The sequence below is a fragment of the Scyliorhinus torazame genome, chromosome 17, assembly GCF_047496885.1.
Source record: "Scyliorhinus torazame isolate Kashiwa2021f chromosome 17, sScyTor2.1, whole genome shotgun sequence".
Classification (NCBI taxonomy): domain Eukaryota; kingdom Metazoa; phylum Chordata; class Chondrichthyes; order Carcharhiniformes; family Scyliorhinidae; genus Scyliorhinus; species Scyliorhinus torazame.
Genome location: NC_092723.1, coordinates 102777393 through 102921571, shown reverse-complemented (window position 1 = coordinate 102921571; position 144179 = coordinate 102777393). Strand labels below are relative to the sequence as shown.

General features: G+C 46.5%; 2 protein-coding genes and 1 long non-coding RNA gene across 6 annotated transcripts in view; 2 read left to right on the top strand and 1 right to left on the bottom strand.

Annotated features, from left to right (window-relative positions):
* The window catches only part of LOC140394033 (E3 ubiquitin-protein ligase TRIM32-like), a 5938-nt gene extending 1443 nt beyond the window's left edge, over positions 1-4495 (top strand). Inside the window, exon 2 of the mRNA XM_072480818.1 lies at positions 487-4495. Coding sequence (XP_072336919.1) covers positions 508-1614 — 1107 coding nt within the window. The 5' untranslated portion in view covers positions 487-507 and the 3' untranslated portion in view covers positions 1615-4495. The remainder of the gene's footprint in view (positions 1-486) is intronic.
* A 68588-nt stretch (positions 4496-73083) lies between these two features.
* Positions 73084-124121, top strand: pigq (phosphatidylinositol glycan anchor biosynthesis, class Q). Of its 4 annotated transcripts, none has more exons than XM_072480814.1 (12): positions 73084-73328; positions 74326-74407; positions 75561-76280; positions 78774-78905; positions 80307-80427; positions 83043-83169; positions 84275-84428; positions 113105-113216; positions 116503-116583; positions 116867-116981; positions 118772-118833; positions 122199-124121. In XM_072480814.1, the coding sequence occupies exons 3-12, from the start codon at positions 75592-75594 to the stop codon at positions 122349-122351; spliced, it is 1746 nt and encodes a 581-aa protein (XP_072336915.1). In that variant the 5' UTR covers positions 73084-73328; positions 74326-74407; positions 75561-75591; the 3' UTR covers positions 122352-124121. The 4 variants fall into 4 exon arrangements, with proteins under 4 accessions (XP_072336915.1, XP_072336916.1, XP_072336917.1 ...); XM_072480815.1 differs by having other exon boundaries at positions 74289-74407; XM_072480816.1 differs by lacking the exon at positions 74326-74407 and adding an exon at positions 73507-73686.
* Positions 112244-115468, bottom strand: LOC140394032 (uncharacterized). The gene is made up of 2 exons (XR_011935806.1): positions 115158-115468; positions 112244-112449 (listed from the first exon to the last, which is right to left on the bottom strand). It is a non-coding gene; the product is annotated as an uncharacterized lncRNA (long non-coding RNA).
* Positions 124122-144179: the final 20058 nt, after the last annotated feature.

Here is a 144179-nt window from a genome sequence, read left to right as displayed (position 1 = left end):
ATACATTAAGGCAGATACAAAAGGCATCTTGACAAACACATGGATAGGGTGGGTATAGAGGGATACGGCACAATGAAGTGCTGAGGGTTTTGGCAAAGGTTGGTATCATGACCGGTACAGGCTTGGAGTGCCATAGGGCCTGTTCCTGTGCTGTATTGTTCTTTGTTCTTTATTCACACATCAAATGGCTTTATAAAGTAGTTCAGCTATGAATTAGATATATATTTTTTCTTTCACGTCTCGACCATGACACCAGTTATAGATTGTGGGTCAGTAAAGCTGAGCAGCAGATTGCCTGAAAACACCTTTAGAAAAAGTAGAAACTAGAGAGAAAAAAACACTTATTTGATGCTCTATTAAATAAAACATGTACATTTTAAAGCCTTAAGCTGATATAGCACATGAGCAATTTATGTGATAGCAATATCTATTCTTAGCTAAGTCTGGTGTATAAATATTCTAAAACAAATTCTTTTTCATTTTCAGATAGGAAACAAATGAGTTAGAATGGACTATTCCTTAGAAATCTCAAAGCGCAAAGAGAAACTATTGCGGACGATGCATAACCTTCAGGTTAAGTCAGGGAACACTTTGCAGAAGACAGGCCCGTTACTAAACCGTCATAGAGGAATGGGTATGGTAACCGTGCAGCATTTGAATCATCTGTCACAAACCGCGTCGCAGATCTGTCAGGATCTTGAGAATATTGAAAATCTGGTCCGTTTTCGTCAGAATGATCTGATGTATGAAATTGAGAATCCAGGGGGGGTTAAGTCGGATGGCTTGAGTGGTATCCATTGTTGCCTCGATGGCACCACCTATATTGTCAGTGTCAGCTCTCCATGGGTCCATGTATTAAATCGATCTGGTCAGGTATTCCAATCACTGTACTGTATTCAGAATCAGGGAAGGAGCAAAGAACCTTTTCTACCGGAAGATGTGACTCTGACTAGAGCTGGAATGGTGGCCGTTACTGACATGGTGGGTGGAGTTATTCGGATCTTCAATCCCCATTCCAAGTTCTCCGAAGGTGAATGGATAAAAATTGGAAAGATTGATTGCCCCAAAGGCATTGGAGTGGACCCTTCTGGAAAGCTCCTAGTAGCTGATTATACTGCAGGCAAAGTTCATATCTTTTCCATTGACCACGCATTTAAGGTGCTGAATGTTCAGACTGTCACAGGATTAAGAGGGCCCAGGTATATATGTTCAACCTATGATGGTGGAATAGTTGTAAGTGAAGAATGTGGCGATGTGAAAGTGTATGGAAGTAACCTAAAACTAATGTACTCTCTCGGCGCCAAGTATTGCCACCAGTTTGGGAACCCAGCTGGGGTCTGCACTGATCCAGAAGGGAACATAATGGTAGTGGATGAGCAGAAACGGAATGTGACGCTGTTTCCAAAGTGTGGCTCTCCTATTTGCATTGTGTCTGCAGGTCTCAGGACACCGACTACTTTGGCTTGCTCTAGCTATGGTCTACTGTTCGTCATGGACACTGGAGGCAACTGCATAAAGGTTTTCAAGTACAGAGTAGCTCCATACTATGCTTCAGCGAAAAGTGGCCCATCCAGTTATAGTCCTCTTATTACGCCCAGAGAAAAGGACAGTTAGATGCGAGTAAATTTTGCAAACTTGCAGAAACATCTGTGACAAATATTTCAGAGCTGGTTCCTGGCACCGTTTGTTCCAGGTCAACTGCCCCAATTTTTTTTAAAAGACGCAAATCTGGACATGAGTTTTGCCCTCATCATCCCACATTCTGTAAAACAGTTATCAGAGAAAGTCTGGCAATCAACAAATCAATCGATTGTTGATCAAGTATTTCTTGACATGCGATGGGCTACCTTCCTTGTTTTCTGAACCATGATGCTTGTGATTCTTCAAATAACCTTTCTTTAAGTGTTCATCAATGTTAGTGCGGCACGGTGGCGAGGTCCCAGGTTCCATCCCAGCCCCAGGTCACTGTCCATGAGGAGTTCGCATTCTCGCCATGTCTGCGTGGGTCGCACCACCACAGCCCAAAGATGTGCAGGGTAGGTGGATTAGCTACACTAATTGGAAAAAAATACAAAAAAGTATTCATCAGTGTTTTAGGTGCTACGTTCTCAGGTTTTATTCAATTATCATAAAGATTTCTTAGTCCTTAGGTGAGCACATGTTAATCCATAATCACATGTCAAAATGGTCTTTGTTGTACCATGAATATAAAAGAATAGTATTCTCCCCGTTGCCCCATGAATTTAAAGGCAAATTATACTTTAACTAGAAAGGTGGCCAGAATTCTCCGGCTATGGCCATTCACTTTTCCCGCCGGTTTCCCAGTGGTGGTGGGATAGCTTCAATGGGAAATCCCAATGACAAGCGGCGGATATTAGAATGCTGCCGCCAGCAAACGGCACGCCAGCGAGAAACAGGCAGCTGGGGAACCGGAGAATCCAGCCGGATATACTTCACTTTGATACAACAAAGCTATGTCTATTCGCAACCACATGCACTTGCATCACTCCCAGAAAACATGTGGAACTAGTTGCAGTTCTGAAGTTCTCTAACCTGGCTTCTGGTACATAGAATCTTACACTGTTCCTCTAAATCAATTCAACCCATGAATTGTGTTCATCCGCAGCTATATTCCATCAGAGGTCCGTGGAGATAGTTGGCACTCAAACATCACACTCCTACAGGACCTGGTTAGATAGGATTATGACAGTCTCGATGACACAGATTTCCAAGAAACATCTTTAATTTATTCCTTTGATAAATCCAGCTAAGTGGTCTGCTCTGCTCAGAAGGAGAAGCAGCACTAGAACAATCATCCAATTCACAATCCTTGCTCCAACCTTGGTCATTCAATCCTGTTTAATTGTTTTTCAGACACAGATCTCCTTGTAAATATGCCTTCTCTCTTCTCCCCTCTGCCACAGCTCTCATTTGTCTGCAGCTCTCATTTGTCTTCAGCTCTCCTCTGTCTGCAGCTCTCCTCTGTGTGTGGCAAACACATGTCTATCACATGTTCATTTCCTTCCTGATGGTACTGTTTCCAAGTAAAGGGTCACCGAGTCACATGGATCAGTGTTTCAGTTTTCCAGGAAAATTGCAGTTGATCATTTCACAATGATGCAAAGTCTTAAAAATCCGATTCAAATGTACTTAAAATAATTACACATATATTTAAAGAAATTACAAATTTTCCGCACTGTACTGCTTATGGGTCAAAGGTCATCAAATGTCGCCACTTGGAGAGAAGAAAGTTCGACCATAGTAAAGTTTTCTTCCCATCAATGTTCAAAATACAACAACTTCTTAACGTCATAAACATTTTGAGAACCGACATATTACATGTTAGTCAGGTAACAACAATGATCAACTGTATTTCCAAAAAGAGTTTCATTATAAACGTGCAGTGTTATTTTATGACTTTATAAAACACAAAACCTGACTTTAGGACATTGTCACCGTCCTTTGTTCTTTAAACTATTGGCATGGCATCCACAATCACATTGTTTTGCCCTGCAACATGCACCAACATTCTTGCTTTTGGAACTTTCCTCGGAACACCTGGCTTGTGTTCGGTATAGATCAGTACCTTGGTTTTCCTCTCTTTGTGGTGCATTTCTAAGATATGTAATGGACTTTGTACAGGTAGGACCCTGGGATAGTATTCTTGATGGGTCCAAAGGTTTTATAATTTGTTTGATCTGGTTAACTTTGTCAGGAACAACAGTGCTAATTTCTGGCCAACCATCTGGTGGCTGCGTATTGGCGGCTGCAAATTGGGATCAAAGTAGAAATCCACCTGGATTCAGCAATTGTCATCAGGATTTTCACTTTTTAAAACAGATGCTGAACCACTCTGGTCACCTTTGAATTCCTGATTTCCATTTTCTGCTGTGTCTGCACTTTTTAAATGTCCAAGTCTTTGAAAAAGTTATCAGCCAGACAATCAAAGTTATCCTTCATAAACAATTGAATTCTCCTCATAATGTTTAAATTCAGGATCATTTTTAACATTAAGTTATTCACCATGATTCTAATCGTTCACTTTTCTTTTCCTGGAATCGCAGGTTTAATGCCATCTCCGTTTGTACCAGCACTTTTCTTCTGTCAAGTAAAATCTTATTTAGCTGCTGTAAGAACTTTGATCAGGTTTTGCCAATGTTCCTTGATATTCCTTTCTACTCAGTTCACATATGTTCTTTATTTCTTTTCTCTTTTCTTCCTCCCACTGTGTTTGAGCTTTATTTAAGTCCATCCTCGCAAGAGTGATTACCTCTTCATTTTGAAGTTTCAACTGACATTCAGGAACAGCATTGAGCTAAATCACCTGATGAATGCAAATTTTGTTCGGCAAGGCAGTTTAGTAGATAGACTAATCATAATTATTGTATAACTGATGTAAATGATTTTTATTCTCATACATATACATATTCGTTACAACAGTTTGTTATTTTACTGTTACGAAAGCCTATTTCAATCAGTTCCTGATGCAAGTTTGGAAACCATTACAATCTAATAATAAAATCAGAATAAAGTAAAAGAAGACTCTGACATGGCTGATTCCAGTGATTCCCTTCTTTATATATATTCTTTTTGTGACAAGGTGCGTGAATAAATGGAACGTGTAGCAGACGTGCAAATGAGCTGCAAACACAACTGACAATCTTAAATTGGTCGTTACTGTAATTCAAACACAATCAGGATTACTTAGTAAGTGTTGCCCAATCACATCTAATGTTGGGCACTATGCTGTGAGTTTCGTATACACAAGCTGGTTGGGTATGATTGGTATCTTGCTCATTGGGAACATCTGAAGGGACATTCTGTTTGATACAATCTGGCAATCTTTCGATGTACAGCCTACACACCTAGCACTTAAATTCAGATACCACATTACTCATTTGTGCGATAGGCAAAACATATTTTTTGCTGAACAGCAGCATCCAGTTAGTGGCGAATACATATCTCTTGTAGAGCTGTTGCTCCTGCATAGCAGCAGTGTGAAGCAGCTAACTTTAAACTGATCGATTTTATGTAACATTTTCCCCTTCCAGGGTAATCTGAGGTAAACTGGGCACTTTTCACGACCGAAGGTGTTTGGCCCACTAACGTGCTTGTGTGATATACAGTGTGAAATGATCTGAACAGGGTAGCCATTATCCTGCAGGATGTATTTGATGTGCTCAACTTCAGCATCAAGATTGCATGGTGAGCAAATGACTTAGGCCCTATTTATGGGGTTGCTGATAAGGCCAATCTTACAGTCTGAGGAATTAGAAGAATCCCAACGTGTGTATTTACCATTGAAGGTAGTCTTGTGGTAGACACTGATTTTTTTTTTTTAATTTAGAGTACCCAATTCATTTTTTTCAATTAAGGGGCAATTTAGCATGGCCAATCCACCTACCCTGCACATCTTTTGGGTTTTGGGGGCGAAACTCATGCAAACATGGGGAGAATGTGCAAACTCCACACGGACAGTGACCCAGAGTCGGGATAGAACCTGGGACCTCAGTGCCGTGAGACAGCAGCACTAACCACTGTGCCACCGTGTTGCCCTATGGTAGACACTGATAGAGGAGACACTCTCTGGCATGTTTCACAGCTAATGGGTCACGGAAAGGGAATTCATTTGACTGCTCCATTTCAAAAGTGAATTTCAGAGGCAGGATGGAGCCCATTAAAGTGTTTGAGGAAATTCTTACATGGCAGATGCAGATTCAAATGCAACAACTATATCATCTACATTTCAGAAATACACAAGTGGTAGGAGGTTGGGGGGGGAGGGGCATCATTCCAACAAAGACCTGTTTCATAGAAACTGAAAAATAGGAGCAGGAGTAGGCCATTTGAGCCTGCTCCGCCATTCATTATAATCATGGCTGATCATCCAACTCAATAGCCTAATCCCACTTTCCCCACATATCCTTTGATCCCCTTCGCCCCAAGTGCCACATCCAACTGCTTCTTGAAAACATAAAATGTTTTGACCTCAACTGCTTTCTGTGGTCATGAATTCCACAGGCTCACCACTCTCTGGGTGAACAAATTTCTCCTCATCTTTGTCCTAAATGGTCTAAGCCGTATCCTCAGACTGTGGCCCCTGGACTCCCCCACCACCTTCTTGCATCTACGCTATCTTGTCCTGTTAGAATATCATAGGTTTCTATGAGATCCCCCCTCATTTTCTGAACTCCAGCGAAAACAATATCAATTTCTCCTCATACATTCATCCTGCCATCTGAGGAATCAGTCTGGTAAACCTTAGTTGCACTCCCCCTACAGCAACAACATCCTTCCTCAGATAAGGAGACCAAAACTGCACACAATATTCCAGATGTGGCCTCACCAAGGCCCTGTATAAATCTAGCAAGACACTCCTGCACTCGAATCCTCTCACAATGAAAAACAGCAAACCATTTGCCTTCTTTACCGCTTGCTGCACCTGCATGTTTACCTTCAGTGACTCGTCTATGAGGGCACCCAGGTTTCATTGAACGTTACCTTCTCCTAATTTATGGCCATTCAAATAGTAGACTGCCTTCCCGTTTATTGCGACAAAAGTGGATTTATCCAAATTCTACTGCATCTGCCATGCATTTGCCCATTCGCTCAACTTGTCCCAATTACATTGGCAGATCTCTGTATCCTCCTCACAGCTCACCCTGCCACCCAACTTTGTGTCATCTGCAAATTTGGAGATATTACATTTTGTTCCCTCATCTAAATCATTAATATATATTGTAAAAGCTGGGATCCCAGCACTGATCCCTGCAGTACCACTAGTCACTGCCTGCCATTTGGAAGAAGACCTGTTTAATCCTACCCTTTGTTTCCTGTAAACCAACCAGTTTTCTAACCATCTCAATACACTAGCCCTAGCCCTTTAATTTCACATGCTAATCTCTTAGGTGGGACTTTGTCGAAAGCCGTTTGAAAGTCCAAATAAACCACACGCACTGGCTCCCCATCATCAATTCTACGAGTTACATCCTCAAAGAATTCCAGTAGATTTGTCAAGCATGATTTCCCCTCTGTAAATCAATGCTGACTCTGTTTAATCCTGCCACTGTTTTCTAAGTGCTCTGCTATAAAATCTTTGATAATGGGTTCTAGAATTTTCCCCAGTACCGACATCAGGCTTACTGGTCTATAATTCCCTGATATCTCTCCACCTCCCTTTTTAAATATTGGGATTACATTAGTTACTCTCTAATCTGTAGGAACAGTTCCAGAGTCTATAGAATCCTGGAAGATGATCATCAATGCATCCATTATTTCGAGAGCCACTTCCTTAAGTACTCTGGGATGTAGAACACATGGATACGACATTGCTATAAACATGCAAGTCCTGAATGGTCTTCGCAAAGATGAAGGAATCCTTCACTGTGTTTATGGAAAATGTACTCAGAACTGGTTGCAACAACTCAGTCAACCATTTGGCCAACTCGTGTTATGTGGAACCAGTCATAGATAAGACAGGGGGTAAAGGGGTATGACGTTTGGGTGTCTTCTACAGTCCATGCACACAAGGACACAGTGAACCATAAGAACAAATTGTCTTATATAGACCACAAGGCAACTTGTGACACTTTCGCAAGTCCAACATGCATTTTCGTAACTTACTTTCAAGCAAGGCTGTGCATTCAGGCTTAGCAAAGGAGTCCAGTGGATATGAATCTGGACCCACCAAATGTAGTCCATATTTTTTATTTGTTCATGGGATGTGAGTATCGTTGGCTGGACCAGCATTTATTGCCCATCCCTGAGCCATCCACATTGCTGAGGGTCTGGAGTTACATGTAGGCCAGACCAGGTAAGGATGACAGATTTCCTTCACTAAAGGACATAAGTGAACCAGATGGGTTTTTACTACAATCAACAATGGTTTCCTGGTCATCATAGAATTTACAGTGCAGAAGGAGGCCATTCGGCCCATCAATGGGCTGCACCGGCCCTTGGAAAGAGCACCCTAGCCAAGCCCACACCTCACTCTATCCCCACACCTCCACCCTATCCCCGTAACCCCAACTAACCCTTTGGACACTAAGGGCAATTTATCATGGCCAATCCACCTAACCTGCACATCTCTGGACTGTGGGAGGAATCCGGAGCACCCAGAGGAAACCCACGCAGACACGGGGAGAATGTGCAGACTCTGCACAGACAGTGGCCAAAACAGGGAATCGAACCTGGGACTCTGGAGCTGGGAATCAACTGTGCTAACCACGGTGCTACCGTGCTGCCCCATTAGACTTTTAATTCCAGATTTTTATTGAATTCAAATTTCACATCTGCCATGGTGAGATTCAAACCCTGGTCTCCGGAGAATTACCATGGGTGTCTGAATTACTAGTCCAGCGACTTACCACTACACCAATGCCTGCAATGACTATCCCAGTCCCTTTATTAGGCTTGCAGAAACGTATGTCTGAGTTGGCCTTGAGGCCTCACAAGCTACGTGACAAATCCTCTACCAAGCAAAGTCCACTTGTCAACCAATCCTCACTGTTGTATTTGTCCAATTTGGATATTTTTTTTAAAATAATTTTTATTAAAGGTTTTCATAAAATATCAATAACAAAATGAGAAAGAAAAAAGAACCCAACAGGGTTAAGTACAAAACACAATCTAAAAAAGCAAACCCCCAGACCCCTCCCCCCCATACATAAATAATAAATTAACATTAACACCCCGACTTAACACAACAGGTGTATACACCCCCTCAGACCCTCCAGTGTAAATAACATAAACAAAAATAAAGTAACCCCCCCCCGAGCTGCTGCTGCCATTGGCCAATGTCTATCGTTCTGCCAGAAAGTATAAGAACGGTTGCCACCGCCTAAAGAACCCTTGTACCGACCCTCTCAAGGCGAATTTCACCCTCTCCAATTTAATGAACCCTGCCATATCGCTGATCCAGGATTCCACGCTTGGGGGCCTCGCATCTTTCCACTGAACGAGAATCCGTCGCCGGGCTACCAGGGATGCAAAGGCCAGAATTCCGGCCTCTTTCACCTCCTGCACTCCCGGCTGCTCTGACACCCCAAATATTGCGAGCTCCCAGCCCGGTCTGACCTTGGATCCTACCACTCTCGACACTGTCCTCGCTACGCCCTTCCAAAATTCCTCCAGCGCCGGGCATTCCCAGAACATATGGGTGTGATTTGCTGGGCTCCCTGAGCACCTAACACACCTGTTCTCACCCCCAAAGAACCGGCTCATCCTTGTCCCAGTCATGTGTGCCCTGTGCAGCACCTTAAACTGTATGAGGCTGAGCCTCGCGCACGAAGAGGAAGAATTCACCCTCCCTAGGGCATCTGCCCACGTCCCCTCTTCGATCTCCTCTCCCAACTCCTCCTCCCACTTACCTTTCAACTCCACCACTGAGGCCTCCTACTCCTCCTGCATCACCTGGTAAGTTTGCGAGATCTTCCCCACTCCCACCCACCCCCCCAAGAGCACCCTGTCCTGTACTGTGTGTGGCAGTAGCCGCGGGAATTCCACCACCTGCCGTCTGGCAAACGCCCTTACCTGTAAGTACCTGAAGGTGTTCCCCGGGGGGAGCCCGTACTTCTCCTCCAGCTCACCCAAGCTCGCGAACTTCCCGTCCACAAACAGGTCCCCCAACCTTCGTATCCCTGCCCTGTGCCACCCCGAAAACCCTCCACCTGTTCTTCCTGGGGCGAACCGGTGGTTCCCCCGTAATGGGGTCCACGCCGAGGCCACAACTTCCCCCCTATGCCGCCTGCACTGCCCCCAAATTTTGAGGGCCACCACCACCACCGGGCTCGTGGTATACCTCCTTGGAGGGAGCGGCAGCGGCACCGTTGCCAGCGCCCCCAGACTCGTACCCACACAGGACGCCATCTCCAGCCTCTTCCATGCAGCCCCCTCCCCCTCCATCACCCACTTGCGCACCATCGTCGCATTGGCGGCCCAGTAGTACCCACAGAGGTTGGGCAGCGCCAGCCCCCCCAATCTCTACTCCACTCCAGAAACACCCTTCTCACCCTCGGAGTCCCTCGCGCCCACACAAACCCCATTATACTCAAAGAACAAAGAACAAAGAAATGTACAGCACAGGAACAGGCCCTTCGGCCCTCCAAGCTGTGCCGACCATGCTGCCTGACTAAACTACAATCTTCTACACTTCCTGGGTCCGTATCCCTCTATTCCCATCCTATTCATGTATTTGTCAAGATGCCCCTTAAATGTCACTATCGTCCCTGCTTCCACCACCTCCTCCGGTAGCGAGTTCCAGGCACCCACTACCCTCTGCGTAAAAACTTGCCTCGTACATCTACTCTAAACCTTGCCCCTCTCACCTTAAACCTATGCCCCCTAGTAATTGACCCCTCTACCCTGGGGAAAAGCCTCTGACGATCCACTCGGTCTATGCCCCTCATAATTTTGTATACCTCTATCAGTTCTCCCCTCAACCTCCTTCGTTCCAGTGAGAACAAACCGAGTTTATTCAACCGCTCCTCATAGCTAATGCCCTCCATACCAGGCAACATTCTGGTAAATCTCTTCTGCACCCTCTCTAAAGCCTCCACATCCTTCTGGTAGTGTGGCGACCAGAATTGAACACTATACTCCAAGTGTGGCCTAACTAAGGTTCTATACAGCTGCAACATGACTTGCCAATTCTTATACTCAATGCCCCGGCCAATGAAGGCAAGCATGCCGTATGCCTTCTTGACTACCTTCTCCACCTGTGTTGCCCCTTTCAATGACCTGTGGACCTGTACTCCTAGATCTCTTTGACTTTCAATACTCTTGAGGGTTCTACCATTCACTGTATATTCCCTACCTGCATTAGACCTTCCAAAATGCATTACCTCACATTTGTCCGGATTAAACTCCATCTGCCATCTCTCCGCCCAAGTCTCCAAACAATCTAAATCCTGCTGTATCCTCCGACAGTCCTCATCGCTATCCGCAATTCCACCAACCTTTGTGTCGTCTGCAAACTTACTAATCAGACCAGTTACATTTTCCTCCAAATCATTTATATATACTACAAAGAGCAAAGGTCCCAGCACTGATCCCTGTGGAACACCACTGGTCACAGCCCTCCAATGAGAAAAGCATCCTTCCATTGCTACTCTCTGCCTTCTATGGCCTAGCCAGTTCTGTATCCACCTGCCAGCTCACCCCTGATCCCGTGTGACTTCACCTTTTGTACTAGTCTACCATGAGGGACCTTGTCAAAGGCCTTACTGAAGTCCATATAGACAACATCCACTGCCCTACCTGCATCAATCATCTTAGTGACCTCCTCGAAAAACTCTATCAAGTTAGTGAGACAGACCTCCCCTTCACAAAACCGTGCTGCCTCTCACTAATACATCCATTTGCTTCCAAATGGGAGTAGATCCTGTCTCGAAGAATTCTCTCCAGTAATTTCCCTACCACTGAAGTGAGGCTCACCAGCCTGTAGTTCCCGGGATTATCCTTGCTACCCTTCTTAAACAGAGGAACAACATTGGCTATTCTCCAGTCCTCCGGGACATCCCCTGAAGACAGCGAGAATCCAAAGATTTCTGTCAAGGCCTCAGCAATTTCCTCTCCAGCCTCCTTCAGTATTCTGGGGTAGATCCCATCAGGCCCTGGGGACTTATCTACCTTAATATTTTTTAAGACACCCAACACCTCGTCTTTTTGGATCTCAATGTGACCCAGGCTATCTACACCCCCTTCTCCAGACTCAACATCTACCAATTTCTTCACTTTGGTGAATACTGATGCAAAGTATTCGGCATGCTTGGTTTCATTGGTCAGAACATTGAATACAGGAGTTGGGACGTCTTGTTGAAGTTGTACAAGACATTGGTACGGCCACACTTGGAATACTGTGTGCAGTTCTGGTCACCCTATTATAGAAAGGATATTATTAAACTAGAAAGAGTGCAGAAAAGATTTACTAGGATGTTACCGGGACTTGATGGTTTGAGTTATAAGGAGAGGCTGGATAGGCAGGGAAATGGTACCTCGCCCATTTCCTCTGGCTCCACACATAGATTCCCTTGCCTATCCTTCAGTGGGCCAACCCTTTCCCTGGCTACCCTCTTGCTTTTTATGTACGTGTAAAAAGCCTTGGGATTTTCCTTAACCCTATTTGCCAATGACTTTTCGTGACCCCTTCTAGCCCTCCTGACTCCTTGCTTAAGTTCCTTCCTACTTTCCTTATATTCCACGCAGGCTTCGTCTGTTCCCAGCCTTTTAGCCCTGACAAATGCCTCCTTTTTCTTTTTGACGAGGCCTACAATATCTCTCGTCATCCAAGGTTCCCAAAAATTGCCGTATTTATCCTTCTTCCTCACAGGAACATGCCGGTCCTGAATTCCTTTCAACTGACACTTGAAAGCCTCCCACATGTCAGATGTTGATTTGCCCTCAAACATCCGCCCCCAAGCTATGTTCTTCAGTTCCCGCCTAATATTGTTATAATTAGCCTTCCCCCAATTTAGCACATTCATCCTAGGACCACTCTTATCCTTGTCCACCAGTACTTTAAAACTTACTGAATTGTGGTCACTGTTACCGAAATGCTCCCCTACTGAAACATCTACCACCTGGCCGGGCTCATTCCCCAATACCAGGTCCAGTACCGCCCCTTCCCTAGTTGGACTGTCTACATATTGTTTTAAGAAGCCCTCCTGGATGCTCCTTACAAACTCTGCCCCGTCTAAGCCCCTGGCACTAAGTGAGTCCCAGTCAATATTGGGGAAGTTGAAGTCTCCCATCACCACAACCCTGTTGTTTTTACTCTTTTCCAAAATCTGTCTACCTATCTGCTCCTCTATCTCCCGCTGGCTGTTGGGAGGCCTGTAGTAAACCCCCAACATTGTGACTGCACCCTTCTTATTCCTGATCTCTACCCCTATAGCCTCACTGCCCTCTGAGGTGTCCTCTCGCAGTACAGCTGTGATATTCTCCCGAACCAGTAGCGCAACTCCGCCTCCCCTTTTACATCCCCCTCTATCCCGCCTGAAACATCTAAATCCTGGAACGTTTAGCTGCCAATCCTGCCCTTCCCTCAACCAGATCTCTGTAATGGCAACAACATCATAGTTCCAAGTACTAATCCAAGCTCTAAGTTCATCTGCCTTACCCGTAATACTTCTTGCATTAAAACATATGCACTTCAGGCCACCAGACCCGCTGTGTTCAGCAACTTCTCCCTGTCTGCTCTGCCTCAGAGCCACACTGTCCCTATTCCCTAGTTCTCCCTCAATGCTCTCACCTTCTGACCTATTGCTCCCGTGCCCACCCCCCTGCCATACTAGTTTAAACCCTCCCGTGTGACACTAGCAAACCTCGCGGCCAGGATATTTATGCCTCTCCGGTTTAGATGCAACCCGTCCTTCTTATACAGGTCACACCTGCCCTGGAAGAGCTCCTGTTAACCCACTTGAAAAAAGCCTTCGGGATAGACACGGGGAGGCACTGGAACAGGAACAAAAACCTTGGGAGCACCTTCATTTTGATTGACTGCACCCTACCCGCCAAGGGCAGCGGCAACGCGTCCCACCTCTTGAACTCCTCCTCCATTTGCTCCACCAGCCTTGTAAAGTTAAGCCTATGCAGGGCCCCCCAGCTCCTGGCCACCTGGACCCCCAAATACCTGAAGCTCCTCTCTGCCCTTTTTAGTGGGAGCTCGCCAATCCCCCTCTCCTGGTCCCCTAGCTGAACTACGAACAGCTCGCTCTTCCCCATATTGAGCTTGTACCCCGAAAAGTCCCCGAATTCCCTAAGGATCCTCATTACCTCTGGCATTCCTCCCACCGGGTCCGCCACATACAGCAGCAGGTCGTCCGCATAAAGCGACACCCTATGCTCCTCCCCACCCCGCACCAACCCCCTCCAGTTCCTCAACTCTCTCAGTGCCATAGCCAGGGGTTCAATCGCCAGTGCGAAGAGCAGGGGGGACAGGGGACACCCCTGTCTCGTCCCTCGGTGCAACCGAAAGTACTCGGACCTCCTCCTATTTGTGGCCACACTCGCCATCGGGACCTCATACAACAGCCTAACCCACCTGACAAACCCCTCCCCAAACCCGAACCTCTTCAGCACCTCCCACAGGTACCCCCACTCTACCCTATCGAAGGCTTTCTCTGTGTCCATCGCCACCACTATCTCCGCCTCCCCCTCCTTCCACTATCTCCGCCTCCCCTTCCCTCAATTCGGATATTTTTGACCAGTTTACTTACTCAAATGTTTTATCTCGGTGTGTTTTAATAGCGAGGAGAACAAAGGACAAACACAAGTATAAATTCATCAATCTTTATTAAACACACAATTTAACCTGTAAATTAGCCCAAAATATATAATACTAGAAACACCCAAGATTCGGTCCTACTACCCACAAAGATGGCTTGATTGAACTATGGGTCTCATTCTTGAGATCCTCTGGTCCGTTGTCACAAAGGTGAGTCTCGCTGCAGGTTCTTTCTTCCTTCCTTCTTCGATGTCTCTCTTACTTCTGCCTGGAGTCTTCACTGCTGATGTGCCTCAGGTGCCTGTTTGGTCCCCCCTCCCTTTGCACCCTTTTCCTCTGGCTTTCTGCCAATGAAGCTCGGGAGAGAGTCTCAGCACCCAATGGTCTGGTTGATGACCGTTTGACAGGACACCTGAGCCCCCCCCAGGTGACCACCCCTGGTGGTGTGGTCTGCACATAACATGTTCCCATGTAAAGTAACAACAGAACCTCTGGGTGCCTGAGCATCTGGCTCGAACTGGACTACTGAAGTAGACCGGTGCAGATCAATAGGATGTGATGATCTCCTGATGGGTGATTGGTGGGTGTGTTCCAGACATGATTCAGGCAGTTCTCGGTCGGTCGTGTATTTGACTTTGGTCAAGTCTGAATTCCCAACAGCCTGTCTGAGATTTGATTGCAGTATGATTTGAAGTGCCCAATCTTTAATTTAAAATATCTAATTTAATCCAGCTCAAAACTAGGCTCTGTCTGGTTACCACAGACCCGCCTCTTGATCCAGTTCGCTATTGCTCACTGGACCATACAACCCTAACCAAACCATCTAAATGAGCAAGTATCCGAATATTGGGCTAACAATCCTGCGCCCAACCATATATTCCACAAAAATCATAAATTGAATACAAAATTCGAAAATATAAGAAATAAATACATCACACAATAAAAATAATAATTAAAAAGATTCCTTAATGTTGTTTTATCTGCATTACCTGGGCTGCGAAATGAGTGCCCTGGCCGGAGTCGATGCTGCAGGGAAGAACCCACCGGGTGGATATGTGCTGCACTTGGGGGTTGGCCGTGACCTTCACTGCATTAGTGCGGGTTGGGAATGTTTCCACCCATTTACTAAAAGTGTCTACAACGACCAGGATGTATTTGTAACCACCCAGGCAGGCGGAAATAGATCAATATAATCAATCTGTAAGTTAGTCCACGGGTCTTCAACAAGGGCAAGTGTGTCTCAGTTTCCCCTTGTGGGCATATTTATCAGGATTGCTCTGTGAGCAGATTATACAATCGTCGACATAATGTCGTAAGTCATATGACCTGCTCCAGACTTGATGAGGGGGTTTAAGTCGATTATGTAGCTAAAACGCTGTACTGCCCAGAAAACCGATAACAGGTGCTCCTTGCAGACTGAAAAACTTTGTTCCACCGGAGTTAGAATGCGGGAAGAGTAGGCTACTGGGCTGAGTCACCCATGTGGTTCTTGGAGGGGCACGACTGCCAGTGTGCTGTCAGTGACTGCTACCTCAAGTACAAAGGGGAGATTGTAGGGTACTTGTAGGGTAGGGGCCTGTGCTAGGGATTGTTAAAGTTCGGAGACCGCGTGATTTGGGCTTTCTTGGGGTTTACCTTCAAGCTTAATGTAGTGAGGAAATTCAGCAGTTCTTTTAGCAATTTAAGATGTTCCTCCCTGGTCTCAGTTTGGAGGAACACCCCAAACATTGGGGATTTGGTAACCCCTGGAGACCTTTCACAAGCCTCTGAAGAAATATGGAAGGGGAGTTGTGGAAGCACTGTGGCAGACACGTCCACGTGTACTGATGTCCCTGGAACGCAAAGGCATATTTGTAATGTATTAATGGTCAAAAGGGATGGACCAGAAGCCATTACTGACGCCTAAATCTGTGAAATATTTTGCATGAGGAGCTTGCCTCTTTTGGACTCGTAGCAATGGTGGGGGCTGTAATGGGAGTTGTTTGCTTCAGCGTGCAATAATAAATCTTGAGTCTCCAGGAACTATCCGGTTTCCTTACTGGCCATATTGGGGAATTATTAGTGGAGGCAACGGGGTGCAAGACTCCATGTTGTAATAAACTGCTAATTACTTTGCCCACTTCCCTTTCGGCTTCTTTGAGGAAACTGTACTGTCTCTGAGGTTTTTGATCACTGCCTTCTACGATTACATCCCTTGTCATTTAACTCTGATTATCTCCGGATCTCTTCCACGGAGCTGCTCCAAACAACTTGTGATCGTAATCGCCTTACTGAGCTTAGGAGCCCGTTTACCCACGTCTTTATGGGCATGGTTCCAGCAATTCTCTCCCTCAGATCCCAGATCGGGACCTCACCCCACTGAACCCATTTACTATTCAAATAGCTACAGAAGACTTCCTCCCATTCAGCACGACTGGCCATGACTATTCTCGTCTTTTAGTGTTTGCCGTGGGTGTATTGGGAAGTAATCGGGATAGGGGTTGGGTTTGCATTAAATTCCCTCCCACAGAGTGTCCCCAATTCTCTCGACTATCCTAATCCTCAGCACACTGTTTGTAAACCTCGCATTCCAGAGCCCAACTCGTTAATGGGAAAAACAGGGGCCTGGATTCTCCAAGCCTCCGGGCCAAAACGGCGGAGAATGGGCGTCAGACCCGAGATCGGGTCCGACGTCACTCCACGTGAGGCCAGAGTGATTCGCGCCCGTTTTTCCGTGGGCATGGGGACATAGCCCCATTATTGGAGAATCCCATCCAGGATACTCCTGTTTATCCAGGGTGATTCAATCAAGACCCATTTTCCTCTGAAATAACCTGTTCTCACCAACCATCAGCTCATTATGGAGTCCGATGGCTTCTTTTGTCTGTCCTTCGTCCTGCTGCAAAGGTGATCACCTGTGACTGAAAATGCATTACATATTCCCAGCATGGTCTTGTTCTTTTGTGTAAATGTGAGTGGGTAATCACAAAGTCCACATTGCGATAACGACATCATGTGTTCCATTGAGTGCCCTTGCAGACAGACAGTATCGATTCAGCCGGGACCTCATGTGGAAGTTTCTGTTCCTGGCCTATGTGCATGTTCTCAGCCTGTTTTCAGTACCACGACAGTCTCTTCTGATGCAGTATAAATTGTTGTTGCCTTTGAGATTTGGAATTCCTCCAAACCTATCCTGATGAGTGCCAGATGAAAAGCTTTGACTGCAGGTCTTTTTTCTCAGCAATATTTTAGTTACGTTCATTGAGCGGAAGAATTGTGTCGCCCTCCTAAGAAAAAAGCATCTTTTATAAGGCAGACTTACTGACCCTCTATTTCATTGTTGCCTGTGAAGCTTTGGTGTGAACAAATTAGCTGTCATGTTTGCTCACATAACAGTAATTTACTGGTTCATAATGGTTTGGGGATCTCCTGGAATAAACAATACAAATCCAGGCTCTTTCTTTTGATTGTGAGGCAAGCCGACATTTATAAGTAGTGATCAAAGCATGCCACAACAATTGGTAAATAAAATAAAAATATATCCCAATCAATAAATTATACTATAAAAGTAATGGGGCAGTAACATTTCAACAGCAGTGCGCCTAGCCAAAATGTGTTCAATAAAAACCAACTGCTGCAATGTGATACATAATCCATTAGGTGGCAGCATTGAGTCACAAACACAACCTCATCCTCTTAAGCACAGGACAAGATCAGGCCATTCGAACAAGCCAGTCCAGTTCATGTCATAGCCCATCTCCCATCCCTCCTCACATAACTCAATGAACATAACCCTCTATCCCTTCTCCCCGAAATGTTGCCCCTTAAGTTAGTCGATGTATTATTTGTCTCAATCATTCCTTTAATACCCAAGTTCTCATCACTTTTTGGTGTAAGGATTTTCTTCTAAACTCCCTGTTTGATTTGGACTGGATTCTCCCGTCCCCCAGCCGTGCATTTCTCGGCGGAACGCCATTCGCTGGCAGCAGGATTCTCCGATCACCCAGCCACTTTATCGACTGGGTCAGATTGTTGTGCCAGGCTCCGGAGGCGAGTGTGAGGACAAACAGGATGACATCTGACTATTTCAGACTGCGCCGTGGGACAAGGCAGGAGTGTCCCCTCTCCCCACTGCTGTTTTCATTAGCTGCTGGCAATTGCCCTAAGAGCTTCTAGGGGCTGGAAGGGGCTGGTACAGGGGGGGTGGAACACAGAATTTCATTGTACGCCGACGACCTGCTCTTATACATCACGGATCCAGTGGCTGGAATGGACGAAATCATGGGAATCCTGAAGGAATTCGGCCTGTTCTCGGGGTACAAACTGAACATGGCAAAGAGTGAGTTGTTTGTTGGCCAGGCGAGGGGCCAGGGAGGTAGGTTGAGGGGGCTGCCATTCAGGTTAGTGGGGGACAGTTTTAGATACTTAGGGATACAGGTGGCGCGGGACTGGGGCCGTCTGCTGTAGCCATCTGGGATGGCCACTTCCAGAATACAAAATGGACATTTGCAAAGATTGCAAGGAAAAATGGACAATTTTAAGAAAGCAGGCAGGCACAGAGCCTGTCTGCATATTGGAGAAACAGCTCCCAGACAAGACTGAAACTGTAGGCCCATTAGCATATGGATGGCCCATCTCCGGGAACAAAGGAAGATACTTAAGTAACCGATCTGGCTCCAGACCTTGCGGCGCCAGTTCCCCAAACCGAAAGCAGAAAACAAAGCAGGTCAACGGCCACCTAGGACACACCCAGCCATCAGGGCACCCTCCCCTTTATTGGTCAGGATCAATGCGAAGGATCAAGAAATGGCCCAATTAATTGGGGCCAAGTTCAAGGCCCGCCCAAAAGCACACGAAGCCCCCTTCGGGTATAAGAAGAAGGCCCCAAGAGAGAATCACTCTCTTTGACTTGGCTCTCACAGCGGAGAGACCCTTCCACCAGCTACACCAGAAGCAAGCAAGTCCAAGGTCAACGCTCGTTACCAGATGGACGACTTTAACTGTTTTCCCTCTACCACTTCGACCCCAGCAATCTCAGAACCGAACAACGGCCATTGTTCCTCTGACTGAGTGGGCGCCCGAAGCTAAGTATAGGCTTTAACAGTAGTGATAGCTTAGTCTGTAGTATTTTGTGCATGAGTAGATATTACTGTGTTTGTAAATAAATAGTATTGACTTTGAACTAACTAACTGGTGTATTGGCTCTTTGATCAGTATTCGGGTTCGAACCTTGTGGCGGTATCGAAAGATACCTGGCGACTCTAGAGCAAACATAATTAGGATTAAGGAAGGCGACCATATTGACCGCCATATTCAGAGCCAACCAAAGAGAGCAAAACTGCACAAGTTGAACTTGTCTCGGTTGGTGGAGCAAATAAGGGCTGAGTTTCGGAGGTGCGATGTGCTCCCACTAACAATAGCGGGGAGATGCAGACGGTTAAAATGACGATCCTCCCAAGATTCCTGTTCGTTTTCCAGTGTCTCCCCATTTTCATTCCGCGGTCTTTTTTCAAGAAGGTTAATAAAATGATTATAGGATTTGTGTGGGCAGGAAAGTCCCCATGGGTGAAGAGGGTGATGCTCGAGAGGAACCGAGAGGAAGGGGGGCTGGCGCTACCAAATTTTAGTAATTACTACTGGGCGGCCAACATAGCTATGATAAGGAAGTGGTTTGTGGGTGCGGGGTTGGTTTGTGGGCGAATGGAGGCCGCTTTGTGTAGGGGGGCCAGTTTGGCGGCCCTGGTTACGGCGCTCCTGCCGCTACCGCCGGCACGGTACTCCACCAGCCCCATAGTGGTGGCGACTTTGCGGATCTGGGGCCAATGGAGAAGGCACATGGGGGGAATGGGAGCATTGGTTTGGTCCCCAATTTGCGACAATCACCGATTTGCCCCGGGGAATATGGACAGTGGGTTCCGAGCATGGTGGACGGGCGGGGATTGGGAGGATGGGGGATCTGTTCTTGGAAGGGAGCTTCCCGAGCATGAGGGCGTTAAAGGAGAAATTTGGGCTAGCGAGAGGGAATGAGTTCAGGCGGGACTTTCTACGCAGACAGATTTGATCCTTCCCACGCCTGCCACTTAGGGGGATCCAGGACAGGGTAGTGTCCAGTGGATGGGTGGGGGAGGGGAGGGTCTCGGATATAGATAAAGAACTTATGGGAGTGGAAGAGTCACAGACAAAGGAGCTGAAGCTTAAGTGGGAAGAGGAGCTCAGAGGTGAGATAGAAGAGGGCTTGTGGGTGGAGGCGTTGAGCAGGTTGAACGCGACCGCAACATGCACCAGGCTCAGCCTGATCCAATTCAAGGTCGTCCACCGGGCCCACATGACAATGGCCCGGATGAGTAAATTTTTCGGATTGGAGGACAGGTGCGCCAGATTATCGGGAGTGCCAGTGAACCATGTCCACATGTTTTGGGCATGCCCAAAACTCAGGGGGTACTGGCAGGGGTTCGCGGATGTTATGTCCCAGGTACTGAAAACAGGGGTGGTGATGAGTCCAGAGGTGGCTATTTTTGGGATTTCGGAGGACCCACGAGTCCAGGGGGAAAGAGAGACTGACGTTTTGGCCTTTGCTTCCCTGGTAGCCCGGCGACGAATTCTGCTGGCATGGAGGGACTCGAAACCTCCAAAGTCGGAGGCCCCTCGGTCTGGGGAAGATTAAGTTTGCTTTGAGTGGGTCACTGTTTGGGTTCGCCCGGAGGTGGCAACCATTTATCGACTTCTCCGCGGAAAATTAATCGTCAGCTGGGGGGGGTTTATCGTAACGTAGGTTAGTGTGAGGTGCTCGGGGAGCCCAGCAAACCACGCCCATATGTTCTGGTCGTGCCCGGCGCTGGATGGGTTTTGGAGGGGTTTTGCGAGGACGGTGTCTAAGGTGGTGAACACCCGGGTCAAGCCGAGCCGGGGGTTAGCATTATTTGGGGTATCGGACAAGCCGGGAGTGCAGGAGGCGAAAGAGGCCGGTATTCTGGCCATTGCGTCCCTGGTAGCCCGGCGGAGGATTCTGCTACAGTGGAAGGATGTGAAGCCCCCAAGCGTAGAAGCCTGGATCAGCGACATGGCCGGGTTCATTAAATTGGAGAGGGTAAAGCTTGCGTTGCGAGGGTCTGTGCAAGGGTTCTTCAGACGGTGGCAACCGTTCTTAGACTTTCTAGCGGAACGTTAGGAGGTGGTCAGCAGCAGCAGCAACCTGGGGGAGAGGGGGGGGGGAAGAGGAGGGGGAGGGGAGGGGTATCGGGTATGTGTCTATTATTGTTTCATGGGGGGGGGGGTTTACATTGGGGGAATTCGTGATATAAGTGTACAATGATCTGTGTGTTTTATGCAATTTGCTAAAATTCAATCAAAATATATTTTTTTAAAAGGGTAACATAGGTTAGGGGGGTAGTTCGGCTGGTCCTTGTGGGAGGGGAGCTGAGTTTCTTGCACTATAACAATTGTTTTTTGCACACTGTTTTATATTATTGTTGTTTATTGTGCCAAAATAAAATTGTTTATCAAAAAAAAAAAAAGAGTCCGCTACAGAGTAGAACATGAAGTTCTTCACTGGCTTCCGAGTTGTTCAGGTGGGGAGGGTGGCCAGCGACCTTCATGTCCTCTTATTAAAGAGAGCTTTCCGACCTGGAACTAGTCTGGTCAAGAAGATGACCGAACCCCGGTCCTCGATGCAGTAAAAAGATACCCTCGGGGAAACAAAGCTGAGAAATAGAGCTGGCAACCAGGAAACAAAATGCACTAACTACCTTTCATTTGAAATCAACTTTTACAGAGAGGGAAATAAATTATTGGGCACATATATTGGCAGCTGAAACGTCATGAACAAACTTTGAAACGGATTTTTATGATAATGGAGAAATTTGACATTGCAGGTCTTTCAGTGAGTTCACTGCGAAACCTCCTGCCTGACTCACCAGCTCTGTAGGAAGTTTCCGATCAGGTGAGGGTTGTTCAGCCGGATTGGTTACGGGCGAATTCACTCATTTACAGTCGAAGGTCTGGGCTCACATTGATGAACCATGCTGAAGGATGATGAATAATACAATCCACACAGGTTTCAAGTTTTGAATAATCAGCATGCATCTATTGCGTACAGCAAATCTTTTTTTTATTCGTTCATGGGGCGTGGGTGTCGTAAGCTGTGCCAGCATTTATTGCCCATCCCTAATTATCTTTGAGGGGCAGTTAAGAGTAACCACATTGCTGTGAGTCTTGTGTCCCATGTAGGCCAGACGAGGTAAGGATGACAGATTAGTGAACCGGATGGGTTTTAACGACAATCGGCAATGGTTTCATGGTCACTTTTAATTCCAATTTGTTTTTCGAAAAGCCAGTCCGGAAATCCCCTCCAGAGCAGAAGCAAAGAAAACTGACAACCCCGAATTCATCCGAGCCGCTTCATGAATGCATTCAAGGAGGCTTTCTCCAAGAGCAGGGGAAAGCTGGACGCTGCAGTGTCCAGTACGGTTCCCATAGCACCCATAATGCCCCACACCAACTCTGACTACAGCACATTCAGCTGTATACTTGTGTCCACTTATTGGATTGGATTGGATTTGTTTATTGTCACGTGTACCGAGGTACAGTGGAAAGTATTTTTCTGCGAGCAGCTCAACAGATTATTAAGTACATGAGAAGAAAAGGGAATAAAAGAAAATACATAATAGGGCAACACAACATATACAATGTAACTACATAAGCACTGGCATCGGATGAAGCATACAGGGTGTAGTGTTAATGAGGTCAGTCCATAAGAGGGTCATTTAGGAGTCTGGTGACAGTGGGGAAGAAGCTGTTTTTGAGTCTGTTCGTGCATGTTCTCAGACTTCTGTATCTCCTGCCCGATGGAAGAAGTTGGAAGAGTGAGTAAGCCGGGTGGGAGGGATCTTTGATTATACTGCCCGCTTTCCCCAGGCAGCGGGAGGTGTAGATGGAGTCAATGGATGGGAGGCAGGTTCGTGTGATGGACTGGGCGGTGTTCACGATAGTTGACAGTAACTTTGTATAGTTGACAGTAACTTTGTAATTAAAAAAAAAAAAAGTATTTATAAAAAAAAGACTAATTTTAATTTTGATTAATTGACGCAATGTCAGTTAGAGGGGTGCTGTGCTCTGACTGTGAGATGTGGCAGGTCCGGGAGGCTTCCAGCGTCCTGGATGGCTTCATCTGCAGAAAGTGCACCCAACTGCAGCTCCTCACAGACCGCATGGTTCGGTTGGAGCAGCAATTGGATGCACTTAGGAGCATGCAGGTGGCGGAAAGCGTCATAGATCGCAGTTATGTAAGTGTGGTCACACCCAAGGTGCAGGCAGAGAAATGGGTGACCACCAGAAAGGGCAGGCAGTCAGTGCAGGAATCCCCTGTGGTTGTCCCCCTCTCGAACAGGTATACCCCTTTGGATACTGTCGGGGGGGATAGCCTATCAGGGGAAAACAGCAGCAGCCAGAGCAGTGGCACCACGGCTGGCTCTGATGTTCAGAAGGGAGGGTCAAAGCGCAGAAGAGTAATAGTTATAGGGGACTCTATAGTCAGGGGAACAGATAGGCGCTTCTGTGGACGTGAAAGAGACTCCAGGATGGTATGTTGCCTCCCTGGTGCCAGGGTCCAGGATGTCTCCGAACGGGTAGAGGGAATCCTGAAGGGGGAGGGCAAACAGGTAGAGGTCGTTGTACATATTGGTACTAACGACATAGGCAGGAAGAGGCATGAGGTCCTGCAGCAGGAGTTCAGGGAGCTAGGCAGAAAGTTAAAAGACAGGACCTCGAGGGTTGTAATCTCGGGATTACTCCCTGTGCCACGTGCCAGTGAGGCTAGAAATAGGAAGATAGAGCAGACAAACACGTGGCTAAACAGCTGGTGTAGGAGGGAGGGTTTCGGTTATCTGGACCACTGGGAGCTCTTCCGGGGCAGGTGTGACCTGTATAAGATGGACGGGTTGCATCTAAACCGGAGAGGCATAAATATCCTGGCCGCGAGATTTGCTAGTGTCACACGGGAGGGTTTAAACTAGTATGGCAGGGGGGTGGGCACGGGAGCAATAGGTCAGAAGGTGAGAGCATTGAGGGAGAACTAGGGAATATGGACAGTGTGGCTCTGAGGCAGAGCAGACGGGGAGAAGTTGCTGAACACAGCGGGTCTGGTGGCCTGAAGTGCATATGTTTTAATGCAAGGAGCATTACGGGTAAGGCAGATGAACTTAGAGCTTGGATTAGTACTTGGAACTATGATGTTGTTGCCATTACAGAGACCTGGTTGAGGGAAGGGCAGGATTGGCAGCTAAACGTTCCAGGATTTAGATGTTTCAGGCGGGATAGAGGGGGATGTAAAAGGGGAGGCGGAGTTGCGCTACTTGTTCAGGAGAGTATCACAGCTATACAGCGAGAGGACACCTCAGAGGGCAGTGAGGCTATATGGGTAGAGATCAGGAATAAGAAGGGTGCAGTCACAATGTTGGGGGTATACTACAGGCCTCCCAACAGCCAGCGGGAGATAGAGGAGCAGATAGGTAGACAGATTTTGGAAAAGAGTAAAAACAACAGGGTTGTGGTGATGGGAGACTTCAACTTCCCCAATATTGACTGGGACTCACTTAGTGCCAGGGGCTTAGACGGGGCAGAGTTTGTAAGGAGCATCCAGGAGGGCTTCTTAAAACAATATGTAAACAGTCCAACTAGGGAAGAGGCGGTACTGGACCTGGTATTGGGGAATGAGCCCGGCCAGGTGGTAGATGTTTCAGTAGGGGAGCATTTCGGTAACAGTGACCACAATTCAGTATGTTTTAAAGTACTGGTGGACAAGGATAAGAGTGGTCCGAGGATGAATGTGCTAAATTGGGGGAAGGCTAATTATAACAATATTAGGCGGGAACTGAAGAGCATAGATTGGGGGCGGATGTTTGAGGGCAAATCAACATCTGACATGTGGGAGGCTTTCAAGTGTCAGTTGATAGGAATACAGGACAGGCATGTTCCTGTGAGGAAGAAAGACAAATACGGCAATTTTCGGGAACCTTGGATGACGAATGATATTGTAGGCCTCGTCAAAAAGAAAAAGGAGGCATTTGTCAGGGCTAAAAGGCTGGGAACAGACGAAGCCTGTGTGGCATATAAGGAAAGTAGGAAGGAACTTAAGCAGGGAGTCAGGAGGGCTAGAAGGGGTCATGAAAAGTCATTGGCAAATAGGGTTAAGGAAAATCCCAAGGCTTTTTACACTTACATAAAAAGCAAGAGGGTAGCCAGGGAAAGGGTTGGCCCACTGAAGGATAGGCAAGGGAATCTATGTGTGGAGCCAGAGGAAATGGGCGAGGTACTAAATGAATACTTTGCATCAGTATTCACCAAAGAGAAGGAATTGGTAGATGTTGAGTCTGGAGAAGGGGGTGTAGATAGCCTGGGTCACATTGTGATCCAAAAAGACGAGGTGTTGGGTGTCTTAAAAAATATTAAGGTAGATAAGTCCCCAGGGCCGGATGGGATCTACCCCAGAATACTGAAGGAGGCTGGAGAGGAAATTGCTGAGGCCTTGACAGAAATCTTTGGATCCTCGCTGTCTTCAGGGGATGTCCCGGAGGACTGGAGAATAGCCAATGTTGTTCCTCTGTTTAAGAAGGGTGGCAGGGATAATCCCGGGAACTACAGGCCGGTGAGCCTTACTTCAGTGGTAGGGAAATTACTGGAGAGAATTCTTCGAGACAGGATCTACTCCCATTTGGAAGCAAATGGACGTATTAGTGAGAGGCAGCACGGTTTTGTGAAGGGGAGGTCGTGTCTCACTAACTTGATAGAGTTTTTCGAGGAGGTCACTAAGATGATTGATGCAGGTAGGGCAGTAGATGTTGTCTATATGGACTTCAGTAAGGCCTTTGACAAGGTCCCTCATGGTAGACTAGTACAAAAGGTGAAGTCACACGGGATCAGGGGTGAACTGGCAAGGTGGATACAGAACTGGCTAGGCCATAGAAGGCAGAGGGTAGCAATGGAGGGATGCTTTTCTAATTGGAGGGCTGTGACCAGTGGTGTTCCACAGGGATCAGTGCTGGGACCTTTGCTCTTTGTAGTATATATAAATGATTTGGAGGAAAATGTAACTGGTCTGATTAGTAAGTTTGCAGACGACACAAAGGTTGGTGGAATTGCGGATAGCGATGAGGACTGTCTGAGGATACAGCAGGATTTAGATTGTCTGGAGACTTGGGCGGAGAGATGGCAGATGGAGTTTAACCTGGACAAATGTGAGGTAATGCATTTTGGAAGGGCTAATGCAGGTAGGGAATATACAGTGAATGGTAGAACCCTCAAGAGTATTGAAAGTCAAAGAGATCTAGGAGTACAGGTCCACAGATCACTGAAAGGGGCTACACAGGTGGAGAAGGTAGTCAAGAAGGCATACGGCATGCTTGCCTTCATTGGCCGGGGCATTGAGTATAAGAATTGGCAAGTCATGTTGCAGCTGTATAGAACCTTAGTTAGGCCACACTTGGAGTATAGTGTTCAATTCTGGTCGCCACACTACCAGAAGGATGTGGAGGCTTTAGAGAGGGTGCAGAAGAGATTTACCAGAATGTTGCCTGGTATGGAGGGCATAAGCTATGAGGAGCGATTGAATAAACTCGGTTTGTTCTCACTGGAACGAAGGAGGTTGAGGGGCGACCTGATAGAGGTATACAAAATTATGAGGGGCATAGACAGAGTGGATAGTCAGAGGCTTTTCCCCAGGGTAGAGGGGTCAATTACTAGGGGGCATAGGTTTAAGGTGAGAGGGGCAAAGTTTAGAGTAGATGTACGAGGCAAGTTTTTTACGCAGAGGGTAGTGGGTGCCTGGAACTCACTACCGGAGGAGGTAGTGGAGGCAGGGACGATAGGGACATTTAAGGGGCATCTTGACAAATATATGAATAGGATGGGAATAGAAGGATACGGACCCAGGAAGTGTAGAAGATTGTAGTTTAGTCGGGCAGTATGGTCGGCACGGGCTTGGAGGGCCGAAGGGCCTGTTCCTGTGCTGTACATTTCTTTGTTCTTTGTTTGTTCTTTGACTCTCTGAAGTTTCTTGCGGTCCTGAGCCGAGCAGTTGCCATACCAGGCTGTGATGCAGCCCGATAGGATGCTTTCTATGGTGCATCTGTAAATGTTGGTAAGAGTCAATGTGGACATGTCGAATTTCCTTAGTTTCCTGAGGATGTATAGGCGCTGTTGTGCTTTCTTGGTGGTAGCGTCGACGTGGGTGGACCAGGACAGATTATCTATGACGAACGGGGCAGACCTTGTGTAAAGATAGGAGTGGAGCAGATTCGGGGAGACTATTTGGTAGATACCGGGGCTTCTAGCATGGGAGTCCACACAGATAATCCGGCCACATCACCCTAGTCTAGCAGGGTCCTCTTCAGTCTGGTGGGACTTACTGGGAGTGAACAGGTTGGGACAAAACCCCTCGCCATTATATTAGGGACACTTCACACCACGTGGAAATGTGTGTTGATAAAGTGGGAACAGCCATGATCCGGAGCCCTTGGTGTGAACTGGGTGATAGTGGATCTCAGGAACCACTGCTTATGGGAGCAGGATTATCCGAGGAAATGGGGGAAGTGATGATTATCCCAAGGGATAAGTGGGGAAATATCTGTCCAATGAGTCCAATGGAGGTTTACGAATTGGAAGCTGGGAACATCCCAGCACAGTGCTGGACCTATGGAAGAGCTAATCTTGCAGCATTTGCCACCCACAACATGATTATGGTAGCGTGACCGGGGTGGAGGTTAGAGTCCGAGGAGACTCAATGTCACGGCCAAAACGGCAGTAACGTTTTCCCAAGGGGACCAAGGCTGACCTCGAGACGGCACTGGGAGCCCTTGTGATGTATGCGGCAAATAACCCCCGCCAACAGAAAAGGAAGGCCCTCTTAGGACTCACGAGAAGGGTTGAGGGACCATGGTGGTCATTGCAGATAGACATTATCGGACTGCTACTGAGGACAAAAGCTGGAAACAAGTACTGTTTGGTCCTGGTCGGCATATTCGCCAAGTGGGGTCTTTGCCTTGTAGATCTATCCACTGGCAACCTCGAGGTTGCTCGTGAGGGAAGTATTCTCCCAGTGGGGATTGCCCCACACACTGGAGTCCGATCAAGGGAATCATTTCAATGGCCAGGTTATAAGGGAGACCCTCAAACACTTGGGAATATATGGAAGGTTGCATGTGTCTCACAAGCCCCAGTCTTCAGGCATTGTGGAGCGTATGAACCGTACATTAAAGGAAAGGTTGAGGGAAGAGGGAGGATCGTTCCCTCACAGGTGGGATGAGGTCCTTCTGGTTGGTCCTAATGGGAGTTCGAGCCAGACCTTCTCAGCGCACAGGATAATCCCAGCATGAGCTCATGACGGGGAGAGTAACGTGAACTCCCACACACGTGCTGGCTCCAGGACTACCAGAGTTACAGGTGAGGGAGGCCACCCGGGAACGTTTTGTGCAGAATCTGTACGAGACACTCTGGAGCATTCACTGGCAAGCTACCAGCAACCTGGGGAAGGAGAACTGCTGGAGTCAGCTGCTGTTAAACCCCAGCATTGCCGGGAATGGGAGGTAGGAGATACTGTGATGGTGCGGAGTTACGCCTGCGTAGGGGCTTTCAAATCACTGAACATGGAGTTATCCAGCTTCATTGACAAGGCGAACCCCGTGATCTGTGCAGTGAAACTTGCAAGGAGGATAATTTGGTTCCACATCGACCAGTGTAAAGTGATTATTCTGGAGGAAGGGAAGGCCCAGGCCTAGTCATACAGGCGGATACGGGCCTGCCACCATTCATCTGGGATGACGAGGAGGATCCAGTATTCTGGGCGGTGAGGAGGATCCAGTATTCTGGGCGGTGAGGAGGATCCAGTATTCGGGGCGGTGAGGAGATTCCAGTATTCTTGGCGGTGAGGAGGATTCAGTATCCAGGGCGGTGAGGAGGATCCAGTATCCCGGGTGGTGAGGAGGATCCAGTATCCGGGGCGGTGAGGAGGATCCAGTATCCCGGGCGGTGAGGAGGATCCAGTATCCCGGGCAGTGAGGAGGATCCAGTATCCCGGGCGGTGAGGAGGATCCAAGACGGTGAGGAGAACCCAGTCTCCGGGGCGGTGAGGAGGATCCAGTATCCGGGGCGGTGAAGAGGATCCAGTATCCGGGGCGGTGAGGAGGATCCAGTATCCCGGGCGGTGAGGTGGATCCAGTATCCCGGGCGGTGAGGATGATCCAGTATCCCGGGCTGTGAGGAGGATCCAGTATCCGGGGCGGTGAGGAGGATCCAGTATCCGGGGCGGTGAGGAGGATCCAGTATCCCGAGCGGTGAGGAGGATCCAGTATCCGGGGCGGTGAGGAGGATCCAGTATCCGGGGCGGTGAGGAGGATCCAGTATCCCGAGCGGTGAGGAGGATCCAGTATCCGGGGCGGTGAGGAGGATCCAGTATCCGGGGCGGTGAGGAGGATCCAGTATCCCGGGCAGTGGGGAGGATCCAGTATCCGGGGCGGTGAAGAGGATCCAGTATCCGGGGCGGTGAGGAGGATCCAGTATCCCGGGCGGTGAGGTGGATCCAGTATCCCGGGCGGTGAGGATGATCCAGTGTCCCGGGCGGTGAGGAGGATCCAGTATCCGGGGCGGTGAGGAGGATCCAGTATCCCGGGCAGTGAGGAGGATCCAGTATCCGGGAGAATGAGGAGAACCCAGTCTCCGGGGCGGTGAGGAGGATCCAGTATCCGGGGCGGTGAAGAGGATCCAGTATCCGGGGCGGTGAGGAGGATCCAGTATCCGGGGCGGTGAGGAGGATCCAGTATCCGGGGCGGTGAGGAGGATCCAGTATCCGGGGCGGTGAGGAGGATCCAGTATCCGGGGCGGTGAGGAGGATCCAGTATCCGGGGCGGTGAGGAGGATCCAGTATCCCGGGCGGTGAGGAGGATCCAGTATCCGGGGCGGTGAGGAGGATCCAGTATCCGGGGCGGTGAGGAGGATCCAGTATCCGGGGCGGTGAGGAGGATCCAGTATCCGGGAGAATGAGGAGGATCCAGTATCCCGGGCGGTGAGGAGGATCCAGTATCCGGGCGGTGAGGAGGATCCAGTATCCCGGGCGGTGAGGAGGATCCAGTATCCCGGGCGGTGAGGAGGATCCAGTATCCGGGAGAATGAGGAGGATCCAGTATCCGGGCGGTGAGGAGGATCCAGTATCCCGGGCGGTGAGGAGGATCCAGTATCCCGGGCGGTGAGGAGGATCCAGTATCCCGGGCGGTGAGGAGGATCCAGTATCCGGGGTGGTGAGCAGGACCCAGTATCCCGGGCGGTGAGGAGGATCCAGTATCCCGGGCGGTGAGCAGGACCCAGTATCCCGGGCGGTGAGGAGGATCCAGTATCCCGGGCGGTGAGGATGATCCAGTATCCCGGGTCGTGAGGAGGATCCAGTATCCCGGGCGGTGAGGAGGGTCCAGTATCCCGGGCGGTGAGGAGGATCCCAGTATCCCGGGCGGTGAGGAGGATTCAGTATCCCGGACTGTGAGGAGGATCCAGTATCCGGGGTGGTGAGCAGGACCCAGTATCCCGGGCGGTGAGGAGGATTCAGTATCCCGGGTGGTGAGGAGGATCCAGTATCCCGGGCGGTGAGGTGGATCCAGTATCCGGGGCGGTGAGGTGGATCCAGTATCCGGGGCGGTGAGGAGGATCCAGTATCCCGGGCGGTGAGGAGGATCCAGTATCCCGGGCGGTGAGGAAGGTCCAGTATCCCGGGCGGTGAGGAGGATCCCAGTATCCCGGGCGGTGAGGAGGATTCAGTATCCCGGACTGTGAGGAGGATCCTGTATCCGGGGTGGTGAGCAGGACCCAGTATCCCGGGCGGTGAGGAGGATTCAGTATCCCGGGTGGTGAGGAGGATCCAGTATCCCGGGCGGTGAGGAGGATTCAGTATCCCGGACTGTGAGGAGGATCCAGTATCCGGGGTGGTGAGGAGGATCCAGTATCCGGGGTGGTGAGCAGGACCCAGTATCCCGGGCGGTGAGGAGGATTCAGTATCCCGGGCGGTGAGGAGGATCCAGTATCCCGGGCGGTGAGGAGGATTCAGTATCCCGGGCGGTGAGGAGGATCCAGTATCCGGGGCGGTGAGGTGGATCCAGTATCCGGGGCGGTGAGGTGGATCCAGTATCCCGGGCGGTGAGGAGGATCCAGTATCCGGGGCAGTGAGGTGGATCCAGTATCCCGGGTCTTGAGGAGGATCCAGTATCCGGGGCGGTGAGGAGGATCCAGTATCCGGGGCGGTGAGCAGGACCCAGTATCCCGGGCGGTGAGGAGGATCCAGTATCCCGGGCGGTGAGGAGGATCCAGTATCCCGGGCGGTGAGGAGGATCCAGTATCCCGGGCGGTGAGGAGGACCCAGTATCCGGGGCGGTGAGGAGGATCCGGTATCCGGGGCGGTGAGGAGGAACCAGTATCCATGGCGGTGAGGAGGATCCAGTATCCCGGGCGGTGAGGAGGACCCAGTATCCGGGGCGGTGAGGAGGATCCGGTATCCGGGGCGGTGAGGAGGAACCAGTATCCATGGCGGTGAGGAGGATCCAGTATCCCGGGCGGTGAGGAGGACACAGACACATTTTTAAATGAAGCAATTAGTCGATCGGGGGCCTGGTCATCCTTTGCGATCGTCGTAGCTTTTGTGGTGATGCCAGTGGAGGTTCGGGTGTCTGTGACTCCGGGAGAGTGGTTTTCTGTGGCAGCTTCATCACCTCTAGACGGGGCGGGTGAAGTACCGACTGACCTGGGAAGGGGGCGGCTGTGGGGTGCGCCGGTGGCCGGGTGTGCCTAGATGGGGCCGGTGGAAGAACCGATCCACCTGCGGAGGGGGCAGCTGTGGGTTGCGCCGGTGGGAGGGAGGGTGGGACTGGCGGCTGGGGTGTGTGTGGGGATCCAGCGGGCGCCAGGTCCCGTATGGAGACCGTAACCTGTCGGCCGTCGGGGTACGCCACGTAGGCGTACTGAGGGTTAGCGTGGAGGAGATGGACCCTCTCGACCAATGGGTCCGATTTGTGCGCCCGCACGTGTTTTCGGAGCAGGATGGGTCCGGGATCTGCCAGCCAGGTCGGGAGGGAGGTCCCAGAGGAGGACTTCCTGGGGAAGAAAAGGAGACGTTCGTGAGGTGTCTGGTTGGTCGTGGTACAGAGCAGTGCCCGGATGGAGTGGAGGGCATCCGGGAGGACTTCCTGACAGCGGGAGACTGGAAGATTCCTGTACCGCAGGGCCAGTAGGATGGTCTTCCAGACCATTCCGTTCTCCCTCTCCACCTGTCCGTTTCCCTGGGGGTTGTAACTGGTCGTCCTGCTCGAGGCAATCCCTTGCTGACAGGAATTGATGCAGTTTGTCGCTCATAAAGGAGGCCCCCCTATCACTGTGTATGTAAGCGGGGAACCCGAACAGCGTAAAGATGCTATGGAGGGCTTTTATGACGGTGGTTGCGGTCATGTCGGGGCAGGGGATGGCGAATGGGAACCGGGAGTACTCGTCAATCACGTTCAGGAAATACGTGTTGCGGTCGGTGGAGGGGAGGGGGCCTTTGAAATCCATACTGAGGCGTTCAAAGGGACGGGAAGCCTTTATCAGGTGCGCTTTCTCTGGCCGGTAGAAGTGCGGCTTGCACTCCGCGCAGATTTGGCAATTCCTGGTGGCTGTCCTGACTTCCTCGATGGAGTACAGCAGGTTGCGGGTCTTGATGAAGTGGGAAAATCGAGTGACCCCCGGGTGGCAGAGGTCCTCGTGGAGGGCTCGGAGGTGGTCCACTTGTACGTTGGCACATGTGGATAGGGCATCAGGAGGCTCGTTTAGCATCCCGGGACGATACAAGATCTCATAGTTGAAGGTGGAGAGTTCGATCCTCCGCCGTAAGATCTTGTCGTTTTTTTATCTTGCCCCGCTGTGCATTATCGAACATGAAAGCAACCGTCAGTGAGGAGAGTGAATCTCCTGCCGGCCAGGTAATGCCTCCAATGTCGCACAGCTTCTCCTATGGCCTGGGCCTCCTTTTCGACTGAGGAATGGCGGATTTCGGAGGCGCGGAGGGTGCGTGAGAAGAAGGCCACGGGTCTGCCCGCTTGGTTGAGGATGGCCACCAGAGCTACGTCAGACGCGTCGCTCTCGACCTGGAATGGGAGGGACTCATCGATGGCGTGTATCGTGGCCTTTGCAATGTCTGCTTTGATGCGGCTGAAGGCCTGGCGGGCCTCTATCGACAGGGGAAAAACTGTGCATTGGATCAGTGGACGGGCCTTGTCAGCATAGTTGGGGGCCCACTGGGCATAGTAGGAAAAAAAACCTAGGCAGTGCTTCAGGCCCTTGGAGCAGTGCGGGAGGGGGAACTCCATAAGGGGGCACATGCGTTCAGGGTCGGGCCTATAACTCCATTACGCACTACATAGCCGAGGATGGCTAGGCGGTCGGTGCTGAACACGTATTTATCCTTGTTATACGTGAGGTTAAGGATTTTTGCGGTCTGGAGGAATGTTCGGAGGTTGGTGTCGTGGTCCTGCTGGTCGTGGCTGCAGATGGTGACATTATCGAGGTACGGGAATGTGGCCCGTAAACCGTACCGGTCAACCATTCGGTCATCTCTCGTTGGAAGACCGAGACCCCATTAGTGACACCGAAGGGTACCCTTAAGAAGTGGTAGAGCCGCCCATCTGCTTCAAAAGCAGTGTATTTGCGGTCACTAGTGCCTCAGTAACCGTTGGACCTCTGACCTTAGAGATCCAGTCCTGGGCACTGTACCGTCTGCTCCTGGTGGCAACTGGTTTGCAATCCGGGGTGAGGTTCGCAAACAGGGAAGGCGGATCGACCTTGAGGGTCGCGAGGCTTCAGACAGTGAGGGGGGTTATAGGGCCGCCAAATTTAAAAGTTAGACTTTGGAGGTTGCACTGAAAGTCCAACCCTAGGAGGTGGCCGCGCAGAGGTGGGGAAGGATGTAGAGTCGGTAGTTTTTGAACTCCCTTCCCTGGGCCGTGAGGTTAGCTACACAAAACCCCTTGATCTCTACTGAGTGAGATCCGGAGGCCAGGGAGATTTTTTGATTAACGGGGTGGACGGGGAGAGAACAACGCCTTACCGTGTCGGGGTGTATGAAGCTCTCCGTGCTCCCAGAGTCGATTAGGCAGGACGTTTCATGCCCATTGATAAGCACCGTCGTCGTAGCAGTCGCGAGTGTTCGGGGCCGAGACTGGTCCAGGATCACCGAGGCTAATCGTGGGCAGCAGTTGGATGTTCTCTTTGGGCGGTGTGTGGTCAGCCGAACTGGGGTCCTGGGAGTCCATCCAAGATGGTGGCGCCCACTGGTCGCACATGGCTGGGGGTGCACAAAATGGCAGCGCCCATCCATCACACGTGGCATCCGCGGGACAAGATGGCAGCGCCCGTTGGCCGCACGGGGCCCGTGGAGAGGGTTGTCGCGGCGGTCCGTATTCGCCTCCGGAGACCGCAGCGACCGCCCGGGCCTGGCATACCGCCACAAAGTGGCCCTTTTTGCCGCATCCCTTGCAGATGGATGAACGGGCCGGACAGCGCTCTCGGGGGTGCTTGGCTTGCCCGCAAAAATAGCAGCGGGGCCCCCCGGGGTTGCCAGGCCGTCTCGCAGCACAAGCTTGTGGGGGGATGGGCGATGCCTCGGGATCGGCAGCGGGGGGTTTCCACGCTGCCCTGGGGGCTGCCGCACGGTCGGGGACGTAAGCGCGGGCGTTTCTGGAGGCCACATCCAGGGAGCTGGCAAGGGCCCGTGCCTCCTTGAGGCCTAGTGGCTCTTTCACCAGCAATCGCTGGCAGGTTTGGGAGGGCAGCATACCTGCAACAAAAGCGTCCCGGATCAAAAGTTCTGTATGGTCGCTCGCCGAAACTTGCGTGCAGCTGCAGTTTCTCCCCAACACCAGGAGCGCATGATAGAATTCTTCCAGTGATTCCCCAGGGATTTGTCGCCTCGTCACTAGTAGATGTCAGGCGTAGACCTGGTTTACAGGGCGAATATAATGTCCTTTCAGCAGCTCCATTACGGCATCGAAATCGTCCGCATCCTTGATGAGGGTGTAGATTTGTGGGCTCGCCCTCGAATGCAGAATTTGTAGTTTCTGTTCTCCGGTGAGTGTGTTTTCGGCCGCCCCGAGATATCCGTTGAAGCACACCCGCCGGTGTTTGAAGGTTGCCGCTGAGTTTGCCGCATGGGGGCTGAGTTGCAGACACTCCGGCTTGATTCGGAGCTCCATTCTTTAAAAACTAGCGTATTAAATTGATGCACGATCAATAACTCCAGAAGCGAGATTGGAGACAATTGAAGGCTTTAATATGCTAGATGTTTCCCCCAGCAGCGCAGGTACAGAAGAAAGCTGCTGGGGCGGCACGGGCTCTTATACCCCGCCCTGCAGGGCGGAGCTAACATACAGGCTTAACCAATGGGAACAAGTACATTCTCCACCAATGGTATTCCGGCATTACCAGGTACCGTAATCCTTCTAACACAGACTACCACAGAAGACTCAGTATCCGAGGCGGTGAGGAGGATCTACAGGATCCCAAGGCCAAGAGTGATGTGGTCGCCTCCCTACGAGCCGCACTGAACCACAAGAGGCCCCGACTGGACAGCATTGTAGCCATGGGTGCCTCGAGTAAGACAGTGGTGTTTGTAAATGTTTCTCCATATTTTGTATATAACCTGTTGGACTTGTAAAGGCTAAAACCTCTCACAGAAGATTATGCATTCTGTCTGTTTTGTTTTTAAGCGGTGATATCAGAAGAATGAAGGATATCAATCTATCGATGGGGATTCATTTTAAAAAATATATATTTATTCAAATTTTCAACGATTTTCAACAAAACACTCCAACAAGAAAAAAAAAGAATAAAGCACAAAACAAGCAAAAATTATACATGAGATTTCCTACAAAATACAATAACCCCCATTTAACAAATAAACACGCCAGTAAGGAAAGCGCCCCACTCTAACCTAAACAAAACAGAAAAACCAAACGCCCCCCCCACCTCCTGGGTTGCTGCTGCTGTTGACCTCCACCTAACGTTCCGCTAGAAAGTCTAGGAACGGTTGCCACCGCCTGGAGAACCCCTGCACAGACCCTCGCAAGGCAAACTTTATGCTCTCCAGCTTGATGAACCCTGCCATATCGTTAATCCAAGCTTCCACGCTTGGGGACTTCGCATCCCTCCACATTAGTAGGATCCTCCGCCGGGCTACCAGGGACGCAAAGGCCAGAACTCCGGTCTCTTTCGGCTCCTGCACTCCCGGCTCGTCCGATACCCCAAATAATGCTATCCCCCAGCTCAGCTTGACCCGGGTGTTCACCACTTTGGACATAGTCCTCGCAAAGCCCATCCAAAACCCATCCAGCGACGGGCATGTCCAGAACATGTGGGCGTGATTTGCTTGGCTCCCCGAGCACCTCACACACCTGTTCTCCACCCCAAAAAGCCTACTCATCCTCGCCCCTGTCATATGCACCCTATGGGCAACTTTGAACTGTATTAGGCTGAGCCTGGCGCAAGAGGAGGAAGAATTAACCCTACTCAGGGCATCAGCCCACAGATCTTCATCCAGCTCCTCCCCCAGCTCCTCCTCCCACTTACCCTTTAACTCCTCCACCGAGACCTCCTACAGTTCCTGATAGATCGCCGAGACCTTGCCTTCTCCGACCCATACACCCAAAATCACCCTGTCCTGAATCCTTTGTGCTGGGAGCAGTGGAAATTCCCTCACAAACACCCTCACTTGCATGTACCTAAAAAGGGGATTCATATTTTTGATAACCTGCAGACCGGCAGGGCGGGACGAGGGGACACAGATGCATCCATTGTGCACGGGCAAACTGGACAACCCGAACCAACGGTGGCTCAAGGGGGCACTCGCGTATGGATGGATAGAAGACCTATTTCCACAAGGGAAGGTGACCATGGCTGGTCGGGTCAAATTCAACCAGGTACATGCACCATTCTGGCTACACTTTCAAGAAGGCTTCCGCGTCATGTAGAAAAATAGAGGTTACTGCCATGAGAGCTAAGGTGACAGGGGAAAAGGGATTGCCTTAAATGTGAGGGGAACATTCCCCTGGGACTTTGTTGGTGGTTGGGGAAGTTAGGCCCAGGAAAAGGGCATCAGACTATGGACTGGGAACGACTGGAGAATGACACAGACCGGACAATCACAGGGCAGCAAAGAGTGTAGGGGTGTGCTAGAACAAGTGGTATAAGGAGGAACAGGGCATGTAGCGCACAAAGACTCCGAGAGACGAATAGAGTGAAGTCGATGAGGCTTTATTAAGCGTGACTGTTTCCCCCGCAGTTCAGTAGTAGACTACCTGCGGGGGAGGGCTCCAGGTACCTCTAGCTCCACCCTGAAGGCGGAGTATAAGTACCTGGAGCCCTCCCCCGCAGGTAGTCTACTACTGAACTGCGGGGGAAACAGTCACGCTTAATAAAGCCTCATCGACTTCACTCTATTCGTCTCTCGGAGTCTTTGTGCGCTACAATTTATAAAGCGTGCCTAAAAAGGACTATGGAGCTCAGGATCATCCCGGAATGCCTGAGGATCAGCCCCCACGCAGTGAACGCGGCAGCAGCTTTCAAGCATTGGCAGACTTGTTTTGAGGCCTACCTCAGAACGGCCACCGGCCGGGTCACAGAAGACCAAAAACTACAGGTCCTGCACTCGAGGTTAAGCACGGAGATTTTCTCTTTCATCGAAGACGCAGAGGATTTCCAGACGGCGTTCGCAGCACTGAAAAGTCTCTATGTCCGCCCAGTAAACCAGATCTACGCTCGCTATCAACTCGCAACGAGACGGCAAAGTCCCAGAGAATCGATAGATGAATTCTACGCCGCGCTACTAATTTTGGGACGAGCCTGCAGCTGCCCGTCGGTGAACGCAAATGAACACACGGACATGTTAATGCACAATGCTTTTGTGGCAGGTATGAACTCCTCCCAAATCCGCCAAAGACTTCTAGAAAAAGAGTCGCTAGGACTCTCAGAGGCACAGGCCCTAGCAGCCTCCCTAGACGTGGCCGCGCGTAATACCCGCGCCTACGGCCCCGACCGCGCGGCAGTTCATTGGGCTCCATACGTACCCGTCGCGACAAACCCACCCCCCCCCCCCCCGGACACCCCACAGGCTTGCACGGTCCAAACACCAAGTCGCACCGGGGGCGCCCGCTGCTATTTCTGCGGCCAGGCGAAACACCCCCGGCAGCGCTGCCCGGCCCGCGCAGCAATCTGCAAGAGCTGCGGGAAAAAGGGCCATTTCGCAGTTGTGTGCCGGTCCCGCGAGGTCGCCGCTGTCCCGGGAGAACAGGGAGCCCTGCACGCCGCTTACGCTCCCCAACCCCCCCAGCGCCCCATGTACGACCCGCAGGCGCAGCCACTCTGGGTCCCGACCACCGCGGTCCCGGGTGAACAGGGAGCCCTGCACGCCGCTTACGCTCCCCAACCCCCCCCCCCCCCCGCGCCCCATGTATGACCCACCGGCGCTACCACTTTGGGTCCCGACCACTGCTCTCCCCGGAGAAGAGGGAGTTCTGTGCGGCTCTAACGCCCCCCAAACCCCCCCCCCGCGCCCCACGTATGACCCGCCGGCGCTACCAATTTGGGTCCCGACCACCGCTGTCCCCAGAGATGAGGGAGCCCCGCGCGTTCCTAACGCTCCCAAACCCCCCCAGCGCTCAATGTGCGACCCGCAGACGCCGCCATTTTGGGTCCCGGCCACCACGAGGGGAGAAAGGGCGCCGCCATCTTGGACCACCCCAGACCTGTACGACGCATGGGGCGGCCATTTTGTCCACCCCCGCCGCCATCTTGTGACCCCCAGCCATGTGCGATGCATGGGGGCAGCCATTTTGTTCATCCCCGACGCCATCTTGGACGGCAACAACGGACCCCAGTGTCGACGGCTCCACGGGGTTCGAAGAAGACGCTCCACTACTACAACCACGTCTCGCTTCAATAACGCTGGACCAAGCTCGGCCCCGGACACTCCAGACGACGACGACAACGGTGCTGATAAATGGGCACGAGACACCATGCCTAGTCGACTCCGGGAGCACGGAGAGCTTTATCCACCCCGACACGGTAAGACGCTGTTCCTTGACCACCTATCCCAGCGCACAAAAGATTTCCCGAGCTGCAGGATCCCACTCCGTACAGATCAAAGGTTTCTGCATAGTTACCCTAATGGTGCAGGGGAGGGAGTTCAAAAACTACAGGCTCCACGTCCTTCCCCAACTCTGCGCCCCCACATTACTGGGATTAGACTTCCAGTGCAATCTACAGAGCCTTACCTTCAAATTCGGCGGCCCAATACCCCCACTCACTATCTGCGGCCTCGCAACCCTCAAGGTGCAACCCCCGTCCTTGTTTGCGAACCTCACCCCGGATTGCAAACCCGTCGCCACTAGGAGCAGACGGTACAGCGCCCAGGACCGGATCTTCATTCGGTCCGAAGTCCAGCGGCTACTAAAGGAAGGCATAATCCAGGCCAGCAATAGTCCCTGGAGAGCACAGGTGCTAGTAGTGAAGACAGGGGAGAAGCAAAGGATGGTCATAGACTATAGCCAGACCATCAACAGGTACACACAACTAGACGCGTACCCTCTCCCCCGCATATCCGACATGGTCAATCGGATTGCCCAATATAAAGTCTTCTCCACTGTGGACCTCAAGTCCGCCTACCATCAGCTCCCCATCCGCCCAAGTGACCGCAAGTACACAGCCTTCGAGGCAGACGGGCGATTATACCATTTCCTAAGGGTCCCATTTGGCGTCACAAACGGGGTCTCGGTCTTCCAACGAGAGATGGACCGAATGGTTGATCAACACGGGTTGCGGGCCACGTTCCCGTATCTCGACAATGTAACCATCTGCGGCCACGACCAGCAGGACCACGACGCCAACCTCCAAAAATTCCTCCAGACCGCTAAAGCCTTGAACCTCACGTACAACGAGGACAAGTGCGTTTTTAGCACCAACCAGCTAGCCATCCTGGGCTACGTAGTGCGCAATGGGATAATAGGGCCCGATCCCGAACGTATGCGCACCCTCATGGAATTTCCCCTCCCGCACTGCTCAAAAGCCCTGAAACGCTGCCTGGGGTTCTTTTCATACTACGCCCAGTGGGTCCCCCAGTACGCAGACAAGGCCCGCCCTCTAATACAGACCACGACCTTCCCTCTGTCGACAGAGGCTTGCCAGGCCTTCAGCCGCATCAAAGCGGATATCGCAAAGGCCACGATGCGCGCCATCGACGAGTCCCTCCCCTTCCAGGTCGAGAGCGACGCCTCCGACATAGCTCTAGCGGCCACCCTTAACCAAGCGGGCAGACCCGTGGCCTTTTTCTCCCGAACCCTCCACGCTTCAGAAATCCGCCACTCCTTAGTGGAAAAGGAAGCCCAAGCCACAGTGGAAGCTGTGCGACATTGGAGGCATTACCTGGCCGGCAGGAGATTCACTCTCCTCACCGACCAACGGTCGGTAGCCTTCATGTTCGATAATGCACAGCGGGGCAAAATCAAAAACGACAAGATCTTAAGGTGGAGGATCGAGCTCTCCACCTTCAACTACGAGATCTTGTATCGTCCCGGAAAACTGAACGAGCCGTCCGATGCCCTATCCCGCGGCACATGTGCCAACGCACAAATTAACCGCCTCCAAACCCTCCACGAGGACCTCTGCCACCCGGGGGTCACTCGGTTTTTCCACTTTATCAAGTCACGCTTAATAAATTGTAGCGCACAAAGACTCCGAGAGACGAATAGAGTGAAGTCGATGAGGCTTTATTAAGCGTGACTGTTTCCCCCGCAGTTCAGTAGTAGACTACCTGCGGGGGAGGGCTCCAGGTACTTATACTCCGCCTTCAGGGCGGAGCTAGAGGTCAACGTCCAACCAGGACCCGGGATCTGTCAGCCAATGACATCATGGTTTCACAGTCCCACATGACCCCTAATGCATACTACCACAGGGCATTTACATGTGTGCATGGGGGGGGGGGGGGGACCTTGAGGCCTGCCCCAGAGGAATGTCGATTGCATTCAGCCAGCAGTGGCAGGACTCGGGGGCAGGGCAAGGCTGGCTGGCACAAGAGTATAGATACATAGGTACATAGAAGATAGGAGCAGGAGGAGGCCTTTTGGCCCTTCGAGCCTGCTCCGCCATTCATCACGATCATGGCTGATCATCCAACTCAATAGCCTAATCCTGCTTTCTCCACATAGCCTTTGATCCCATTCTCCCCAAGTGCTTTATCTAGCTGCCTCTTGAATGCCCATGCCCATGTCCTGTGTAACCCTGAGGCCTCCCAACACAGTAAATGCCACAGAACCTGTCACCCAGGAAAGAAAGCCTATGCCAACAAACCCACCGCTAAGGGGAACAGAGATCAGTTGCCCCGCCACTGCACCGGGCCTAGGGAATAGTTTGGCGTTCATGGCCACAGATAAGGTACTGTATCACGGGGATACAGTATCATGTCATTTCAGACATTTTAAACCTGACTCGTGTGCAGCTGCCCGGATGGTATGCGTATGAAATGGAGGAAACCCTGCTCCAGGAACTGTACTATCAATTTTATAGTCCAGTTACGGAGATGTCAAATGGTGTTGCACACCCAGGAAAAGGAGAGCAGTATTGGCTCCACACAATACAAATGGGAATTTGTAAATGATGGTGTGACCACATTCAGCACAGGGACTTCAGCCATCAAAAGTCTAGATGTGGAATTGCAGACTCAGATGAATACCCTCAGAGATCAGCTACGAAAGGTCCTGTGGGAGTGGAGCGCAGTAGACGGAGGAGAGTTATATGAAGGTCTGGCTATGACTATCCACTTAAAGGAGGTGATAGCGCAGTTAGAGTTTCATGAACACAAGTTAATCGAAGAGGATAGGAATACCCACGCTGGGCGAGATCCAGGTCAGCATATTTAAAATGAGCCATTAGGTTCATTTAAATATGTATATGCCGGATTCTCTGGGCTCCCAGGAGCTAACGGCCTCCCCAGCGAGGTCTCAACCAGGTGCCATTTAGTACTAGTCTGCACAAATGTGGACCAGGCGTAACGACACCTGGGGGTCACCCAGACCATTGGAGTCCCCTGATGGCCCTCTGGCACCTGGGCACCTTGGCATAACCAGCCTGACACCTTGGTACCGCCAGGGGGCTAAGGTGGCAGTGCCGGGGCGTTCGGGTGCCAGGGTGGCACTGCTAAGGGGCAGTGCCTGAGAGGGTCCATGCCCATGAAAGAGGGGATGGGCAATAATAAGGTGGGGGGGGGGTGAAGGGCATCATAAATGTTGGGGCGGTGGAGGGTAGGGATCCTGAAAGGGGCGGCCTGAAAGTGGGGGGGGGGGGGGTAAACCTGAAAAGGGAGGCCCTCAGCGATCCATAGCAGGGTGTCCTCATTTTGGGGGGCGGGTGGGGTAATGCCCATTTGTGCAAGGGGTGACATTGCCTGTGTGTGGGGGATGTGGGGAACCCTCAAGCTCACTTAGAGATCAGGGCATTCTTTCAAAATGGCAGCCCGATCTCTGAGGAGCCAGTCTCATCGGCGACTTCAGCTGCCCAGTGTTGAAAACATTTCGAAGTGTGGCCTGGACCGGGAAGAAACTTCCCAAGGCCCAAAAAAATGACTAAGTGTGAGAGAATATCGGTGTGGATCTCACTCAAAAAGCCAGCGGGAAAACTTCCCACCAAACGTGCCCGAAATGACACTTCGAAACTTTTTGGTTGAATTCCGCCCAGTGAATTGCATCATGGAGGTGATGGCCCAGGCTCACTTGTCGCCTCAAGTAGTATATTCTGGCAGTGGGGCGTATTGTGTGGTGTTGACCGGTATAGGGTTCACCTCGACACCCGGTAACCAAGCAGCCCTTCTGCTTGAAACCCCACACAGTGGTTCAGGTGGTGCAGCTGAGAATTCTCTCCATAATCCGGACCACAGTTCAGCTGGACGGTAACAAATCCTAAAATAAATTTAGAGTACCCAATTCTTTTTTTCCCAATTAAGGGGCAATTTAACCTGGCAAATCCACCAACCATTCACATCTTTGGGTTGTGGAGGTGAGACCCACGCAAGTACGGCGAGAATGTGAACTCCGTAGATGATCTACACCATGGGCGCGATTCTCCGACCCCCCGCCGGGTCGGAGAATCGCCGGGGGGCTGGCGTGAATCTCGCCCCCGCCGTGTCCCGAATTCTCCGCCACCAGAGAATCAGGAGGGGGCGGGAATCGCGCCGCGCCGGTCGGTGGGCTCCCCCCGCCGATTCTCCGGCCCGCGATGGGCCGAAGTCCCGCCGCTGTCAACCCTCGCCAGCCAGCGTGGATTGAACCACCTACCTTACCGGCGGGAGCAGACGGCGCGGGCGGGCTCCGGGGTCCTGGGGGGGGGGGGCCCGGGGCGATCTGGCCCCTGGGGGTGCCCCCACGGTGGCCTGGCCCGCGATTGAGTCCCACCGATCGGCGGGCGGGTCTGTGCCGCGGGGGCACTCTTTTTCTTCCACCTTCGCCATGGTCTTCACTATGGCGGATGCGGAAGAGACCCCCTCCACTGCGCATGCGCGGGGATGCCATGAGTGGCCGCTGACGCTCCCGCGCATGCGTCGCCCGGCAAAGTCCTTTCGGCGCGGCTGGCGTGGCGCCAAAGGCCTTTCCCACCAGCCGGCGGGGCGGAAATCACTCCGGCGTGGGCCTAGCCCCTCAAGGTGAGGGCTTGGCCCGAATTCCGAACCTTTGGGGCGGCCCGAACCCGGAGTGGTTCCCACCACTCCATTACGGCGGATTCCCCCGCCCCGCCGGGTAGGGGAGAATCCCGGTCCACGTTCGGGCGTGAGAAACCACTCCTGCCCGAGCATCTTACTAAACTCCTCAAACAAGCATAGGTATATCAAAAATATTTTCACACTTTGGAGCAAAGCACCAGGGACACGGGGAAGAATTAAAGGATATAGCATCCCCTCCATTGAGGTGGCAAGGTGGTGTAGTGGTTAGCACTGATGCCTCACGTGCTGAGGTCCCAGTTTCGATCCCGGCCCTGGGTCACTGTCCATGTGGAGTTTGCACATTCTCCCCGTGTCTGCGTGGGTCTCACTCCCACAACCCAAAGTTGTGCAGGGTAGGTGGTTCGGCCACGCTAAATTGTCCCTTAATTAGAAATTGGTTTTAAAAATATCCCTTCCATGGTGGTATTTCGCTTTGAATAAAGAGATCCCTCCATGGATTCAATTAACGTCTCACGCCCTGGTATTGGTACGATCTAGTCCTGTGTTACTTGGTTTTTATTGCCTGCAAGAAATGCAAAAAATGCAAGGAAGTCCTCCTACACCAATGAATTGCTCTCATGTTGGGAGGGAGGAGCTGTTTTGCAAATGGTGTAAAAGCCAGAAATTGTATGCTGTTCAAAAGTAGAACGTCTGTGTACAAACAGTTTGCTTTTCTGTACACCATAAAGTGAGGTTCATTTTCTAGATGTATAAGACAGACAAATTCTTCTCACGGTTATGATGTGGTCAAGGGGAATGTACTGTCATGTTTTTGATGTCTGTAGTTTTCCTGTTTTGGTGGGAGCAAATAATAAAGCGGGGAAGAGAATAGTGTCTGGTCTGCAGATGAGGAGTGCTCACGCACGGCAAGAAGACAACCAAGGAAGATAGTTGTGCGAGGGTCGCAGTCTCGGTGGACAGAAGACCCTGGTAGGGGCAACTGTAAGATCATTATTTTTGAATCCAAATTTTCTCCAGGGAATATCCCGGTTTTGGGAAGGGGACCCTGTTTAGAAATACAGGATGTTGGTCCCAAGGCCAGAAAGGACAAAACAAACGAAAAACCAAATTACAACCTGTCCGCACAAACAATATCAGTTCGAGATACTTTTCACTCCACCGTGGGACAAGACAGGGATGTCCTATGTACCCCTGCTGTTTGCACTTGCAATTGAGCCGTTGGCCATCGCATTAAGAAGATCGGGAGCATGGAAAGGACTAGTGCGGGGGGGGGGATAGAGCATAGGGTGTCCTTATATGCCGACGACTTGCTGCTATATGTCGGAACCGAGTGCGTCGATAGGAGAAATATTGGAGCTACTGCGGGTATTTGGGTCTTTCTCGGGGTACAAGCTGAACCTGGACAAGAGTGAGTATTTTGTGATGTCTCGGCCAGGGGTGGGGGCAGAGGTGGGGGGGGCTGCCATTCCATAGGGCAGGGACTCACTTTAGGTATCTGGGGTGCAGGTTGCCCGGGAGTGGGGGAGGCTTCCAGGTACAACATCACTAGTTTGGTGGGGAGAGTGAAAGCCGATCTGGCAAGGTGGGATGGTCTTCCTCTGTCACTGGCAGGTCGGGTACAGGCGGTTAAAATGAATGCGTTGCCGCGATTTCTGTTTATTTTTCAATGCCTACCGATTTTCCTGCCAAAGTCTTTTTTCAGGGAGATTGAGGGAAGGATTACCTCGTCCAAACGGGGAGGGAAGGTGGCCAGAGTTAGAAAGGTGCTGCTACAGGGGGGAAGGCAGGCAGGGGGTTTGGGTCTCCCGAACCTGATGTACTACTACTGGGCGATGAATGTGGAGAAGGTCAGAGCGGTTGATTCCCAATGGGTCAGAATGGAGGAGTGTTTGTGCAGGGGGTCGGGGCTGAAGGCACTAGCAACAGCGCCGCTCCCGATAGCCCAGGGGAAATACTCAGGGAATCCGGTAATAATAGCTTCATTGAAAATCTGGAGGCAGTTTCGCCAACACTTCGGGTTGGGTTTAGGGTCAAGGGAAATGCCGCTTCGGGGGAACCACAGATTTGAGCCAGGGAGGTGGGATGGAAGTTTTCGGAAATGGGAAGAGAAGGGGACTAAGACACTAAAAGATTTGTTTCTTCAGGGTCGGTTTGCAGGATTGAGGGAGCTGGAAACGAAGTATGGGCTAGAGCAGGGAGAAGGGTTTAGGTACATGCAGGTTCGGGATTTTGCCAGGAAGGAGATACAGAGCTTCCCGGAGGAACTGGCCTCCACATTGCTGGAGGAGGTGCTGACGACAAGAGGGCTGGAGAAGGGGGCAGTGTCAACGGTGTACGGAGCTATTTTGGAAGTGGATAAGGCACCACTGGAAGGGATCAAAGCAAAGTGGGAGGAAGAGCTGGGAGAGGTTATAGAGGAGGGGGTCTGGTGTGAGATGCTCCGGAGAGTGAATGCCTCCACCTCATGTGCGAGGTTGGGGCTGATACAGCTGAAGGCGGTATATAGAGCGCACCTCACGAGGGCGAGGATGAGCCGATTTTTTGAAGGAGTAGAAGATGTGTGTGAGCGTTGGGGGGGGGGGGGGGGTCCCGCTAATCACGTTCAGATGTTTTGGTCCTGTCCAAAGCTAGGAGAGTACTGGAAGGAGGTTTTTAAGGTAATTTCCAAGGTGGTGTGTGTGAAACTGGACCCGGGTCCCCGGGAGGCCATATTCGGGGTGTCGGACCAGCCAGGGTTGGAAACGGGTGCGGAGGCAGATATCATAGCCTTCGCCTCGTTGATCGCCCGAAGGCGGATCCTGCTGGGATGGAGAGCAGCCTCTCCACCCAGTGCCCTGGCGTGGCGGGGGGACCTGCTGGAATACTTGACCCTTGAGAAGGTTAAGTCCGAACTGAGGGGATGCTCGGAGGGGTTCTACAAGTCATGGGCACTATTTATTATGCACTTTCAAGAACTGGATAACATCGAACTTTAGTTGGGGGGATGGGTGGGACGGGAGGGGGGCTGTGTATATTAAGGGTGACTATGGGTAATCCCTGATTCCTATTTTGTCATTTGTTTATGTAAACATGCGGGCTAATGTTTGGGGGTTGGTGAGAGGATGGGAGCGTTGTTATTGTTATGGGGATTGACATATCTGTTGCTGGTTATTGTTTATTGTTGGTGGGTGTAAATTCGGGAGAAAAGGTGAAAAAGGAGAATAAAAATATTTTTGAAAAATAAAAACCAAATCCAACCCCATCCAACAGAGACTGTGATTACCCAAACCTTGGCTCTGAATTGGCGAGGGAAACAATGACATCCACCGGTCTGGTGTGATCTAGAAGATGATAGAGCACATCGGAAGGCAGGTCGCATATTGTATAATATTCCAGAGCAGGAGTTCCTTTTGTTCCACAATACCAGCTAGACAAGGGAGCAGGAAACATTACACATCCAAACAAAACTTTCTATCCAGGGACCGAGCGAGACAATTTTTGGGTTTGCTTTCAGCATCTGGGAAGATCAGGCAGAAAAAGATTGGTAATCAGAGCCGCCTCTGGCTCTCTCTTGCCCTCCCTCTAAAACCAGGACCAAAGGAAGTTGCACACCCCAAGGAACAGATACTGCCCCGAGGACTTTGACCAGGGAGGACACGAGGTTTAAAGTGCGTGGGGAATGATGTGTGAAGTAAGTTGGTTCAACGTTGACTGCAGTGAAACTAGAAACAGGCTTCTGACACAGGAGATGGTCCAACACTGTTTTATTGAACTTCCTGATTGCCGTACATAGTCTGCTGTGAGTTGACACTCTATCAATCTAACTGATAACCTCTTACTGGCTTGACCAGACTAACTCTCTACCTCATGGTGATAGTGCTCACTGGCTTGTGCACCCTTACTATCTCAGTAGCTGTGTCCTGTCGAGAGAGTGAGTCTCAATGCCCTGTGTGCTTTATAGTGGTGGTGTCCTGCCTGGTGATTGGCAGCTATGTGTCATGTGTGTTCATTGGTTATCCTGTGTGTCAATCACTGCCTGTCTGCATCTCATTATATACATGAGTGGATATTATGACATGGAAAACTTTAGAACAGATGTGCGAGGCCAGTTTTAAACACAGAGGGCGGTAAATATACGGAACGCGCTGCCTGGGGAGGTGGTGAGAGCAGGTACGACAGCAGCATTTAAGGGGCAACTAGACAAATATAGGAATAGGATGGGAATGGAAGGATACGGACTTTATCAAAGAACAAAGAACAAAGAAAATTACAGCACAGGAACCGGCCCTTTGGTCCTCCCAGCCTGCGCCGTTCAAGATCCTTTATCTAAACCTGTCGCCTATTTTCCAAGGATCTATTTCCCTCTGTTCCCCGCCCGTTCATATATCTGTCTAGATGCATCTTGAATGATGCTATTGTGCCCGCCTCTACCACCTCCGCTGGCAAAGCGTTCCCAGCACCCACCACCCTCTGCGTAAAAAACTTACCACGCACATCTCCCTTAAACTTTCCCCCTCACCTTGAAATCGTGACCCCTTGTAATTGACACCCCCACTCTTGGAAAAAGCTTGTTGCTATCCACCCTGCCCATGCCTCTCATAATTTTGTAGACCTCAATCAGGTCCCCCCTCAAACTCCTTCTATCCAACGAAAACAATCCTAAACTACTCAACCTTTCTTCATAGCTAGCACCCTCCATACCAGGCAACATCCTGGTGAACCTCCTCTGCACCCTCTCTAAAGCATCCACATCCTTCTGGTAATGTGGCGACCAGAACTGCACTCAGTATTCCAAATGTGGCCTAACCAAAGTCCGATACAACTGTAACATGACCTGCCGACTCTTGTACTCAATACCCCGTCCGATGAAGGCAAGCATGCTGTATGCCTTCGTGGCCACTCTATCGATCTGCGTTGCCACCTTCAGGGTACAATGGACCTGAACTCCCAGATCTCTCTGTACATCAATTTTCCCCAGGACACTTCCATTAACCGTATAGTCCGCTCTTGAATTGGATCTTCCAAAATGCATCACCTCGCATTTGCCTGGATTGAACTCCATCTGCCATTTCTCTGCCCAACTCTCCAATCTATCTATATTTTGCTGTATTCTCTGACTGTCCTCCTCGCCATCTGCAACTCCACCAATCTTAGTATCATCTGCAAACTTGCTAATCAGACCACCTATACCTTTGTCCAGATCATTTATGTATATCACAAACAACAGTGATCCGAGCACGGATCCCTGTGGAACACCACTAGTCACCTTTCTCCATTTTGAGACACTCCCTTCCTCCACTACTCTCTGTCTCCTGTTGCCCAGCCAGTTCTTTATCCATCTAGCTAGTACACCCTGAACCACATACGACTTCACTTTTTCCACCAACCTGCCATGGGAAACTTTATCAAACGCCTTACTGAAGTCCATGGGCGAAATTCTCCCCCAACGGCGGGATGCCCGCCGACTGGTGCCAAAGCCGGCGCCAATCAGACGGGCATCGCGCCGGCAAAAAGGTGCGGAAGTCTCCGCATCTTTGGCGGCCTAGCCCCAACATTGAGGGGCTAGGCCGACGCCGGAGGGATTTCCGCCCCGCCAGCTGGCGGAAATGGCGTTTGTTGCCCCGCCAGCTGGCGCGGAAATGCGGCGCATGCGCGGGAGCGTCAGCGGCCGCTGTCAGTTTCCCAGCGCATGCGCGGGAGCGTCAGCGGCCGCTGTCAGTTTCCCGCGCATGCGCAGTGGGGAGAGTCTCTTCCGCCTCCGCCATGGTGGAGGCCGTAGCGGAGGCGGAAGGGAAAGAGTGCCCCCATGGCACAGGCCTGCCCGCGGATCGGTGGGCCCCGATCGCGGGCCAGGCCACCGTGGGGGCACCCCCCGGGGTCAGATCGCCCCGCGCCCCCCCCCAGGACCCCGGAGCCCGCCCACGCCGCCTGGTCCCGCCGGTAAATACCAGGTTTGATTTACGCCGGCGGGACAGGCAATTCCTGGGCGGGACTTCGGCCCATCCGGGCCGGAGAATCCAGCGGGGGGTCCCGCCAACCGGCGCGGCCGGATTCCCGCCCCCGCCCAATCTCCGGGAGCGGAGACTTCGGCGGGGGCGGGGGCGGGATTCACGGCGGCCAACGGCCATTCTCCGACCCGACGGGGGGTCGGAGAATGACGCCCCAGGTATATGACATCTACAGCCCTTCCCTCATCAATTAACTTTGTCACTTCCTCAAAGAATTCTATTAGGTTTGTAAGACATGACCTTCCCTGCACAAAACCATGCTGCCTATCACTGATAAGTCTATTTTCTTCCAAATTTGAATAGATCCTATCCCTCAGTAACTTCTCGAACAGTTTGCCTATCACTGACGTCAAGCTCAAGGGTCTATAATTCCCTGGATTATCCATGCTACCCTTCTTAAACAAAGGGACAACATTAGCAATTCTCCAGTCCTCCGGGACCTCACCCGTGCTCAAGGATGCTGCAAAGATGTCTGTTAAGGCCCCAGCTATTTCGTACCTCGCTTCCCTCAGTAACCTGGGATAGGTCCCATCCAGACCTGGGGACATGTCCACCTTAATGCCTTTTAGAATACCCCAAACTTCCCCCTTCCTTATGCCGACTTGACCTAGAGTATTTAAACATCCATCCCTAGCCTCAAAATCTGTCATGCCCCTCTCCTTGGTGAATACCGATGCAAAGTACTCATTAAGAATCTCACCCATTTCCTCTGACTCCACGCATAAATTCCCTCTTTTGTCTTTGAGTGGGCCAATCCTTTCTCTCGTTACCCTCTTGCTCCTTATATACAAATAAAAGGGTTTGGGATTTTCCTGTTAGCCAAAACTATTTCATGACCCCTTTCAGCCCTCTTTATTGCGCGTTTGAGATTTGTCCTACTTTCCCGATATTCCTCCAAAGCTTCATCAGTTTTAAGTCGCCTAGATCTTATGTATGCTTCCTTTTTCACCTTAGCTAGTCTCACAATTCCACCTGTCATCCATGATTCCCTAATCTTGCCATTTCTATCCCTAATTTTCACAGGGACATTTCTGTCCTGCACTCTAATCAACCTTTCCTTAAAAGACTCCCACATTTCAAATGTGGATTTACCCTTAAACAGCTGCTCCCAATCCACATTCCTTAGCTCCTGTCGAATTTTGTTATACTTGGCCTTTCCCCAATTTAGCACTCTTCCTTTAGGACCACTCTCGTCTTTGTCCATGAGTATTCTAAAACTTACGGAATTGTGATCGCTATTCCCAAAGTAATCACCGACTGAAACTTCAACCACCTGGCCGGGATCATTCCCCAATACCAGGTCCAGTATGGCCCCTTCCCGAGTTGGACTATTTACATACTGCTCTAAAAAACTCTCCTGGAAGCTCCTTACAAATTCTGCTCCTTCTACGCCTCCAACACTACATGAGTCCCATTCAATGTTGGAGAAGTTAAAATCTCCCATCACGACCACCCTATTGGTTCTATATTTTTCTATAATCTGTCTACATATTTGTACCTCTACTTCACGCTCGCTTTTGGGAGGCCTGTAGTAAAGTCCCAACAATGTTACTGCACCCTTCCTATTTTTTAGCTCTACCCATATTGCCTTAGTGCTCGAATCCTCCATCGTGCCCTCCTTAATCAGAGCTGTGATATCATCTCTCACCAACACCCTATACAATTGCAGCATAACCTCCCTAGTCTTGAACTCCATCCCTCGAGCAACGAAAGACAAAACTCGATTAGCCTTCTTAATCACCTGTTGCACCTGCACATCAACTTTTTGCGACTTGTGCACCAGCGCATCCAGTTCCCTCTGCACAGCAGCATGTTTTAACATCTTACCGTTTAAATAATAATCCATTCTGCTGTTATTCCTCCCAAAATGGATAGCCTCACACTTGGCAACATTGAATTCCATCTGCCAGACCCTAGCCCATTCACCTAACCTATCCAAATCCTTCTGCAGATTTCCGGTATCCTCTGCACTTTTTGCTTTACCACTCATCTTAGTGTCGTCTGCAAACTTTGACACATTGCACTTGGTCCCCAACTCCAAATCGTCTATGTAAATTGTGAACAACTACGGGCTCAACACTGATCCTTGAGGGACCCCACTAGTTACAGGTTGCCAACCAGAGAAACACCCATTTATCCCCACTCTCTGCTTTCTGTTAGTTAACCAATCCTCTACCCATGCTACCACTTTACCCTCAATGCCATGCATCTTTAATTTATGCAGCAACCTTTTGTGTGGCACCTTGTCAAAAGCTTTCTGGAAATCCAGATATACCACATCCATTGGCTCCCCGTTATCTACTGCACTGGTAACGTCCTCAAAAAATTCTACCAAATTAGTCAGAAATGACCTACCCTTTGTGAACCCATGCTGCGTCTGCCCAATGGGATAATTTCCCTCCAGGTGCCCCGCTATTTCCTCCTTAATGATAGATTCCAGCATTTTCCCTACAACCGAAGTTAAGCTTTCCGACCTATAATTACCCGCTTTCTGCCGACCTCCTTTTTTAAACAGTGGTGTCACGTTTGCTACTTTCCAATCCTCTGGGACCACCCCAGAGTCTAGTGAATTTTGATAAATTATCACTAGTGCGTTTACAATTTCCCTAGCCATCTCTTTTAACACTCTGGGATGCATCCCATCAGGGCCAGGAGATTTGTCTACCTTTAGCCCCATTAGCTTGCCCAATACTGCCTCCTTAGTGGTTACAATCATCTCAAGGTCCTCACCTATCATATCTTTATTTCCATCAGTCACTGGCATGTTATTTGTGTCCTCCACTGTGAAGACTGACCCAATAAACCTGTTCAGCTCCTCAGCCATTTCCCCGTCTCCTATTATTAAATCTCCCTTCTCATCTTCCAAAGGACCAATATTTACCTTAGCCACTCTTTTTTGTCTTATATATTTGTAGAAGCTTTTACTATCTGCTTTTATGTTCTGAGCCAGTTTACTTTCATAGTATACCTTACTCTTCTTTATAGCATTTTTAGTAGCTTTCTGTTGTCCCCTAAAGACTTCCCAGTCCTCTAGTCTCCCACTAATTTTTGCCACTTTGTATGTTTTTTCCTTCAATTTGATACTCTCCCTCACCTCCTTAGATATCCACGGTCGATTTTTCCCCTTTCTACCGTCTTTCTTTTTTGTCGGTATGAACCTTTTCTGAACACTGTGAAAGATCGCTCGGAAGGTTCTCCACTGTTCCTCAACTGCTTCACCATGAAGTCTTTGCTCCCAGTCTACCTTAGCTAGTTCTTCTCTCATCCCATTGTAATCGCCTTTGTTTAAGCACAAAACACTAGTGTTTGATTTTACCTTGTCATCCTCCAACTGTATTTTAAATTCCACCATATTGTGGTCGCTCCTTCCAAGAGGATCCCGAACTATGAGATCATTAATCAATCCTGCCTCATTACTCAGGACCAGATCTAGGACCGCTTGTTCCCTTGTAGGTTCCATTACATACTGTTCCAGGAAATTATCCCGGGCCCATTCTATAAAGTCCTCCTCAAGGCTGCCTTTACCAACCTGGTTAAACCAATCAATATGCAGATTAAAATCTCCCATGATAACCGCTGTACCATTTCTACATGCATCCGTTATTTCTTTGCTTATTGCCTGCCCTACCATCCTGTTACTATTTGGTGGCCGATAGACTACTCCTATCAGTGACCTTTTCGCCTTACTATTCCTGATTTCCACCCAAATTGATTCAACCTTGTCCTCCATAGCACCAATATCATCCCTTACTATTGCCCGGATGCCATCCTTAAACAACAAAGCTACGCCACCGCCCTTACCGTCCATTCTATCCTTTCGTATAGTCTGATACCCTTGGATATTTAACTCCCAGTCGTGACCATCTTTTAACCATGCTTCAGTAATGGCCACTAAATCATAGTCATTCACGATGATTTGCGCCATCAACTCATTTACCTTATTTCATATACTACGAGCATTCAGGTAAAGTACACTTATGCTGTTTTTTTATGTCTTTGTTATGAATCCTAACACCTTGATCAGTAACTTTTCGCAAATTATTTTTCCTCTTACCCTTTTTCCTAATTTTCCTTGTCTTTGAACCCATATCTCTACATAATAACCTGTCACGTAACCTGCTGCCTTGATCTCCATTAACCAATATACTGTCCATAGCTTTACACTTCCCTTCCCCCCAACTTGCTAGTTTAAAGTCCTTGTGACCAACCTATTTATCCTATTCACTAGAACACTGGTCCCAGAATGGTTCAGGTGAAGACCGTCCCAACGGTACAGGTCCCTCCTGCCCCAGTACTGATGCCAATGCCCCATGAAATGGAATCCCTCTTTCCCGCACCACTCCTTTAGCCACGTGTTAACTTCCCTAATTTTCTCAACCCTATGCCAATTGGCACGTGGCTCGGGTAGTAATCCAGAGATTATAACCCTGGAGGACCTGTTCTTTAATTTAGTCCCTAGTGTTTGATAATCCCCAAACAGGTCCTCTTTCCTAGTCTTACCTATGTTGTTAGTCCCAACGTGGACCACAACAACTGGATCCTCCCCCTCCCTCTCCAAAATCCTTTCAAGCCGATCAGAGATGTCCCTCACCCTGGCACCGGGCAGGCAACATACCATGCGGGACTCTCGATCTGGCTTACAAAGGATGCCATCAATCCCCCTAATTATAGAATCCCCTACAACTACCACTTGTCTTTTTGCTCCCCCCTCTTGAATGCCTTCCTGTACCACGGTGCAGTGGTCAGTCAACGCATCCTCCCTCCAGCCCTCTTCCTCATCCACACAGGGAGCAAGTACCTCAAACCTGTTGGACAAGGTCAAGGGCTGAGGCTCCTCAACTCCTAAACTCAGGATCCCCCTACCTGCCTCCCTTGCAGTCACACCACTCTGTCCCTGACCACTGTCCGAATTAACAGTACTTATTCTACCGGGTGTGACTGCCTCCTGAAACAAAGCGTCCAGGTAATTTTCCCCCTCCCTGATGTGCCACAGTGTGTGCAGCTCGGTCTCCAGCTCATCAATTCTGAGCCAAAGTTCCTCGAGCAGCCAACACTTGCTGCAGATGTGGTCACTGACGGTCTCAATGGGATCCACCAGTTCCATCATCATACAGCAACAGCACATCACCTGTCCAGCCATATTCAATTAGTTAATTAATTTAAATAATAATTTTTTTTTTATTTAACCTCAAGGATAAACCCGAACACCAACAAAAACACAGCCCTCTCTCGCCACTCACCCGAACTCAGTCACTCACCTAAACTCAGATGCACTCTGTTCCAATCAGCACTCAGTCACTCACCTAAACTCAGATGCACTCTGTTCCAATCAGCACTCCGTGTCTAAAGGCACTCCTGCCACACCTTTTGTGCATTCACCTCTCCCAGCACTGTCCCGGCTCTCTCCTCCCGCGCTTTTTAAATCTCCCGGCTCTCTCCTCCCGCGCTGTTTTCGCTGTCCCGGCTCTCTCTCCTCTCGCGCTGTTGGGTCTGGTTGGACTAAGGAATACACTGCGACATCGAGCTGGATTCTCCGCCACATTGAGGGCTCCGCTATCAGTGGCAGGCAGCAGAGGTCCCCCGTTGGTTCCAGGATCGAGGTTTGTGCCTTGCGCCAGCAGGAGGATGTAAATGGGTCATTACGACCAATTTGCATCCGAATAGCGGGCCAGGCATCATCTTCTCCGGACCCGTGTGATTCCCCAGTCCTCTGGGCCCGGAATCATACGGGCAAAAATTGGTACTAGTCTTGACAAGCGTGGCTCTGACACGCTGGATCTCGCGGTGGACCAACGAGGTAACTCTTGAAAGGGAGTTTCCCCCAAGGTCCATTGGATTCACCACCCCGCTCAATGCAAAACATTCCCAACCCACCCCACCCCCACCACCAGAGACCCCCAATTAGAGTGACCACCAATAGAGACCCTCTAATAAGAGAGACTCACGCCAGAGACTTCTCATAAGACAGGTCTCTACCTGAAAGCCCCCAGAAGAGAGACCCGTGCCTGGACACAACTCCTGGACCAGAAGGGTTATTCAGCATTTTGAAATGCTGAACCTCTTTCAAGGAAGACAATAATTCACAATTTCCTCAAAGGTTTGCATTGAACTAAACCACATTTTTGTGATTTGCCTTGACTCACGCTAATGCAGCAATGAATGTCTATATCTGTGGGTGGCATTGGACAGTGATATTGTCATTCTGAACTTTCAGTTGTCCACACACACTTCATCAGAAGAACATCCACATTAAATACAGCACCAAATAACCAGCTTAAATGCTCAACTAACAAAATCTGCCTGTGGTTATCACCTAAAACAGAGTCGATGCATAGAAAGCATAGACCGTCTGAAGGTGTAAAATGCAGTCAAACTTAATTTAATTTGTGGAGTTTTGGAAAGCTACAGAACCTGATTATAAAACTTTGACAATTCTACCACTCCCAATTGTACCTCGTTATCATGTGCAGGTTTCACGGACAGCAACACACCCATCAAATATCCAACCACCACTAACCTCTAATGTTACTTATAGATACAGCGACCTTTCCTGACAAGAAGATGCCGTGTTTGGCAAGTACAGCTCACTTTTCAAGCTGAGTTTCCTGCAATCATTATCGGTAATTATACACTGGATTCTTTTTCTGCACTGAAATCGTTTATAAATCTATAAAAATGTTCTAGTAAGAAAGAAATGCTTGTGTAGCAGAAATGCACTTTTAAAATTAGTGGTGGGGATAAGGCGGGAAAGTGGAGTTGAGACGGAAGATATGCTGCGTTCTTATTGAATGACGAAGGAATCTCTCGTTGCTGTATGGTCAATTCCTGCACCTATATCTTATGTAAGCTTAACATTGCCTTGGTTCATAATTGGATATCTGTCTTCAAGCTAATGGCTGTTCCACGCAGTAGGATCTGGTGCTGTGTTTGGGGACTTCTCACACTCACTTGTAAAGAACCTCTTAAAGGGGAAATCCATGATGCTGTGTGCTCAGACTGGGGAATTAAATCCCATTTTAACATTATATTGCCTTCCCACAGGCAAGGGAGCTGCACTGAAAAACTAATGTGACGGCATAATGCCCAGCACAGTGCGGCATAACATTGCAGCCCACTGTATATTAATTGTTTATGATATAATAAATGGTAGCACAGTGGTTAGCACAGCTGCTTCACAGCTTCACGGTCCCAGGTTCGATTCCTGGCTTGGGTCACTGTCTGTGCAGAGTCTGCACATTCTCCCCGTGTGTGCGTGGGTTTCCTCCGGGTGCTCCGGTTTCCTCCCACAGTCCAAAAATATGCAGGTTAGGTGGATTAGCCATGATAAATTGCCCTTACTGTCCAAAAAAGGTCGTGGGGGGTTACTGGGTTATGGGGATAGGGTGGAGGTGTGGGCTCAAGTGGAGTGCTCTTCCCAAGGGCCGGTGCAGACATGATGGGCTGAATGGCCTCCTTCTGCAGTGTAAATTCTATGATTCTATAATTGTATACAGATAGTGACATTAACTGGGGATCACATTCAATAAACGGGAGTGGAACATAACCCTTTTGAGTGACGCGAGGAGAGCTGCATCCTCTTCTATACAGACACCATGTAAATATAAGAAATAGAGGACATGGACATGCCCAGCTTTGAAAGTATGAGGGCCGCATGTCTGCCTTTGCTGATTGGGAGGGAGATTGTTGCTCAATAGGTCTGCGTGATTAAACACAACAACCCCCATTCACTCTGAATAACATTGTGATATCCACCTTGTTAAAATAAACATTAGATAAACTTGAACAAGTCTGGACATTTATTACAGACAACCTGAGAAGCCATTGCTGTGCTTCTTTACATATTCGACTGATTTAATGAAAATACAAATCAAAATGCATTTCAAAGCAATAAAATTAACATGTTAATACTATACTCAATAATTCAATATATGTATGATGATTAAAGATAGAAAGTCTTGGAGTGTGCATTCACTAAATAATGATAAAAACGTTCCCAAACTGAAAACCAGTTACTCCATCATAACAGTAAACAAAAAGTAAAGGCACCCTAATCCCAGATGACCATGGGTTGCTTTCCCCTTTGAAGGGGAAGTGCTGACTGGTGATGATTTAACCTGAGGATCACCACACCTCAGAAAATTTATAGAATTATAGAATCATCGAATGTACACTGCAGAAGGAGGCCATTCAGCCCATCGAGTCTGCACTGGCCCTTGGAAAGAGCACTTGAGCCCACACCTCCACCCTATCCCCGTAACTCAGTAACCCCACCCAACCTTTTTTGCGCAGCACGGTAGCACAAGTGGCTAGCACTGTGGCTTCACAGCGCCAGGGTCCCAGGTTCGATTCCCCACTGGGTCACTGTCTCCCCTTGTCTGCGTGGGTTTCCTTTGGGTGCTCCGGTTTCCTCCCACAGTCCAAAGACGTGCAGGTTAGGTGGATTGGCCATGATAAATTGCCCTTTGTGACCAAAACGATTAGGAGGGGTTATTAGGTTACGGGGATAGGGTGGAAATGGGGGCTTAAGTGGGTCGGTGAGGACTCGATGGGCCGAATGGCCTCCTTCTGTACTGTATGTTCTATGAAAGGGGCAAGGTTGAGGAGGCGGGGCCTTCATGAATAACCTCTGCCAGTACAGGAATTAAACCCATGCTGTTGGCATCACTCTGCATCAGGAACTAGCTGTCCAGCTTGTTGCGATGAGTAGTAAAGATGCATTTGAGGAGACGATAGATAAGCAGATGAGGGAGAAGGAATAGCGAGTATGCTGATAAGAATTAGATAGGAGGCTCAAGTAGACCAGAAAGAGCGGCATGGACTGGTTGAGGAAATGGCCTATTTCAGTGCTGTATATTCTGTACAAATTCTATGTAATACTGCACATTCTTAATAAATTGAATTGTGAAAATTTACAACACAGGAAGCCATTCAGTCCACTGTGTTCATGCCAAAAATCAGCTATCCCATTTTTTTTCCAGCCTTTGATCTGTAGTCCTGTAGGATACAGCATATCCAAGTTTCATTTAAAAAGGCAATGAGAGTTTTTGTCTTTACTACCCTTTCAGGGGATGAGTTCTAAGAATCCCACCATTTTCTGGGTAAAAACAATTTCTCAACTGCCCTCTATTTTAAATTGATACCTCCTTGTTATTGACCTCTCTGTTAATGGGAAATTGGTCCTTCCCATCCACTCTATCTGGCTTCCTCATATTTTTATACACCTCAATTAGATTTCCCCTTGCCCTCCCTCTCTTCCAAACCGCATTGTCCCCCCTCCCCCAAGCCTACTCAATCATTCTTCATAGCTAACATAATTAAAATGAATTATTGAAATAAATTATTGGGACACATATATTGGAAGCTGTAATGTCATAAACAAACCTTGAAAGCAATTTTTTATTATAATGGAGAAATTTGACATTGCAAAATTATAAAATTAGATTTTCTGGGCCAGAGAGTGGTGAGAAGTAATTATGAACCTACTGCAATGTTTAAAACTCCATGACACCTCATTTAACAAGGTATAACATTTTGAAGGGTCTTTACTATGAGACCAATAACAAATGACACAAGTGCAAACTCACATCAGCTCAGTGGTTTCAATTAGTTTCAGTCTGCGGGGAATTCCTGTGCGGAATCAAAGATCAACAGATAGCAACTTCTGGATTTCCGCATTTAACATCAGCAACAGTTCCAGAGGCATGATGAAGGTGAATACTGACATATTTGCCTTCATTCCTACTGCTAAATCTGGGACATTATTTCTCATCTTATCTTCCGATTTCATGACCACTTGATTTGATTCTCTGATAAACCGGGGGAAAATTGTTCAGTTGATATTTCTGGCACCACTGCCAATGGCTTTTTTCCTATCCATTCCTCAGTAGCTTTCTTCCCAGCCCTACGATCCTCCTTTTATTTATGTAGAATATTTTAATATTTGTTTTCTGTTGCTCGATCATTTAACTCAGGCCCTTATTGTTTGTTTGATTTTCCTCTTAATCTCCTCACATTTCTGCTACTGACATTTCTGCTCAAGAACATTTCACTCTCTACCTGTAATGTCTTGTCCCCAATAAAACCATAATCTCTCTGACTCTGGCCGTTCCTCAAGTACAGGTTCATTCTGTAACATCCAAGGGATTCAGATTTGAACAGTTTGGCAGACAACTAATTTAGCCATTGGCTGTCAGATCTGGTTGGACTAAGTGATGCACCGTGACATCCTGGGCGCGATTCTCCCAGTCCCCTGCCGGGCCGGAGAATCGCCACTACCGTGCCACGCTGCCCTGACGCCGGCGCGCGATTCTCCGAGATGCGGAGGATCGGCGCCATTTGCGCCGGCTCGTTTGCCGTGGCGCCGGTCGCGGGCCGCCGATTCTCCGGCCCGGATGGGCCGAGCGGAAATGGCAGAGTCCCGCCGGCGCCGTTCACCCCTGGTCGCTGCTGGCGGGAACTCTGCACGAAGGATCGGAGGACGGCCTGTGGGGCGGGAAAAGTGCTCCTTCACCGGGGTGGGCCTCCGATGGGGTCTGGCCTGCGATCGGGGCCCACCGATCGGCGGGCCGGCCTCTTCCCCCCCCCCCCCCCGGGCCTACTTTGTTGCGCAGCCGGCACCTGAACTCCCCACGCCATGTTGCATCAGGGCCGGCCCGCTGAAGAAGTCCCCCGCGCATGTGCAGGTTGGCGCGGCGCCCATTTGGCGCCAGGAAGGGAGGCTGGAGCGGCGTGAACCAATGGCGTGAACACTTGGTCTCGTGATCGGTGAATCGCACCCCATGTTCTTATCAGCCAGAACTGCTCACTATTGAATTATCAGGATGGTGGGGGCTCGAAATGCATCCCCGTCAACTTCAGCAGACCCAATGCCATTTCACACTCCGAGTGTCGATATTGGGGCAGTGGTTGAGGGGGGGGGGGGGGGGCGCAGTAGTTTTAGCGAAGGCTTGGGGGATTGGGATCTCAGGTGACAGGAGAGGGAGGTCTGGTTGTCACCGCCCTTAGGGGAGGGTGTCCCCAGCCAGAAGGGGGTTTCTGATGGAGGAAGATTGAACTTGGTTCAATTTCAGGTTTTCCCCTGATCCATGATCTGCTCGCCAGCCTAAAAATTGAAGTTGGGTAGGAAAAGGCCCTTCAATGGCCCCCTACGAGCCTTAATAGAGGCAAAGGTGGACTTCCTTATGAGGCCCTGCTCACCCTGAAGTAAAATCGTGACCTGGTCAGTGCAGGTGGGACCCCAAATGGAATTCAGTCCATGTAGTTTTACGCTACTCCCCTGCCTCCGAACCCATCTAGAGCAGTGTTAAAATCTGGCCCAAGATTTATTTCGTTATAGGGTGCAGTGTTCAATTGGAGGTTTTGATTTTCAGATGTCCTGTCATGTGTCAGTATGAGTGTTTAATAAGACCACAAAGGAGTCCACACTGAGTTGTTCAAAGAAATTTAATTTATTGACAATAACTATTATATACATTGCACGGTAGATCTCGACTGGGCCTGCCTTGCCGATGCCTAACTGGCCAGCTTTATGTAGCATACAACTAGACATTGTTTATAGGTCCCCTGCCCCCTTAATGGGGGAGCTCATATTCTGCAAGGAACATGGGTGGTTAATTGTTCCCACCCTGTAAGATACTTGTGGGTTGTAACAGAGTGCTTTGTTAGCAGTGAGTCAGTGGTGGTCTTTGAGGAGAATGTTTACCCTGCAAATATCGGGAGGCTCAATGTGTGCCAGCACAGTCAGCCACTGTTGGCTGTTGGCTAGACCAGGTGAGGGAAGCAGCGCATGGTGTGTTGGCTCTGTAGGCCCAGGTGCTACCCGGCAGTTTCTGTATGAGATTCACACTAATCCTGACTTTGGCTCCGATGTTCTGGAGGTGTTGCTCTCAGTGATCCTCAGTCAACATATGGTCAAGACCAATGTCAAAGTATTTTGGCACAGTATCGCAGACTGAGTGCTTAGCCACAGACTACAGCAAATAATTTTCTGAAATCCTTCCCCCTGTCTCCTCCAACTTTATCCTCAAAGACAAGTGTAAGGAGTTCATGAATTTCTTTGTCACCAACACTAATCATTCGATCAGGTGCTCATAACATGGCCCTCACGGACCACCAGTCCAAGACCAACCTGTTTGCAAAAGTCCCGAAAGACGTGCTTTTTAGGTGAATTGGACATTCTGAATTCTCCCTCAATGTACCCGAACAGGCGCCATAGTGTGGTGACTCGGGGATTTTCACAGTAACTTCATTGCAGTGTTAATGTAAGCCTACTTGTGACACTAATAAAAATTATTATTATTCTTTCTCTAGTTTCTCTCTTATCTCTCTTAATGCCCTTTATAACCTCATCTTGTCCATAGGACTCACCTCCTCAACCTTATTCCCACTAAGTTGCTGACTTCCCCTCCTGGTCCCCATGTTGAACGATATTGTCAATAGTTCACTGTCCTCAGATCTGTCCTTCATTCCTTCCAATCTTCCATCATCACCTCTCTTGTCTAAACACCAATCCTTCTCCCCCTCTGTTCTTGCAAATTACGGCGGCATTTCCAATTTCCCTTTCCTCTCCAAAGTCTTTGAATGTAATGACTCCTGTTGAATTCATGCTCATCTTTCCTGGAACTCCATACTCAATCCCTCCAATCAGCTTTCCGCTCCTGTACCAAAACTGATTTTATCAAAGTTTCAAATGACAGCCTTCATGCCTGTGACAAAAGCAAACTGTGCCTCCTCAATGTTCTCGACCACCCTGCAGTCTTTGACATGGTTGACCGCAACATAGATTTCATAGACATCCTCCACCAATGCCTCTCCACTGTTTCCCAGCTGGGTGGGACTGCTCTCATCTGGTTCCATTCTCATCTTTCTAACGGTAGTCAATCACCTGTATTGGGTTCTCTTCATAACATTTTCTCTGATACTCCCCAAAGATCTCTCTTTGTCCCTCTTCTATTTTTCACCTGCTTGCTATCCTTTAGCAACATCATCCAGAACAAAGCATTAGCTTTCAAGTGTACACTGATGAAACACAATTCTCTCTCACCACTTCTCTCATATCCCTCACTATCTCCAAATGGCCAGCATCCTGACCAACATCCAGAACTGGGTGAACAGTAATACTCCAATTAAGTAGTAGGAAGACTGAAGCCATTATCTTCAGCCCCCACCAAAAACTCTATTAGTTTTCCATCAATTCCACCCCGCTTCCCAACAATTGTCTGAGACTGAACCAGGTCGCAAACCTCGCTATCATATTTGAATCTGAGATAGGTTTCTAATATCACCACCACAAGGACAGGCAATATCCATTTCAGTAACATTGCCCAAATCTGCCCGTTACCTTTAGACTCAACGATTCCAACACACTCCTGGCCACCCTCCAACATTCTACCCTCCATAAACTTGAGGTCATTCACAACTCTGCTGCCTCTGTCCTGACACACCACAAATCCACTTCAGACATCCTTTGAACCAACTACTTGATAAAGCTTTTGGTCATCGGCCCCCACATGTCCTGATGTGGTTCAGCGTCATATTTTGTTTGGTGATCTCTGTGAAGTGGCTTGAGGGGGTGTTTCATTACATTAAAGGTGCTATATCAATACAAGTTGTTGTTGTCATATTTTGCCATATACTTTCTGTGTGCTTCTTTCCATGGCCCCACATTTTTCCTTATGTCTTTATGACCGCTCATTAATGTTGAGCTTGTATTTGCTTTTCTGCAGAATATACCGTTCCTGGGCTGTTGGACATCCTTTTCAATGCTTCCCCTTGCTTCACTATATCATTGTTTGCCAATATTGTCCATTTTATTTTCCAAAGTTCTACTGTCAGATCACGAAAATCAGTTTTTCACCAATCTATTACCCTTATCTCAATTCTGATCTTAAAGTGTGACATGTCATGGTCACTATTATTGATTCTTTGATGGGCTGTGGGCGTCATTGGCACGACCAGCATTTGTTAGCCATCCCTAATTGCCCCAAACTGAGTGATTTGCTCAGCCATTCCCGACAATGGTTAAGACTCAACCACATTGCTGTGGGTCTGGTATCCCATATAGATAAGAGCAGGTAAGAATGGCAGACTTCCTACCCTAAAAGAATTAATGAACAAGATGAGATTTTATGACAAGCAATCGTTGTTTCCAGCAGTGAGATTTTAGTAATTGAATTTAAATCCCACCAGGTGTATTAATGGGGTTTGAACCTGTATCGACAGGGCATTAGCCTAATTACTAGTCCAGACAATACCCTTACACCACTATATCCCGCTGTTATCTAAACCTTCTCCAATTTATACTTCTCTCTATATTAGGATAACAAAGATTCTTCAATGTCTACTGCTTTGGAAGAGAACACATTGCAGCTCTGTGTATTCTTTTCCCACTTTGAATATAACACAATATCTGGATCAGAAGGGTTATTCAGCATTTGTAGTTTGCCTTGACTCACGCTAATGCAGCAATGAATGTCTATATTTGTGGGTGGCATTGGACAGTGATATTGTCATTCTGAACATTTAGTTGTCCACACGCACTTCATCAGAAGAACATCCACATTAAATACAGCACCAAATAACCAGCTTAAACGCTCAACTAACAAAATCTGCCTGTGGTTTTCACCTAAAACAGAGTCGATGCATAGAAAGCATAGACCGTCTGAAGGTGTAAAATGCAGTCAAACTTAATTTAATTTGTGGAGTTTTGGAAAGCTACAGAACCTGATTATAAAACTTTGACAATTCTACCACTCCCAATTGTATCTCTTTACAATGTGCGGTTTCAGAGACGGCAACACACCCATCAAATCTACAACCATCACTAACTGCACAATCATCATAACTCTAATGTTACTTATAGATACAGCGACCTTTCCTGACAAGAAGATGCCGTGTTTGGCAAGTACAGCTCACTTTTCAAGCTGAGTTTCCTGCATTCATTATTGGTAATTATACACTGGATTCTTTTTCTGTACTGAACAGTTGAGAAATCTATAAGAATGTTATAGTAAGAAAGAAATGCTTGTGTAGCAGAAATGCTCTTTAAGATTAATGGGGTGGGGATAAGGCAGGAAAATGGAGTTGAGACGGAAGATATGCTGCGTTCTTATTGAATGACGAAGGAATCTCTCGTTGCTGTATGGTCAATTCCTGCACCTATATCTTATGTAAGCTTAACATTGCCTTGGTTCATAATTGGATAATTTTCTTCAAGCTAATGGCTGTTCCACGCAGTAGGATCTGGTGCTGTGTTTGGGGTCTTCTCACACTCACTTGTAAAGAACCTCTTAAAGGGGAAATCGATGATGCAGTGTGATCAGACTGGGGTACTCTAATTAAATCTTATTTTAACATTATATTGCCTTCCCACAGGCAAGGAAGATGCACTGAAAAACTAACATGATGGCATAATGTCCAGCACAGTGCGGCATAGCATTGCAGCCCACTGTACATTAATTGATGATGATATAATTGTATTCAGGTAGTGGCATTAACTGGGGATCACATTCAATAAACAGGAGTGGAACATAACCCTTTTGAGTGACGCGAGGAGAGCTGCATCCTCTTCTATACAGACACCATGTAAATATAGGAAATAGAGGACATGGACATGCCCAGCTTTGAAAGTATGAGGGCCGCATGTCTGCCTTTGCTGATTGGGAGGGAGATTGTTGCTCAATAGGTCTGCATGATTAAACACAACAACCCCCATTCACTCGGAATAACATTGTGATATCCACCTTACTTTTAAAATAAACATTAGATAAACTTGAACAAGTCTGGACATTTATTACATACAACCTGAGAAGCCATTGCTGTGCTTCTTTACATATTCGACTGATTTAATATCGAAATCAATGAAAATACAAATCAAAATGCATTTCAAAGCAATAAAATTAACACGTTAATACTACACTCAATAATTCAATATATGTATGATGATTAAAGATGGAAAATCTTGAAGTGTGAATAGGCTAAATGATAATAAAAACGTTCCCAAATATTCCATCACAATAGTAGCTACAATGAGTAATATAAATGCATTTAAGGGGAAGTTAAATAAGCAGATAAGGGGGAAGGAATAGCAAGTTATGCTGATAAGAGTTAGATAGGAGGAGGCTCAAGTAGACCAGAAAGGGCAGCATGGACTGGTTGAGGAAATGGCCTATTTCAGTGTTCAATATTCTGTACAAATTCTGTGCAATATTATGCATTCTTATTAACTAAAATTATGTAAATTTCAGCTCATCATGTTCACGCCACAAATCAGATATCCCATTTTCCAGCCTTCGATCTGTAGTCCTGTAGGTTACAGCACTTCATATCCAATTTGTATTTAAAAATGCAAGTTGTTACTTTACTACTGTAATGATATGCAGACATCTAACCAATGGGTCATCGGAACAAGACACAACCAATGGGTAATCAGAACACCCAGTGGTGGTATCACCACAAGAGGGCACCACACGACCACTATAAAAAGGACATGGCACACAGGCCCTGCCCCTTCCACCGGCTGAAACCTAGAGAGCAAGACATGTGCGGTTAGCAGCACCGCCACACCTTAGCATGTGGTCTACAGCAAGTTCATATAGTTAGTAGAGTATACTATGTTACTAGAGTCAGATTAGTAGAGTGTAGAACTCATTTAGGAGCTTTGTTAATCGCTCAATATATACATTCAACTTACCTCAAGGTCTGGAGTATCCTTCAGCAATGCCTACACCAAATAGTGGCTTATGTTACTCCAAGTAACATAACGAGACATGGTACAGGAGTGGCTACTGAATCTACCTAGTTCAATCAGTCAGGTCAGAGACAAACGCAGACAGCTCTTTGGCAACAGAGCCAACACAAACAGCTACCGATTCCAGGCACGATGGACAAGACACAGGCTCCTCATCAACTCAGGACCATCGGTAATCTTAGTGCTAACTGGCGTTCGTTTAAACAAAAATTCCAACTATATGTAGAAGCATCCGACTTGAACGGCGCGACCGATGCTCGGAAGATAGCTCTCCTACTGACCACTGCGGGTGACCACGCGATAGAGATCTTCAACCCGTTTCAATACACAGAAGGGCAGGACAAAACAAAATACCAAACTATCCTGGAAAAATTTGACAGCCACTGCGAGGTTGACACGGACAAAATATTTGAATGCTACATCTTTAAACAAAGGATGCAAGGTAAAGATGAATCCTTCAATAGTTATCTCACTATTCTGCAATCCTGCACTTCGGTGACATAACTGACTCCATGATCAGAGACCAAACCGTTTTTCGAATCCACTCTGAGCCTCTGAGAGAGCAATTGCTAAAAATCTAACATCTTGGGCGCGATTCTCCACTCCCACGCCGGTTGGGAGAATCGCCAGGGCCGCCAAAATTTCCCAGGACGCCGGTCCGGCGCCCTCCCGCGATTCTCCCAGGCGGCGGGAACGGCCCAGTCAAGTTTCGCGGGCCGCAGGCCGGAGAATCGCCGGAGACACCGAAAACGGCGATTCTCCGGCACCCCCGCTATTCTGAGGCCCGGATGGGCCGAGCGGCCAGGCCAAAACGGCGGGTTCCCCCCGGCGCCGTCCACACCTGGTCGCTGCCGTCGTGAGCGGTGCGTGAACGCTGGAGGGGGGGGCGGCCTGCGGGGGGGGGGGGCGAGGGGGGATCCTGAACCGGGGGGGTACCTCAGATGTGGGGTGGCCCGCGATCGGTGCCTCCTTTCTTCCGCGGCCCCGCAAGATCCGTCCGCCATCTTCTTGCGGGGCGGACTTAGAGAGGACGGCAACCAAGCATGCATGGGTTGGCGCCGGCCAACCCACGCATGCGTGGATGACGCCCGTTATGCGGCGCCGGCCGCGTCATCTATGCTTTTACGCGTGCGACAAGTCCTGGCGCGTGTAGATGACGCAGCCCCGCTCCTGGCCCATTGTCAGGGCCTGAATCGGTCGGGTCCGAGGCCGTTTCGCGCCGTCGTGAACCTCGACGGCGTTCACGACGGCGCGGCCACTTCGGCGTGGGAGTGGAGAATCGCGCCCATGACCTTAAAGATCGCTATTGAAACGTGCACTGTGATTGAACATTCAAAAAAAAAATTGCTGCTCGCAATACAGAAACGGAGGAACATGTGTCGCGACTGAAGAGAGTATTCCGATGCATACATGAGCATGGCCTCAAGCTAAACAAATCCAAGTGCTGCTTTGGGACGTCCACGCTGGTGTTTCTGGGTTATCAGATGTCGAAACAAGGTGTACGCCCGGACACGGACAAAATAAAAGCCAATGAGGCAATGAAAGTCCCCGAGGACAAGAAAGCAGTACTGCACTTCCTTGGAGTGGTAAACTTCCTAGGCAAATTCATCCCGAATTTGGCCACACACACAACGTCCCTCAGAAAACTGATAAAGAAATCAACCGCCTTCGAGTAGAAGACGGAACACCAGACAGAATGGTTGGAGCTGAAGGCCAAACTCACCACTCGTCCTCGCATTCTTTGACCCAGATCGCGAAACTAAGATCTCGACTGATGCTAGTCAGGATGGCATTGGAGCGGTACTGCTACAGAAAGACAACACATCATCATGGGTCCCAGTAGCATACGCATCACAGGCAATGACACCGACGGATACCAGGTACGCGCAGATTGAAAAGGAGTGTTTAGGTCTTCTCACCAGCATCCTCAAATTCCATGACTGTCTATGGACTGCCAACATTCACCGTTGAAACAGATCACAGACCTCTGGTCCACATCATCCAAAAGAACCTGAACGAGATGACGCCCGATTGCAGAGAATTTTGCTCAAACTCCGGAGGTACGATTTCAATCTTGTGTACAAGCCTGGCAAAGAGTTCATCATTGCAGATGCATTGTCCTGCTCCGTCACCTCACCGAGTTAGCCACTGGAGATCATCCAGCACATTGAATCGCAGGTACAAATGTGCGCAAGCAACCTCCCTGCAACAGATGAAAAACTTGTTCTCATCAGAGAAGAGACGGACAAAGGCAGCGGGTCATCTACAACCTCAACAATGGGTGGTCGAAAGGGCAATGCCCTCAATTCTATAACGTCAAAGACGACCTAATGCTGATCAACGGAATCCTGCTAAAGATGGACGGAATAGTGATCCCGCTGCGTCTCCAGCACATTCACGAGGGACACCTGGGCATAGAAAAATGCAGACGCAGGGCACGACAAGACGTCTACTGGCCCGGCATCAACCAGGACATCACAGACATGGTCCTAGACTGCGAGACCTGTCAGAACAACACTACCTGGAAACCTCGCCATGGTCCAAGGTCGGCATTGACCTATTCCACGTGAATGGTCGCAACTACATGCTACTCATTGATTACTTCTCTAACTATCCTGAGGTGCTGAAGCTGTCTGACCTCACCTCAAAGACCATCATCAAAGCGCGCAAAGAGATGTTCTCGAAGCATGGCATCCCGAATACTGTCATGAGCAACAATGGCACATGTTTCCACAGTCGAGAATGGATCACGTTTGCTAAAGGCCAAAACTTCCAGCACATTACCTCCAGTCAGCACTACCTGCAGTCCAACGGCAAAGTCGAAAAGGGGGTGCACATCGTCAAGCAGCTTATCCATAAAGCCTCGGACTCCACCTCCGACATACACCTTGCACTATTAGCATACTGGGCGACTCCCTTATCAACTGGCATGTCACCAGCTCAACTGCTGATGAACAGGGACCTGAGGACAACACTTCCAGCTCTACACCTGCCCAACCCAGATCACCTACCGGTACTACAAAAGATGCAACAGCTTTGTAACAGTCAGAAACAGCACTATGACACACTTGCCACCGATCTGGACGCGCTATCTCCAGCAGACACCGTCAGGATCAAAAAACTTGATGGTGGGTGTTCTGCCCCAGCTGTCATCATTCGGCAGGCCGCGCCCAGATCCTATGTGATAAAAACGGCTGACGGCACCATCATTCGACGAAATCGAAGGGCACTTCGGAAAATCCTACGCCCACAACCAATTCCTCCTCCACTTCCGTCTGTTGAAGCGCCAACTCAAGACACCACGAACCACAATTCCACCAGTCGTGACTCCCACCCCACACACCTATCAAGACACCGGCATCCCCTGCGTCACCTCTCAGGAGGTCATCAAGGATAAGACGGAGACCCCAAAGGCTGGACTTATAAACATTTGCCTTCTTATGTCTACTGTATATCCAAGTCATGCATATCATGTTATTTTCTGTGATACTGTCAACCATAGCTACCATCACCACATTAGACAGGCACACAACAAAAACAAAATAAGGGGGGGGAGGAAATGTAATGATTTGCAGACATCTAACCAATGGGTCATCAGAACAAGTCACAACCAATGGGTAATCAGAACACCCAGTGGTGGCATCACCACAAGAGGGCACCACACGACCACTATAAAAAGGATAAGGCACACAGGCCATGCCCCTTCCACCGGCAGAAACCTAGAAGCAAGACGTGTGTGGTTTGCAGCACTGTCACACCAGAGCAAGTTCATATAGTTAGTAGAGTATATTGTGTTACTAGAGTCAGATTAGTAGAGTGTATAACTCATTTAGGAGCTTTGTTAATCGCTCAATAAATACATTCAACTTACCTCAAGATCTGGAGTATCCTTCAGCAGTGCTTACACCAAGTAGCGGCTTATGTTAACATAACAAAACAACTACCTTTTCAGGTGATGAGTTCCAAAAATCTCAAAATTTTCTGGTTTAAAAACAATTTTTCGACTCCCCTCTATTTTAAACTGATGTCTTCTGGCTATTGACCTCTCTGCTAATGGGAAATTGGTCCTTCCCATCCACTCTATCCTGGTTCCTCATATTTATATACACCTCAATCGAGTATCCCCTCGCCCACCCTCTTTTCCAAACCACATCATTCCCCCTCCCCCATGCCTACCCAATCTTTCTTCATAGCTAAAATTATCCATTCTTGGCAACATGCTTGTAAATCGCCTCTATATCCTCTTCAGTGTGATCACATCCATCCTGCAATGCAATGACCAGAACTTGAAATTAAATGAAATTAAAATCGCTTTTTGTCACAAGTAGGCTTCAAATGAAGTTACTGTGAAAAGCCCCTAGTTGCCACATTCCGGCGCCTGCTCGGGGAGGCTGGTACGGGAAGTCAGGGGGGAGGTCTAATCGGTGTTTTAACATAGACTTCCTGCTCTTATATGCTAGTCCTTGACCATGAAAGACAAGTATCCAGTGTCCCACTTTAAGCCATCCTTCATCATCACTCTTTTCTCCTGCTATATAAATTGTTGCGATCATGTGAAATGTGCTATTCTTTTGTTTGTCCTTATGAGTGCAGGGACAAAGCTTCAGCAATATTCAAGTTCTATGCTACTAAGTGACTGTTTGCATCCTAGCTTCAGGGATTTGTGCACAGGTTGCAAGATGCCTCCACACTGGGCAGTGACTCAGTGCAATCTGACTGAGTCCATGTGTGCTGCTGCCCGGACCCTGGTTTTGAGGTCCAGCGTGCAGTGGGGGATCGGTTCGAGGTTGCACCGCCTTCCGGCGGGACAGGGGTTTGGGGGGAGGGGTTTACAGGGTGCAACCAACCCGCGGTGTTGGCTGCCGGGTTTGCTGTTTGTTGGGAGGGGGGTTCTCTCCCAGTCGCTGAGGGGGATGTTTATGAGGAGGGGCCACCATGGGCTGTAAGATGGTTCTGATGTTTGTGTCTCGGCGACCCGGCCCACTCTGTCTCCATAGCAACCGGCAGCCATCAGGCCGGGGAAAAGTCGAAAGTGGAGGGTGAACAGCGGGAGGAAGCGAGCCCGTAGTAACCCCCTCCCTCCAGCGGTAACCCCCTCTTCCCCTCCGCCCCCCCCCCTCGGTAATCCCCTCCCTCACCCCCCAACCCCCCGCGGTAACCCCCTCCCCGCAGTAACCCTCTCCCTGCCGCAACCCTCTCCCTCCCATCGCCCCCCGTACCATCCCACCATCGTCCCAGTACCAAGACCCCCAACGCCCTCGTACCAAGACCCCCATCGCCCTCGTACCAAGACCCCCATCGCCCTCGTACCAAGACCCCCATCGCCCTCGTACCAAGACCCCCATCGCCCTCGTACCAAGACCCCCATCGCCCTCGTACCAAGACCCCCATCGCCCTCGTACCAAGACCCCCATCGCCCTCGTACCAAGACCCCCATCGCCCTCGTACCAAGACCCCCATCGCCCTCGTACCAAGACCCCCATCGCCCTCGTACCAAGACCCCCATCGCCCTCGTACCAAGACCCCCATCGCCCTCGTACCAAGACCCCCATCGCCCTCGTACCAAGACCCCCATCGCCCTCGTACCAAGACCCCCATCGCCCTCGTACCAAGACCCCCATCGCCCTCGTACCAAGACCCCCATCGCCCTCGTACCAAGACCCCCATCGCCCTGTACCACGCTCGTGCCACCCCCCATCGCCCCCGCACCCCTGTATCACCCCCCATTGCCCCTGTACCAACCCCCATCGCACCCGTTCCTGCCCCCCCGCGCCAACCCCCCATTGCCCCCGTAACCCCCCCCCTGCTCTGTCTGCTAACCCCCCCCCCGTCTGCTAACCCCCCCCCCCCCGTCTGCTAACCCCCCCCCCCCGTCTGCTAACCCCCCCCCCCCCGTCTGCTAACCCCCCCCCCCCCCGTCTGCTAACCCCCCCCCCCCCCCCGTCTGCTAACCCCCCCCCGGTCTGCTAACCCCCCCCCGGTCTGCTAACCCCCCCCCCCCCCCCCCGGTCTGCTAACCCCCCCTGTCTGCTAACCCCCCCCCCCCCCCGCTCTTTCTGGTAACCCACCCCCCCTCCGCTTTTTCCGGTAACCCCCCCCCCTTTCTGGTAACCCCCCCCCCTTTCCTGTAACCCGCTCTTTCCGGTAAACCCCCCGCCCCCCCCCCCCCCGCTCTTTCTTTTCCGATAACGCCCTCCCTCCGCTCTTTCTGGCGACCCCGTCCCCCTCCGCTCTTTCTGGTAACCCGGCCCCCCCCCCTTTCCGCTCTTGCTGGTTAACCCCCCCCCCGCTCTTTCTTGTCTCCCCCCGCCCCCTGCTCTTTCTGATAACCCTGGTCCCTTTTGATAACCCCCCCCCCCCCCAGCCCCTTTTGATAACCCCCCGCCCCCCAGCCCCTTTTGATAACCCCCCGCACTTTCTAATTAACACCCGCCCGGCCTTTTCTGATTAGCCACCCTCCCTGGTCTGGTACACCCCCTATCCTCCCTTCATCCTCCCCGCCCCCCCCCTCCAATCAAAGTAACTCAAGGTACCACACCCCCAACCACTGATCCCAGTGCCTACTACACCAGGGTGTTTATTTGTAGATTTTAAACCAATGTGCCCCGAATGCAGTGAAGCAGCACCAATCTCCTTGTAAGTGGAAATTAATGTGCACGAGCACTGTGTGTTTGTAAGAACTAGCTTCGCTAGTGTGTAGATTGAATTAGTGCAGCACAGAAGAAGGCGATTTAGCCTGTCATGTCTGTGCTGTCTCTGCAAGAGGAATTTGAGTAAACTCACTACCCTGCCTTTTCTCAAATGCCCTGAACAGGCAGAACATCGGAAGAATGAGGAGAGGGGTTACAAACTAATGAATACAATTCCAAAACGGGTGCAGTAGCGGGGGAATATATGTGCACAAATCATTCAAGGTGGCAAGGCAGGTTGCAAAAGCTTTAATAAGACACACAGGATCTTGAGCTTTATAAATAGAGGCTTGGAATAATGCAAGGTAGTTATGGTGAATTTTTATGAAACTATTGTTTGGTCTCAGCTGGGGTTTTGTGTTGAATTCTATGCACCAAAATTAGGCAGGATGTGAAAGCAGTGGAGAAGTTGTAGCAAAAAAATTCCAAGAATGGCTCTGGGGCTATATTATAGAGATTTATGCCTGGAAGTAATTGGAACAGCTAATAGAATGTTATAATTTTTTGTGAGAGGTAATTGATTACAAATGTAAGGAGGTTATGCTTCAATTGTACACTGCACCGGTGAGATCACAGCTGGAGTATTGTGTACAGTATTGGTCTCCTTATTTAAGGAAAGATGTAAATGCATTAGCAGTTCAGAAGGTTTGTTAGATTGGGTGGATTGCCTTATGAGGAAAGGTTGGACAGATTCGGCTTGCATTCTCTGGAGTTTGGAAGAGCGGAAGACAACTTGATCAAAATCTTTAAGATCTCAAGGGGTCTTGACAGGGTGAATGTGGAGAGGGTGTTTTTTCTTGTGGGACAGTCTAGAGCTAGGGGTTACTGTTTAAAAAGGTGGGGTCGTTCATTTAAGACGGATGAGGAGAGACAGAACTGAATTGTTTGACTGTTTTGTATATCACAGAGATTGAGGAGGAAATAATGAATCTCCGTTCTCACAGAGAATGCCATTGTTGACTAACGAAAGCGATCTTCATGCAGCAGAGACCATGACTGGATCGGAGATTCTGAAGTGCGGAAAAAGTAGGTTGAAATTAGGGGTAGAAACTGTAGTTATGAGGGGACATGCGAGATGTTGAAGATTTTTCCACTGGAACAGAGAAAGCAAACGAGAATGAAAATGATTTGGTGTTTTAATTGGAAGAATAGGAAATGCTATTTCTTCTGTTTGGCTGGTCATTGGTGAGTGCGTCATCAATGTTACCAAGAGTGAGGAGAGTTTAAGAGAAATTACTTTATGGGTTAGTTGAGGTAGACACCATTCATTTTCTTTTAAAACGTTTATAAAAAGTAAAAATTTAGGGCTGCAAGGAGCAAACTGAAAATAGGATTTGTTTTGGATTTCTGCAACAAAGAATAAGTGAAGATGACGTGGAAGGAATAGCCACTGTCTATTTGTAAATGTATATGATTCTATGCAGTTATTTGAAACGATCATTTAGGGTGTGGAGAGTACCAGGCTGGATTGCAATGGCTCCTGCAAGCACCTTGGAGATGAACATCTTTGATAATGGGAGGATAGTTGAGGAGGATGGAAGGAGAGCGAAGGATAATTCTCATGAAAAGAATGAGCACCCAAGGTGAAATTGAACGTGCAAAAGTTGCAGGTGATTGGGGAACAGTTGCATGTGGCAGAGAAATTGGAGGATGGATGGTGTTGGGAAGGAGAAGACTAGTGAATGAGGCAGGATAATAGTCTTTGAAAGAAAGAAGCCCATAAGCTCCTTGCGCTTGACATTGCAGCAGGAGTCGAGGCCGAGTGAGATACATGATCATTTAGCAAAGATATGTCTTTGCCCTCTAGGGTAACCTTTGAAGTATATTTGTAAGCGTTAAATTGGCAGATTATTTGAATGTATACTTAAGGACACAATTACAATCAAGCCTATTTATGTACACAAATTGAGTAGCAATGACCCAGCTGATTTTGCCCAGGGCACTGAGGGTAATGTGCAATGCTATTCCTGCCATGTTGGCTGTGATTAGTCTCTGTGGATTGGCACTGTGTAACAAATTAAGATTGGGGAAGGGTATCATTTTAATTGTATTGATTGCTAACGTCACATGAAATATATTCAACAAAAATTAATTCTTAAACGCCCACTACTTTCATTGCAGAGCAGAGTTTCAAATGCAGCAGCTTCAGTAACCATATCTCTGATTTTATTTTTTACAGACACAGAGCCAGGGATTTGTGAAGTTATAACATGGTTATCAAGGTGTTCTTTCCGAGTTGCTGCCCTGAAGCAGAAAGTGGCCTACTGATAGGCCGTTGGATTCCAGAGCAAAATGCTGCAGTTGTCCTAGCAGTTGTTCACTATCCTTTCATCCCTGGTCAAGTGAAACAATACCTTGTGCAGATTACGGAGGTGACAAAGGTAGATGTTTCTGTGCTTGGGTCCTGGAGCAGCCATAACTCTCAGGCAAAGGAAGACTTCAGCCAGTTTCTGGAAGATCTGAGTTCCATCTTTCCTCATGATCTTTGGTTCCAGTTAACGCAGGAGAAAGAAAACCAATCGGTTTTCAATTATCAAGTGGCTCAACACGGCAGTAAGAACAACAAGGAAGATGTCATCTTAATCCACTATGATCAACGCAAGGTTATGCTGTCAAAGTTACATTGTCTGGACACTACAACTGCAGCGGATAACCATAATGTTGGAGTAAAGTCAGAAGCTATTACCTCCGATTTTGCCACGATATTTGATACTGTCGCTAAATGCGAGCTGTTGTTTATGATTGATAAATATGATGAGACACCGATTAAGTTTACTCACTGGCAGTCAGAAGGTCGCGAAGCGAGTGTTGTTGTGGAACTTGTGAAGCAAGCATCAGTACCTGTGTGTGTGGTACTTTCCCTCCTGCTGTCTTTTATATCTAGTATCTGCAAAAGCAGGTAATTGATATTGGAGAAAATCTGAAAATGTGTGGACTAATTTCAAGAGTTTGTATTGTATACTTTGTGAGACACAGGTGTCGCCTGGTTGAACTCTTTCACATGGGACTTTCTTTTGGCAGCTGTCCAGCAAAGTGTTTACCTATTCGCATTTGATTTCACTTTATAAAAGTAATTGTATTTTAATACTTTTTAAACTCTGCTTTATAAATTTACAGAATAAAATATGAGGGAATTGTGGGGAAGGATAAATATAAGGTTCAGTGTTGGGGCAGTGGGGAGGAGGGTTACTTTGCATTTAACCTCTACTGTCCCTTGCAGGGGGTTAGCATTGATGCCTACGGTGCTGAGGACCTGGTCCGATCCCGGCCCCGGGTTACTGTTTGTGTGGAGTTTGCACATTCTCCCTGTGTCTGGGTGGGTTTCACCCCCACAACCCAAAGATGTGCAGGTTAGGTGGAATGGCCATGCTAAATTGCCCCTTAATTGGAAACAAAAAGTAATTGGGTACTCTAAATTTATAAAAAGAAAAAAAGACCTCTACTGTCCTTAATTAGTGGCCACTGTTGTTGATTGGATTAGAAAAATATCCTAAAAATTTAAGAGCATAAGTTCAAGCAGTTTCAGCTTCTTTCCCAGCAAACTAGGTAGATCTGAGGGCTTGAAGGATGGAGGCTGAGAAACATGAACTACTGGCTGGAAAGTCTCACGATTAGGTATTTTTTTTTCTCTTTCACATGATGTGGACTTCGCTGGATAGGCCAGCATTTTTATAACCTATCCTTAATTGCCCTTGAGAAGGTGGTGATTTTCTCTTTATTACAATGGAATAGATTTTCCTTATAAATGCAACTTTTTTTTGCCTTTTTGACAATCCTGTCATCCTCTACCTCAGGCAAGGCATAAGTTACAATTCAGAGTAAAACTTCCTCTTCTCTGCCACAACAATGTGCCTTAGGTGAATATCCTAAGCTGTACCAGTATAATAGAAATGTCCCACATCAGTCAGTGAGTCAAATTGGAAACAGTTTTATGGTATTCGCATAAAGGTGGAGACTGGTCCAAGTCATTTCATGTCAGATCCTTAAAACGTGCAAGTAGAAAAATTATAACCCATAAATTTAAGGAAGGTGGAGTATAATGTGGGAAAATGTGAGGTTGTCCACTTTTTAAAATAAATTTAGAGTACCCAATTCATTTCTTCCAATTAAGGGGCAATTTAGCGTGGCCATTCCACCTACCCTGCGCATCTTTCAGTTGTGGGGGCGAAACCCATGCAAACACGGGGAGAATGTGAAAACTCCACACGGACAGTGACCCAGAGCTGGGATCGAACCTGGTATCTCGGCGCCGTGAGGCAGCAATGCTAACCACTGCGTCACCATGCTGCCTGTCCACTTTGACATAAATAATAGAGAAGCAGAATATGATTTAAATGGAGAGACTTCAGAATGCTGTGATAGAGGGATCTGGGTGTTCTTGTACATGATTTACAAAATGTTAGCATGCAGGTACAGCTAGTGATCAGGAAGGCAAGTAGAGTGTTGGCCTTTATTGCAAGGGGGATGGAATAGGGAAGTCTTGGCACAACTGTACAGGCCTTTGTTGCAACCATACCTAGATTACTGTGTACAGTTTTTGTCTCCTTACTTAAGCAGGGATATACTTGCATTGGAAGCAATTCAGGGAAGCTTCACTAGGCTGATTCCTGGGATGAAGGTGTTTTATGAGGAAATGTTGAGAAAGTTGGGTCTATACTCATTGGAGTTTAGAAGAATGAGAGGTAATATTATTGAACCATTATAAGTGTGGAGACTCATTCCTTTAGGTTGTAAATTGTTGTTGGAAATTGTTTTCACAAAAACAAATCTGACATTTTAACAATCCTACTTTCTGCCTATGTACTTTCTTAATCCAATCTTTCCTTCCCTCTTTATTTTTCTTTCTGTACTTGACTGGATGTTGCATTCACCCACTCTAATCACCTTCCAGCTCAGTCCATCACCTTTTTATTTTTTTCATCCTTCACTTTCACTGGTTAAGGAGTTACATGGTCCACCCCATCGTTCACCATGGATCCAAATGCCCTATTGCCCTTGCTGCATTGTTATATGTTCACACATCCAACTAATTTATGGACAAACAAAAATTAACGCCTAAAGGTATAAGAGCAAGTCTAACTAATGGGACATACGGTGTGATACCTCGTTCCAGCAAAATCTGAACTATTTATCTGTCCAATCTTGATAAGGTAGAAATTTAATCTTTGTACTGCTTTTAGTGCCGTGTGTAATTAATTCAGTCGACAAAGAAATCATTGTGCAAAAGCCATTTAAGTTGCACAATTGACTTTTTTAATTGCTTTATTTTGCATATAGCTACAAAGTTCACAGCTGTGGAAATCATAAAGTAAACATCTTTCCAATGTTTGATATTTCAAGGACGGGTAAACATGAGAGATTAAAGAGTGTCCTTTTTGTCTTTCTGCTGTAGAGCGTTAAATATATGGCCTCTTCATTTTCTATGGAGCAAGCTCTCAACCTGTGTACAGCTCGCACATCGCTTGGATCACTTGCAGATAATCGCAAATACTACAAAAGCACAGACTCACTCCGAGTTCATGAGGTACTGGATGTTTAGCCTTTTCGTGTAACGAGAATAAACCTGATATCTAACCTGTTAATGTTGTAAGCAATGTGACAATTGAGTGCATGCTCTAGTTGCGGTTAAGAGAAGCTGGTATGAACCAGTTTCAATCTGAGCGGGAATATTGCCTAGAAGGGAAAAGGAGTCTTTTTAAAAATTTGTTCATGAGATTTGGGTCTGCGGGCTAGGTCAGCATTTATTGCCATTCCTAATTACCCTTGAGAAGGTGGTGGTGAGCTGCCTTCTTGAACCATTGCAGTCCATGTGTTGCAGCTCTCTTCACTTGAGGTCTTCAAAATTCTGTTGTTTCACAGGGAAGACTCTCTGGTTTTCTAATAAATGCTATTTTACATATGTTTTGCTCCAAAACTTTTTTTTTGTCCCCATCCTCTCCTTTAAAGATGTTAACAAATGCTGAAGAATAGTTCCACAGCTCATAGTCACCCCCTGACATCTTTCCAAAGGGACTATTCTTCATAGCGATTGTTAAGCTATTGAACTATGGAACCAGTGCAGTCAAGCCCAATCTTTCTCTCATGATATCCACACAAGCATTATTCAACATATAGCAATAACTTGTATTTTTATAGCACCTTTAACATAATAAAATGTTCCAAAGCACTTCACAGCCATTATTAAACAGAATATAGCACCAAACCCATAAGTGCTTATTACTTGATGACCAAAACTTGGCGAAAGAGGCCAGTTTAAAGGAGGAAGACTAGTGGCAAAGAAGTTGGGTAAGCTAGTTTCTGAGCTTGGGGCCTAGTAATCCAGAGTTCAGATTCCACCATGGCAATTGGTGGAATTTAAATTCAATTACTTAAAGCATTCAATTCATAAAAATCTGGATTTGAAAGCTCGTCTCAGTAATGGTGACCATTAAACTATCATCGATTGTCGTTAAAGCTTATCCAGTTTACTAATGTCCTTCAGGGAAGGAAATCTGCCCTCTTTACCAGATCTGACCTATATGTGCTCAGACCCACAGCAATGAGGTTGATTTTTAACTACGCTCTTAAATTGTCTCACAAGCCACTCGTAATTAAGGATGGGTAACAAATGCTGGCCTTGCCGGTGAAGCCCACATCCACAAAACTATTTTTAAAAAGCAAAAACTTGGAGAGAAAATCTGCAGGACTAAGCCATAGTGAATAAGCTATTTAATTTAACCCTGTGTCTTTCAACAACTTTGGCATCTGTGGATTTTTTTGGTTCTTGAAAGTATTTTGTGAGTGGCCTGAGGATCCATTTTGTGATCCCCAAACAAGTTCAGATAAATTTCAAGGTTATAGGAACCTCATCATTTGGCATTATATTCTCAGCTAGTCTCTGAACTTCTTTTTCTGTGTGCTGGAAATATTTTCTATTTTCTTTCAGAAAAGCCAACCTCTTCGTTTCATTCCTAATTGATGTGGGTCTTGGATTGTTGCTCATCTTTTGGCTTTATCAGAAGAACCGCATTGGCCAGTTAGCGGATGCCCTCGTTCCTGTTGCTGATGTAAGACATTTTATATCTGTTACTGGTTTGAAAAGTGTGAACTGCTGAGAGAAACTTTGCCACTTTGACAGTCTTCTCCAGCTTTTAATTTGTAAGCTTTTTCTGCATGATATCTAATAGCTTTAGTTTAGCATGGTTATTGACAAGTGGCTGGGCCATATGTGAACGGTTCAGGTTTAATCTCTGATCTTTGCTGGGTTAATTGACTTCTAGCTGCATAGCAGATGACTCTTGAACTGTCAAAGGTAGCAATCCTGCTCCAGATTATCATGCAACAACCCCTGCTAAAAAATCTGGACTTGAACACCCATTAGATTTGACAATAAAATCCATCTCTTTTTATGGTCAAGTAGTCTGCAAGCATTCACTGTCAAAGATCAGGCATAAATAGTGGCCTCTTGGAAAATATACTTATGGGTATCTGTTTTCTTAAGAACACTTTGGGGAGGAAATGACATAGTGGTATTGTCACGGGACTAAAAATCCAGAGGTGCACAGTAATGCTCTGGGGACCCAGGTTCGAATGGTGAAATTTTAATTCTGTAAAAACAATCTAGAATTAAGAGTCGAATGATGACCACAAAACCATTGTCAATTGTTGTAAAGTCTAATCTAGTTCATTGATGTCCTTTAGGGAAGGACATTACTGGTCTGGTCTGTGAAGCCGATGGGAAGCCCTCCTTTAATGGGCTGGCATGGGACTCCGGACTCACAGCAATGACTCTTGTATGCTCTCTCAAATGGCCTAGCAAGCCACTCAGTTCAAGGACAATTGGGGATGGGCAATAAATGCTGGCCCAGCCACATTCACTGAAAGAATAAAGAAAGAAACTGCATCACCACAGAGTCATTGCTTTTAGAAAGAGAAAGCAGAGGAACATAATCTAGACAATTTGTAATAAAAATAGAAAATGTTGAAAATATTCAGGTCTGGCAGCACCTGTGGAGAGAGAAATACAGGTGCCCTATTTAGGTCCAGACAATTTGACTCAGTTTAGAAACAAAACGTCAGTTAACAATGAACAGTTTATATCCCAATTTCTAATCACCTTGCACACAGGATTTTGCATAGAATTTACAACCCAGGAACGGGTCATTTGGTCCAGTTCTATGCGGTGTTTATGCTCCATGTGAGCTTCCTCCCATACAGCTTGATCAAACACAATCAAACATATCTTTCTATTCCTTTCTCATCTATTTATCTAGCCTCCCCTTAAATGCATCAGAAATCTTCAAAATAACTGCAGGGGACCATGTATGAAAGAAATATCCAGTTCAACTTATAATAGGGTCCTAATCTTATATATTGTATATTTAGATAATTGAGCAGTACAGGTACATAAACATAAGATGTTCGGATTGCTTACAGGAGTGACTAGCATTCCTGTAACAAAAACGCTCATAGAACATACAGTGTTGAAGGAGGCCATTTGGCCCATCGAGTCTGCACCGACCCACTTAAGCCCTCACTTCCACCCTATCCCCGTAACCCAATAACCCCTCCTAACCTTTTTGGACACTGAGGGCAATTTAGCATGGCCAATCCACCTAACCTGCACGTCTTTGGACTGGGAGGAAACCGGAGCACCCGGAGGAAACCCACGCAGATACGGGGAGAACGTGCAGACTCCGCACAGACAGTGACCCAGCAGGGAATCGAACCTGGGACCCTGGCGCTGTGAAGCCACAGTGCTAGCCACTGCTCATTTAGAATAGTTTTTCCTGGGTGAATTGCCCAAATGCTGCTCCAGTGGTGAGCAAAGGAGCTGTCTGGCACTACGTTTGTAGGCTACTCTCATGGTCAAGGGAAGCATTTTTAACTTGGGAAGTTTGCTTGTTTCTTGGGAAAGGAAAGAAGAAACAGAAATGTTGGATATTTCTTTGGAAAAAGTGACCATTGCAATCACTCTCAGGGATTTGTAAGGAGGAAAAGACAACTTGGTTCATAATTACAACATAGCTGTCATCCTGCGGTTTGAGTTCAGCATATAAGCTGAATTTAGAAGAGAGCAGCTTTGACTCACCGTTATAGAATGCAGAATATACTTGGATGATGATAGTTGTTCATACAAATGTTCAGTTTTAGCCATATGATAGAGCAAGAGAGTTTGAGGAGCAGAGTTGTCCATCCGCTGCTTCTATGCACACTCATGGTATATGGCAGTGAAGGACTAACTTATAAAGTGATGATACACATGGAAGAAGACATTAAATTGGATGTAAACATCTGATATGAATTTTGTAAAGGATAATAAATTTATGATTTAACAAATGCTAGTGGTTTGAAACTACATTGTATTGCATACAGCTACAGTTACTAGTTTCAGGTACAGTAAATAGTATAAAAAGCAGCAGTACATCAAACTCAGTGGTGATGGACTATTCCCCAATCAGTTAATGTGAAAAGAGTATGGCTGAACCTTTAATGCCTGACTAAAAGTAAAAACCTTGAGAATAAGTGTTTAACATTATCTACTTGATGGCCTGTGAAATTTTCAAATGTGGTTTCACCAGGCTGGGTTAATACTACTTGCAGGGTGAAATCTGTTGAGTGTTTTCCACTCATAAATCTGTGCAGATTTAACATTAACATTAATTTTTTTGTGTGATAACAGCATGTTGCGAAGGAGTTGCAGGGACTGCTGGAGTGGCTGATGGGCGCCCCTGCTGGTTTAAAGATGAACAAAGCACTTGATGAAGTGCTGGGACGTTTCTTTCTTTATCACATCCACCTTTGGATAAGTAAGTATTTCTATGTTCCAACACCTCTGAAACCATCACCTGTACATAACAGTACGCATGCACTTTAAGTGGTTCAGGATGTGCTGGTTTGTTCTTATTTGTGCCTGAAGACCGAGATGGTTTTGATTTTAACATTGCAGAATGCACTTTTTTTTTTAAATCTCAAACAAAAGACATAAATGTTGCAATCCCCAAGCAACACCTGTGGCAGCATCACTTTGTGAAAGCATGTTTATTACCATTTCTGCAATCTGATTTGAAATTCTTTCCTTTAGTGCTTTAAAGCTCTAAAGGAATATGATTTCCTTTGACCAAACCCTTTGGTAATAATGTTTAGTTGCACAAAATAACTTTTGTTTTAGTGGCTATTTATTTAAATTTGCAGTTTTTCTTCCCACACCTCATTGTAACTATTGCTTTGGCAATTTTAGTTGTAGCTAAAAATAATCAGATTATAATGTCCCATCTTTATGTTAATAAAACTCGCTATTCCATCAAAAGACAGCATTTCAAGACACTGTTAGACTGAAGGTAGCAAATTGACTGATACTGCGGTATTTTGAAATCTAAGTTGGCGTCAGGGATAGTATTACCGGCTGCAACACTATTGTATTTGTTCATAAGGTTTACATTCTTTATTAGGTGCATTTTGAGTTTAAGATTACTTTTGAATACTCATAGGACAATAAGGCTGGTGTTCCTTACCATGTCAGGAAAACTGGAGAGGCTATTTGAAGACTGAAGCGGTTTAATTTTCTCTCGGTGAGCTCAAAGGGAAGCAAATGTTTTTTTGAAAACTTAACTCTCTTCAATTTTTGTCTCCCTACGGAGAACTGTTGCTGCTGAAAGATACGCACAAACCATAGAATTTGTCCCTAGCGACGCCTCGGAAGGATGTGAGAACTGTCAATTTTCATTGCAGAAAAGCGAGATAATGAATCGAGATCTGTAGGTAGCAAACAGGGTTGATGAGAAGCTGTGATGCTCATGAAATTCTGGTTCACAATCACCATCCAGTGTTCGGTTGTTTGTAAAACAGTGTTTGTTCAGAATTTTTGCTTGTAACAGTGTGACAACACTAGTTCAGTGTTTATTTATTTCATAGGTTATATCCATCTGATGTCTCCATTTATTGAGATGATCCTGTGGTACGTTGGCTTATCAGCATGTCTCGGCTTGACTGTTGCCTTATCCATTGTTTCAGACATCATTGCTCTGCTGACTTTTCATATTTACTGCTTTTATGTATATGGGGCCAGGTAAGATGTCAATATTTAACCAAGGACTTGCAAAAGATTACTGACGAGTAACAAAATAATTGAAGGTTAAAGACGAGAAAATTTGAACTGAATAAATGATTTATTTTGGTGATTTCAGAGATGATCACTTGCCTTTTATAGTTCAATCAGGCACAGTTTTGTTTGAGTACAAGAATCAATAGATTTGCTGTGTCTGCATAGCCCAGAGTACCTCAAACGTTGTCATGGCTTAGTTGGTAACTGTCTCACTTGAGTCAGAATGGTGAAGTTCCACTCTGCAAAATCCAGGCTGACATTCCAATGCAGTACTGCGGGGATGCTGCATTGTTGGGGGGCCATCTTTTGGAGAAAGTGTTAAAACTGAGACCCTCTGTGGTGGATGTAAAAGATCCCATGGCACTGTTTTGAAGAGCATGGGAGATTTTCCCAGTCCCCTGATCTATATTTATCCCCCAACCTACATCTTACAAACAGATTATCTAGTTGTTATCACGTTGCAATATGTGGGATCTTGCACAAATTGGCTGATAGTTTTTGTCAGTACAACAGTTACACTTCAAACATACTGGTTGTAAAGCATTTTGAGATATCTTGTACTCGTGAAAGGTGCAATATATTTAGTGTTCAGAACAATTCATAACAGCTATGTTAGTGCAAGTGACAAGCAGGGTGGTCTATTAAAGTGAGCACAGTTTATTTTGTGTACGTTTTTTCATCCCTGACCAGGGAAAAGTGTTTTTAGTCAATAATGACTGAATTATTGGAAATCACTCCCGTGGCTGGTGTCATACCTGACAATAACAGATGTGAGTATTCAGCAATTAATTGCTCATCTCCAGACCCCTTAAAACCTGTCTATAAGGTTTAAGTAACAATTGCTGTACGTTGAACAACTTAAAACTCAACATCATCAAGGACAGGGCAGACTGGTGTTCCTGCCACTCCAACCTTCCCGACACCAGAGGCAGAATTTTACATTCTCCCACCAGCAGGTTTCGTCACTGTACCAGCCTTCTGGGAATACCTTCATCACAAGGAAAAGCCTGCCTCTCTTGTTCCCACCACCATCTCAGGGTAACCAGCGACAGGAAATAATGTCGCCTTGCCTGTATTGCCGGTGCACCAACAACAAATTTTATAAAAGGCTATTTAAAAAAAATAATTTACATATTTTCCAAAAGTCATGCGCTACACATCATCTGTAATTGAGCGGATAGCTGAAGTTCTCGGACCTCTCTCAAGGTCATTATAAAACTGCTGAAAAATACAATGATTTGATTTGATTTGTTTTGACCTCTTCTGTGAGCAAAGTGCTCGTTTTTTCCTCCGCACCAGAAGTGATCAGGACCACTGATTTGTGCATCATCTTGACTGGTGTTTTAATTTTTAAATTTGTACCTTATGGAAGATCTCTCTCTTTGCATTATGTCCACAGCTGCATTTAGCATAAGTTGGGCACATTTCTAACCTTCCCGTTCCTCCAAACAATATTTTTTTAAAAAGCAATAAGATATTTATTCTGTAAATCCTATACTACAATTTCAATTATTTCTAATTAGAATTTACAAGCATCCTGAAGTAGGAAACATTGCAGCATTGTAGGTTGTGTTAATAATGTTTATAGTAATTTATAATTAGTTTTAAAACCGACAGCCAGAGGAATTGGAATCACCAATTGTTTTCTTTCCGAGAACCAAATTAATTTGTGTTATTTCCTTCTATGTTAAATTTTAAAATGATTGTTTATTATGCTATCTTGCTCACCGGGTGGTGCTAAAACATTTTGTTTCCCTTATGGTATGTCTGAAGTACCAATTTCCTCAAAATTACTACTTCAGTTTATGGGCCTTTAAAAACGAAGTGATTTGTGGAATTTTATTTTCTATTTTTACTACTAGGTTGAGTAAATTTATAGTTAATCACATCTAAGCGAGGATGCATTTGTTTTGCACGTATGAAAATGTAAGACTTTTCCTGTCAGAAAAGTTATTCAAAAGCTGATGCAGAATATTTTGAAGTAAATTAATGGAAAATTGCACAAACTACAAAGCAGGTTGCTGTTTTTATCATTTTGGGATTCAGCGATGTTACTGAACTAACAACGTTCTGAAAAATTTTACTGAAACTCTTGCAAATTGTAGTACTGTTTTCTGCACCCTGACTACATTTTGTAACATTTGTTTAAAGAATAATTGACTAAGATATATTCTGTGACTGAATATTAACCTGAAAATCTGTATTTGGGCATAAGAATGTTTAATTTGGGCCTCAAAATAAATTTGCAAAATACATGGTTGATATGTTCCACATTCTCATTCTCCTGCCTTCTCCCCATAACCCCTGATCCCCTTATTAATCAAGAAATCCCCTTATTATTCAAGAAGACCAGATTTGTGCTTGAGGTGCGTACAGGACTATAGACCAAGATCTGGAAGGTATTAGACGGAATGCTTCTTAGAACATAATGAGAATCGGGCAATTTAGCCTCGCTCGTCTGCTCCACCGTTCAATACGATCATGGCTGATGATCTCATGATCTCACCTCCATCGTTCTCCGTTACCGTTCAATCCATTACTAATTAAAAATCTGTCTAACTCCTCAAATTTACTCACTGTCCCAGCATCCACGCTCTCTGGGGTAGCAAATTCCACAGATTCACGACCGTTTGGTAGAAGTAGTTTCTCCTCATCTCTGTTTTAAATTTGCTACCCCTTATCCTGAGACTATGACCTTTCATTAGAAAATACCCCACAAAGGTTGTGAAAATGCAGTCGTTACCAAAGAGACTTAGTAGATAAGCTATGTTTTGTGAGGAGTATTATGTAGCAGTTGAGAGTTGGGGCTATATGCATCTTGTCTGAGGAGATGTTTTGTCTGGGGTCGGGTGGGGGGGGTGTATCTAGAGTCTTTTTTTGTGTTATGTTTGATCATCTACTGTCTTATACAATCTGTTTAGGCATTGTAACATTGTTTAATGTAGGCCATATTATCTTTACAATAGGTACTCCCCCTGCCGGTTAGATAGGGTTACTGGGTTCCAGGGATAGGGTGGAGGCATGGGCTTAAGTAGGGTGCACTTTCCAAGGGCCGGTGCAGACTAGATAGGCCGACTGGCCTCCTTCTCTACTGTAGGGATTCTAAGTGGAAGCCTCCACTCCACCTCTACATTCATACCTTTTATCATCTTGTATGCCTCAATTTGATCTCTCCTCATTCTTCTAAACTCCAGAGAGTATAGACCTAAACTGCTCAATCTCTCTTCAGAAGACAACCCCTCATCTCTAGAATCAATCCAGTGAACCTCCTGAGCTGCCTCCAATGCCCCTACATCTTTCCTCAAATAAGGGGACCAAAACTGTGCACAATATTAGGTGCGGTCTCACCAATGCTTTGTACACTTGCAACAACACTTCCTTACCTTTATACTCTGTTCCTTTAAATAAATAAATAATCTGTATTGTCACAAGTAGGCTTACATTAACACTGCAATGAAGTTACAGTGAAAAGCCCCCAGTCGCCACATTCTGGTTCCTGTTCAGGTACACCGAGGGAGAATTCAGAATGTCCAAGTTTCGGGACTTGTGGGAGGAAACCAGAGCACCCGGAGGAAACCCATGCAGACACAGGGAGAACGTGCAGACTCCGCACAGACAGTGACCCAAGCAGGAATCGAACCTGGGACCCTGGAGCTGTGAAGCAACAGTGCTACCACTGTGCTACCGTGCTGCCTTTAGCTATAAATGCCACCATTCCATTTGCTGTCTTTATTACCTGCTGGACCTGCATGCTAGTTTTCTGAAACTCTTGAGGACACTTGATCCCTCTGCACCCCGAAGTCTCCCCATTTATTTGCCTTTCCATTTTTCCAACCAAAATGGATGACCTCACACTTATCCAAGTTAAACTCCGTCTGCCACATTTTGGCCCACTCACCTATTGAGTATCTTAACTGCCACTGCTCACCAGCTGCCTATCTATTAGCCTTCCAATCACTCCACTTGGGCCAAATCTGACCTCATGTCTATGTAATTGCCTTTCTTTAATTCCCGAGCGCTAGTGTAAGATTCCACTTTTTCACCCCAATTTGATTTTGAATTGTCAGTTCTAATTCTATTGTTACTGTTTTTTTGATAATTAGCTAGCTGCTCCCTTTTTTGAGTCCATATCGTATTTTAAACTTTATTATTTTTATATGTTAAAGAAAATTAAGTTTAAGATTATCTTGTTTCAACTACCTTTTCGTGGTCAAGTTACCACATCTTTTTGGGGACGAGAATTAAAAAAAATTGAGTTCCAGCCCATTCAACACAAAGTTTTGCTAAGTTTACCAACGAAAGACATGTTAGAAGCACCATGGCTACGTTTGGGTCACTCAGTGAGTTTGTGGAAGAGAATAAAAACTGGACTGAATATGCAGAAAGTTTGGAACACATCTTCTTGGAAAATGGGATCGCAGATGAGGCTAGAAAGCGCTCAATTCACCTGAATGTGTGAGGCAAAGACTTACAAGCTGATGAGAAATTTAGCTACGCCATGGAAACCAAGGGGCATTTCATTTGCGGATTTAGTTATACTTGGTCAGAATCTCCACAATCCTAACCCCTCTAATTGCACAATGTTTAAAACTCCATAGTCATTTTTGGAAGACAGGACCGTATGCAGCTAACTTTGTTGCTGAATTGCGCCAACTCTCTGAGCGTTGCGAGTTTGGGCAGTTTTGGAAGACATGTTTCGGGACAGACTAGCTTGTGGGATTAACGAGGATAGCATTCGGAGGCATTTGCTGGGAGAAGCCACAATTACTTTTAAGAAGGCCCTAGAAATTTCTCAGGGCCTGAGAATGGCTGCCAATAATGCAAAAGATATTCAGAAGACCAATGGCAGCAGGTAGGCAGGTGCACTACATCAAGTAGAAAAAGAAGCTGCAAGCAAAAATGTGAAGCCACTGCCGTGTTTTAGGTGTGGAGGGTCACACTATGCGAATCATTGTAAGTTGATGGATGCTGATTGTCACCAGTGCAACAAGAAGGGGCATTTAGCGAAGAAGTGCCGGGGTGCTAAGAGAAAGTAAAAGGCTGAGCAGGGAACTTCAAATGCAAGGAAGCCTCCATCGATGGCGCATTGCTCGGAAAGCTCAGACCAGGCAGAGGAGCTTAATATGACATGCTTAATATGAGTGAGGGACATGCAGAGCCTACTTGTGCTACAGTGGAGGTCAATGGACAGAAAATCATTAAAGAAGTGGACACAAGAGCCTCTGCATCGGTAATCAGTGAGGAGACCTTCAGGAAGATTTGGGGCTCTAACCAGGCACCAGCCCTTAGGCAGAAATCAACCTTCGGACGTACACCAGTGAGACTATACCATTGCTTGGAGCATTAGTGGTAGACATGCGTATAACTGCCAAGAAGCAAGAGCACAGCTTCTGGTGGTAAAAGGGCATGGGCCTACTCTACTAGGGTATGACTGTCAGGAAAATTCAGTTGTGGGATAACACACACAAGTGACGGAGGACGCCATTCAGAAATATTCTGAGGTTTTTTAAAGATGAACTGGGTATATCGCGTGGAGCTGCACAGTTAAATTGTTTGTAGATCCTCCTGCTACAACTTGCATTTTTAAACCGAGGACGGTGCGCTATGCCATGAAAGGTAAAGTGGAGGAGGAGTTGGATCAGCTGCAAAGGGTAGGAATTATTGAGCCCATTCAGTTTTTATGTTGGGCAGCTCCAATTGTTCCTGTTCTTAAAAATGTGCCCATATGTGGGAATTACAAACTTACTTTTGTTATGACACCCTGGGCTAGTGCCCGGTCAACTCCAACCCCACTTGACCCAGAGTCGCAACAAAAATAAAATTCGATTTTATATTAATATCCGTGACTTTGGTTGAGTTAAATTGATGACAGTCACCAAGTTTGTAAAATGTAATCATTGGTAACTATTATTAAAAATACAACTGGCCATCTAATATTTGATTTCACCCCCCCCCCCCAATGCCCTGCTCCTGTACTGTGTGGCAAATCATGGAAGGTTCAGTTGTCTCTGGTGATCATGTGTGCAAAAGAGTGTCCAACTGCAGCTACTGGTGAAATGCATTTCAGAGCTGGAGCTGAGGCTGGATTCGCTGTGGAGCATCTGCAATCCTGGCTGAGCAGGTCGTGGATAGCACGTACAGTGAGGTGGTCATACCGCAGGTGAGGATTGAACAGGCAGAAAGGGCATGGGTGACCACCTGGCAGAATAGTGTTCGGAGTTGCCAGTATAGGAGTTGCCTGAGCAATCCCCCTTTCTGTTGAATACTCTCTAACAGCTGCTCCCCCACCCCACTCTACAACCCCACCCCCACCACAAACTCTTTAACAGCCACCCCCATCTCCAACACCCCCCCCCCCCCCCACACACACTCAGCTGCCCCCACCATGATCTCTAACAGCCGCCCCCCCCCCCCCGCCCCCTCTCTAACAGCCACCCCCCCCCGGCTCCGTGACGGCCCCCATCCCGGCTCCGTGACGGCCGCTCCCCCCCCCCCCCCCGCTCCATCACGGCCGCCCCCCCCGCTCCATCACGGCCGCCCCTCCCGCTCCCTGACGGCCGCCCCCTGCTCCGTGACGGCCGCTCCCCGCTCTCTTAACAGCCCCCCCCCCCCCGCCTCTCTGACAGCCGCCGCCCCCCGCTCTCTGACAGCCCTCCGCCCCACCCCGCTCTCTGACAGTGGTTGAGCGATAAAGAAAATATAATAAAATAAAGGGATAAGTATCTTTGATTGTGATGAATGTCTTCCAGTTAGTTTGTTTCAGTTAGGCCTTCAGATGGGTACATTCATTCTCTTCAGCTTGTAATGATTTTCACTGCAGACTCCCAGAGACAGCAGGCAAACGGCAGCAGAGAGGGGGAGAAAACACAGCTTCTCTTCCATCGAGGGTCGAGAGGTTTCTGGCAGGTTCTCTATGAAATAAAACACCTAGCAGGAATCGATCATTGACTGTTGTCAGGCAGAACACTGTCCCTGGCCAACCCAGTGGTTGGCAGTTAGCCAATTGAACCGACTTCCTCCGAAACCAGTTCCTAAGATTCACTAGAACATAGAACATTACAACGCAGTACAGGCCCTTCGGCCCTCGATGTCGCGCCGACCTGTGAAACCACTCTAAAGCCCATCTACGCTATTCCCTTATCGTCCATATGTCTATCCAATGACCGTTTGAATGCCCTTAGTGTTGGCGAGTCCACTACTGTTGCAGGCAGGGCATTCCACACCCTTACTACTCTGAGAACCTACCTCTGACATATGTCTTATGTCTATCTCCCCTCAATTTAAAGCTATGTCCCCTCGTGCTAGACATCACCATCCGAGGAAAAAGGCTCTCACTATCCACCCTATCCAATCCTCTAATCATCTTGAGTGCCTCAATTAAGTCGCCTCTTAACCTTCTCTCTTAACGAAAACAGCCTCAAGTCCCTCAGCCTTTCCTCATAAGATCTTCCCTCCATACCAGGCAACATTCTGGTAAATCTCCTCTGCACCCTTTCCAATGCTTCCACATCCTTCCTATAATGCGGCGACCAGAATTGCTCGCAATACTCCAAATGCGGCCGCACCAGAGTTTTGTACAGCTGCAACATGACCTCATGGCTCCGAAACTCAATACCTCTACCAATAAAAGCTAACACACCGTACACCTTCTTAACAACACTCTCAACCTGGGTGGCAACTTTCAGGGATCTATGTACATGGACACCGAGATCTTTCTGCTCATCCACACTGCCAAGAATCTTACCATTAGCCCGGTACTCGGTCTTCCTGTTATTCCTTCCAAAATGAATCACCTCACACTTTCCTGCATTAAACTCCATTTGCCACCTCTCAGCCCAGCAGCTTATCTATGTCCCTCTGTAACTTGTAACATCCTTCCGCACTGTCCACAACTCCACCTACTTTAGTGTCATCTGCAAATTTACTCACCCATCCTTCTATGCCCTCCTCCAGGTCATTTATAAAAATGACAAACAGCAGTGGCCCCAAAACAGATCCTTGTAGTACACCACTAGTAACTGGACTCCAGTCTGAACATTTCCCATCAACCACCAACCTTTGTCTTCTTCCAGATAGCCAATTTCTGATCCAAACTGCTAAATCACCCTGAATCCCATGCCTCCGTATTTTCTGCAGTAGCCTACCGTGGGGAACCTTATCAAACGCTTTACTGAAATCCATATACACCACATCAACTGCTTTACCCTCATCCACCTGTTTGGTCACCTTTTCAAAGAACTCAATAAGGTTTGTGAGGCACAACCTACCCTTCATAAAACCGTGTTGACTATCTGTAATCAAATTATTCCTTTCCAGATGATTATACATCCTATCTCTTATAAACCTTTCCAAGATTTTGCCCACAACAGAAGTCAGGCTCACTGGTCGATAGTTACCGGGGTTGTCTCTACTCCCCTTCTTGAACAAGGGGACAACATTTGCTATCCTCCAGTCTTCTGGCACTATTCCTGTAGACAAAGATGACTTAAAGATCAAAGCCAAAGGCTCAGCAATCTCCTCTCTAGCTTCCCAGAGAATCCTAGGATAAATCCCATCCGGCCCAGGGAACTTATCTATTTTCACACTTTCCAGAATTGCTAACACCTCCTACTTATGAACCTCAAGCCCTTCTAGTCTAGTAGCCCGAATCTCCGTATTCTCCTCGACAGCATTGTCTTTTTCCTGTGTGAATGCTGACGAAAAATATTCATTTAGCACCTCTCCTATTTCCTCGGACTCCACGCACAACTTCCCACTACTGTCCTTGACTGGCCCTACTCTTAGCCTAGTCATTCTTTTATTCCTGACATATCTATAGAAAGCTTTAGGGTTATCCTTGATCCTACTTGCCAAAGACTTCTCATGTCCCCTCCTGGCTCTTCTTAGCTCTCTCTTTAGGTCCTTCCTAGCTAACTTGTAACTGTCGAGCGCCCTAACTGAACCTTCATGCCTCATCTTTACATAAGCCTCCTTCTTCCTCTTGACTAGTGTTTCGGCTGCTTTAGTAAACCACGGTTCCCTTGCTCGACCACTTCCTCCCTGCCTGACAGGTACATACTTATCAAGAACACGCAGTAGCTGTTCCTTGGAACAAGCTCCACATTTCCATTGTGCCCATCCCCTGCAGTTAGCCTCTCCATCCGATGCATCCTAAGTCTTGCCTCATCGCATCATAATTGTCTTTCCCCCAGATATAACTCTTGCCCTGCGGTATATACCTACCCCTTTCCATCACTAAAATAAACGTAATCGAATTGTGGTCACTATCACCAAAGTGCTCACCTACCTCCAAATCTAACACCTGTCCTGGTTCATTACCCAGTACCAAATCCAATATGGCCTCGCCTCTCGGCCTATCTACGTACTGTGTCAGGAAACCCTCCTGCACACATTGGACAAAAACGGACCCATCTAAAGTACTCAAACGATAGCGTTTCCAGTCAATATTTGGAAAGTTAAAGTCCCCCATAACAACTACCCTGTTGCTTTCGTTCCTATCCAGAATCATCTTTGCAATCCTTTCCTCTACATCTCTGGAACTTTTCGGAGGCCTATAGAAAACCTCTAACAGGGTGACCTCTCCTTTCCTGTTTCTAACCTCAGCCCATACTACCTCAGTAGACGAGTCCTCATCAAACGTCCTTTCTGCCACTGTAATACTGTCCTTGACTAACAATGCCACCGCTCCCCCTCTTTTACCACCTTCCCTGAGCTTACTGAAATATCTAAACCCCGGCACCTGCAACAACCATTCCTGTCCCTGCTCTATCCATGTCTCCGAAATGGCCACAACATCGAAGTCCCAGGTACCAACCCATGCGGCAAGTTCACCCACCTTATTCCGGATGCTCCTGGCATTGAAGAAGACACACTTTAAACCACCTTCCTGCCTGCCGGTACACTCCTGCAACTTTGAAACCTTACTCATGACCTCACTACTCTCAACCTCCTGTATACTGGAGCTACAATTCAGGTTCCCAAACCCCTGCTGAACTAGCTTAAACCCTCCCGAAGAGCATTCGCAAATTTCCCCCCCAGGATATTGGTACCCCTCTGGTCCAGGTGTAGACCATCCTGTTTGTAGAGGTCCCACCGACCCCAGAATGAGCCCCAATTATCCAGAAATTTGAAATCCTCCCTCCTGCACCATCCCTGTACCCACGTGTTCAACTCCTCTCTCTCCCTATTCCTCGACTCGCTATCACGTGGCACGGATAACAACCCAGAGATAATAACTCTGTTTGTCCTAGATCTAAGTTTCCACCCTAGCTCCCTGAATTCCTGCCTTACATCCCTATCCATTTTCCTACCTGTGTCGTTGGTACCTATGTGGACCACGACTTGGGGCTGCTCCCCCTCCCCTTAAGGATCCTGAAAACACGATCCGAGACATCACGCTCCCTGGCATCTGGGAGGCAACACATCAACCGCGAGTCTCTATCGTTCCCACAGAATCTCCTATCTATCCCCCTAACTATGGAGTCTCCAATGACTAATGCTCTACTCCTCTCCCCCCTTGCCTTCTGAGCAACAGGGACAGACTCTGTGCCAGAGACCTGTACCCCATGGCTTACCCCTGGTAAGTCTCTCCCCCCCCCCCCCCCCCCCCCCCCCCAACAGTATCCAAAGCGGTATACTTGTTACTAAGGGGAACGACCACAGGGGATGCCTGTACTGACCGCTTCCTCCCAGCCTCTCTCACTGTCACCCATCTATCTTTATTCTTTGGAGTAACTACATCCCTGAAGCTTCTATCTATGACCACCTCTGCCTCCCGAATGATCCGAAGTTCATCCAGCTCCAATTCCCTAACGTGGTTTCTGAGGAGCTGGAGATGGGTGCACTTCCCACAGATGAAATCAGCAGGGACACTGACGGCGTTCCTCACCTCCAACATTCTGCAGGAGGAACATTGCACTACCTTCCCTGCCATCCCCTCCTAGATGAAAAAAGAAAACGAAAGAGTTTACCTGTTATTCACTCCCCTTCTCAGCAAGCATTCACTCAGGAACCTCTGCGCCCCGCACGATTACACCTGAGGGAAAATAAAATAAAAACTACTTACCAGTCACCAGCCAGTCCCTTACCTGCAGGCTGTGACGTCCCGATTCAACTTCTTTCGACTTCTACCTGCCCTCAAGCCTTCCTCTCGGCTGGGATCCTTACAGCGGTTGGTTTTTTTTTGGTTAGAGGAGGGAGTAGAGATGGAAACACTGAAGAAGTGTTTCGGGTTTAAGTGTCACTTGACAACAGCTCCTCCACAAACCACTTTCAAGTTAGGGTGAGCACATGGATGTATGCAAATTTCCCCGGCAACAGCCAATCAGCAGCTCCGCTCTACTGCCCTCTGCTGGATGCTTGTCTTCACTTGAACAGCTAGGGTCTCTTGCTGAGGTACACCTTCAAGTTAGGGTGAGCACACGGACGTATGCAATAAGATAAATTAGATGGAAGCAAAGGAAATAAGCAGGAAAGACTCTCACCATTAATCAGGTTTCCAAGCTGGACACTTGCCCGTTGCCACGGGTAAATGATCTGTTTTCAACCCTTGCAGGAGGCAAGACGTTTTCAAAAGTGGACATGAGCCAGGCACATCGATAACTGGTTAGAGAAAGATTCGAAGCGGTATGTGCCCAATATGCATTAAGGATTGTCCCGATAGGAAGCTCCAAAGCCCTTGGAGCTCAGTAAGTTTGATAAACTATTATGGAATGTTTTTGCCAGACTTGTCTATAGAGTTGGCGTCACTGTACCTACTTCTACACAAAGAAGCAAAGTAGAAGTGGGAATCTGCACAGAAGAAGGCTTTCAAAGATGTGAAAGCCCTGCTGCAATCAAAATCACAGTTGGACAAAAGGTCTAGCTATTGTTTTTGCTGTAAAAGGATTCCATCAGTACCTCGGGTCGTTCTTTCACCCTATGTACCGACCACAAGCCACTGATGAGCCTTTTCAGTGAGTCAAAAATTATTCTCCTCATGGCCCCAGCAAAAATACAGCACTGGGCATTTACACTGTCAGTGCATCAGTACAGTATTGTGTACAAGGCAGGGTAGGACATTGTCAGTGTACCAGTACAGCATCGTGTATAGGGCAAGGAAGGACAATGCTAACACGGACACGTTAAGTCGCCTCCCTTTACCGGATTTGCCAACCCAGGTATTGTGTCTTCCGAAGTTCATTTTCTTACTAGAGCGACTTGCACCATCTCCATTGAGTGCTAAACAAATTCCGTAGTGGACGGACCAGAGATCCTATTCTGTCGCAAGATTTCTAATGCAAGGGTGGCCGTCTACCACAGAAGATGGTGGGTTAAAGCCTTAAGTGAAGCGTAGTGATGAGTAAAGTGTGCAGGATGATTGCATACTGTGGGGGTCAAGAGTGGTTGTTCCACCCCCTGGTCATTTGCAAGTAATGGATGAAATTCATGAGGCTCATCCAGGTGAATCTCGAGCGAAAAGTCTAGCCCGGTCGTATGTTTGATGGTAGCACAGTGGGTAGCACTGTGTTCGATTCCCGGCTTGGGCCATTGTCTGTGTGGAGTCTGCACGTTCTCCCTGTGTCTGCGTGGGTTTCCTTCGCGTGCTCCGGTTTCCTCCCACAAGTCCCGAAAGATGTGCTGTTAGGTCATTTGGACATTTTGAATTCTCCCTCTGTGTACCCGAGCAGGAGCCGGAATGTGGCGACTGGGGACTTTTCACAGTAACTTCATTGCAGTGTTAATGTAAGCCTACTTGTGGCAATAAAGATTATTATTGTAATATGGACCAGGATTTGGAGAACAAAGTGAAATCCTGTTCTGTATTTCAATCTAACCAGAAGATGGCGCCACTAGCACTATTACATTCTTCCGAGTGGCCTGATCATCTTTGGTCGAGAATTCATGTGGATTTTGCAGGTCTTTTCATGGATCACATGTTTTTAGTCGATGTGGATGCATGTTCTAAGTGGTTATAAGTATACATCATGAGCAATATTACAACTTCCCGTACCATAGAGAAAATACGTCAAATCTTTGCAACTCATTCTCTCATTTCTGATAATGGTACATTTACGAGCGAGTTAGTCCAAGTGTTTATGGAAAGGAATGAAATACGCCATGTGTGTACTGCGCTTTTTCATCCAGCTTCAAATGGTTTGGCAGATATTAACGGAAGGATTGAAGAGGATGGCAGGTGATAATTTAGGGACCAAGATCTTAAGTTTCTTCTTTCAATATCGTATCACACCACAAACACGGCGGCTCTCACCAGATTAATTATTGATGGATAGAAGACCAAAGTCTCTCCTGGATCTGCTATTTCCAGATGTCAAAGAAAAAGTGGGTAGGAGACCAGACATGATTATCATGTTAAGGAGAGATGTTTTAATCCGAATGATTTTCTTATATCAGGAATTTTGGTAGTAACCAGTGTTGGCTACCTGGAGTTCTTAATCAAAGTGGTCCAGTATCTTTGGAAGTGAAATTGAACAATGGATCATTTTCATCTATGCCATGAGTCTGAGACAGCAAAATTTCCAGATAGTACAATAGGAGGAAATGCTGCTGTGGAAATTCAACGAGAAGTGGTTCCTGTTGTACCAGGACTTCGAGTGGACTCTACTTCAGGAGAAGTACACTGCTGCGCAGATACTCAACCCCCTTACTCCTGCACAGACAAGTTCAGTTGAACTAAGTCAAGCATTAACAGAGTTAGAGTCACCAGTTGTACTGCGAAGAGTGCAACGTAGTCACAAAGCTCCTGAAAGACTAACATGTAATTAGGCATTAGTTTCATAGTAATTCTGTCTTTAATGGGGATTAAAATTTAAGGAGGGGGGGATTGTTATTATTATGCATCTTCTTATTTAAATCCATTGCTGATGTCATCAGTAAGTGCTGAGACATCATTAGTTATTAACTATGTACATTTGTATTTAACTATCGTCAGTTCTAATTCTATTCTGTTAATGTTATTCCAATCTTTAGCTGCCCCTGTTTGTGAGTGTGTACTGTATTTCCCGTACCAGCCTCCCCGAACAGGCGCCGGAATGTGGCGACTCGGGAGCTTTTCACAGTAACTTCATTTGTAGCCTACCTGTGACAATAAGCGATTTTCATTTTTCATTCTCAAACTTAATTATTTTTATATATTAAAGAAGATTAACCACCTCTTTGTGGTCAATTCACCACAGTTGCAAATAGTTGAAAGGTAATTTTATTTTTATGTTAACTAGTCTGACATTAAGATTCTTTGGAATGATGAGAAGAGCAGGGGAGTTATCCCCAGGGTCATAGTCAATATTTATCCTTCAGATAATGTCACAAAAACAGATTATCTTGTCGTTATTACATTACTGTTTGTTGGGAGTTTGCTCTGTGAAAGTTCAAAAGTACTGCATAGCCTTGAAAGTCCAGTTGGCTGAACGGCTAGTTTGTGATGCGCAGCAACGCCAACAGTACTCGGTCAATTCCCATACTGGCTGCGGTTATTCATGAAGGTTATTCAACCTTGCCCAAGGTGTGGTGATCCTCAGGTTAAATCTCCACCAGTCAGCTCCCTCCCAAAGGGGAGAGCAACTTTTGGTCCTTTGGGACCGTGGTGACATTTACATTTACTGTCAGATTCAAATCAGGAGAATGACCGACTGTCTTGCAAGTTCCATAAAGCAACCTTAAGTACCTTCTGAATCAATTAAAAAATAATAGCAGTGAACTAATTGAACTGCAAGTATTTTGTACGTTAAAACTGCTTACTCGTAGAGTTTACGTCCCTAGACATTACCAATAAAACTGATTGTGAATGAAGACTGTTGTACCAAGAGAATTTCTTTCTTGCTCATCTTTAATTATTTATGAAGTTAAATTATCAGTGTTGAATAATTACTGCAATGGAAGCTGGAAATCTTTTGCAGGCTCCCTTGATGGTCTTTTAAAAAAAGGCTTACATTTAATTCTAGAGCTGTGCTAAGTACCTATTTTGGACTGGAAATTACCTCCGTACCCCTGAGCTAGAAAAGTTTGACCAAAGTTCTTGTGGGCGGCACAGTGGTTAGCACAGTTGCTTCACCCGCCAGGGTCCCAGTTTCCATTCCTGGCTTGGATCACTGCCTGCGGAGTCAGCACGTTCTCCCCGTGTCTGCGTGGATTTCCTCCGGGTGTTCCGGTTTCCTCCCACAAGTCCAGAAAGACTTGCTGTTAGGTAATTTGGGCATTCTGAATTCTCCCTCTGTGTACCCAAACAGGTGCTGGAATGTGGTGACTAGGGGCTTTTCACTGTAACTTCATTGTAGTGTTAATGTAAGCCTACTTGTGACAATAAAGATTATTTAAAAAGATTATTTGAGCCAATTGCTATCCAGTTAGTGCTGTTGGGACATTTAGGGGCAGCACGGTAGCATTGTGGATAGCACAATTGCTTCACAGCTCCAGGGTCCCAGGTTTGATTCCGGCTTGGGTCACTGTCTGTGCGGAGTATGCACGTCCTCCCTGTGTGTGCGTGGGTTTCCTCCGGGTGCTCCGGTTTCCTCCCACAGTCCAAAGATGTGCAGGTTAGGTGGATTGGCCATGATAAATTGCCCTTAGTGTCCAAAATTGCCCTTAGTGTTGGGTGGGGTTGCTGGGTTGTGGGGATAGGGTGGAGGTGTTGACCTTGGGTAGGGTGCTCTTTCCAAGAGCCGGTGCAGACTCAATGGGCTGGGTGGCCTCCTTCTGCACTGTAAATTCTATGATCCGTGTGAACCAGGCTCTGCTACAATTTGATTTTCTTTCATCAGCGACTCCATGGAAAGAATAATGATTTTTAAAAAATTAATTTAAAGGCTGAATAAATTAGGCCTGTACTCGCCACGGTTTAGAAGAATGAGAGATTATACCATTGTAATATTCTGAAGGGGCTTGACAGAGTAAATGCTGAAAGGTTGTTTACCCTGGCTGAGGGACCTAGAACACTGGGGGGACAGCCTCAGGTAAAGTGAATGATCATTTTGGACAGAGGTGGGAAACTTCACTGTAGAGGTTGTGAATCTTTGAATTCTCTTCCCGATATGGATATGGGTGCTCCATCAGGACTCAAACAAATTTCTCTGGACATCGAGGGATATGGGGGCCGGGCAAGAAGCTGGAGTTGAGGCTGAAAGCAAGCCATGATTGTATGCAATGGCAGAGCAGGCTAGAGGGGCCATTTGATCCAGTCCTGCTGCTATTTCTCATGTTCCCATTCCCCTACTATTTGTCTCAGTTGTGAATAATGGGTGACTTCTAGAGGTCATGGGGAGCTCGTGGAACTGCACGCTAAAAAGAGTTTACTGCCTTTGACGTGGAGAAGACAGAAAAATTAACAACTAAAAGGCCTTTCTTGGGCTTGGCAGCAGATTTATAAGTGGAACACAATTAAAAATACAATCCATTAATTGAAACAAAACAGCTGGTGACTAAATATTTCTAGTTGAACCCTATTTGCTACAGTATATTGCTTGAATTACTTTCTAGTTCTGTGCTGTCTGTCTCTGATCTGGTGCTGATCATGCTGAAGCCATCTTTATTTTTCCCACTCCTCCACAGGAAACAAAATTTAAAATGCATCAGCCTCTGATGTCTAATCTACATTCATTGTGCTCCGTTACTTTTGCCTTTTGTATTTATTTATTTTTGACGAATAGAGAGCAAAAAAGGATTGTGAAGCAAGTCTGGATTTACAGTTCTGGGTCACAGCATAAGAATCATATAACTACAGCTTCTATTTGTTAATCATATGGTATACGATTAACTTTCAAATAACGAATCACTGTTATCAGTGTTGCTCTAAAAACAATAATACAAATGTCACCATTCTCGTCTTGATTTCATGACAGAAGGATTTTTTAAATCCATTTGTTTCTAGTGAACATTTTAGGAAGCACAATTGGTTTTAAAGAATTACTGGTGGTTAGATTACTTATTTTGGCCGGCGGCATCTCCTTTGGGAGATAACCACCTTGAAGCCTGTAATATAGTAAAACTGAAAATGTTCTTGCTATGTTGGCCTCAACTTTGAAGCTGGCGGAGGGAGCAATGGGGTGCCCAAGCCCCAAAGTGGGCAGTGCACCCAAGAGTCTGGGGGAATGGAAGCCTCACTTGAATAAATTTTCTCTAACTCTCGGCAGATCTACTGTCTGGCTGGTGGATGGAAGCTGTTCCCAGCATTCATATGAAGGTGGCTGCAGGGGGAGTGTTGGTGGGGAGCCTGATGAAAAGGAGGCCCAAGGCTTCCTTGTCAGGCCTGGAGAAATACTCTTGTCCCTGCCCACAAGCAAACAATATGTTTTAACACTCATCAGATGGGCCTGTCCTGCCCACCATAGCGGCCTTGGCAGTTCTGAAGAAACTGCTCCCCTTTTCAGTCCTCTATCTTATAAAATTGCAAATTATGTTTTGATGCCAATGTCTGACTCAATCAGTTTATTTAAAAAAGACCCTCTCAGAAGAGCAGGTTAATATTGGGATAGGGTTTAAAGGCAGAAGGATCAGTGGGGGTAGGTTATTGGCCTTGTTTTAATTGAGTCTACAACCCGCCCCCCCACCACCACCTAGTTTCTACCAAGCAGTTATAAAAATGGGAATTTTTTGTACTATGAATATTGAAAGTACGAATGTTAGCAATATTGTCCATATGCCTTTATATCTATTACATTGTTTTGGTATCATGTGCTAAAAAGCACTGACATTATCACCTACCCAATTTGTTCACATACGTAAGGATGTTGCAAATGCAGTGCTTGTAGTTTGTACAATGTGGCTTTTTTGTAATTGTAGCCACAAATTAGTGATAAAATCAGCCATCATGCTTTATACAATATTAGCATCTTTGTTTTCAGTATTAACATTTCTTTTGAAAGCAACCATTGTCTTTCTTAGCCTGACCTGGGAGGCCTGCTCTGGAGAGCAGAAGGCAATTGTTGTTTGTGCAGGGTTTTACGCAGTGTGTACTAATAGTTAGCGTTTTTATTTCTGAAACAAAGGTACTCTTCAGTCACTGTTTCCAGGAAGAAAACACATTCATCACAGAATGGCTCTGTTCATCAGCTGTTGCAGTGTTACTAACTTGATGTGTGTTGAATATTAAAGTGCTGTTTTTCATTTCATATTCAGTTTTCCCAATGCTGTTCTTGCTTATAGAATTGCAGTGGGTGTGAATATTGATGATGCGTAAATGTCAACGTTTAACTTGGTGAATAGTGTACTAAAATTTGGCTTTTTCTGAATGTTTCCTTCCATTTTGCATTAATGCATGTTTGCTTAAATTTGTAACATTAGTAATGACCCATTGAAAATGAATAGGGCTAGTGTCAGCAGTACAGTCAGAAAAATCTAATTTTTCAAAGCAATTTATTTTCGGGATTTTCTTCTAAACAATAAAGGTTTTTGGTTTGGTTAAATTTTTGTTTTTTCTATCTTTGAGAGATTATTTTATCTGATATTTTTGTATTGTAGGAAATGTAATTAAAGCAGATGTAACAAAAACTTGCATTTATATAACATTCTTCATGAACATCAGACGCCAGTGCTTTACAGCTAATAGAATACTTAGTATAAGTCACTGTTGTAATGTAACAGAATAAGTCATCTATTAATCCTGACTAATCATCAATCCATTGAAGATCGAAAGACCTTGGGCTGGATTCTCCAAAAATGGGGCTATGTCCCCACGCCAGTGTAAAAACGCTGGTGTTTTACTCTGGAGATTCCTGAAAAATATTAGCAGCTATTCTCCTACCTTGAAATGGCTGGCAGGGCCCCGGAGTGCTTCCTGCAGCTTCAGCTGCGGATACGGGCCTTCCGTATCTAGCTGGGGGGGTGGGAGGGGGGATTTAATGCGACCTGCAATTAATGGACCTGCAATGCGGGTCCTATAGGCCTATTTCCCTCCTGAACGTAGACGCTAAGATTCTGGCCAAGGTAATGGCAATGAGGATAGAGGATTGTGTCCCGGGGGTGGTCCATGAGGACCAAACTGGGTTTGTGAAGGGGAGACAGCTGAATACGAATATACGGAGGCTGCTAGGGGTAATGATGATGCCCCCACCAGAGGGGGAAGCGGAGATAGTGGTGGCGATGGATGCCGAGAAAGCATTTGATAGAGTGGAGTGGGTTTATTTGTGGGAGGTGTTGAGGAGATTTGGCTTTGGAGATGAGTATATTAGATGGGTACAGCTGCTGTATAGGGCCCCGATGGCGAGCGTGGTCACGAATGGACGGGGGTCTGCGTATTTTCGGCTCCATAGAGGGACGAGGCAGGGATGTCCTCTGTCCCCATTATTGTTTGCACTGGCGATTGAGCCCCTGGCAATAGCATTGAGGGGTTCCAGGAAGTGGAGGGGAGTACTTAGGGGAGGAGAAGAACACCGGGTATCTCTGTATGCGGACGATTTGTTGTTGTATGTGGCGGACCCGGCGGAGGGGATGCCAGAGATAATGCGGATACTTGGGGAGTTTGGAGAATTTTCAGGATATAAACTGAACATGGGGAAAAGTGAGTTGTTTGTGGTGCATCCAGGGGAGCAGAGCAGAGAAATAGAGGACTTACCGCTGAGGAAGGCAACAAGGGACTTTCGCTACTTGGGGATCCAGATCGCCAAGAATTGGGGTACATTGCATAGGTTAAATTTAACGCGGTTGGTGGAACAGATGGAGGAGGACTTCAAGAGATGGGACATGGTATCCCTGTCACTGGCAGGGAGGGTGCAGGCGGTTAAAATGGTGGTCCTCCCGAGCTTCCTCTTTGTGTTTCAGTGCCTCCCGGTGGTGATCACGAAGGCTTTTTTCAAAAGGATTGAGAAGAGTATCATGAGTTTTGTGTGGGCCGGGAAGACCCCGAGAGTGAGGAAGGGATTTTTGCAGCGTAGTAGGGATAGGGGGGGGCTGGCACTACCGAGCCTAAGTGAGTACTACTGGGCCGCCAATATCTCAATGGTATGTAAGTGGATGGGAGAAGAGGAGTGAGCGATGTGGAAGAGATTGGAGAGGGCGTCCTGCAGGGGGACTAGCCTACAAGCTATGGTAACGGCGCCGTTGCCGTTCTCACCGAAGAAATACACCACAAGCCCGGTGGTGGTGGCTACTCTGAAAATTTGGGGGCAGTGGAGACGGCATAGGGGAAAGACGGGAGCCTCGGTGTGGTCCCCGATAAGAAATAACCATAGGTTTGCTCCGGGGATAATGGATGGGGGATTTGGAACATGGCAAAGAGCAGGAGTAACACAATTGAGAGATCTGTTTGTAGATGGGACGTTTGCAAGTCTGGGAGCGCTGACCGAAAAATATGCGTTGCCCCAAGAGAATGCATTCTGGTATATGCAACTGAGGGCTTTTACGAGGCAACAGGTGAGGGAATTCCCGCAGCTCCCGACGCAGGAGGTGCAGGATAGAGTGATCTCGAAGACATGGGTGGGGGACGGTAAGGTATCAGACATATATAGGGAAATGAGGGACGAGGGGGAGATTATGGTAGATGAGCTGAAAGGGAAATGGGAAGAAGAGCTGGGGGAGGAGATTGAGGAGGGGCTGTGGGCTGATGCCCTAAGTAGGGTAAATTCATCGTCCTCGTGTGCCAGGCTAAGCCTGATACAATTTAAGGTGTTACACAGGGCGCATATGACTGGAGCACGGCTCAGTAAATTTTTTGGAGTAGAGGATAGGTGTGCGAGATGCTCGAGAAGCCCAGCGAATCACACCCACATGTTCTGGTCATGTCCGGCACTACAGGGGTTTTGGGTGGGGGTGACAAAGGTGCTTTCGAAGGTGGTGGGGGTCCAGGTCGAACCAAGCTGGGGGTTGGCTATATTCGGGGTTGCAGAAGAGCCGGGAGTGCAGGAGGCGAAAGAGGCTGATGTTTTGGCCTTTGCGTCCCTAGTAGCCCGGCGCAGGATACTGTTGATGTGGAAGGAAGCCAAGCCCCCGGGTGTGGAGACCTGGATAAATGACATGGCAGGGTTTATAAAGCTGGAACGGATTAAGTTCGCCCTAAGGGGATCGGCTCAAGGGTTCACCAGGCGGTGGCAACCGTTCGTCGAATACCTCACAGAAAGATAGAGGGAATGGAAAAGAAGAAGACAGCAGCAGCAACCCAGGGGGGGAGGGGGGGGGGGGGGGGGGGGGAGAAACCAGAAGGACTCTCAGGGATATTAGTGTATAAGTATAATATGTATAGGTTGTTGTTATAGGTAATTGCATACTGGACTGCTGAATTGTATTTTTGGAGAGTATTTATTTTGGACAAGGCAGTTGCCATTTAGTTTTGTTTTGTTTTTTAATTTTGATGTTTATATATTATTTATTTCTTGTTTAAAAAACTGGCCATTGTTATTTATATTGTTATATTACTGTGTAAAAGATACACAATGTACTGTTATGGTTGGCCAAAAATTTTGAATAAAATATATATTTTTTAAAAAGAATGAATAGTGATCAATGCAAATATCTTCTTCCACTTGGTGTACTTAAAATAAGCAAAGCAAGGAAAAATGCTTTTAGTTTGCTCATTCTTTCTATTTTAGTTCTTCACAGAATATTATTGTTGCCATGCATTACGAAATCCCAACTATTTTTGCTTAAAATGGGTGAGAGATACAATTTTCCGATCATTTTCGGCTTGACAAACCCCAAAGCACCATCCTATTGCATGCTGAAGAATTTCACAAAATCTGTTGAATAAATCTTGTAGACTTCCCCCCCATTCATGGCTATAATTTCTTTGCACCAAATAAAACATTGGGACCAATTCTAAATTTGCACAAACACCAGACAAGTTGATGGATGGAGTGCCTGGCCAATGTCCTCCCTGAGATGTCCAATCCAGTTTAATATTTATACCTCATTTACATGTGATTGGCGAACTGTAGGTGCAGAATCATTAGCCCACTGATCAAGAGAGCAGAAACTCCACTCAATCAGAAGTTGGCAGTAAAGAGGTGGGGAAGCAATCATGACGGTGGGGTGGGGAGCACACAAGGACCATCAACAAAGCAGAGGATTTTGGGGGGGCGGCTAGAAGGATTATTTGTGCCTCCCCCAGTATCCTAGAAAATAATCTCATGGCTTATTTTCTGGACCTCAGTGGTCTGTCTGCAAGGAGTGGGCTGTTCTCCAGTGGGAAGAGTGGCCGCACTTTGCCCAATGATACTATATATCCCAATTTGCATTCCTTAATGAGGTATAGGAAACATGAGTGCTTGATCACCTCTTTCTCTTTGGCCCACAGCATAGCAGCAGGCAACTACAGCCAGTAAGATCATTACTTCAGCTTTCAGGTGGTGTAGGGAAAATTGGTCATAATGTTTCTTTATTGATTTTCATGTAACATTGCTTGTGAATGTGATTTTTAAAAATAAAACTTCTGTAACGATCTACCTCTGGTTGTTTTCCCATTTCTCATTCTCCCATGCTTTCCCTGTCTGTTTCTCTTTGGTCTAGTGTGTATGTGACGGTCGGCCTGTGTAGATTGGTGTCGTCATTTGGCCTCTGAAACTCCTGCCTCTCTGCAAGTTTCACTGTACATCTTCTACTTTGTGGATCCAGTTCATCTACACTCCTCCCCTGTCCAGGCATTGTGCAGCTGAAGCATATCTGAAGTGAGGAGGCAGGATACAGGCACACAGCTGACACAATAAATGTCATTATAAAAGTTTTGAAAATATTATAAATTAAAATCTTATTGCTTTTGTCTGCTGCTGTTTGAAAGAATCAAATTCTTCTGAATTTTGACGATGTCTTAACCGTTATAAAAGACCATGTGATACTCCTCTGTGATAGTGATGTTTAGACTTCTGTACTGAGGTCTTGATAAGCTCTTGAAACCTTTACAAGCAACTGATGTCATTAAGAACTGACTTGGAACCATATGTCTGTAAGGAGAATGATAAGGTTTTGAGACAAGCTAAATTGGTCGCCTAATATTCTATTTTTTAAATAAACTTGCCTGTTAGTGTAATAGTGTTTGAGGTGTGAATAACAGCAACTGTTGTAATGTTTGGCATAGAATGTGAAAGCTGAGAATTCCTAGCAAATAGGAATTCATAACTGGGGAGGAAGCCTGTGCTTCAGTACTTGGAGTAGTTCATATGATCTTGAGGCTGTAAGTGTTTTTGTGATTCATGCAAATTAGAGCGCAAAAATAAAAGTTGCAATAAACTGAAACTGGGCGGCACGGTAACACTGTGACTTCACAGCTCCAGGGTCCAAGTTTCGATTCCAGGCTTTGGGCCACTGTCTGTGCGGAGTCTGCACGTTCTCCCCGTGTCTGCGTGGGTTTCCTCCGGGTGCTTCGGTTTCCTCCCACAGTCCAAAGATGTGCAGGTTAGGTGGATTGGCCGTGCTAAATTGCCCTTCGTGTCCAAAAAGGTTAGATGGGGTTGCGGGGATGGGGTGGAGGTGTGGGCTTAGATAGGGTGATCTTTCCATGGGCCTGTGCAGACTCGATAGGCCGAATGGCCTCCTTCTGCACTGTAAATTGTATGATGTATGAAATAAATCATCAAGACTTAACTATGAAGAGCAGGTTGTGTATCTGGAATATACAAAATAGGAGCATGAGGAGGCCATTCAGTCCCTGGAGCCTGCTGTGCCATTAATATCATAGCTGATCAGGTTATGGCCCCACCTCCATTTGTATGCATGCCTGGCTTATCCCTAGACATCCTTGTAGATCAAAAATCTGGTTAACCCCAATATGTGGGAGACTAACCAGAGTGAGATATCTACTATCGATGTCTCCTGCTGTTGGGCTAGATTAAGTTGGAGACTCTCCTTAATGCAATGGAAGGGGAGCAATACGTAGACCGTTTGCTCCAGTCTTCAGTCACACCTTGTAGACAAGTGCAGGATCAGAATGGGGGTTGGTGTGACTGATGGTATGAGGGGGACCCAGGTGAGATAGGGAATGAGGATCTACAGAAACTGATTATTCTGTCCAAAAGGTAAAATCTACTTCCGCTACCTGTGAGGACGAAGATAAAGATTGTCAGGTGGGTAGAGAAAACTGACCGTAGCACTTTGAAATGGGAGGACAAGGAGACACAATGTGGTAGTTATAGGGGATTCAATAATTCGAGAAATGATAGTATTTTTTGGAAACCAGTGTGAGGGTTGCACATAGCATAAGAACATAAGAACTAGGAGCAGAAGTAGGCCATCTGGCCCCACGAGCCTGCTCCGCCAATCAATGAGATCATGGCTGATCTTTTGTGGACTCAGCTCCACTTTCCGGCTCGAACACCATCACCCTTAATCCCTTTATTTTTCAAGAAACTATCTATCTTTATCTTAAAAACATTTAATGAAGGAGCCTCTACTGCTTCACTTGGCAAGGAATTCCATAGATTCACAACCCTTTGGGTGAGGAGGTTCCTCCTAAACTCAGACCTAAATCTACTTCCCCTTATTTTGAGGCTATGCCCCCTAGTTCTGCTTTCACCCGCCAGTGGAAACAACCTGCCCGCATCTATCCTATCTATTCCCTTCATAATTTTATATGTTTCTATAAGGTCCCCCCTTATCCTTCTAAATTCCAACGAGTACAGTCCCAGTCTACTCAACCTCTCCTCGTAATCCAACCCCTTCAGCTCTGGGATTAACCTAGTGAATCTCCTCTGCACACACTCCAGTGCCAGTACGTCCTTTCTCAAGTAAGGAGACCAAAGCTGAACACAATACTCCAGGTGTGGTCTCACTAACACCTTATACAATTGCAGCATAACCTCCCTAGTCTAAACTCCATCCCTCTAGCAATGAAGGACAAAACTCCATTCGCCTTCTTAATCACCTGTAAACCAACTTTTTGCGACTCATGCACTAGCACACCCAGGTCTCTGCACAGCAGCATGTTTTAATATTTTATCATTGAAATAATAATCCCTTTTGCTGTTAGTCCTACCAAAATGGATAACCTCACATTTGTCAACATTGTATTCCATCTGCCAGACCCTAGCCCATTCACTTAACCTATCCAAATCCCTCTGCAGACGTCCAGTATCCTCGGCACTTTTTGCTTTACCACTCACCTTAGTGTCGTCTGCAAACTTGGACACATTGCCCTTGGTCCCCAACTCCAAATCATCTATGTAAATTGTGAACAAATGTGGGCCCAACAGTGATCCCGGAGGGACACCACTAGCTACTGATTGCCAACCAGAGAAACACCCATTAATCCCCACTCTTTGCTTTCTATTAATTAGCCAATCCTCTATCCATGCTACTACTTTACCCTTAGTGCCATGCATCTTTATCTTATGCAGCAACCTTCTGTGTGGCACCTTGTCAAAAGCTTTCTGGAAATCCAGATATACCACATCCGTTGGCTCCCCGTTATCTATCGCACTGGTAATGATCTCAAAAAATTCCACTAAATTAGTTAGGCACGACCTGCCCTTTATGAACCCATGCTGCGTCTGCCCAATGGGGCAATTTCCATCCAGATGCCTCGCTATTTCTTCCTTGATGATAGATTCCAGCATCTTCCCTACTACCGAAGTTAAGCTCATTGGCCTATAATTTCCCGCTTTCTGCCTACCTCCTTTTTTAAACAGTGGTGTCACGTTTGCTAATTTCCAATCCGCTGGGACCACCCCAGAGTCTCGTGAATTTTCGTAAATTATCACTAGTGCATTTGCCATTTTCATCTCTTTTAGCACTTTGGGATGCATTCCATGAGTGTCAGGAGACTTGTCTACCTTTAGCCCCATTAGCTTGCCCATCACTACCTCCTTAGTGATAATCCTCTCAAGGTCCTCACCTGTCATAGCCTCATTTCTATCAGTCACTGGCATGTTATTTGTGTCTTCCACTGAAGACTGACCCAAAAAACCTGTTCAGTTCCTCAGCCATTCCCTCATCTCCCATTATTAAATCTCCTTTCTCATCCTCTAAAGGACCAATATTTACCTTAGCTACTCTTTTTTGTTTTATATATTTGTAGAAACTTTTACTATCTGTTTTTATATTCTGAGCAAGTGTACTCTCATAATCTATCTTACTCTTTATCGCTTTTTTAGTAGCTTTCTGTTGCCCCCTAAAGATTTCCCAGTCCTCTAGTCTCCCACTAATTTTGCCACTTTGTATGCTTTTTCCTTCAATTTGATACTCTCCCTTATTTCCTTGGATATCCACGGTCGATTTTCCCTCTTTCTACCGTCCTTCCGTTTTGTTGGTATAAACCTTTGCTGAGCACAGTGAAAAATTGCTTGGAAGGTTCGCCACTGTTCCTGGTATAAACCTTTGCTGAGCACTGTGAAAAATTGCTTGGAAGGTTCGCCACTGTTCCTCAACTGTTTCACCATAAAGTCTTTGCTCCCAGTCTACCGTAGCTAGTTCATCTCTCATCCCATTGTAATCTCCTTTGTTTAAGCACAAAACACTAGTGCTTGATTTTACCTTCTCACCCTCCATCTGTATTTTAAATTCCACCATATTGTGATCGCTCCTTCCGAGAGGATCCCTAACTATGAGATCATGAATCAATCCTGTCTCATTACACAGGACCAGATCTAGGACCGCTTGTTCCCTCGTAGGTTCCATTACATACTGTTCTAGGAAACTATCGCGGACACATTCTATAAACTCCTCCTCAAGGCTGCCTTGACCGACCTGTAGATTAAAATCCCCCATGATAACTGCTGTACCATTTCTACATGCATCTGTTATTTCTTTGTTTATTGCCTGCCCCACCATAATATTACTATTTGGTGGCCTATAGACTACTCCTATCGGTGACTTTTTCGCTTTACTATTCCTGATTTCCACCCAAATAGATTCAACCTTATCCTCCATAGCACCGATGTCATCCCTTACTATTGCCCGGATGTCATCCTTAAATAACAGTGCTACACCACCTCCCTTACCATCCACTCTGTTCTTCCGAATAGTTTGATACCCTCGGATATTTAACTCCCAGTCGTGACCATCCTTTAACCATGTTTCAGTAATGGCCACTAAATCATAGTCATTCACGATGATTTGCGCCATCAACTCATTTACCTTATTCCGAATACTACGAGCATTCAGGTAAAGTACACTTAAGTTGGCTTTTTTACCTCGGTTTTGAATCTTAACACCTCAATCAGTAACCCCTCCTAAGTTATATTTCTCTTAACTTTTCTCCTAATTTTCCTTGTCGTTGAACTCACATCTTCATGTAACCACCTGCCGCGTCGCTTCCCATTAATGTTTTTACTTCCCGTTTTATTCCTTTCAGTATTACTGGGCCTATTCACTGAGCTTCCCTCAGTCACTGTACCTTGTACTGTTGCCCTTTTTGATTTTTGACTATGGCTTCTCTGCCTTACACTTTCTCACTTACTGCCTTTTGTTTCTGTCCCTGTTTTACTACCTTCCAATTTACTGCATCGGTTCCCATCCCCCTGCCACATTAGTTTAAACCCTCCCCAACAGCTCTAGCAACCCCAGGACATCGGTTCCAGTCCTGCCCAGGTGCAGACCGTCCGGTTTGTACTGGTCCCACCTCCCCCAGAACCGGTTCCAATGCCCCAGGAATTTGAATCCCTCCCTCTTGCACCATCTCTCGAGCCACGCATTCATCCTATCTATCCTGACATTCCTACTCTGACTAGCTCGTGGCACTGGTAGCAATCCTGTTGCTACCATGTTGACTGCCTGGTGCCAGGAATATCTTGAGGATATTGGAGAGGGACGGGGAGAATCCAGTTGTCCATGTTAGAACCGACAGCATTGGGAGAAATAGACCAGTTAGATCATACCTGAAGTAACCGAGCGGTTTTGGGCAGCACACTTTAAGAAGGATGCATAAGCTCTTGATTGCAGCATAAATTTACCAGAATTATACCTGGATTCCAAGGCTAAATTTACGAGGCGTGATTACGCAAACTAGGGTTTAACAATGATTTAACAGCTTAAGGGGTGACTTTATCTAAATGTTCATAATGAATTAGACAGTGTAGATATAATCTGTTTCCACTGATTTGGGATCCAGGGCGAGGTAAATGGCAGAACAGAGAACCTGTAAAGAGAGGAACAGCATTAAAGTTTCAGGTCACCATACTTTTATCAGAACTGATTCAGAGGGGAAAACGTGTTGCGCAAGGAAGAATCTGTTGAGCTTCGGGGGGGAAACCATGGGAAAATAATGAAACCGAGAAGTCAGAACGAAGGCAAAAGATGTCAACATCAAACGATTGTGTTACTGAAGAGAATAACCGGCCTCCCTACAAACTGGCACATTCCAGTTTATTTCTTTAATCTTGCAACCTGTTAGTCCATCGAAAGGATTGGATTGGATTGGATTGGATTTGTTTATTGTCCTGTGTACCGAGGTACAGTGAAAAGTATTTTTCTGTGAGCAGCTCAACAGATCATTAAGTACATGAGAAGAAAAGGGAATAAAAGAAAATACATAATAGGGCAACACAACATATAGGGAATCTGAATGTTTAAAAGCTTTGAATAGACTATAAGGCAGGTGATTTCCTTCTCATGACAATGTCGCAGTAGATGTACTGTGTGTAAATTGTGGATATTTGGTGCATAAATGGCAAACATTTTTGAGTTGGCAAATAGACTTTCAAAAACCATTTGAATTCCATTAAGATATTTACTTTATACTGTAAAGTCTGTTATTTGTAAGACACTATATTAATGGCTTTCTTATTATATAGACTCTATTGTTTGAAGATCTATGGCTTATCATCTCTTTGGCGATTATTCAGAGGAAAAAAGTGGAACGTTCTGAGACAGCGTGTGGATTCCTGCTCATATGACTTGGATCAGGTGGGGTGTTTTTTTTTCTGCTGTCTAACATCGACTGATTGGAGCACTACAAAGTTAATATATCTACTAGATTATTTATGGTACAGCCAATGATCCCTCTAAATTTTCTTTGTGTATGGTTTCTTTATGTCTGTGCGCAGGATCTTTAAATTCTTTTGTGCAGTTGTGCATGTTTGGCACAGCATCTTGCAGTTTGTGACAGATTTGCGTGACAACTTCGCAATTGCTGTGTGGTTGCATGCGCGCAGCTTGGAGAAGATATTGGGTACAGGCCTTATGTATATTAAGGTGCATTTCATTCATAGGACATGTAGAAGCATTCACAAATACGTGGAAGCAAATCTTGTACAAACAGATGGTCGTGCACAGTTAGGCAGCAATGTAAGCAGGTGCAGCCAAATGGAGGATACAGTGGGAGTGGAACAATGTGTGAGTAGGATGAACTGAGCCTATAAGAATGACATCTATACGTTTTGGTGCTTTTCTATCATCAGGTTACCCATGTACCAGGTGGGCCATGTATTGCTTTTCAGATGGCTTCAGATATCTTGTCTGCATACTTGTGGGATCAACTGCTGCATAACTGGAGTATATATTTTCACTGTGGACAATAAGAACTGCACGAGTCCTTATTCCTGGCAGCCAACCAGTCATGTGTATGACTGGACTAGAGAGATTATTAATCTAATCATGGCCTCTGACTATAAGGACAGGAGACCGAGGTTCTGATGCTGCACATGTCTGATAAAATTAATGGGGGTGAAACTTTTTTCTGCAAGATGGTTAGTTGCTGATCTTTGACCCAAGATATCTAATTTGCCTACAGTTTAAGGATGTGGTCAGACTATCCTTTTTTGCCCCTACATCCATTGAGTGCTGGATGATGGCAGACTCCTTGTACTTTTCATTGTGACCTGCTATCATGGAGGTCAATACGGAGTAAAAACCAAAAGATATGTAAAGTCGTGGCAAGCTCCAAGACTCAGTTCTATGATAATCAGTTTCTGTTTAATTTTGCACTATATTGGGGTGCAGAATTGTGAAGGAGTACAAAAATATCCTATTTTAAAAATGTGGAACCCATTGTTTAGCTGTTGAAAGATTGTAACTGGCCTGAGACAAATACTGCCGCACAAATCTCTCTGCCCACCCATACCTTTTCAAAACTCTGGACAGGATCAGTAGGTCTCCAGTCAAACCCAGTCTGGAAAGAAGCCCACAATTCACACACATTAGTTTCAAGGACATTAATGCTTCCTCTAAATTTGCTTATCTTTTTGCCAGCACCAGCTGTTTAAAAAAACATATTCAGTTAATCTAATCCAATTTCCCCCTGCCCTTTTCCCCCAAACACCCTCATAACCCCTACAATTTGTTTTCCCCTTCAAGTATTTATCCAATTCCTTTCAGAAAATTATTCTTAAATCTGCCTCCATCGCCCTCAGGCGGTGTATCCAGATCCAAAGAACTCGGTGTAAAATACATGTTTTCTTCATGATATGGAGATGCCGGCGTTGGACTGGGCACAGTAAGAAGTCTTACAACACCAGGTTAAAGTCCAACAGGTTTGTTTCAAACACTAGCTTTCGGAGCACTGCTCCTTCCTCAGGTGAATGAAGAGAGGTATGTTCCAGAAACATATATATCGACAAATTCAAAGATGCAAGATAATGCTTAGAATGCGAGCATTTGCAGTTAATTAAGTGTTTACAGATCCAGAGATAGGGGTAACCCCAGGTTAAAGAGGTGTGAATGGTCTCAAACCAGGACAGTTGGTAGGATTTTGCAAGCCTAGGCCAGATGGTGGGGGGTGAATGTAATGCAACATGAATCCAAGGTCCCGGTTGAAGCGCACTCATGTGTGCGGAACTTGGTTATAAGTTTCTGCTCAGCGATTATGCGTTGTCGCGCGTCCTGAAGGCCGCCTTGGAGAACGCTTACCCGGAGATCAGAGGCTGAATGCCCTTGACTGCTGAAGTGTTCCTCGACTGGAAGGGAACATTCCTGCCTGGTGATTGTCGCGCGATGTCCGTTCATTCGTTGTCGCACCATCTGCATTGGCGGGACCATGCAGACCAATCAAGCCTTTATAAAATCGCTGGTTAGGTCCCATGTAGTTTGTGTCAATTCTGGGTACCAAATTTTTTTGCGATGTTATGGTCTTCGAGAAGCTGCGGCGGAGATTTACTGGAATGAACACAGATGTATGATTTCAGTTACATGGCAAGACAAGAGGAGCTGGAACGGTTTTCTTTAAGAAAAGGGAAAATTAAAGGGAGATTAAAAATAGATGGGTTTAAAATTATTCTGAAGTATTTGCCATATCACCATATTTTATTAATTCATCCACTGCATGTTAGCATCGCTGGCTAGGCCTTTATTTATTGCCTATCCCTAATTTCCATTGAGAAGTTGGTGATGACCACCTTAATGCGCGAGAGTTGTACCTACCCACAGCTTTCACAGAATTTACAGTGCAGGAGGCCATTCGGCCCATCGAGTGCACCGGCTCTTGGAAAGAGTACCCTACCCAAGGTCCACACCTCCACACTATCCCAGTAATCCCACCCAACACTAAGGGCAATTTTGGACACTAAGGGCAACTTATCATGGCCAATCCACCTAACCTGCAAATCCTTGGACGGCGGGAGGAAACCGGAGCACCCGGAGGAAACCAACGCAGACCGGGGAGAAAGTGCAAACTCCACACAGACAGCCACCTTGGGTCGGAATTGAACCCGGGTCTCTGGTGCTGTGAGGCAGCAGTGCTAACCACTGTGCCACCGTACCGCCCTTGTCTATCCCTTGTCTTTTAGTTTTCTTGTATGCTTTTACTGAATCTCTCTTCAATGTGTTTTCAATACATTGACAACTGAAAAAGCAATTCACCGCACCAAGTTTTGAACTTTGCGATTTTCTAAATATAGGGCATAAACGGTCCCATTATAAATCAACTGTGGGTAATTCATTGATTCTTCAATTTAGCAGTAATCTTATTAAATGTAAACACATTGTAGGTTTTGCCAGAAAGAGGCTAAAGCTTTCACATATAATGTAAATAGTGTTAAATACAGGAACCTGTCCTCATTCCTTAGTTATCCCATTCAGATATCTGTTGTTTTCTGTCAAGTTCGTATTGTCAAGAACTTAAATATAGAAACTGTAAATAACTGCAATAACCATTTCTCTATATTAGTATATGTTAGATTTATTCACTTATCTAATGTTTATTTTTGAATAGTTTTTGTTTTTGTACAACAGTCACGTCTTCTCTTTTTGCTTCCAGCTGTTTATCGGAACCCTGCTGTTCACCATTCTCCTCTTCCTCTTGCCAACTGCAGCACTCTACTACCTTGTATTTACACTGGTAATGAGCTTTGGTTGTACTTCAGTGAGCTTGAACGAGGTTCACATCATTAGTGCATATGGTCTATGATAAATTGCCTTCTGTGTTTTTACCTAATGGACATCTTCTGCTGTAGTTTATGCTTCACTGTATTTCAGAAGATTAGTGCATAGTTTGAAATTAAGTTACAATGCTGCTTTGTAGCACGTGTTTTAATCATCTGATGTAAATTGTTACAGTATTTTTGTTTGGATTCTATAGTCAGCCACCGACTCCATTTTTTTTTTGTTTGATTCTTCAACAGTTAAGATTGGTCGTGGTGGTCGTACAGGGTCTCATTCACTTGCTCGTGGACTTCATTAACTCTCTCCCGTTATACGCATTAGGACTTAGACTGTGCCGACCTTATATGCTTGCAGGTAATGGTCTTAAAACAGAATTAATGTGTTTTGTTTTTGCGCAGTTAGTGATAGAGGAATATGCTCACATTCATCCTACTTACAGCTGCCCATGAAATTTCCACACCCTTTTATGCGACAAATTGAAGTATTTCGAGAGCTTTTTTAGCGTATTGCCCTCTATAGGGAGTCTATGATGTATGTATTAGGGAAAGCATGTGTATCTTCAATCCTCAGTAAGGCAAGTAGAGCCTAAACCAGGAATTATAACTTAGAAAAATTATATGCCAAAAGCTACATAGTGAAGGGGAAAGAGATAATTGAGAGATGAATGAGTCAGAAAGGAAAAACTAAAATAATCAATTTTTATACAAACAAGAAGCAGGAATAGGCCATTCAGCCCCTCGAGTCTGCTCCACTATTTAATGAGATCATGGCTGATCTGACAGTAACCTCAAATCTACATTCCCCTAACTCCCATAACCTTTCACCCCCTCGCTTACCAAGAATCGATCCACCTCTGCCTTAAAAATATACAAAGGCTCTGCTTCCACCATCTTTTCAGGAAGAGAGTGCCAAAGACTCACGACCCTCTGAGTGAAACATTTCGCTTCATCACTGTTTTAAATTGTCGACTCCTTATATTTAAACAGTATAATCTCCAACATTAATTGCGTTCTGAAAGAATGAGACTGCAAATTTGGACAATTAAATTTTCAGTGCTCGACATTGTTTAACAATAATTTAGATGTGTCACGTTGTTAAAAATGTATTTCTGAATACGCTAATCCTATATTTTTCTGACCTACTTAATAGGTACTAGCACATAAGTAAGAATACCACCACCTGCAAGTTCCCTTCCAAGCCACACACCATCCCGATTTGGAACCATATTGCCATTCCTTCACTGTCACTTGGTCAAAATCTTGGAACTCCCACTCTAACAGCGCTGTCGGTGTCCCTACACCACATGGACTGCAGAGGTCCAAGAGTGGGGGTCACCACCGCCACCTTGAGGACAATTGGGGATGGGCAATAAATGTTGTCCCAGCCAGCAGTGCCCACATCCCATGAAAGAATTTTTTTAACATGAAATACATTTAAAAAATGAAGCAACTTCACACCCTTGGGTGATTTCAGTGCCAAGCGTAGCTTCTGGAAAAGCAAGACATACAGCAAATTCCAGATTTCCATGTTTAACTGCACATCTGCAGACTCCAGAAGTTGCTATCCAATTTAATCCATAATAACAGTAAGGATTGTTACTTTCACCATCATTATTTACACAATGTGGGCTATTCGTTCATTTGGTTTCATATTTTAGATGCTTGCATGAACAACCAGACATCTCTAATGTTGTAAATATAAGTCCATTGGTACTCCCATAGACACAGTTTTACACACCTCTTATTAATTTTCTGATCTTTCGTTAGAAATGAAATTCTATTTCTAAACTTATATGCCTGAGACTTTGGTTAATGCTTCGCTCTCCCAGGTGCCATTGATTTGAAGTTTGATATTATTGCTGGTGATGGTTAAAATCTCTATCCGCAAATGTTCAACCAAGCACATTGGACTAGTTTACTTCGAAATGCTGATGATTTTTTAATACCGTGTATATAACTGATTGGTATTTGATTAAATCTATTGCTTGTTAGGTTGTTCATAATTTGTCTAAGAAATTGTGTGGTAGTTAAATTTTACTGGAAATCTCAGTACCACATCAAAATACTTTTATCATTTAGAATTGAAAATATGTATTTCAAAAGTTGATCTCGGTAGAGTTTTAACTTTTTGTGCTTTATCTACAGCTGGTGTTAAGTTTAAAGTTTTTCAAAAGGTTGCTGGCAAACCCCTTCACTTGTTAATGCAGGTACGGATATCGATAGTTTCATTTTGACTGACTTTATCCGCAATGGCCAGTTTAATTTGGTTTCCTATATAGATTTAACCTATTGGGATTGCACAGTATTTTTTCTTTAAATATGCAGTTTCATAAATTTTATATACGCAGGAATAATCTGTTTTGTACATTTTCCTAATTTGATTTCACCAAAGGCATCTATTTCAATTCTGTCTTTTCTCTACGTCACTTCCACTACTGCTGAAATGTTACCTCCAAACTTGATTATTTTATTGGGCTCCTCCTGAGTCTCTCTCTTCACAATATCAACACATCGAAAGCTTCATTAACCTGCTCCATACAGTTTTGACCTCAAAACAGGATCCCCAGTGCATTCATTGCTGTCCTCACCTCCTTGTTCCTCCGTAACCTGGTCTTCCCTGCCGCTGCAATTTGTTTCACCTCCGTATTCCTGTCATTGTCCAAAGTCTGGCCTTCTCTTGGACCCTCTACTCCAACTGTACCTTCAGTTGCATGCGCTTTATCCGTAGTGCTTACCCCAAGGTCCTCTAGCTTGTTAACCCCACCTTTCTCCAAATTCTTTACCCAAAATATACCCCGTTCATGATGTCTGCTGTCACCATGACTCACCCTTTTCCAGACGGTATGTGATTAACTTTACCTTTATGAACCACTTAGAAAATTTAATTACGTTAAATTGTTTTTTTTATTTTTGTCGTGCATGTTAGGAAAGCTTCCAAGACATGTCAAGTATTGTCGGTTAGGGTGACCTTCAGTGCTGTTATCTAGGAATTTAGACACTGTGTTCATTAAAATCTTGAAAGCTCTGAATGTTAACGTGCGACGACTATTAGGGGTGATAATGATGCCCCCAGTGGAGGGGGAGGCAGAGATAGTGGCGGCAATGGACGCAGAGAAGGCATTTGATAGGGTGGAGTGGGAGTATTTATGGGAAGTGTTAAGGAGGTTTGGGTTTGGGAACGGGTTTATTAGCTGGGTTAGACTTCTTTATGGGGCTCCAACGGCAAGCGTAGTTACAGGTCGACATAGATCGGAGTATTTCCGACTATATAGGGGAACAAGACAGGGATGCCCGCTGTCTCCATTGTTGTTCGCGTTGGCAATTGAACCTCTGGCCATGGCGTTGAGAGACTCCAGGAAATGGAGAGGGGTGATTAGAGGGGGAGAAGAACACCGAGTCTCGTTATATGCGGATGACCTATTGTTATACGTGTCGGACCCAGCGGGGGGAATGATAGAGGTTATGCGAATTTTGAGGGGGTTCGGGGATTTCTCGGGGTATAGGCTAAACATGGGAAAGAGTGAATTATTTGTGATACATCCAGGGGACCAGAGTAGAGAGATAGAAGGCTTGCCTCTAAGGAAAGTGGAAAGAAACTTCCGATACCTGGGGATTCAGATCGCTAGGAGCTGGGGAACCTTGCACAGACTTAATCTGACACGGTTGGTAGAACAAATGGAGGAGGACTTCAAGAGGTGGGACATGCAGCCTCTATCGCTGGCGGGCAGGGTGCAAGCAATTAAGATGATGGTCCTCCCGAGGTTCTTATTTGTATTTCAATGTCTCCCTATACTAATCACTAAGACCTTTTTTAATAAAATAGACAGGAGCATCACGAGCTTCGTGTGGGCAGGGAAAGTTCCGAGAGTAAGGAGGGGGTTCCTTCAGCGTAGTAGGGACAGAGGAGGATTGGCACTACCGAACTTGGGCGATTACTATTGGGCCGCCAATGTGGCAATGATACGTAAATGGATGATGGAGGGTGAGGGAGCGGCGTGGGAAAGACTGGAGAGAAAGTCCTGTAAAGGGACGAGTTTAGAGGCGCTGGTGACGGCGCCGCTACCGATCTCACCTAAAAAGTTTACCACAAACCCGGTGGTGGCGGCAACATTGAATATCTGGGGACAGTGGAGGCGACAGAGAGGGGTGCGGGGAGCCCTGGTGGGGTCCCCAATCAGGAACAACCATAGGTTCGCCCCAGGAAGAATGGATGGAGGATTTCAGAGCTGGTTCCAGTTGGGAATTAGGAGGGTGGGAGATTTATTTATAGATGGGACTTTTGCGAGCTTGGGAGCATTGGAGGAAAAGTATAAGTTGCCCCGGGGAAATTTCTTGAGATATATGCAGGTGAGGGCATTTACTAGACAACAGGTGAGGGAATTTCCATTGCTCCCGACACAGGGGATACAGGACAGGGTGCTTTCAGGGGTGTGGGTCGGAGAGGGCAAGGTGTCAGAGATTTACCGAGAGATGAGGGAAGAGGGGGAGGAGTCGGTGGGCGAACTAAAAGGAAAGTGGGAAGAAGAACTAGGGGAGGAGATAGAGGAGGGTATGTGGGCTGATGCCCTAAGCAGGGTAAATTCCTCTTCCTCATGCGCCAGGCTTAGCCTGATTCAATTTAAGGTGCTACATAGAGCACACATAACGGGAGCAAGATTGAGCAGGTTCTTTGGAGTGGAGGACAAATGTGGGAGGTGTGGCGGGAGCCCGGCAAACCACGCACATATGTTTTGGGCATGCCCGGCACTGGAAGGGTATTGGAAGGGAGTGACGGGAGTGATTTCGCGGGTGGTGAAGGCCCGGGTCAAACCAGGCTGGGGGTTAGCTCTATTTGGAGTTGCGGAAGAGCCGGGAGTGCAGGAGGCGAAAGAGGCCGACGTTGTGGCCTTTGCGTCCCTAGTAGCCCGGCGCAGGATCCTACTCATGTGGAAGGAGGCGAAACCCCCCGGACTGGAGGCCTGGGTAAACGATATGGCGGGGTTCATTAAACTGGAGCAGATAAAGTTTGCCCTGAGAGGATCGGCTCAAGGGTTCACCAGGCGGTGGCAGCCATTTCTCGACTACCTAGGGGAACGTTAGAGGGAAGACAGATGACCAGCAGCAGCAACCCAGGGGGAGGGGGGGGTTTAGTTTAGGTCAAAGATAAAGGGGTTTTGTTACTTGTGTATTGTTTAAAATTTCTGTATTGTTATTGTTGCGTTTGCTTTGTAAGAGGGGAAAAATTGTTGTTTGGGAAAAAATTTTCAATAAAACATTTATAAAAAAAAAAATAAAAATCTTGAAAGCTCATTAGTCATCAAGAAACCATTTTGGGTGAGTATGTTAATTCAGGAACAATAGAAGTGATAGCTTCTTTGTATATTAGTTATCCACATCAGGCAGTTTTATTTATGTCTAAATAGATATGAAATTATTGGATAGAGGTTTTGATTTTATCTCTGAACACTTGTATTTTTGCGTTTTCCAAAGCTTTAAACTGGGGAGAGAAGTATTAAATGTCAGAAAAATAGACTTTTCAAAATAACCAAATGGAAAAGTGTTTTTTAGTTAATCAGTGCTGTTCTCATGACAGATTAATCCCCTGACTTATGGGATGATAATCAGGCATTACAGACTGCCAACCTACAGCTGCTATCCAAAGGATTCGTGGACAGCACTGTGTCAGAAACTGTTCCTTGGGGAATTGATTTATCCTTGGAAGCGCAAAACTGAGAAACAGGACTGAGAAAATGCAGCCAGAAAGCAGCAGTCTTAATGAGCATGTCCATGTCTAATTTTCCTGTATTATGTCTTGCGTTGCTATTTGTTTTAAAGATGAGTTTTTCTTTTAAAATAGGTTTGAGTCGCTGTGATTTAATATGGTGAAAAGTTAAAATATTAATGTATTTTAAAAAGTTATAACTTTAAAATTATTGCTATTGCCAAAATTATGCTGCAAAAATATCAGTAGACTGATGTCATACTCCAGTTTTTAAAAAAAATTGAGAAAGCTTATAGTGTCCATTTGGGATATGAAGTATCCATGCCTCAAAGTACAATTTCACACTTTACCTCTTTGATTGTAGCAAATGCACTTTCCCCCATATATTGCGTGCAGTTTGCAAGTTCTGTAAGAATGCTCTTCGATTTGCTGTAAGCTTGAAACATTATTGCACTGTTTTTAGAAAAATCACTATTTATACTTTAAAGCCAAGCATCTTCTATTTGTATTTGGTCATCTTCCCTCTACATTGGTATTTGAATAGTAATTTCCTCGTAGAATTCCCTTTCAATGATCAACTGCATCACTTTTATATCTAGTCAAATTGATTCAATCAACTCTAAATTGAAGAAATGCTATTTTTATCAATTGCAGAGAAATTTAAAAGAGAAACTCTGCCTTGTCTGATTTCGGCCAAATGCCCAGAACCCTATATTGCTCTGTAATGGAACAATCTAGCTTTGTATTTAGCATTTTGTTCATTGCCATAGTTGACAGTATTGTTTTCCACATGCCTCTAAACTGAGCTTCAGTCATTTTATAAAATACCATATTTTAAGAGTGAATTGTACAACACTGGCCTGTTACTATATTATTCCTTCCAGAATACATTGTACAGAGAAAGAACCATGGGGGTATCCATATTTCTCACGCACTTGCCTGCAAGTTCATCAGCTAGTCTTTGAAATGTTCTGAGCAGGGCTAGATCCATGATTGATCTTGTAGGGTATCCAATAGTCATAATACTAAAAGCCACATTGTCCCGGGTTTTCCTGAAAACATAAATTGAAACAACAGCAAAAATACAGCAAGATGCCAAGCTTTGGCACAGGATGTACACCTGAATTTTGTGAATCCTTTACACTGATCTGATAAAACCTCTGCCACTCATTAACATAATTCCACCCCTCCCCACTTTTTGCAAAAAGCTGGTCATTCGATTCCTGAATTTCGACAGTTCTGAATGCCTGTATATTTACATGGAAGCTTTGATCATTAGACCCAGAGTAATTTTTACAATGTTTAATGGCAACATTTTGGTTCTGTTTTCCTCACGGAGACCGGTGATATACCTTCTGTATCTGTAAATGCATTGTCATGATATCAGAATAAGTTGCATTACAATTTGAAAAACTTCTGCAATTGCTTTTTTTTGTAGCATTCTGTGCCAAATTTACATGACTAGCACAGTGGTTTCACACTTTGTAATTTTCATGCATAAAGAGGGATTTTAAGAGGAAATAATTGTCCAAAATTGGCACTCATCATAGGCCCCACTTGCTTCAGCTGATTTCTGGTTATAACACGCTGGTTTTTATGTTGCATGAATTTTTCGGGATGCTGCAGCATAACTCTCATCAAGACCAACATCAGTTTCAGGCTATATCTGTGATCAATAAAGTTCCTCTTCTACTCACAACATTGTTACTTTGAAATTGTGCTACGCCGATTTTTATAGTGGGCCAAATGTATGAAAAATTATTAATGTAGTGAATAAAATCTGTTCTGATGTTATTTGTATGTTTGTTTTTCTGTAGAAACATTTGCATTCTCAATTTCATTAGCCCAAAACAACTGAATTTGGCACTTCAATATTAAAGTCATTATTTAAATACGAAGACAACAGCAAAGTATGATTATCACAGTGCCAATATTACCATTTTAGAGAACTCTAGCCAATCACTCTTGATGCATGCAATCTGGATGCAGGGCCAGTTTTCCATTATACATTAATGATAACTTCACCAAGGGCAACGTGGTGGCACAGTGGTTATTGCTGCCTCACGGCAGGTCTCTGGTTCGATCCAGGCTCTGGGTCACTGTCCGTGTGGAGTTTGCACATTTTCCCCGTGTTTATGTGGGTTTCGCCCCCACAACCTTAAGATGTGCAGGGTAGGTGGATTGGCCACGTTAAATTGCCCCTTAATTGGAAAAAATTAACTGGGTACTCTAAATTTTTTTTTTAAATGATAACTTCACTATACCTTTCATACTGTAAACTAATTTCTCGCTACATTGTTTGCCCATCAAATGGTTTTATTCTACTTGTGCCATAAAATATTTTGTACCAGAAATTATGTATATGAGCAATTGGTGCAGCTGCGAGTGCATTTTTTTCAGTCTAACCACAAGAACAGCTTGTGACTTATCTTGATCCTCAGCTTAATCCGAACTGATCTGCAGTATCTCTTCGTTGATATATTTTTTTTAATTTAATGCCAATGGGTTTGAAAACGAAAACAGATTTAAATATATCACATTTTTTCGCTCTCTCGTCACTGTTCTCCCTCTTGTTTTTTTTTCTTTCTCGGTACCATTTTTTTTTTTTTAATAAACATTTTATTGAGGTATTTTTTGGTTTTACAACAACAACAAAATAAACAACGTACATGAATCTATAAATATAGTGCAAATGCCATCTTCTTCCCTTACAGGTCCCACCTTTATTAACCCCCTACTCTAAACTAAACTCCCCCCCCCCCCTCCCCGCCCCCCCCCCCCTTCTGCTGACGATTAATTTTCTGCAAAGAAGTCGACAAACGGTTGCCACCTCCGGGCGAACCCTAACATTGACCCTCAAGGCGAACTTGATTTTCTCCCAACGGAGAAAATTAGCCATGTCAGTTAGCCAGGTCTCCGACTTCGGGGCTTTGAGTCCCTCCAAGCTAATAATATCCGTCTCTGGGCTACCAGGGAAGCAAAGTCCAGAACGCCTGCCTCTCTCCTCCTGGATTCCCGGATTTTCCGACACCCCTTAAATCGCCACCTCTGGACTCGGTGCCACCCTTGTTTTTAACACCGTGGACATGACATCTGCAAACCCCTGCCAGAATCCCCTAAGCTTTGGACATGTCCAGACTATGTGGACATGGTTCGCTGGCCCTCCCGCACACTTTGCACACCTATCTTCTACCCCAAAGAACCTGCTCATCCGTGCCACTGTCATGTGAGCCCGGTGAACGACCTTGAATTGTATCAGGCTGAGCCTGGCACATGTTGTGGACGCGTTGACTCTACTCAATGCGTCCGCCCGTAGACCATCCTCTATCTCTCCTCCCAACTCCTCTTCCCACTTGCACTTCAGCTCCTCAGTCTGCGTCTCCTCTGACCCCATAAGTTCCTTGTAAATGTCAGAGACCTTCCCTTCTCCCACCCACCCTCTGGAAACTACCCTGTCCTGTACCTCCTTTGGTGGTAGGAACGGGAAGGTTGAAACCTGCCTACGTAGGAAGTCCCGCACTTGCAGGTACCTGAATTTGTTTCACTCACCAATCCAAATTTCTCCTCCCGCTCCCTCAAGCTAGGAAAGCTCCCTCTATAAACACATCCCCCATCCTCTCAATCTCTGCTCTCTGCCATCTCCGAAACCCCCCGTCCATCCTTCCCAGGGCAAACCGGTGATTATTACAGATTGGAGACCAAACCGATGCTCCCACATGTCTCCTCCATTGCCCCAGACTCACAGGGCCGCCACCACCACCACGGGGCTGGTGGGGTACATGCCGGTGGGAATGGCAGAGGCGCCGTTATCAACGTCCCTAAGCTGGTGCCCTTACATGAAGCCGCTCCATCCTCTCCCATGCTGACCCTCCCCCCACCACCCACCTCCTGATCATGGCTATATTTGCCACCCAATAGTAGTTACTGAAATTTGGCAGTGCCAGCCCGCCCTCTCCCCGGCTCCGCTCAAGCATCCCCTTCTTTACTCGCGGCGTCTTTGCACCCTCCCAGCTAGTGACAACGGGAGCACGTCCCACCTCCGAAAATCGTCCTTCATTTGGTCTACTAGTGGGGCCAGATATAGTTTGTGCAGCTGTTCCCATTCCCATGCTACTTAGATGCCGAGATACCGAAAGCTTCTCCCTACCACTCTAAACGGCAGCTCCCCCAGTCGCCTCTCCTGTCCCCTCGCCTGGACCGCAAACATCTCACTTATCCCTATATTTAGTTTATACCCCAAAAACCAGCCAAATTCCACCAGAATCCACATGATTTCTTCCATCCCCTATGCTGGGTCCGATACATACAGGAGCAGGTCGTCTGCGTAAAGCGAGACTGTGCTCTCTCTTTTTCCCCCCCCTCCCTCCGTACCAGGCCCCTCCATCCCCTTGAGGCTCTCAGTGCAATTGCCAGCGGCTCTATGGCTAACGCAAACAACAGTGGGGAGAGGGGGCATCCCTGTCTCGTCCCCCGATGCAGCTTGAAATAGTCCGATGTCCTATTCGTCCATACAGGTGCCCTGACCCAGTCAATAAAGCCCCGCCCAAATCCGAACCGTCCCAGTACCTCTCACGGATATTCCCATTCTACTCGATCAACGGCCTTCTCTGCGTCCATTGCGACCACTACCTCCACCTCCCTACCTTCTGGGGCCATCATGATCACATTTAATGGCCTTCTTACAGTGGCCACCAACTGCCTTCCCTTAACAAACCCTGTCTGGTCCTCCCCAATAATGTCCGGAACACAATCCTCAATCCTACAGGACAAAATTTGGCCTGCAGTTTGGCGTCCACATTCAGTAGGGATATCGGCCTGTAGGACCCACACAGCTCCGGGTTCTTGGCCCACTTGAGGATCAGCGAAATCATGGCCTTATATCGTCGGGGGAAGCACCCTTCTCTCCCTTCCCTCATTGAATGTCCTCATCAACAACAGCCCCAATATCCCAGGGAAATTTTTATAGAACTCCACTGGGTACCCGTCCGGCCCCGGGGCTTTACCCGACTGCATAGCCTTCAGACCCTCCACTATTTCTTCCATCCCGCTTGGGGCCCCCAGCCCTTCCACCAGCTCCCCGTCCACCTTCGGGAAATTCAGCCCCCCCCCCACCCCCCCCGCCAAGAAGTGCTTCATACCCTTCGGACCCGTTGGGAGTTCCGACCCATACAGCCTACTATAAAACTCCTTAAATGCCTTATTCACCCCTGCTGAGTCTCCAACCAGGTTCACATCTCCATCCTTTACTTTCCCTATCTCCCTGACTGCTTCCCTCTTTCTAAGCTGCTGTGCAAGCATTCTGCTGGCCTTCTCTCTATGCTCAAAAGTCGCCCCCCTCGCCTTTCTCAGCTGCTCCACCGCCCTCCCGGTGGTTAACAAGCCGAACTCCGCCTGTAGCCTCCGCTGTTCCCTTAAAAGCCCTGCCTCTGGGGTCTCCGCATACCTCCAGTCGACCTGTATATCTCCTATACCAGTCGGTCCGTCTCTGCCCTGTCTACCTTCTCCCTGTGGGCCTGTATCAAGATCAGCTCCCCTCTAACCACCACCTTCAATGCCTCCCAGACCACCGCTGCCAAAATTTCCCCCGTGTCGTTGACTTCCAGGTAGTTCTGAATATATTTCCTCAGCCGCCCGTGCACCTCTTCATCAACTAAAAGACCCACGTCTAACCTCCAGTGCGGTCGTTGGTTACTGTCTTTACTAACCTGTAGGTCAACCCAATGCGGGGCATGGTCTGAGATTGTGATCGCCGAGTACCCCGTGTCCACCACCCCCGTCAGTAAAGCCCTGCTCAGAATAAATAAATAAATCCAGCAGTACACTTTATGCACGTGAGTAGAAGGAGAACTCCTTCACCCTCGGCTACCCAAATCTCCATGGATCCACCCCCCCCCCCCCCCCCCCCCCCCCATCTGCTCCATTAACCCTTTTAGTTCCTTTGCCATTGCTGGCACCCTGCCTGTTTTTGAGCTTGACCAGGGTCAATAACTGTGTTGAAGTCCCCTCCCATGACCAACCTATGCGAATCCAGGTCCGGTATCTTCCCCAGCATCCTCTTTATAAACTCCACATCGTCCCAATTGCCCGCATACACATTTACTAGTGCCGCCTGCACCCCCTCCAATTTCCCACTGACCATAATGTACCGGCCTCCCACATTCGAAACTATTCTTCCCGCCTCAAACACCACCCGCTTGTTGATCAGGATCGTGACCCTTCGAGTCCAGTCCCGAGCGAAAATCGTGTCCGACCCAAACATTTCCTTGATCTAATCTGGTCAGCTACTCTAAAGTGAGTCTCCTGCAGCATTACCACATCTGCCTTCAGTACTCTCAAATGCATGAACACGCATGCCCTCTTGACTGGCCCATTTAGCCCTCGTACATTCCAGGTGAGCAGCCTAGTTGGGGGGCTCCTCGCCCCCCCCCCCCCCCCAATCGCCGAACTGCCATCCCCTTTCTTGGGCCAGTCCAGTCTCCAGCCCATGTCACACGCCGCCACTGGCCCGCCCCCAGCCAGCCTCCGCCCCCAGCAACAGTCCCTCCCTCGTCAGCAGAACATTTTCCCTCCCCCTCCCCTCGTCATCTTCACCATCTGCACCCTCCCAGCCATTGACAACGGGAGCGCGGTAACAGCACAATGTAAATCAACCCCTTTGATAAGCCTAACATCTGCTTATCCCCCCCACTATCCTTCCATGAGCTAGCCTGTCCAGCAAGCTTGGTGGCCCCCATCCCTGGTGCCAGACATTCTCCAACCTATTGTTCCCTCCCCACCCTGCCCCCACCACTCATACACACATATTCAAATGACAAACAATCCCAACACAATTGCAAAAAAAAAAGCAAAACAAAAAGATCAAGCAAGAGATCCAGCATCTAAACAAACACACCTCCATCCCCCAACAGTGCAACTGTAAACTTTAACTCACTCAGCTCTGCAACTGGCCTCAAATCAATACAGAAGGCATTACAAATAGCGTCCACAAAACAAAAAACTAGAAACTTTTTTAAACATTGGGGGGTGGGGGTGGGTCCTCCCATTCGCGGCTTCCTTGCGAGCGCTCTGTGAGCCCTGCCCACCTCCAAGGGTCGGGAGAATGCATCATCCCCCAGCAGCTTCTCGAACATGTCGGTTATGTATGCTCCAGCAACCGCTCCTTCGGACCCCTCCGGGAGCCCAACGGTTCTCAAGTTCTGCCGGCGGGATCTATTCTCTAGTTCCTCCACCTTCTCCAGGAGCCTTTTCTGCTGGTCTCTCAGCATCCCCACCTCCAACTCCACAGCAGTTTGATATTCCTCCTGGTCAGCCAGCACCTTCTCTACTTTCTGGATCGCCCGATCTTGGGCATCCAATCTAAGCTCCAGCCGCGCAATTGACTCTTTAATCAGGTCCAAGCAGTCCAGCTTCTGCTTGGCGAAGCCCTCCTGGATAACTTGCATCAACTGCTCCGTTGACTGCTGGGTCGATAAGCCAGAGATCCGGTCATCCGCCATGCTTTCTCCCATTGCAGCTTCAGCCCAAGCATTCTCTGTCCGTCTATTTCTGCCTTTACGAGCACTTCTAGTCCTCCTCTCCATGCACCGATGTGGGAATTCAATACACAATTGCCTCTATCATCGATTTTTCAAATCAAGTCCGGTAAAAAATCGGGGGGAAACATCTAAAAGTCCGACCCGAGCGGGAGTCACCAAATGTGCGACTTACTCCCTCATAGCCGCCACCGGAAGTTCTTGGTACCATTTCTATACCTTTAAATCTTTACTTGGATTTGGATTTGTTTATTGTTACGTGTACCAAGGTACAGTGAAAAGTATTGTTCTGCGTACAGTCAAGACAGATCATTCCATATGTTAAACAAAACATTGGGCATACATAAATACACAATGTAAATACATAGACACAGGCATCGGGTGAAGCATACAGGAGTGTAGTACTACTCAGTAGAGAAGATGTGTGAAGAGATCAGACGAGTCCATAAAAGGAGTCTGGTAACAGTGGGGAAGAAGCTGTTTTTGAATCCGTTAGTGTGTGTTCTCAAACTTTTGTATCTCCTGCTCGATGGAAGAAGTTGGAAGAGTAAATAAGCCGGCTGGGAGGGGTCTTTGATTATGCTGCCCGCTTTCCCAAGAAGGTCTAGACATAGTCAATGGAGAGAAGGCGGGTTCACGTGATGGACTGGGCTGTGTTCATGATTCTCTGTAGTTTCTCACGGTCTTGGGCCAAGCAGTTGCCATACCAGGCTGTGATGTAGCCAGATAGGATGCTTTCTATGGTGCATCTGTAAATGTTGGTAAAAGTCAATGCGAACATGCCGAATTTCCTTAGTTTCCTGAGGAACGATAGGCGCTGTTGCGCTTTCTTGGTCGTAGCATCGACGTGGGTAGACCAGGACAATTGTTGATGTGCACACCTAGGAATTTGAAGCTGTCAACCATCTATCCTGTTGATGTAGATGGGGATGTAAGATACTTTGCTTCCTGAAGTCAATAACCAGCTCTTTAGTTTTGCTGATATTGAGGGAGAGATTGTTGCTGTAACACCACTCCACTAGGTTTTCTACCTCCTTCCAGTACTCTGACTCATCGTTGTTTAAGATCCGACCCACCACTGTCATGCCTTCTTTGGCACGCAATCTTCTACACACTTGCTGATGAAGTCTGCGACGGTGGTGGCATACTCGTTTAGGTTGGTCGCTGAGTTCTGAATATTGTCCAGTCCACTGACTCCCAGCAGTCAAGCAGGAGATCTTCTGTTGCCTCGGACCAGCGCTGCACTACCTTCTTAGCTGGATTCTCCCGCTTAAGTTTCTGCTTGTATGCCAGGAGAAGGATGTCCGATTTTCTGAAGTGCGGTCGGGAAATGAATCGGTAGGTGCATTTGAGTTTTGTTTAGTAGTAGTCAAGAGAGTTTGGGCCCCTGGTGGGACACAAGATGTTTGATGGAATTTTGGCAGTACACTCTTGAGGTCGGCCACAATGAACAAGGCTTCCAGATGTTCTCTTTCATTGCACCATTGTTTCATTGTACTGTTTCATTGTATTTTATTTATATCTCACCTACCTATTTTTTAATCTGTTGATATTATGTTACTTGCTTTTCACTTGATGTCCCCTGGATTCTATCTTTCATTATGGAGGGAGGAGCTACATTTAACATTCTGAAACTTCTCAATCACCATGAGCACTGCTTTGAAGGAGTTGTATTATTAGACTTCCTTGTCCTACCAAAGAAAAACAAACCCTACTACAGCCTCCCTATTATACATTCAACACTGGGCATCAGATTTCACAGCAATCCTGCATATGCAGCTGCACTGACTTTGAAGAACAGGCTGTCGTTACCGAACAAATAAATTATAGGTTCAGACTGTTGTGGGCTTATACTTATACTTGCAGCTGAAGGGAGAGAGGCCTTTGTGCCTCAATCTGTAGCAGAGTTATTAAACAAAAGAGTCTTGATCTGATTACATCACAGGCTAGTTTCACAATTTTCTTGTTAAAAAGAAAGCAAAAATACTGTGATGGCTGGAAATATGAAACAGAAACAGAGTGCTGGAAATAGTCAGCAGGCCTGCCAGCATCTGTGGGGAGAGAAACTGAGTTAATGTATCGAGTAGATACTGGTCCTCCACTCAACTCAATGTTAACTCTTTCTGTCCCAGCCTTCTCATTTGCTTAATAAGTCCACTGTAGACTGAGGCACATAGGTCTACTCCTCTGTACCGAGGGCTGCAAGTATAAGCCCACAATAATGATAGTTTTTTTTTTTAAGTTCCAGAACCTCCGGAAGCGGAGTTAGAAAACAACTCCACAAAAGGTGGTGGAAGTTTGGAACACTTCGGCAAACAACTACAATGTTAGCACAGTGGTTAGCACTGTTGCTTCACAGTGCCAGGGTCCCAGGTTCGATTCCAGGCTTCGGTCACTGTCTGCACGTTCTCCCCGTGTCTACGTGGGTTTCCTCCGGGTGCTCCGGTTTCCTCCCACAAGTCCAATAAGACGTGCTGTTATGTGAATTGGACATTCTGAATTCTCCCTCAGTGTACCCGAAAAGGCGCCAGAGTGTGGCAACCAGGGGATTTTAATAGTAACTTAATTACAGTGTTAATGTAAGCCTACTTGTGAGACAAATAAAGATTATTATTTATTCTAGATAAATTGTTAATTTTAAATCTTAGATTGATAGATTTTGTTAACCCAAGATGTCAAAGAATATGGGGTAATAGCAAATATGTGGAATTGGGCACAGATTGGCCTGATATCAGTGAATGGCAGAAGAGGCTCAAGAGACGAATGGTCTTGTCCTGTGTTATAACCTGCCTGCTTACCATTGGCTGGGGACTAATGACAATCCCACAATCCTGTGGGAGTATGAGCTTCCTCAATGAGGGGGGCAGAGAAACCATTAGTAAACTCAAAGTATAAATAAAGCTGGCCAGTTTGGAACCAGCAGGAAGGAGTGTGCAGCAAGGGAAGTTGCTGCTGCTGTTATATATATATGTTATTGTAAATAAATGTTATTAATTTGTATCCTTAAAAATCGTGCTGGATTCTTCGTGGCCCTCACAAAATCCTGTTCCTATATAATGAAGATATGCTTCCATTTGCTAACATGGTTAATCTAAAAAGACACCAGTCTTTACAGAATCATCCTTTTGCTAACTAGAAATGGATAAATTGAAGATGCAATTTTTCATAGTCCTTGCTTTGGTTATTATAGGTTACTTCTCAACAAATTGCAATTATCATGTTTTTGAGCAACCTGTATTGAAGAAGTATTTGTGAAAAGTATGATTTTGATTATTTACTTCTAAAACAATACTTTGTACTCTGAAATGGTCTGGACAAAGAATCTGCATTCATTGCTTCATTACTCTGCTGGAAGAGGCAACAGAATATTGTACTTAAATTCCTATGAGATCAACCTTGAAATCTTCATTATTAAATGTAGCTGTTAAAATGGACCTGGTTCTATATTTCACAAATTTGTAGTGATCATGCAAAATGACATTAGTTTCCACGTATGCATTATTTACTGCTGCCTGGCTACAAACATTTTATGGGCCTAACAGTTCCAGGGTCCCGGGTTCAATTCCGGCCTTGGGTGACTGTGTGGATTTTGGACGTTCTCCCCGTGTCTGCATAGGTTTCCTCCCACAGTCCAACGATGTGCAGTTTAAGTGGATTAGCCATGCAAAATTTTCCCATAGTGTCCAAAAGATGTGCGGGTTGGGTGGGGTTACAGGGAGAGGGCGGGGGAGTGGGTCTCGGTAAGGTGTTCTTTCTGAGGGTCGGCGCAGACTCGATGGGCCGAATGGCCTCCTTCTGCACTGCAGGGATTCTATGATTTCATCCTTCAATGTGCCAGGAATGCAGCCATGGCACATTCAGTAGTAATGTTATATAATCTCAAGATTTTTAATAAAGTTCTATAATACTACTATCTGAAATGCCAGACAAATTATTCATTTGATTACTTGCAGGCAAAGCTTTGGTCGCTGAATGATTTATATATTATCATTCAGAAATCTCCCCATCCCTGAAGAATGCAGAATGCAGAAATTATTTAGGAACATTGCTTTTCTCTATATCTACAAAGCTGTGTTTGCTGTAAATTTTAAATGTATATTTGCATAATATATTCTGATTTCCAAACGATCATTTGTTTTTGAAAATTCAAATGAATGATTCAGTAACAGTCTGAATTAATCAAGGGAAGTTATGAGTATTAGTCGTATTTTTTAACAACCTAACGAGGGCAGTTGTATTAAATTATAAAAATTGTGCAGAAATGTTTGCAGTACAGCTGATGTGTGGGTCTAATGTTATATTAGGCAGAATTTTATGGTCAGTTGCAATGCAGCCTCTTACACAGCATACACGTGGTACCTTATTGGGGTTGGCTCTGCCCAGCCAGTGTGGTTACTTTCAGGTTGGTGCACCATAACGCACCTTAGCAAGAACATTGGTCAACAGTGAACAGTCAGTACCAACCATTCATTACACTCCATATAATAATAATAACTTATTGTCATAAGTAGGCTTCAATTAAGTTACTGTGAAAAGCCCCTAGTCGCCACGTTCCGGCGCCTGTTCAGGGAGGCCAGTACAGGAATTGAACCCACACTGCTGGCCTTGTTCTGCATTGCAAGTCAGCTCTTTAGCCCACTGTGCTAAACCAGCATGTCTACACACTTTGTATGGGTTTTCTACTAAACTTGTGATTCAAAAGCCATTTTGGTACAATGCCTTTCAAAGTGGCTCGGGAACCTGTGTAAATAGGGAAAATAATTATGTATCTCCTTAACCAATCAAATAAATTAATTGTTACTGGGCAATGTTGAGTCTGAATCAGGAAGTACAAATTAGAATATGTCATTCAACGTCAAATCATGCACAGAAAGTGAAATAAAGAGCTAGAAAGAAAAATAGGATCAAGGTGAAAACTTTGATTTTGATTATTCAGATCTTATAATTCTCCAATGATTATTATCAGAAGAAGTGAGACTCTGTAGTTGGAAAACTTACTTTTTAGTGCCAGAGTGATAGTTCGGCAAAATTAAGATGTGCACATCATTAAATAGTTATGTACACTGGAATGGACTGGTCTTCACTTTTTCTGGTGATTTAGTGTGTATCTATCATTTTTATACAACAACCTCATTCCAATCCATATGTTTCAATGTCAAATTCCAAAGAAATATTGTTATAGCTAATCTCCTGAAGGAGCAGGGTATCACAGCAATTTCCTGATTTCTTGTGTTTAACTGCTGTCCAATTTACATTTTGACCATGTTAAGTGCTGATACCAAATTATTTACTTTCATAAAATCTGGGCCAATGTAACTTACCATGTATAATACTGAAACATGGAGAGCTTTCAAAAATAGTTGATTAAAAAGTGGTTCGAAATAGCATAAGATTGGCTCAGGAATTAAAATTATATACGGTCAGACAGCATTAGCATTGATTTTATAATGAGTAGCTCTAAACAAGAAGTGGGAAATATTTCAAAATCCCAAAATTGAAATGCAGCCTAATTCTATTGCAGGTGTTTTCAAGAATTATACATGTAAGATTATTTATTTAAAATAAATTTAGTGTATCCAATTTTTTTTTTCGTAATTAAGGGAAAATTTAGCTTGACCAATCCACCTACTCTGCACATCTTTTGCGGCTGAGACCCAGTCAGAAATGGGGAGAATGTGCAAACTCCATATGAACAGTGACCTGGGGCCAGGATCGAACCCGGTCCTCAGTGCCTTGAGGCAGCAGTGCTAACCACTGTGCCGTCCCTATGTAAGATTAATTTAAATTGAGACTTGAAAGCTAAACCAGTTCCTGATAAACACGCATACTGCGAAACACCATTGCTGCTAGTTAAATTTGAGTATGTATTGGCTTTCAAAGAGGAAACATAATGGGGAGGGTTTTGGAATCATTGGTGAAGTAGTGGTGCCAACAGTTCAATACACTTGCACTTGCTTGTAGACATTCTCTGGAAGTTCCCATCAGCCAACTTACCAAAGAAATCAACAGCCTCTACAGAGCATCTGAGACATGTGTAAACAGGGAAAGCTGTGCACCACCATAACCAATCCTATTGAAAAATCATTAATAAGCAAGATCATGTGAACCAAGAAGTATAAGAATATTGCATTCAATGTCAACTCTGGTACAGAAAGTGAAATTGAGAGGCAAAGAAAGATTTGATTATGAGATCAGACACAGAAGTAAAAACTGTGTTTACTCTTTTTGTAAATCACCAACATGGTAGCACAAGTGGATAGCACCATAGCTTCACAGCACCAGGGTCCCAGGTTCGATTCCCCGCTGGGTCACTGTCTGTGCGGAGTCTGCACATTCTCCCTGTGTCTGCGTGGGTTTCCTCCAGGTGCTCCGGTTTCCTCCCACAGTCCAAAGATGTGCAGGTTAGGTGGATTAGCCATGATAAATTGCCATTAGTGACCAAAAAAAAAGGTTAGGAAGGGTTATTGGGTTACGGGGATAGGGTGGAAGTGAGGGCTTAAGCGAGTCGGCGCAGACTCGATGGGCCGAATGGCCTCCTGCACTGTATGTTCTATGTTCTAATAATTAAAATCCAAAAGAATGAGACTCCACACATTGAAAGTTAATTTTCAGTGCCAGAGAAATTGTTTAGTAATGAAGAATTACCATAAAATAGGGATATATATTAAAATGAACAGGCCCTAACTATTTCTAGTGATTCTAGTCTGTATAAAGCAGTTGAGTACTCGGACATTGTACTGTTCAATATATTTGAATGCTGCAGATGGCTAGATATTGTTTTCGTAAAACATTTGGAGGCACAGAGTATCTCAAAAAGAAACCTCTTGATTCCCATGTTTAACGTGCATATGTGCAGTCATCAGAACATATCCAATTTCCACATAACAGCGAGTTATATTACAACACCCCACCCCACCCAATTATTTCTACTGTAAAATCCAACCCATTGAAAATAATAAAATAAGCTGCTGTAGAAAAGAGCTGGCAAACAAATGGGATTTGAATGTTTGCAACCATTCACACATAGCATTGCCGTAGTCCTATTAGCTATGGTCTAATATTTGGTGTTGAATCAAAAAAAAACAGGCACAGAAAGAGGACAGGTGATCTGATGAGCTTCTCTCAGCTCTCAAAAAGAGCTTCTCAATTTAGTCCCATTATTTAATATTTTTTTGAATTTTCAAGTATTTATCCACATGCCTAATGAAAAGGCTTACACATTTGTCTTCAATCACTGTTTATAGCAATGCACCAAGAACCTCGAAACTCCGGTGGTGCACTCCAGTACACCACCCGGCGGGTCTCCCGCTTTGTTGTGGTTTGCTTTGTCCTCCACAACCTCGCACAGCAGTGAGGCGAGGCGATGAGATGGAGGTTGGTGATGAGGAACATGTGGCCACCTCCGAGGAGGACAAGGATGATGAGGTGGCACCAGACTAGCAGGGGCTGGAGGATGAGGCTGGGGAGAAACCGGAGGCTGCAGGACAGGTGGCAGTGGCGAGTGTCCGGCAAGTCCGGAGGAGCAGGGAGGCTCTCATACCTGCCCGACGCACATCATCGCTAACTTACCCACCCTATCTCCCACGCTCCCAGGGACTGTTTCACATCACTCCAGGGTGCTGGATCTGTGTCGGAACTGTCAGCGGGTCACTGTCGCGTGCAGGGGGTGATGATAATCCGCAGAGAGCTGAGCGCCAGTGCTCCTCAATCCATGCCATAGACTGACCCCTGCCTGAGTGCTGAGTGCTCACTCACACACCCATCATCTGCATGTGGTGTGCCCCAGGGGGGAGGGGAGATGCCTGGAGAGATGGGACAAGAGTTCAGAGGTGGGCCCGCATTGTGGAAAAGTGACAGAGGCATCATACTGGTTGTGCACAAGGGTGTTTAATGTATAATACAATTCCCCACTCTCCCGATGATGCCACCCTCCCTCCAAGACTCTACCTACCCATCCCCCCAGTGCCCTCAGTGATCCGCAATGTGCTTGGCCTTCCTAGCTCTACTGCTACGTCTAGGTGTCTCCCCAGGATGCACATCTGAGGTGGAGGCAGCCAGCTGCTTATCTTGACCTATGGCCTTCGATGCTCCTAGCGACCGTCCTCTGGGGACTCTGGGACTGGAGGGCCCCGGCACACTTGTCGGCGACCCATTCACAGCCGTGCCGCCCTGTTCCGAGTGTCGACTATGAGACGCAGCCTCATCAGAGGGGTGAAACGCAGGAGAGCTGGTGGCCACCGTCGTCACACCATGGGATGGGCCCAGACTGGCACCCAGCCTCCCCTCCTCCTGGTCAGTGCCCATAGGGCCCTGGGGTTCACTTTGGGATGGAGGGGCAGCTGGCTTGAGTCCCGGCTGCCCCTGCGCCATCTGGCTCTGCCAGCCCTGGCGGCTCCCCGATGTCCGCACCATTGAGTCAACGCCCTCGGTGATGCTCCTCAGTGATCGGACCATGCATTGCAGCACCTCACGGGGAGGCTGATTGCTCCAACCCCCTATGTCCCGGGCGGGTTAAAACAATAATATTAACTATTTGCTTTGTTAACTCTTGTGTAGTAAAATTCCTTATGTTTGCTTAAAACTGTGGAATCTTGAGGCTTTGCTCCCTTAGTAAATAATTGGCATTTCGAAATTCATCTACTTTCACAAAAAAAGTCCCCAACTGACCACAACAACATTTCGGTGCCTTCTCTGGGATTGTAACACTTTGAAATTTATTGGCATTCCATCATTGTTGCTGGGTCGCAATCCTGGAACTCCCTTTCTAAGAGCACTATGGAAACACCGTCTTCACCTGGACTGCAGCAGTTCAGGAAGGCAGTTTATTACCAACTCAAAGGCAATTGAGGATAAGCAATAAATGCTGTTTTTTCCAGCATCGTGCCCACCTTGGGAATGAGTAAATCATTTTCTTTTGAACTTTATTGCATAATCTCCTTATTCTCCAGGCTCTGCTCAGCATCTCCCTCCAACAATAGCAGGACTAGTAATTTGAATATGTGGGGCATCAGCCTAATGCTGCAGTATGTTGGCACCCCAACATGTTTTTGCACCACACCATCCAAACTCAAAACTATACACAATTTAATTAGTAATGTGTCCAAAAATTAAACAAGCATTTGCAGTTAAAACATAATTCATTTATCCTTAAGCCCTTAGGGACCATTTCCTGCAGTCAATCGTGCTGTAAAAATGTAGAAATACACAATGTTGTACAGCAGCAAGAAAGAATTGAGCAAATAAAACGTTACAACCTCTGAAAGATCGATAATTTATTCCATTGCATCAAGTCCTCAGCATCGGGAAATATGTTCCTGAGTGCCACAGTACAATATTTAAAATGCATTCTGAAGATTAGTAGCATTTTAGCCTTTGTTTAATCCGTTCCATTATTCTATTGTGTGTCATTGCTGTGCTGAATGCATTTCTCAAAACCTTTATTTTACAGGGTGTGGCCTATCAGGTCTGCAGACATGATCTTAAATTCTGTCTGGAAGACCGGAGCCCATACTTTCATGTGCTCAGTGATAACAAATGTTTTCTCTCTGGTGGCCTTGCCGGCGTGACCCAGAGCAAATGGAAAGCTTGATATGTTTCTGGTTTCATCTCTTGCCAGGATCCCTGTGGAATAAGGCTGCCCCCATCCTCACATCGATAGCAGATGGCTATCTCTCAGGAGAGTCACTCCAGGCCCCTTAACAGCAGATCTGAGTGTGTCTGCACAGCCCGTTCATATCCTATTAGCATTTTAATCTGTTCATTATTTCACACAGCATACCCTGTAACCCTTCCTTTCGAAACAAGCTCTTAAGGCAAACAAAAAGATAATTGTGCGTTGATCAGATGCTTTGTTTTAACATGATGGGAAATGCTGTTTACAAACCCAAAATTCATATGTGTTGTATTAAAAAAACACACACATGCATACGAGATAGTAACTAAATTTTACCAGTCCCTGCGGAAATGTATTAGATGAGCTTTCTGATGATAGCTGGAAGAAGAGGTAATAAAATATCAAACAGGTTTGGTGAATGTGAGTCAGAAATTCCTGCTACAGAGAGCACGCTATTAAAATAGTTTAGTTACCTCACAAGCTTAAAATGTGTCGCATTATTCCCAGACACGATATATGTTGTGCTGAATAATGTAATTAATGAGAATTGTTTTGTTCATGGCCAACATTTGTCAGAGCCAGCAGCATCTCTGTAGACATCTATTTAAACCTTGAACCTTTGAAAAGAATTGTGTGCTGTGAAATTGTTTGTACAGCACAACTGCAATGAGGAAGGGAAGCTATCAAATAATGTTAAACCTCTCTCTGTAACCTGTGACAGCATTCCCAAAACAACTGCAGACAAATGTACCGTTCCCTTTTCTTATACCCAATGTTATATGTTTTAAACTGCTTGTTGAATTAATTATTTTGGAGTCTACTTACTTATATTTGCCCAGCTAGGACGATGGAGATTGAGGCTGCGAAATAAATGTGTTGTATAATGAAGGTATTCAAAAAGATCATTCAAGAATATTTGTAAGTGCGGGATAGCTCATCAAATACGTGTGGAGTTCTTTTTTGTTTAAAATGATAATTTAGTTGCCCTTCAGTGAGAAAGCTCCGCCCAGAACTTTTCCAATTCCAGTAATTATTGAGGCAGCTGCACAGAAGAATGCAGAGGCTAATTCAATCTGACTTTTCCCTCCCTGTGGAAAGTGCTTTGTTTCTCCTCAGCATTTCTCCCTACAGAATGATGGAGACCACAGTCTTGCCACAATGGGTATCACAGAACGTGAACTCAGACCCTAGCTGATACACAACCTTTGTTTAAATTTAGGAAACGCATATAGTGTGCACAAGTAATCCAATGGAGAATTGTTTGGAGTATAAAGTATAATAAGGCCTCACCATAAGCTATAACATTGTGCTTAAATTATGAAGACAAATGCAGTAATTGTTTTCGCAGATGGGATTTGATGATTATTGTACTGTATCATTTTTTAGTGAATTCTTAGTATAGACTTGAATTGGAGACGATAAAATAATGTCTGGACTGCATAAATCCAATTCAATAGGCCTACTTGTAAATGTTGATTTTGTTTGCCATGTGTATAATCTGAAAAGTTCAGCACACATCTACACACAGGGCAGTAATCAAAGAGACACTGCTTTTATGAAAGTGTTACAAAAGTGTATCGCAAATGACATAAAAATGCATTTCATAATACTGAATTGAACAACATCTTTCAAATTAATGAATGAACCTTGAGTCATTAATTGACTAGTTTAGGTTTCAGCTTGTTTCTGTATCAGCAGGCTTTAAGAAAAAAGCAACATCCGTGGTTACCCAAAGGTGAGTTACTGGCTTCAGAGTAAGAATACCGAGTCGATGATGGGCACTTTAACAGTGTAGCATGATCCACAAGGAACATTATTTTAATCTGTTCTCATTCTCACTTTCTTTGAACTACTCGTTGTGGACATCCTTCATGGCCCTATAAAAAGAAGCCTTCATGAATAACCTCAGCAATCAAGCAGGTTGCTTTGTCCTGGATGGTGTTGAGCTTCTTGAGTGTTGTTGGTGCTGCACTCATCTAGGCAAGTGGAGAATATTCCATTACACTACCGACTTGTGCCTTGTAGATGGTGGACAGGCTTTGTGGGTCAGGTGAGTTACTCGCCGTAGGATTCCTAACCTTTAACCTGCCCTGGCAGCCACGGTATTAATATGCTAGCCCAATTCAGTTTCTGATCAATGGTAACCCCAAGGATGTTGATTGTGGGGGATTCAGCGAGGTTATGCCATTGAATGTCAAGGGGCGATGGTTAGATCCTCTCTTGTCGGAGATGGTCATTGCCTGTCACTTGTGTGACGCAAATGTAACTTGACGCTTGTCAGCCCAAGCCTGGATATTGTCCAGGTCTTGCTGCATAAGGGCATGGACCTCTTCATGGAATGTTAATTGTCCACCGCCATAATGGCTGGATGTGGCAGGACTGCAGAGCTTGGATCTGATGCATTTGTTGTGGAATCGCTTAGCTCTGCCCATTACTTGCTGCTGATGCTGTTTGACACACAAGCAGTCCTGTGTTGTAGCTTCACCAGGTTGACATTTCATTTTTCGATATGCCTGGTGTTGCTCCTGGCATGCTCTCCTACACTCTTCATTGAACCAGGGTTGATCCCTTGGCTTGGTGGTGATGATAGAGTGGGGGATATTCTGGGCCATGGGTTGTAGATTGTGGTTAAATACAATTCTGCTGCTGCTAATGGTACATGCCGTGGTGGGATTCGAACCCGGGTCTGTAGATCATTACCCTGAATCTCTGGGTTACTAGTCCAGTGACAATACAGGAACAGGAAGTCGACCCGCGGATGTCTGGGAAGACCCTCCCCAATAAATTCTGGTGGAGAGGAAACCCGAGACACTACACGTGTAGTGTCTCCCACCCGCCCTCCTCCTCTAACCTAATAATAAAACCCATTGGTCTGAGGTAAGTACCATATTTTATTATATTATTATTATTTTTTAGCCAGATCTTGGTAGAAAGTTAGAGGAATGGCAGGGAAGGGAGTGCAATGTTCCTCCTGCAGGGTGTTTGAGGTGAGGGATGCAGTTAGTGTCCCTGCTGATTTTACCTGCAGGAAGTGCTGCCATCTCCAGCTCCTCCAAGACCGAGTTAGGGAACTGGAGCTGGAGTTGGAAGAACTTCGGATCATTCGGGAGGCAGAAGGGGTCATAGATAGCAGCTTCAGGGAATTAGTTACACCAAAGATTGGAGATAGGTGGGTAACTGTAAGAGGGACTGGGAAAAAACAGTCAGTGCAGGGATCCCCTGCGGTCGTACCCCTGAGAAACAAGTATACCGCTTTGGATACTTGTGGGGGGGACGACTTACCAGGGGTAAGCCATGGGGTACGGGCCTCTGGCACGGAGTCTGTCCCTGTTGCTCAGAAGGGAAGGGGGGAGAGGAGCAGAGCATTAGTAATTGGGGACTCTATAGTCAGGGGCACAGATAGGAGATTTTGTGGGAGCGTGAGAGACTCACGTTTGGTATGTTGCCTCCCAGGTGCAAGGGTACGTGATGTCTCGGATCGTGTTTTCCGGGTCCTTAGGGGGGAGGGGGAGCAGCCCCAAGTCGTGGTCCACATTGGCACCAACGACATAGGTAGGAAAGGGGACAAGGATGTCTGGCAGGCTTTCAGGGAGCTAGGATGGAAGCTCAGAACCAGAACAAACAGAGTTGTTATCTCTGGGTTGTTGCCCGTGCCACGTGATAGTGAGATGAGGAATAAGGAGAGAGAGCATTTAAACACGTGGCTACAGGGATGGTGCAGGCGGGAGGGATTCAGATTTTTGGATAACTGGGGCTCTTTCTGGGGAAGGTGGGACCTCTACAGACAGGATGGTCTACATCTGAACCTGAGGGGCACAAATATCCTGGGGGGGAGATTTGTTAGTGCTCTTTGGGGGGGTTTAAACTAATGCAGCAGGGGCATGGGAACCTGGATTGTAGTTTTAGGGTAAGGGAGAATGAGAGTATAGAGGTCAGGAGCACAGATTTGACATCGCAGGAGGGGGCCAGTGTTCAGGTAGGTGGTTTGAAGTGTGTCTACTTCAATGCCAGGAGTATACGAAACAAGGTAGGGGAACTGGCAGCGTGGGTTGGTACCTGGGACTTCGATGTTGTGGCCATTTCGGAGACATGGATAGAGCAGGGACAGGAATGGATGTTGCAGGTTCCGGGGTTTAGGTGTTTTAGTAAGCTCAGAGAAGGAGGCAAAAGAGGGGGAGGTGTGGCGCTGCTAGTCAAGAGCAGTATTACGGTGGCGGAGAGGATGCTAGATGGGGACTCTTCTGCCGAGGTAGTATGGGCTGAAGTTAGAAACAGGAAAGGAGAGGTCACCCTGTTGGGAGTTTTTTATAGGCCTCCTAATAGTTCTAGTGATGTAGAGGAAAGGATGGCGAAGATGATTCTGGATATGAGCGAAAGTAACAGGGTAGTTATTATGGGAGATTTTAACTTTCCAAATATTGACTGGAAAAGATATAGTTCGAGTACAATAGATGGGTCGTTTTTTGTACAGTGTGTGCAGGAGGGTTTCCTGAAACAATATGTTGACAGGCCAACAAGAGGCGAGGCCACGTTGGATTTGGTTTTGGGTAATGAACCAGGCCAGGTGTTGGATTTGGAAGTAGGAGAGCACTTTGGGGACAGTGACCACAATTCGGTGACGTTTACGTTAATGATGGAAAGGGATAAGTATACACCGCAGGGCAAGAGTTATAGCTGGGGGAAGGGCAATTATGATGCCATTAGACG

What these genes read in the sequence shown, in the direction of transcription:
- pigq (XM_072480813.1), top strand. Translation starts at nt 75,592, where the DNA reads ATGGTTATCAAGGTGTTCTTTCCGAGTTGCTGCCCTGAAGCAGAAAGT. An exon ending in TCTAGTATCTGCAAAAGCAG is followed by an intron (nt 76,281 to 78,773) that starts GTAATTGATATT and finishes TTTCTGCTGTAG; the next exon opens with AGCGTTAAATATATGGCCTC. An exon ending in ACTACCTTGTATTTACACTG is followed by an intron (nt 116,584 to 116,866) that starts GTAATGAGCTTT and finishes ATTCTTCAACAG; the next exon opens with TTAAGATTGGTCGTGGTGGT.